Raw genomic sequence first — 144179 nt, forward strand, 5'->3', positions numbered from 1 at the left:
TCACAGGTAAGTAGGTGACATGTCCAGCATGCTGCTGCTGCTGCTGCTGCACACCTGGCACCAGAGAGATGTGCAGCACAGCTACCTAACATCGAATTATGCGGAAAAGCAAGTTTGAACAACCTCTGCATGTCACTTCCTAGTCAGTGTGTAGCCTACTGTAGTGGTTTCACTCCACCCACACACACACACACACACACACACACACACACACACACACACACACACACACACACACAGCCTCCTCCTCTGCTTGTTGCAGTGATTTGGCTCCAGACTTTGTGCAGCAGGACTCAGCCTCTCCAGCCTCCTACCACCTACCTGAAGGCTGTCAGCTCTGTAAACTCTTAAAGGACCGCAGTGAAGGAGAGAAGAGAGATCGGATGGTTATCTGAAAAACTTTGTGAAGAGGCCTTGATTTGATTCTCCTTCTTCAAGCGGAGGCACACCTCACCTGGTCTCACCTGGCTGCGCGGAGGGATCATACCTGTGCGGACTTGCCCCCCAGATTAGGACTCTAGTGGGGGAGTCGAGGCCGAGGAGACAGACACACCTTTACCTGCCTCCCTCTTTCTCTGTGTGAAAGCGGAGGAATCTGAAATCTTGACATGACGGTAAATGAGAGAGCAACTCGAGCTCTGCAGAAGATCCTGCAGAACCCTGGAAATGAGGCTTGCGCAGACTGCGGCGCACCTGGTAAGAAGAGTCTTTAATTAGCTGTTAAATTATGTTCTGAACGAGGAAGTGAAACTAATGTTGCAGAGATGTGACGTGCAGTGCAGGAGGGTGCAGAGTTACCTGAGCCAACAGGTAAAGGTAGACTATAATCATTAAAACACATCATGTTCATCCAACCATTCCAGGACAAAGTACTTGATATTTAACATTAACACTAAATGTGCAACTTTTTTGTGCATATTTTTGCTATTCTGTGTGGCGAAGTGAGAGAGGAACTGAGAGGAATAGAGTTTTCCTGCAGCACGTGAAGGTAACATTCAGCAGGTGAAGCAGAGAAGAAGCTTCCAGAGTCCAACAAGTCTCCACATGCAGAGTGAAGGGCTCCTACTGTACAGTACACACCCCACCACAGCTATGGAGGTCCCCTAGGAGGTCCTTTATATGCTCACATAGAACATGTAGGTAGGCTACAAACATTATAGGAACTATAGAAAGGCAAAGCAGTCAGCTGAAGAAGTGGATTAGAGTTTAAAGGGTTTAAAGATTTCAGGCTCGCTGACAAACTAAAAGATATTGTAGGCCAAATGATTTGATGCCCTTTTATGCTGATTGTTTTACCCAAATAAGTCACTGCAATAACCTCTGACATACTAAATAAATATAGATATTGCATGGTTAATCTTTAAGGAATGTGAGAGGAAAAGACTTCCAACTAAATCATTTTTTTTTCTCAAGTAAATGGAAATTTAGGAATTAATTATGTCTCATATTAAATTCAATATAGGACATTATTCTACACATCTTAAGGCCCAGATACACAAATCCGTCATCAAAGACCTAGCGGCGATGAAGGCCGACTGTTGCGTTGCCTTTGTCTTGGCCGACAAGTTGCATTTGAACACACCGCAAAGACGACAGCCGACGGCCAGTTAGCCCGTACGTTCTGCGCCTGCGTGAGATGAAATAACTCTCCACACCAGCAGGTGGCAGTGGTCTGTAGTCGTCATTCAAAAAGGGAAACAGGAAGACCGAGGACGGAGGATATACAAGCCGCTGTTATGATACGTACATGAAACAAAGCGGCGTCTGTCGATCATTTTCACACCGCTCTCACTCACCACTTAGCTTCATTCCAGATGTTGTTGTGAAAATATCCGTGTGTTGGAATGATCAGATGAGATGAAGATGAAAAATGAGAAGAACCTTCTGTGTGTGTCCTCTTGACTTTACTTGTTGGCTTGCTTGCCTCACGTCCGTTTCTCTTCTCATGCACTGATTCGTTTAAGCCGAACAGCCAATCAGAGTGATTTCTCTCACCGACGAGCTCCGCCGCCGATTCAACATGCCGAATCGTCCGAAAAAACGGGCAGACTAGAGCCGACGGTGCGGGACACACCGCAAAAACTAGACTGACAGACGCTCACCGACCGTCTGCTTGGTGTGTCAGGACCTTAAAGCTACTACGAAGAACTTTCATTTCATGTAGATTTTGGTAAAGACAGGACAGTTGTGGTCGAAGCGAGGAGGATATTAGTTATCAAGGAGGATTTATTTCTGTAGTAGTGATCTGACTACAGTCTAAATACACATCTCTGCATTTAGGCACTTTAAAATGTAGTAGGGTGTAAGTAACTGTGCTGTGATGGACAGCTGTCTCACCATCGGTTGTTAATGGTCTCAAGGTTTTATCTTTTGTTTGTCTCTTTGTCGTATTTGATTGGCTCTTTGTTCAGTATGCGTTTTGCTCTCATAAGACTCCTCTTATGTATCATTGTTTTAAATTAGGTTTGTGTATTCACAGAGAAATTGTTCCTATTCCTTTGATTGATCAGTCTATTGCCATAAAATTTATCAACAACAATTCTGATTATCAAATAATCAGTAATCATGTTTTAAGATGTCTCGTTAATGTACGACTATATAATTTCACAAATTTGTGAGTTTTTTCTCGTTAATTTGCTACTTTAATCTCAGAGAATATCAAAAAAAAATTTCTCCTAAAATTCCGACTTTATAATCTTGCAAATTTGTGATTTTTTTCTTGTAAATTTGCCACTTTATTCTCAGAGAATATCCAAGTTTTTTTTCTATTAAATATACAACTTTATGATCTCCCAAATTTGTTTTTTCTCATATATTTGCCACTTTAATCTCAGAGAATATCCAAGTTTTTTTCTCATAAATTTCTGACTGTATAATCTTGCAAATTTGTGAGTTTTGTCTCGTAAATTTCTGACTTTATAAATTTTTTTCATTCATTTATGACTTTTGTTTTTTCTCTAAATATTATATATAATATATAAGTCTGATATTATATTTAATAAAGATGTCATATTTATTTTCGGACCGTTCCTTGGTGTCTGAGAACTTATGATGTTTTCACTATTTTTGGGGCATTTATTAGGCTAAAAGATTAATTAATTAATTAATTAATTAATTAATCAAAAAATGACTGATCGATTCATTGATAGAATCAGTAAAGATAAATAAAATAAACAATCATTAGTTGCAGCGTTAATTCTTAGCCTTACAAAACATCCAGGTAGGTATGTATTTTTGACTCTCTGGATTTATAGCTTGTTCTATTAACAAGATAAATATAACCACCCATCGCTCTTCATCCATTTTTCTCTCCATCCCCACCACACTCTTCTCGTATCCATCCCCATACACTAATACTATATGTGTTCCTCTGTGCAGACCCCGGGTGGGGCTCCTGCTCCCTGGGGGTGTTCATCTGCCTGGACTGCTCCGGGATCCACCGCAACTTCCCCGACATCAGCAAGGTCAAGTCCCTGAGCCTCTCCCACTGGGAGGATCACGAGGTCGAGGTGAGACAGCTGCTCAATGTTTTGGGATCTGTACTTGCTTGTTTTTGTGTTGATTTGTTATTTATTAACAAAATCTGATCCATCTGTAATTCAGTCAAAGGATAAACAGGAGTTTCAATGACTAAGACCTTTCTTTTCTGTTCTTTTTAAGTAACATTTCTCTGGGTTGGAAGGTTGAGCTCACGGTATGAAACTGAGGTGATAATTTGAAAAAGCTGGTTGACGAACAATTTGCTTCCACAACAACCACCTGCCACTCTCAGCTCAGTTTATGTATTTGTGTACATAGTTAGTAACATACTTATTGTAACCCAAACCACTATTTTTTTTCCTAAACCTAAAGTTGTTTTGTTCCAGTTCACAACGTTAAGTTTCACTTTCACAACGTGGTAGGTGCAGTTTTGGCCGTCTGAAGCGTTGTAACGGTGGTGATAACCGCTGATAACGTCCATTCAGTCGGGTGATAACGTTTGAAATGGGTGCTGAGAGAGAGAAAAATGAAAAAGCTAAAATGTTTTCCAAATTTTTTAGATACCGTATCAAATGTCCTCCCTCATAAAAGTCACATATTTGCTACGCTACGTGATATTACCGATTAATGATGGATGACTGATCTTACTACAGATGTGATTATGGAAAAGTAAACTACGGACTATAAAAGGTACCACTTAAAATTAAGAAGCATCACAAGAGGAAAAAAGTTTCCACTTTTCATTTTGAAGCCTTTATTGGGAAATAAATCAAGTACCCATCAATCATATTTTAATGTTACAACAACACATTCGTGCCCAGAGTTCCTTGAAACCGTGCCGGGGCTTCACAGAAACCAGATAATAAATGATGTCGGTGCTCTGCACATCTTCATCTAAACAGAATGTGTTGCATTTATCATCTCAGCTCTCTGATTTATTAGTTATTATTGTAACATCGCTAAAGATTGTATTCCTGTTGGGTTTGTTCTCCTGTTGAGCAGATAAAGGTTTGCCAAGGTGTCGTTCACCCTTCAACAGTCTCAGTTCATGTGTGTGTTTTGTTAGTTCATGGCTGAGAATGGTAATGACCTGATGAAGAGTAAATACGAGGCTGCTGTTCCCGTCTACTACTACAAACCAACCTACAGAGACGGCCAGTGAGTAACCATAGCAACACACACACACACACACACACATATAAAAAAAAAAATATGCTATCAGAGGTACAATTCATACATTTTCTTTTTTAAACATTGTGTTTTCACCAGTGTGTGATCATGTGTAACCATTCCTGTTTTTGTTAGTACATGTGTGTGTTTGTTTGAAGAACGGAGCTATTTTTGAACATATGTACACACATACAGTATGAACGTAAAGCCTTAAATCCATTACTTTATCTTTAAGAGTTATTCCAGTCACTTTATCACCTGCTTGTATTTAAAAACCCTTCCCATCTTTTGAATGCTTTACCATATTAGACATCTCATTATACCAGAAATCTAGTAGTCGATACCAATACCAGTGATTTCCACGATTCTCGATACAAAATACTACGGTAAAAAAAAAAAAAAAAAAAAAAAATACCATGTGAGGTGTCTATATATATATCCTCGGATTGCAAGCAGTAGTTTAAATTCACCGACATGGTAACATTTCACTGGGTAAAGGCTACCAGAGGTGGGACCAAGTCATTGTTTTGCATGTCACAAGTAAGTCTCAAGTCTGTGCACTCAAGTCCCAACTCAGATCTCTAGTCCTAAAAAAGCCATATGCACTCTGCATCAACTGTATCGTCATTTTAACAGCAGAGTAACTGGATCCAACTGGTGCTCAGTAACGTAACGTTAGTTCTTCATGGTTTTCTCCTGGAACTTGACTGGATGCTGTTAGATTGGTTCAAACTAAGTGGATCTGGGGAGTTAAGTGTAAGATAATAAAATGCAAGTCCAATTAACATTCACCGGAAATAAAGAGTCCAGAGTTCAATAAATAAAACAAAAAACACCACTTTTCAGAGATTTAGCAATAAGAGATACGAAAAGATAGAAATTCAGTTCAGTTCAGCATTTTTCCCCCACGAGTGAATCCTCTTCTCGATCATAAAGGATCTCTGCATCTCTGCATCTCTGCATCTTGCTGCTGCATGGCACTGTTGTGTGTGTGTGTGTGTGTGTGTGTGTGTGTGTGTGTGTGTGTGTGTGTGTGTGTGTGTGTGTCAAACTCCGACACAGAGAGCAGAGGACAGAAGCGGCCGCATTTGGCACTTGGCGGGTGTTAATTTCGGACCCTGATCACAGGCATCGTACGGTAGCCCCCCTTTGGGGTGAGAAAACATTCACTTTGTGGCGAAGCAATTTCGCATATTCACGTTTGCGTAGAGTTCAACTTTGGTGAATTCTTCACTGTAGGCTCAGCGTCCCTGGTGATCTATGTGTTATGTAACAGTTAAAGTAAGAGCAACTTCAACATTTGAAAATAAAATTGTATGCATAAACACCAAGTTTGTATAAATCAATATGACTCTTGAGTCAAGGTCGCCCCCAAGCGCATCTTCCCCGGGTCATATACAAGATTTTATTTTAATTCAGTTTTATAATATCAAAGTTATTCTTGTGTACATAATATATTGATATTCAATTTATTTAAATTTTTTTTTGTAGTTTTTCAGTTCGAGTGGAACTTGATTATTATAAGATTTTAAAAGTTTCCTCCATAAATTGATAGTTTCACAGAGAAGCTGACTTTCTAACATGTTCTCATTTACATCTGAAGGTGTTTTCTGCTTTTTAAGATGTTGTTTGAAATCATACTTGCAAGGTTGCAGGGTTTAAAGCTCTGTCCTCCTCACACTGAGCAGTAGTAGTTGGAGATAAAGTATGTTTGGAAACCATTCAGCTGTTTCAGTGTGAAATATTCAGCCCCTGTGACGGCGCTCTACAGCTCTCTATTTCCTGCTTCCCTACCAGGCAGATTTGCTCAAGCTTGGTCAGGTTGTCTGTGGAAAGATGATTAATGGGATTCAAGTCTGGGCTTTGAGTCTGCCATTCAAGGCATTTTTAACATTCTGGCTGTGAAGCGAAGTCCAGTAGAACGGCACCACGACTCATAACTCATAATAATTAGGATTATATCGCTGAATGTTGTTAGTATATCGTGTTGATCACGCTGTTGAAGTCTCATTGTTTACAATACAAGCCCAACATTGGACTGAATGCTCAGTATTTTCCTTTTCCTTTGTTGTGATTAATATTATAATCATTAAATGTCATGAGAGCGCAGACGCAAGACCTTTAAATGTTTTGAAGGATTGCAGAGAACGTTAAAGTGTACAGAAATATGATTAAAGAGGAGAACAATAAGTTCTTTCTGTGTGTTGTCTCCCGATCTTTAAGAGGATGTTAAACGCTTTAGACTCGTCTCCGCTGTGAAATAAGTGTTCTTGACTAAGAACATTGCCTCGTTCTCGCCCTGAACACAAACGCTAACCGTTCCTCATTAACAGTCAGTTTCTCCACCTTTGTACTTTTTCCTCTGGTCTCTAACAGCTTGTGTCCATCCTCCTCCTCTTCTATGTTTTAAATGTCTTCTGTTTCATGCTTCCTGCTATGATGCCTCCCTGCAGATCTGCAGTTTCACTAAGTGATTATGACATTATATGATTTTGTAATATTACTTCTTAATGACTCAGTCGTGACTGAGTGTCAGCCTTTTGGCACTGGATGTATGAACCAGTGTCAGTGTGTGTAACCTGTGAGGACATGACTCTTGGCTAATAGCTGCTATTAGAGCAGCTGTCAATTCACCCACAAACAATAGACTATATAATAACTCTATAATTGTTATAACTCGGTTGTTGGCAGGTCCAGAGCTAAAGTCCTAATTTATAATCCTTCTTAGGGTGCTTTTGAATCAGGGATCCGGGCCCGGATCTGAGTACACTTGTCCCCAAAGTCCAGTTAGATTGATTAGTGTGAACCCCCGTACTGTACCCGGGCACGGTTCGTCGATCCGTACTCCAGTCCACTTGAAAAGGTGGTCTGGAGTACGGATCATGTGTAATCGGGTACGGTTCGCATCAGGTGTGAAAGCCAACCGTATCAAAACACGGAAGTGGGCCGCTATTTAACGAGAGTAACGTTAGCAGTTAGCGAGTAGTTTAGAAAGGGCAGGCTCTTTCCAACGCCGCCGGTCTCCTCCGAAATCTGTATACATAAAACTGTTTCATATCTACAGTATGTCTGTATCTGTGCGCAGCGGCCATAGCCCAGGTGATAAAGCAGGAAGGCAGGCGAGAGGTTCCTTAAAATATGGACAATAGTAGACGATGGGGTCGGGCGATGTTTGTTATTTTATTTAGCGAGTTTAATGTTCTGCCTCCGAAGAACGAGAGCCGCTCAGCTGCTCAGCGGACAGAGAGAGAGAGAGACAGCGAGGGGAAACAGCGTATAGAGTCGGCATATTTTCACATCAAACTCTGTGAAATAAGAGTTTATTTCAACCAGACCAGAGTTGGTGTTGTTATAAAGACTAACGACGACAGTATTGGTGAGTTTTATGTACAACTTTTCTAATGTGAAAGCTGAACGAAGAGGGGGGGCAATCGTACTCGGTCACGGCACGGATCAATCGTACCTAATGTGAAAGCGCCCCGAGTGTTTCCTCTAGGTTGACTGCTGCCGCCGTAGTTCTCCAACACGTTTGGCACACGGGAGACGTTTCAGTCGGTCTGCAGTCTGCAATCTCACCGCTAGATTTTGCCAGATTCTACACATTCAAATCCACATGACCACTCTTTATATCGGCATAAATTAGATCCGCCGCCCGTCACTTATTTAAAAAGAAAATACTCACATTTTATAGCTGGTTTGCCTGTTTACACCTGGCCTGTTTACACCTGGCCTGTTTACACCTGGCCTGTTTACACCTGGCCTGTTTGCCTCCTGTTATTTCCCTTTTCCAAAAGAACACCAGGAAGCAAATGCCAGGAGTTGAGTTCTCATTAAAACTAAATGATGACTGGTGTGTTATCTGCATGCTTAACTAAGCAGAGAATGTAGCGTTTAAAAGGCTGTTTTATAAAAGGAGTCCGGCACAGTGCTCACTCCACATCAAACACACCGGGGCTACATTACAGCACTTACTAGCAGTTTACATAGCAGACACTCGACTGTCCTGCTGTTATTACAGACGTGAACTGACCACAAACACCTCGTTTATGGACTCGTGGCGTTGCTCCGCTGCAGAATGAATACAGGGGAAACACAGGAGTGGATATTTGGTGTTATTTTTGTCAGGCCTTTACAATTAGAGCGGAAACACTGCTTCTAAATGTGCAACTTTATTTGATCTTATAAAGCAGTTTGCTGCTGATGAGAGAGAAGACCACTGACCGTCCGGGAAGTCCTTAATGACGGTTATTGTCTGCCATATTGTGAGAATTAAGTCAAAGCCAACCAACACCGTTTTTGAAACCATTTCTGAAGTGTTTTTTGTCGGCTGTCTCTGATGCACTCTCCTGTAGACTCACTCCGGCTGTCTGGTATCATGTGTGTTGTGTTGCTGTGTTACTGCAGCGGGCAGCTCCCAGACAGGAATGTTTGGAATTGTATTAATGTGAAGCGGGGAGTTTTTAGAGAAGAACAAACCTCTTCATGTGGCATAAACTGATGCACAAGCTGCCGAGTGTCTTTGTTTCACTGAGTAATGTAGTGTGCGTGTGTTGAATGGAAGGAGTAGCTCACCGCTGTATCTGTAAACATGAGCCTGAGGCCAGATCAGATCTCCACACCTTCCTCCAGCACACATTTATACACACATGCATGAAGCACCTCCTGCGATCGTTAGTAATACAGACTGCTGCAGAGGAATGTGGGTGTGTGTTCCCTCTCGGTTCAATGTACAAAAAGAGCTGACTCAACTTGACCCATTAGGTTTTTTATTGGCATCTGTTTTTAAAGTCAGAGGAAGTCAACCTGCTATCAGAGTCGAGGATCAAACGCACACACAAAGATAAACAAGTGAATTGTTGACAAAGAATAGGATTTGTTCTTCTGTCATTTAAGTGTAGCGTTTCAATTCAACTATTTATTTTTCTTTAAATAGATTAAAAGAGGAGAGAGAATATCTGGAGGGAGATCAGTCCACTGTTTAGTTGCTGTAACTGAAAAATCTGTTTGATTAAATGTTGTGGAGCAATGTTTTATATTTCCCGTCTCCCCTCGTTGATGATCCTGGTTCTCTGACTTCATTATGATCTGTTAGAATAAATAGTTTAAACCTGCAGTATCTTATAAAGTAAACAAACACAACAGAAACAACACAATCAAAGTTGTATTTTTCGATAATATTGTAATAGTGGTATGAGTTTTTTTTTTTTTTTATCCAGTGCTTTAAGAGCTGGTTTAAAGGCTAAAGCCTGGTCTGACATACTGCTAAATACATCACTTTAATCGTTTCATACTACTGAGGAACGCAGTATGCAGTGTGTACTGCGTTTGTCAGTAGTATGTAGTTGGCGGTTTGGAATACAGCCTTAGTCATAAAGATAACAACGTTACTCTCAACCAGAGGAGTCGCCCCCTGCAGGCTGTTAGAAAGAATGCAGGTTTAATGCACCTCAGTGTTGGCTTCACTTTTCAGAACCAGAACATTTATAAAATAAAAAAATCTTTATACTTTTACTGAAATAGGCAGTAAATGATGAACTGATCTACTTGAGCAGAACAGTTGGTGCTCTTTCTAGTCTTCTGTCAGCCTTCACTATGCTTTAAGCCCAGCCTCTTTCTCATCTACCACAAAGTACACGAGACGTCTTTGAGTCGTCTGCTTTCAGCTGCTACTTTTTACAAGCGAGCTCTGTTGACACTTCATCTGTTTGTGTGTTCAGGACGTTGAGGGAGCAGTGGATTAGAGCAAAGTACGAGAGGAAGGAGTTCTCTGAGCCTGGCAAGAACTTTATATATGAGGAAGGTGAGTGTGTCCACACACACACACACACACACACACACACACACACACACACGCTCACATGCATTAAAACAAGAACACTTTCATGCTAATAACAAATGACCTTTTTGCTGGTTTCCTGCAGGAACTAGAGACGGCCTGTTGATGAAGAGAGGGCGGGACAACGGGCAGTTCCTCAGCAGGCGATTCGTCCTCTCGGAGAGGGAGGGGACTCTGAAGTATTTCACCAAATATGACGTAAGCAGCCACTTTTAATTAACACTTTACTGTGGCCACATCGCATGCAGCTAAACACACACACACTTCTTCACCTGCACAAAACTGTGCCTGCAAGACACCAGCAACCTCTCCTGTAATTAGACAGAGCCCTTTAGTTAGTGTTGTACGTCTTCCAGCACATGTGCGACACCCACCTACACACACATGCAACCACAACACAAATACCTTAATTAAGGAGTTTTTTCATGCAGTATAATTGTGTTATTTTCTCCTATTCTAAAATGGTGTATATGAATATTTCTGCAGACTAAAACGGGTCTATTGTAGGTCTCAGAGGGTTACGGACATCAAATGTTCTGTAAACAAAACCCCCGCATCATGTGCTGCAGTATTTTTTACACACTCTTTATAACCATACCGAGTGTGTACCCGCTCCCTCGGCTGCGTCTCTGTGAGCGTGCTCAGACAAGCTTAACCAGCAGACTGTCCTCTCTGTCAGTGAAGCTGATTCACTAAGCTGTACGCCACCCAAACCAATTAGGGCTGGAAGCACTGGGAGCGCTTTGTTTGTCACAGTGAACCAGCTCAAGGGAAGTGGGAATAATATATTTAAAATATACCAGAAAAAGAGACTGTCCCTTTCATTTTTTGTATATATGGGGTTTCCAGGGAGTTTTAACATAAGCGTTGTGGCATACAAATCTTTTCCTCCCTGTTCTCCAGGACTTCTTTTCCCCGCTCTGTATTTCACTGTGTATTCTCCTGGTGGCTCTGCTGTAGCAAACAACAAAACAAAAACCCTCCTCATACAGTCACAGCAGCGATAAAAGAGAAAGTGTCGCTCAGGTGCTTCAGGTTGTTAAAGCCTTGAGGTGTGTAAAATATTCAGACACGAGTAACAGTCTGCTGGTTGCTTAGCACATTCGTCTCACTTTCTCTTGTTGTTGTTTTTTCTCAAGCTGGGAGACTCACAGTGACAGAAAAGTGTAAAATCTAATCATCTGTAAAGTGAAAAAAAGCATGGCTGTGTGTGTTTTCTGTTAAGGTCAAGGGCAGAAGGTGCACACACACACACACACAGATTCTGTTCCCATTTAAATTCAAGTCAGGACAGGTTAAAGCACAGCTTCCACAAACAGGCGTGCTGGGATTAGTGTCGGTCTCAGGCGGGATGGTTATTAGCGATGCTGACTGATGTGTAGATATTATAGCTCTAGATTTGGTTTTCATGGTTAGAAAGGGCACAAAATGTGGCCCCCAAGCCGTGACTCCCTGCACACGCCTTCACTACATAACTACACTTCTGGTGAAGCAGTGGCAGAAAAAAGTTTTTTATCATGACAACTTTTATTAATTGGTCCCAGTCCATTTCATTCATGATGTATGTGTTTATTATTTAAATGAACTTTAAACAATTAATCACATAATTATATCTAAAATGGAAAAACCAAAAAATTAAAAACACATGAAAAAATTTGCATTAAATAGAATAATAACAAAACAGCTGTCATTTCATTCTAATAGTGGAAACAATGTGTAGATATACACTATTTATTTATTTATTTATTTTATTTATTTTATTTATTTTATTTATTTTATTTATTTTTTATTTTTTTTATTTTTGTATTTTAACATTTTTTTTATTTATCTTTTTATTTATTTATTTATTCAATGCCTATCTCCACCTCTCCTCTTCTCCTCCCTCTTCTCCCTCTCCTCCCTCTTATTGTGTCCACCTCTCCTCCTCTCCTCTCTCCTGCAGGCTAAGGAGCCCAAAGCAATGATCAAGGTGGATACCATCAACGCGACCTTCCAGCCTGAGAAGATAGGAAACCCCAACGGCCTGCAGATCACCTACCTCAAAGACTACAGCACCCGCAACATCTTCGTCTACCATGACAACGGCAAGGTCTGTATCTCTGTACTGTGTGTGGTGATCTGTGCATTTAACAGAGCCTAAACAGAACAGTGATGGTGCAGGGCTGTAAATATATCATAGACTTTCCTTCTAACTGTTTTCTTAACTGTTTAACTAACTTTAATTACAGCATAAGTTGCCATTGACATCGAATATTTGTCATCCATCTCATTAAGTGTTGAAACTACCTGGTAGGTGTGGTTGTTGTTGTTGTGGGCGAGTCTTCAAACCTTTTCAGACCATCTGTAACAATTTCTGCCTGCTGATGAAATCCATTAGCTGATGACATTCAAGCTCCACATCCATCATTCATGATTGAAATATACGGAAGAGTTCAGTGTTGACGTCTGGTCGAGAAGTTATTTGTGGTCTAACATTTCAGAGTCCGCTGCATCGAACGCAGCATCAAAAACATGAACTGATTTAGAAAATACAATCCGAATTACATTCTGACCAACTATTCACAAGATGCACATGTCTCATGTTTCAATGCAGACAAAACCAAAGAAAAGAAGCACATGCACTCCAAACACAAAGTACATATATTGTGTGTGTTGTGGGCACGGATCGACGAGCCGTGCCCGAGTACGGTTCGGAGTGTTCACACTAATCAAACAAGCTGGACTTCAGGGACAAGTGGACTCGGATCCGGGCCCGGGTCCCTGATGTGAAAGCACCCTCAGATGTAGGGCTGTCGTGGTGAAGGAATTTCCCCGGTGGTGATGATAATTGGCTTTTTAACAGCGCGATATGCGGTATTATTGCAACTTTTTTTTCTTTATGGGATGACTTTATTTATTCAGATTTTAGTGCTTTATTGTTCGTCTATTATTAGGTATATTGTTGCTTTTTAAATGACAAAGATGACGAATTAAATACTTGTTTATTGTTAAATGCAGAACAAAGAAGGGGATTGGTTGCGTCTGGTTGCTATGAGTACATGCTCTCGATGAAGGGAATTTGATGAACCACGTAGGGAGACAGGACGGTCCCGTCAGTCTATGTGTATTCATTTCTCCTCCATTGTTGTTGTCCAGCACTTGTAGGATGTGACGGTTGGTCTTTGTGGAGTTTTACCCCAAAGTTAATTTTTCAACTCTCAACAACCAGAAAAAAAACCCGTATGTGCAGCGCTCAGCACAGAATAGACGCTCAGCGCCTCGTCACGCTGCTGTCGTTTGTAGCGGAGTGTAAAAAATGCGTCGCTTTTATTGCAAAGAATTCAAAAAAGAAAAAAACGTGAACATAGCGGTTGTGGCGGTTGCGTGCCATCCCATGCAATATTACAGTTATTGTGACAGACTTATTTAGTTCAGACAGATTTGCTTTGCACTTTTTTTTACAATACAAGATAGTCATGATAGTAGTATATGTGATGATTGTGATTATCAATCATGTGATAATATTTTGTGGCTGCGTCTGAGCTGTGTTATCCTCAGAGACTTCACACAAACCTCCGGTATTATCTTTCTAAGTGATAAAGGGGAATAAAAATAATGACAGGAATAACTCACAGACTGTCTCTCCTCTCTGTCTTCATCAGGAGATCGTAGACTGGTTCAATACGATCCGTGCAGTTCAGCTTCACTATTTATTGGTGGCCTTTCCTGGAGCTACAGATGCTGAGGTGATTACACACACACGCACACAAACACACACACAGTGGGACACAGAGGACGCAAGGAAGCATAAGTTAGCGTAATGAAAAGCATCTCCAGTCTGTATTGTTTTGATTTCTGGCGGTGGAGACTTTTACTGGGAACGTGGCTGCATGTCGGCGACACTACACGCAACATCCAAGTTATCTATCTGCTAAGTTAACCTCCCGTACGGTGAACTGGAGACTCAGTTGTCTGTTGTGCTCATACACTGCAGCTGGCGCATCGTTGCATGCGAGGCATAAATCTTGTCGGTTAATAATCAGTAAACGAGGGTCGGTTATCGTTTAAGAACATTTTTCATAATTAGCATCCCTATTTGCATACAGAGCGTAGAAGTGAGATCCAATCACAAGTGGTCACTGTAGACGCAGGTGTGAACTGACGTACTTAGAGCTGTCCACTTGTGATCGGATCACCCAAGACGCATGTTAATGCCAGGTGTGAACGGGGCCTTTGTATCTTCGTGGTGTTGTTCTTCATCCGTTCGCTTTGCTTGTTGTTTTCAGCTGGTACCCAAACTTACCCGGAACTTTCTGAAGGAAGGATACATGGAAAAGACAGGGCCCAGGGTAAGTAATGCACACTGTAAACCTTTATTTAAAACACACTTTTCTTTTCCTTCTTTGCTATATTTCCTTGTGTGTGTCTCTCTGTGCAGCCGTCAGCTTTTACAATTTTCAGCATCAAGTACACAAATTGATTATTTTCATAAATCGCTAAATGTAGATCTTGGTATATTAGATTTATTATTTATTTTTTTCATATTCAGGATTAAAAACACACCGAGTCTTTGAAGCTGATATACATAAATACCTGAGGTATCTCTCAACAGGGCAGCCGGCGATAATAACGGTTATATTCACTCCAAATGGAATTTAATTCCAGGGGTCCGGAGGTATTAATTAGCAATAACCAGACCTTATTGCGGCACATTCGTCAATTAAATCAATATAAAACGCTGTTCACGGGGACAGAAAGCTGATGGTGTTCTATGATTTGTAGTAATTATAGAGATCAGCAGTAATTATATGGAAATGTCCACGTGTTCCAGTTTTTTCCAGCTCAAATTGCCAGCTGTGTTTTGCTAAAGATATGATTGCACTGAATCACATTAGCTTTACAATGTGACATATACACAAGTGTGTGTGTGTGTGTGTGTGTGTGTGTATGTATGTGTGGCAGCAGTGATTTAATTCTCCTGGTCAAAATGTGTTTCACAAAGCAGAGATGGGGGTCACCTCAAGAATTACACGAGGTCCCTGGAGAATACTGATTTGTGAACGGGGCAGAATTGACTTTTCTATGATGGACTGCTCTCCAGTTGCTATTATACTGTAGATATGATATGCAGATTACCTGTTAAAATGTGGTAAATCCCATCCGTCATAAAGACGAGTGAGGCTGTGTCCCAAATCATTCACTCATTCACTCATTCACTGCTCCCTACTCACTATCTAGACCAGGGGTCAGCAACCTGCGGCTCCGGAGCCACATGGTGCTCTTTAGCTCCTCTACAGTGGCTCCCTGTGGATTTATAAAAATGGAAATGTATAACTGTTTTTTGTTTACATTTTCATTTTTATTTATCATTGTTGTAGGTCTATGGCACGACTGTACGACAGAGTATTAGGGCCACATTGAGGGAAAAAATGAATATGAGATTTCGAGAATAAAGTCGTAATATTATTAAAATAAAGTCAGAGGTTTACGAAAAAAGTCGTAGTATAATGAGAATAAAGTCCTAATATTATAAAGTAGTCATTTTACGTGGTATTTTCTTTTTTTCTCATAAAGTTATGACTTTATTCTTGTAATATTACGCCTTTTTTCTCGTAATATTCTGACTTTATTCTTGAAATCTCAGATTTTTTTCCATCAATGTGGCTCTAATACTCCGTAGTACATTTGCACTTTGGCCCTCACTGCATTAGACTTATATACTATATACTGAGACTATAAACTGTGTTACCTTCATCACAATGCTCAAATGTTTTCCGGCTCCAGACCGTTTTTTTTGTAGGTTTTGTTTTTGCCTGAAATGTCTCTTTTGATAGTAAAGGTTTCTGACCCCTGATCTAGGGAGTTCTATGTAGACGACTATATACTGAGCTCATCAGCCAAATGAAACAACACTTTAGGAAACGACTCGGGTCAATCCGCTCTACTAATTGCGTTTTTGCTGGCATGCAATTAAAACGCTCCAGATCAACGTCGACTGGTGGACCATCCATAATAAATACCAACATGTATTTTTGTGATAAATACCTATTGTCAGCTATTTTGTTGAGTTTCCACTTAGCAAAATGCTCTGAGTGAATTTAAGTTCCCCTGGTAAGCAGCAGGATATATCAAGGGCTTTTATTGTGAAAGTTAAGAACAGAAGGAGTAAAGCTGCCGTTAATGTGGGGGCAATAAGCGTGTTTTCCCCAAATCAATGAGTACTTTGTGGCCGTTTCTGCTGTGATGCGGTTCTGTTCACATTAAATTTAATATTTTCACACCTCAACTCATAGATTTGTCTGAGTTGTGCTGCTCTATCTCCAGTCCATCCGTCTGCTATTTTTTCTTCAGCACAATAGAGTGCACCAGGGATGATGCATTTTTGTAGGCCAAGCAGGAAGTTAGCATCGCCCTGGTTTCATCGCCAAAACGCCGATAGGATTGTTCCATTAGGTTTTAAGTTATTGCAGAAAATAGGCTCACGTTTATGATACTTTTTGTTCAGCAAGATAATCTCCACAAATGAACACCACTTTTATGATTTCTGAAGCGTGAATGCAATCGCCAGAAGTAAAAAGCTAAGGTTAGGCTATAAACAAACTACACCTCAGTTGCATGAGTATAAACACAACGAGGCTGTAAAGGAGGACGAGTCGGCGTGATGACGTTTAGTAGTCTCATTTTGCCACTTGTTATCAACCGACTTTTGTAAGACACATAAAGGCTTCAAAATGTATGAGTGGGGGGATTTATTATTATTAACAAAACATTCAAATCTCTTCAGCTTATTTCAGGCATCTAACTAAAAACCCATTGACTTCCAAACGAGGGAACAGGAAGTGCAAATCTATGCAGGATGGTGCTCGGTTAGTGACCATCGTTGTCTACTGAATTGAGTTTCAGACTAAATTTCTATTTATCTAGTTGGACACAGTTCCCTCCTGTGATTCCAGCTCCCACTATTCCTGCTTTAATTGAATAGGAGCTGAGCTAAGAGGTTAACTCACCCAGCTGTCAGTGTGGCTGCTTTCCACTGCTGACTGACAGCTGAGAGGACCTACCTGCCTGCCTGCCTCACCGTCCGTCCATCTGTCTGTCTGAGAGGGAATAAAAGGCTTCCGGCTGAGGATCAACTAAATCCTGAAGTGTCAAACCCTCCAACACAATCACAGACACATGTTGGAATTAAGCAAACGCACAAAGAGGCGTTTGAACATATGCATGCAGTCATGCACCAACACTTTTATATTAGCATACGTGCAGGTGCTTTCTTTCACACAGAGGATGTCGGCCTACACGGTGAAGCAACCTGATATCCTCTGCAGCGACACAACCGGTTCTGTATTCAGACACACAGACTCTCAGTTTAATCTCCGTCTGTCAGGCTGAGAGATGAAAGGACTCACTAACTTGCTGCTTTGGGCTGATTCGCTAAATGGACGTCATAGATTCATTTCCCCTCACGCACGTGTGAGACATATTTGTGGAAGGGAGTCACTGGCGAATCGAGAAGGGAACAGTCGGTCGTTCGGGTTTACGCCACAACGAGAAAATCAAACACTTTTATGAGGATGATTTGGCAGCGGTCGGGGGACATGAGCGTCCTCATTATTTGAAGCTCGGCTCTCTGAGAGGAGCTTAAGCTGCTTCAGTGAACTCTCAGAAGGTGCTGCATATTCTTCGATAGATCATCGCTCTCAGCGCGGATTTGGATCTGATGTAAACTTTCAACCGTGACAACAAGTTTGACTTTTCAAATTTAATATCCGAGTGTTATGAAAGCGATGCTATAAACATTCTCCTGGGGGGCTGCCGAGGGGAAAACCAGTTTTAGTATTAAGCACAAACAAGAAAAAATGCAAATCTAACACTTTTTTAAAGCCTGAGATCAGGTTTCATGGTCAAAGGACAGATCCAAGAGAACGGTACGCTACTGATTAATATAGAGGAAAGTGTTCATGACAAAGTGGTTGAATTAGGCTGCGAAGAGATTCAATATCAGTCAAGAAATACATGAATAAAAAACACCAGCAGCACACACTCATCCCCTGTTCTCAAAGTATCTATTCATTTTCAATATTTTAGTATTATTGGTGATAAAAAAATTCCCTTTTTGACTTTGACTTTTAGCTCAGAAACAAGTAAATCATTTTACATGATTTGTATCGCTTCTTTGAGGTGTTATAGGCTAAATGATTAATTCAAAAACAATTAGGGCTGTCAATTGATTCAAATATTTCATCGCAAGTAATTTCATGAATGTCCATATTCAATCACGATTAATCGCAAACGAATCACACATTTTTTATCTGTTCAAAATGTACCTTAAAGGGAGATTTGTCAAGTATTTAATACTCTTATCAACATGAGAGTGAACAAATATGCTGCTTTATGCAAATGTATGTATATATTTATTACTGGAAATCAATGAACAACACAAAACAATGACAGATATTGTCCAGAAACCCTCACAGGTACTGCATTTAGCATAAAACAATATGCTCAAATCATAACATGGCAAACTGCAGCCCAACAGGCAACAACAGCTGTCAGTGTGTCAGTGTGTCTTGACTTGCCCCAAAACTGCATGTGATTATCATAAAGTGGGCATGTCTGTAAAAAGGAAACTTGTAGGTACCCATAGAACCCCTTTACATTCACATATCTTGAGGTCAGAGGTCAAAGGACCCCTTTGAAAATGGCCATGCCAGATTTTTTTCACCAAAATTTAGCGTAAGTTTGGAGCGTTATTTAGCCTCATCACTACGAGCTAGTATGACATGGTTGGTACCAATGGATTCAATATGTTTTTTAGTTTCATATGATACCAGTATCTTCACTCTAGCTATAACATTAATTTAATAGCTATGAGTCACTTTTGATTTAAAACCAGACAGACACCACCTTCGGTACAACGAGAATGCCTCTTTTGTGTCTCACTCAACCTCATGTCTGACTGTCTCTGTTTGTCCTCACAGCACACGGAAGGCTTCAAGAAACGCTGGTTCACTCTCGACCAGAGGCGACTCATGTACTTCAAAGATCCGCTGGTATGACATCTCTACGCACGCCTACACACATCACAAAGACTACAGGCATCTTTAGTTGAGTGACTCTAGTTCATTTTCTTGATCACAACCCACCAACAGCAGTGAGCTCTGAAAAGATATAAATGAACATCATGGAGAGTCCATAAAGCAAATGAGATAAAGTAGACGATGTCGGGGATATGAGGCCATGGCTCGGTGGGGAGAGGGTGATATAAGGTACTTTTATTCGTACGTAATGTGGAATTCACTGCCCTGACCTCACAGTAAGAATTGCCTCAAAGTGAGATGAAACGCTACCATGCAGCTTTATCCTGTAAGCTACACTGGACACAATCAACTCTGTGTGGAAATTCCTACTTAATGTATCTGCTTGAAAAGGTAGAGACGTTGTGAAAGTGAGATTGTGAGTCACTGAATGATTCAGAGTGGAGGTTTTTATCTCAGAGACTTGCCTTGAGAAGGGGGGCGGCTCAGATTGCCCAAGACTTTGGTTAAATACACATCAGATAGCTAAACCACATTAGCTCAGCAGCATTGTTGCTGATGTAAGAGTTCAATGGAGAGGTGCAATGATTATAGGTGACCGAAATGTCCAAACGTACCCCGAGAGAGCGTTGGGCAAGAAAAGCTGGTAGATGAAAGGAGGAGGAAGTCTAGTGAAGTCGAGGGTGGACTGGGAATATGTGGAGGAAGCTCAAAGCAAGGGTAATTCGATCACTTGCGTAATGAGTAAATTATGCATGTTAGATGTTGTGTACACAATGGTGCACTTTGTATAGAAGTGCACTTTGTTCACACTTTGCTAAGAACAAAGACGATTAAGTAGTGTCACCTTTCAGTTAAAGCTGAACTCTAATCTGTCTTTATAAAATGTTGAATTAAAGGTTATCATTCAACAGTGCTGAAGCGTCTTTGAGCTCTTGACATCTTCTCTGCAGAAAAAAATAATATACACAAGGAACTACCCAAGTAAAAATGGATTCTAGATTCTTTTTTTGTGTTTGTAAATCCATACGATTATGATTAACCTCTGCAGATATGGAAGAGAAGTCGCTATATACGTATAAAACAGTGTTTTTATATCTATGAGTTACTGACTGTTTTTTGTCGTCCAGTCTAGAGGAGTCACATTCATAGCGTTATATTTTTTCTAAATGAAAAGTTCAACGGCACACTTAGTTAACATTGGTAGCATGCTATCTGTGTAACATAGAGTGCATATAGTCGTTCATACGTCTTTTAACAAAACAGTTCACAAAACTGCTAAATCTGCCGTCGATGGTGAGTTTACTGCGTCCCAAACACATTTTCTATCGTCCCCGGGACGCTCTTAGTCTCGAGCCCTGACGGTCCCTACGCCACTGTAGAAAAATGAGACACGTTTTGAGAATTTTCGCAACGACTCTGTGCCGAAGTGTCAGTTCTCAAGACATAATCGCTTAATCGATCAAAAGAACATTGATCAGTGGTTAGTTTGATAATCGATTGATTTGTTTCAGTCCATTTTAAAAAAAAATTCTAAACATTTGCTGGTTTCACCTTGTGAGGAGTTGCTGCTCTTATTTTTCATACAGTATGTGATGGTCAATAAAATATTGGTGGGATTTGGACTGCTGGTCAGACAAACATGCAATTTGAAGACTTAACTTTAGGCTCATGGCAATTATGATGGTCATCTTTCACTATTGTGTAGACTAAATGATTAATCAAGGAAATAATCGGCAGATTAATCTATAATGAAAATAGTTTAGATCGTTAGTTGCAGCCCTTAAATGTCTGTAATAAATTGCATGGCAATCCATCCAGTAGTTAATGAAACATATCACTAAAAAACAATAATGTCACCACCATGGGGCTAGAGCAAAAGTCAGGATCACCACAGTCGATGGGATTCATCCTATTTTTACCATCAATGTGTGTTCAACATTGGCTATCCATCCAGTGGTTGTTGTGGACCAACTGGCCAACAGACCGACATTGCCATCCCAAGAGCCACGCAGCGAGCATGGCTAAAAACAGCTGTTTGGAAGCAGAAAGCAGTACTAAACTGAAGAAAAACAACACTAGTACTTTTGTCAAATATTCAGCTGACCTATGTCTCTGTCATCTCCCTCTGTTTGAAGGACGCCTTTGCCAAAGGCGAAGTGTTCTTGGGGAACAAGGACCACGGTTACAGCGCCTTCCCCGGGTTGCCCGCTGGCACCCACTGCAACGGCGCCTGGCAATACGGCATCACCATAGAAACGCCTGAACGCGGCTTCCTGTTTACCTGCGAGTCAGAGAGCGACCAGCAGGATTGGCTGAAACACTTCAATGATGTCATGAGTGCTGTGATGTCCCCTCAGGACTACACAAGTAAGAACGCACAACTTTTTTAATAGTCGTATTTATTAGCTATTAGCTTTTATAATGAGCTGCTGCGGAGGGTGAATATAGTGCACTATACTAAGATGGTGGCTCTGTGAGGCTGTAATGCTCTGTGTAAAGAAATCCATATCGTGAGATGGATGGTTTTTAGTGGTTGTGGTGAAATAAATGCACACTAACACTTGGGCCAGACTGCCTGTGTGAGCAGCACGTGGCGGCTGCCTCGGTGAACTGCTGCGTGTCCCACACGTGGGTTGTCCACACCGGCAGCGTTTCTGCTGCTGCTGCGAGCTCTTTCTTTCATAATGGCCATTTCACTTCATTATATATGTAATTGATATTTATTTTAGACAAAAAAAGGTTAAGCATGTGCTCATTTGTAAATAATAGTAATAATCCACAATTAAAACCCCGTACTTTATTCATTAATGGAGCCCTGCAAGTCACTGCATCTTCTACAACACTGTCCTGCAAATATTGCAGAATAAAAGCCTCATGTTTACAAATGAAGGAATTCTGTCGACAGAAAAAAATGCTTGAGGGCTTTTATATTTAAATTAAATAGAACGGTCATATATGTAGTTTTTTGGGTCACTGACAAACGACCTATTCTGACGTTTAGTTATGAGGACGTGTTGAAATACCCAATTTTTTTTGCTGTAGAATTAATCCAATGATGGATAATTTTAGTTTTGCATCCTGCATTAGAGAGAAGTGCGCTCCAATACATTTCTAAACAATTCATTCCTGACCGGCCAGATGGTTTGTTACACAGAAGCATCTGAGAAGCCGTCATTGGAAACTGATTGTGATTGGATGAATCATCCGTCAATCAAACTCTTGTAGAAACCAGTCGTGAGAAGAGCGAATACATGTTTTCTATGGAGAAAAGCCTTCAGTGCCGTTCTTTGCTCTTCTTTCAATGAAGACAATACTCTCCAGTTCTGATAGAGTTGATGCTATTGCAGCTACGCTAACCTCTTTAGGAGCCGCCATTGTTGTTTAGAACGAACAGTCGCCTCTACGTGTCGTCTCACACACCTAAGCCACGCCAGTAGCTGCCAGTAGCTCCTCACAGGACGCTGATTGGTCCGTGATCTGGCTTGCCGGACACAAACACATTACTTGGAAGTCTGACAAGATGGATTTTGAGATGTGTGAGATGTGAACCTCCGATTCTCGCGTGATCTTGTGACATCACGAGAATCCAGCTGCCATGCAAGGTTAATAAAAGACTACACTTGTGTCATTATAATAATCACAATTTGAAAATGTATGAAACACCAGGTCTCTATTGCTATCAGTCATACAAAATGCTTTGTCTGTTTGGGTAAAAGACACTTTTATCTAATTTTGGACTTTGATTTGTATTCAAGTGGAAGCCTTGTTCAAGCACAGGCATTGATGGACCAGAGGCCTGTGGGACCGTCTCCTCTCCTCTCAGCCCATCACCAGTCTGACACAGGACCCGCATCAGGTCTGATGCCACTGCACCAAAATTTGACATTCATCACTAACATGCTCCGACTGGAGCTTGTTCCAAGTCCCAATGGTGCTCTTTAACAATGGGGTTAGAAATGCAAACAAGAGGACCAGGGCAGTATTCATCGGTAGATTAAAAACATCTGGCCAAAAGAAATAGTCATACTTAAAGGGAAAATTTGCCACCTTTTTATGTGGATGTCCAATCAGTGTTGATGGTAAATGCAGTTGATTAAAAAAATTAATTATCCAGTGCGTGCTATATTGACCGAGAAAGCTGATTTCTCCTGCCGGCTGTGCAAACACATCTGATAAATAAAGAAAATAAACTCACAAAATGTCAATGAAGGAAATATTCTTACACCTAAACAGAAAAATACAACCATACACCTCCTGAAAGTAAAATAAAACTCACCAAAACCTTTAGTCCATTAGTCTTCCCACAGTTCCAACAATCAGCAACTGTGGTTTGGTCAAAATAAATCCTTAATTCTCTGAGTAAGATGTGAAAATATGCCGGCTCTACACGCTGCTCCCCCCAGCTATATCTCCCTGCCGTGCAGCGGCCCGCTGAGCAGCGGCTCGTTGGCGGATCTCCTTGTTAGGAGGCTGACCATTAAATTATCAAAATCCAAAGACAAAAATCAGCCACTGGTATACGGAAGAACAACAGATTTTGTAGCTGGAGAACACCACTCTTGGTTTTCCTCAGTCAATACGGCACGTTTTTGCAGTCTGGACAGTACTATATATTTACATACATACATACTAGGGATGGGACGAATCACCTATCTCCCCATTTGATATGTATTGCAATTTTTAAGTATCGCGATGCGATATTGCAATGTTTTTAACACTAGACCATGGGGAAAAAGTTGAATCATCGATTCTAAAGACTTTTACTTTGGATAATATCTAAATGAATACAGTAAGAATATTTGATTTACAACATGTATGTAGTTAGAGATGTCCTGAAGTCAAATATATCAGTTCATTGTCAGGAATTATTTACTAATTTTTTTATCCAACAACCCAAAAATCAAAGAATAAAGACATTTCCTTCACAAGTTAGTGGTATTTCTTTTAAATTTATAAGGGACATGTAATGTTTTATACTTCTGGTGAATATAATCCAATCAATCTTATTTCCATATATGTATTTTGTATCTACAGTTCCCTTTGTTAACACCTTATTTTGAAAACCGGACGTATTCCCTCGTGTCTACTTCCTCTAACTTCTCCAAGGTGGTCTCTAGCTCTCCCGTCAGCTCAGTTCTCTTTATACATCCATGGTCAGCTCCATCGGGGCCGTCTGAACGCATTTAACATAAATGTCAGTATATGGGTGCTCTACAGTTGTAGCGTCGGCCCATTTGACCACAGAGATGAGAGCGACGGCCGGCTCGACCACCACGTTACAACGATGCGTTAACGTTTCCTGTCCGTGACAGAGTTAGCATGTAGCTTTAGCCGTGATGTCTAGCTCTGCTTTTCCTGTTATAAGTGTGAAACCCAAAGTGTTTCCATCCTTTACTGGATGTGTAGTGTTTACTACGCCCACCATGTGAGGGTGCAGGTCGTATCCATGACGACCCTCCGACGTTTTATACTTTCTCGTTTCGGCTCACTGCGGTTTGTTTTGGTTGACGGAAACGGAACGGATATGACGTCACTTTACTCAGACTAACTTCCTTCTACCTCCGCATAGACTCAAATGAAGCAAATATATCGATTCTGGCATTGAAAAATAGATTTTTTTTCCCCACCCCTAATACATACATAAATATACATATATATTTTTTTAGATTTTATGTAGCACATGTTTGAAATTCTAGCTGGCGCTCGTTTCTTAGCCTGTTACTAACGCCAATGACCTGTGAGAATAGTAAAATCTTTGTGTGTGCCAGTGGTTCGACTCTTTATCATGGTAAAATATTGTGGCTGGAATTTCTAGGTTTATTAGATATTCAATGTGAGATTTAAGAAAGGGGAATTGAAGGTGAGAAGTGCCTTGGTCCTCTTGTGTTAAGTGTTTTATATGTGATGTGATGATTGGCTAACACTAATAAAGGTACAGGGAGGCAAATGAGTCAGACAGGTTCAGACCATCAACAGGACAGAAAACAGTCTGCGGGAGATTCAGAATTCCTTTTGATTTTTCTCTCTCTTTTAATAAAAGTTATTCATTGGTTGTTTTATGTAAACTTCTCTCATGACTTTATATCCAGCAAAAGTGCTGCTTTATTGTGCGAAAGGTCAGACAGCGAAAGCTAAAGCATTATATTCAGACACACTACCTGCACAGTTTGCATCAAGAATTAAACGTGACTTTTTTCATATTTTCTTTTAAGACAAATGTTGATTTTGTAAGTAGTTTTTGAGACGTGTGTCTGTCAAAGACGTACATGAAAGACAATAGAGGAGGTTTGCTAATGCGTTGGGGTAGAAAAGCTGGAAACCATAACATGGTCTAACAGCTCCTCCATGTGGCATACACTACATATACTAAGTCTTTGTTAAAACAAACTATATATCCAGTAAAACGTTTTTTCCTCCTATTTTTTAAGATACAAAAAAAACAATTGATATATTTTAGTATTTTTCTTTTTCTGTTTTTTGGTTAAAGAGGTACTCGCATAACGTGTTGATTTTTGTTGTCTTTTTTTTAAGGCATTTCTATGCTTGAGCAAGGCTGACTGACATACCACATGCAAATATTGATGATCACTAATAAACATATTTCCTCTGGAAGTTGTCAAAGAATCTCTGTAAAGATTTGTGCACAAATTCAGAAGTATATTTAATACCATTTAAAAATGGACACTGTATATTATATTATCACTTCCTGGTGATGATTCTGCAGGATATACGTTAGAGTTTGACGCGCCCAAACATCCAAAGAGTACTTATTTCCATCTGTTCATTTTCCAAGATTTTCCACACACTAAAAACGGATGACGTGATCAGACACGTTTCACCTCATATTTGGCGCTTAGCAGTGATCTAAAACTGTACGGCTGCAAATACCTGAGAACCCCTCGCCCCTCCTGTGTCCTGATGAACTGATGAAACAGAGGCGCTGCAGTCACCTGTCTATCAAGGGGATGGAGGTGTTAACACGCAACGTCCTCTCGCTCCAACCAGACGGCATTAATAAGCTAATAATCTCTCAAATAACAACTGAAAAACTCACTTTCCGTAGCCACAATTCATATATTAACGTTAACAAAAAATTATATATATATTAATATTATTAAAAAATTACGGTAAAGCAAGCGTTTGGCTCCGACACTAAAGTTAGTTTTAGCAGAAACTAAATTAATCGTTTAATTCTCTTTAAAGCAAGCGTAGAGGTTATACCTCTAAGACGAGTTGAAATGTATAAATAAATACACTCCTTTCTTATGTATGCATATGGGTATGTTTGGCTGTTGTACGGGTGTGTGCCAGTGATTTCTGGGTGAAACTACTGAGACCGCAGACCTGAGAGGCCCGAGAGGAATACCTCATAAATCTATACACCCGTGCTAGTTTTTCACCCTGGTGAGAAAGAGGGAGGACAGAGGAGATGAGAGGAGAGGAGAGGAGAGAAGGGAAGAGAAGAGAAGAGAAGAGAAGAGAAGAGGAGGGAGAGGACTGTGACCAGGAAAATCCAGAAGAACACCAACAGTCTTATGGATCCGAGCTTCATCAGCCATGCATCAGATCGTTAATGGAGGTGCAGAGGAGCGCCAGTGAGGCATCATTAACATGGACTATATGGATAAAGCAAAGGATCTCTACAACTTCATGCAGGTAGAAATCTGGGAAAGTGAAGACGAGACCGATTTTGACTGGATATAGTGCAGCGGATGATTCAATCCTACTTGGTCCAATCAAGAAAAAAAATAACAACCAAAACTGGACTGTACTGTGGAAGTGTATGCATGTATTGAAAGTCACTAATCCCAAAAAGAATATTCACTCTGGAAATGTCAACAACTGATCAGGCACACCTCGGCACGGCAGGAGTTTGCCGTCAGAGATTTTGAACGTAGTTCGTCAAGTTGAAAGGTCCTGACTCGCGCTGTGCCACCTTGGTTTTGGAGAAAGATGGGATCATGGCTGTGTGGAGGACCTTATTTTTGGGGATAGCAAGCTCTGAGTCACTGAAGCTGCTGGCCATGTCAGTGATGTCATCTCTGTGGATTTAGCTGCAACAATTTACAGGTTTTAACAACATTTCATTACATGACAAGCAATATTTTCTTTTCACCTGGATTGTGTGGGACATATTTTCAAAAATGAGCTGCCATCTTCAATCTGTGAATGAAATGTTTGTACAGACTTTTCCAGTTTAATGCAGGAGCTAACCGTCATATAGCTCTGTGTGAATTGGCTCTTAAACGTTAGGGCCTGACCTCTGACCTTTTGATCTGTGAACCTGCAATGAACTGCACTCCTAATGCCACCATCACTCCACAGCTGGGACTTGTCCTGAGCCCAGGGGCTGCTGGAGATGGAGGCTCCCAGGAGAGCGGTGGAGGCAGTGGGGGCTTTTGGGTGACATCCCTGCTCGGTGCCACACTGATGATCATGTGCGCCATGGGTGTGGTGGGCAACACGTACACGCTCATCATCACCCGTTCGGCCGCTTTGCGTCGGACAGGTTCCATGTACGTTTACATCGTCAACCTGGCCCTGGCAGACCTGCTCTACCTCTCCACCATCCCCTTCGTGGTCTGCACCTACTTCGCCCACGACTGGCTGTTTGGCGAGGCCGGCTGTCGCATCCTGCTGAGTCTCGACCTCCTCACCATGCACGCCAGCGTCTTCATATTGGTTGCCATGAGCCTGGAGCGCTACCGTGCCGTGGCGAGGCCCTTCAGCGCGCACAGGTCCTCGTCCCGTAAACGGAGGCTCGCGGCGGGGATTATCTGGGGGTTGTCTTTCGTGCTGACGCTGCCCATGATGGTGATGATCCGACTCAGGGAGGGCAAACCGACTGCGGCTGGTTTGGTTAAGAGGATCTGCTTCCCTACCTGGACCCACGAGGCCTTCAAGGCTTACCTCACCGTCCTGTTTCTCACAAGTGTTTTAGTTCCTGGATTGATAATCGTCGGGCTGTATGTGGGGCTAGCCGGCCGCTACTGGGCAGTGCAGACTAGTTTAGGAGGTAGCAGCCGGTCTGCCCGGAGGAGAGGACTCAAACAAAAAGTCGTGACAATGATCTTCAGCATCGTAGTGGCCTACTGGGCTTGTTTCTTGCCTTTCTGGGGGTGGCAGCTAGCCAAACTGTTCTCTCCAGAGTCCCTCAAAGCTTTGTCTCCGGCCGCTCATAATTACGTGAATTTCTTTGTCACGTGTCTGACCTACGGGAACAGCTGCATCAATCCATTTCTTTACACTCTTCTGACCCGCAACTACAAAGATTACTTGGCCCAGAAAGGTCAGTCTGTGAGTTCAAGCCGGGTTGACCCCGTGTCGGCTGTGACGACGCCACTGCAGGACCTTTAGTGGATGAATAAATGATCACTGACTGAGCATAGACACTAGAGCTACAGACGAGAGAGAGGACATATTTGTTCTTGTGATTTTGTACAAAACTGGAAAATATCATATTTGCGAGACACTTGTAATCTGATGTAGTATTTTCTACAAACTTTGTAAATGCGGTGTGATGCTACATCTCCAGCTCTGTTTAATCAGAGCTGTTAAGGATTCAGAGAAACTCAGCGCAGCAGGTGGATGTTTGCTAACATGAAAGTCTGACTGCAAGTCTTCTGTGAGTTGGAGGGCAACCAGCACAAGTTGCAGTATTTGATTTGTTCTTTTTTATATAATCTAACACCACATGTACAGTACAAATGCCTGTCTAACAATCTCCAGTTCTTGACATTGATGATATCATTCTGACAAATAGACATTCGATAGGATCTTTAAAGGGCGGGTCCATCTACGTTCTTTTTCTGGGATTTTCAAAAACTCAAAAGGTTTAGTTTGGAGTTTTTGAAGTGGGGTTGTATGTATACTTGCGTGTTCTGCAAGGTAAAATTACTGTTTTTACCAATGGAGTCTGGTGGCTTTGAAGAGAGCGATATAACAGCTTCAGTTCCCTGTTGGAAAGGGCGCTTTACCTCGCCGTCAGACAGCCCTTTCCGACGGGGAACTGAAGCCGTTATATCGCTGTCTTCAAAGCCACCAGACTCCTTTCACAAAAACAGTAATTTTACCTCTCGGAACACGGGAGTTGCTGGACTACCGCTGCATCGATCGGTTAGTTTGTTTTCTATATTGTGTGACTTTCGGAGCTGAACTAACGTGGCGTCCACAGCAGTACGTTGCTTAGCTTCCTGTCTGCTTCTCCCAACTTGGAACACGCCGACTGCCATCTAAGTTACTGTATTTAACGTTAATACACTGACTATAAGGATGTATATATACTGTACATGTAGCAGCGTCATCATGCAGAAACCAACGTCAGGTCAGGTGGGAAAAAAAGTTTTAAAACATGCTTCGTCCAAAATATGAATGTTTGGATTTGAATACATAAAGAACACCACTGGGAAGCTACAGAATGATATAAAAACCTGATATTTGGGTACCAATGTGAGTTGTTTTCCAAATGAAAAAAATATTTATATTAGCATTGAAAAGGTTACATAATGGGAAACTTCAATAGTTCTGAAAATATTTTACTGGTGACAAGAATTCATCACAGCTCTTAGTTCCTTTGCTCTAAAAGGTCTGATGTGTAATCATATGCAAAGAACTGCTTAAATGGTTCTTTTACTCTCCTATTTGCCATCCACCTTACACACACACACACACCCATAAACACATACATGTAAAGGATATTTCATCTCCTCACAGGGAATGTGGTTGCATCGTGCGACATTCCTCAGCCTCGAGCCACTTTGAGTCCTCCTGCAAATTGTCCCTGACTTCATCTCACCTCTCTCATATATACGGTATCCCTCCTTTTGCATTATCCTGTTTAATTATCCTCCATTATCTGCTCTATCCTTACAGTTCAGTCGCTATAGTGGCCACATTCAGGATCAATTCTTATTAACAGCTCAGTTCCAATTTTTTCCGTCTTCTTTTTTTGTTCACATTTGCAGCGTGGCCGATGTCTAACACCAGTTTTAACATGTCACCCTGTTGTACAAACTGTCCAGATTCATGCAGAATAATACAATAATAAAATGGAGTTTTATTAAAAACGTACACATACAAATTGATTTTGTGCTGACCATCAAGAAAAAAATGTTGTGTCTATGTAAACAAATCAACACATTAAACTTTGTGACTATTTAACGAACGTCTGTACGACTGGGCTGAAAGGCCTTAAGTCATCACCTGTGATCATCATGCAGCTTCAGTGGCTCTTATCTGGTTTGAATCATTTTAATTCCATTAAATATATGTTAACAATATGTCTTTAGTTGCAATGTGATCTAAAACTTCACTCTCCTCTCTGAACACCTCCACTAAAGGTATCACATAAATCGGCACAAAAATCTGACTGAAAGCCTGCATGAATTTTGATATTACTGCTCAGATTGAGGCCAAATAGTCAAAAATGTGGCCATATGTGAAAGTGACCGAAATCAGAAACAAATCACGATAACACTTAATTTTACAGGTCCTCAAATTTCATGGTAATTAGGTGATAATTATCAAGTAAACCTATTTGAAATTTCTTTGGAATTACTGCCAAATTATTCCAATATTTACCTCAAAATGTATTACAAATTATAAATATTATTGAATAATTATATGCTGAAATAGCATTTAATGGTTACAATAGGGCCCTGAGGCTTGAGGTGGAAAACCAAAACTAATAGAAGACACTTCTGATCAGGCACAAATCTCACCATTGTGTGACTTAAAGTCTACACAAATGTAACCTGATTCAGGGAGTTTTTTTTAAGAAATTTCAAATAAGTTATTTGCTCATTATTATCTATTTATCAGCAGACATGGAAATAAAATCTATCAATTAACTTTGTATTCTTTTCCTGGAAATGTATTGAATAAATTACCAGCTATTGGGAAATAGCGCAATGTAATTATTAAATAATGTTTATAATAAAGTAATTTTTGATAATTTGTGAGGTAAATATTGGGGTAATTTGTCAGTAATTCCAAAGAAATTTCAAATAGGTTACTTGCTAATTATCACCTATAATTACCATGATATTTGCGGACCTGTAAAATGAAATGTTACTAACAAATCTTCAATTGAAATACTTTAAATAATGATTCAGATACAAGTGTAAATATTAACTTTGTTTTAGATTTCTAATATATATATAATGTGTGTTTCATGAATGTTGCATATAGAGTTAAAAGAACATATCGATTAAGACTCATCATTGGAGAAGGTGTTCTTGTGTGTTAGAGAGTGAGAGACAGAGACATGCTTCTTTTTTTCACAGCATTTATTAACAAACCCAGTGACTGATGAGATGTCAAGCAGACACCGTGAGGTAAGATGTGCTGTGGCTCCCTCTTTAGGCCATTCCATCTCATTACAACATCAGCACTCCCTGTTGGTATAAACCTCTAGTGTTATTTTCAGCCTCAGCAGGAGAAAAGATGAATTAACCAGGCTGCTTGGGCTCAGTAGTATAAAACAGCAACACACAAAAAAAGCTGGACAGGTCAAGAGTCAAGAACTTCTACTTGATCTTGATGCCGACGATCCTGGCACTGCCGCTGACGTCGAAGTACTTGTACTTGACATCTCCCAGTCGGTTGGGGAAGTTCAGCATGGAGCCATCAGGAAGCTTGATGTAAAACTGCTCGCTGTTGAAGTTGATGTGAAACTGAGAGGACAAAGAGAGGACACATGATTGATCTTTCAGTTTCAGGACATGTATGTGAAATGAATGGCTGAGATAGATAAGCTGGACTATCTCTCTCAGCGGCTGTTAAGTTTTATAAGGCTGTAAACTCCGTCAAGATTGGACAGCTCAGCGTCTTTTGACTTAACTGTGTTACCAAGCCCACTAATAATAACTTCCTTATGGCAAAAGACATCATGAGATCTGAGCTTGAGCCAAATGACTACAATAGGTACCGCAAAAGTACTTAGCCAGTGGTCTGTACAAAAAACTAATCTTCCAAATACAGCAGCAGGTCTGCGTGTGAACTATACTCACACCCCAAAAGCAGCGTTGAGCCTTTGTTGTCTAAACAATGATAAAAACCACAATAACTTAATTCTTTTACAGCTCTGCAGACGTTGCCTCTGGTATTAGATATTTGCCATTTTAGTTGCTGCAGAAATGTGATGTAAAATAATGAAAGTTAAAACACTTTTTGGATACCGAGACATGATGATTGTGTGTACTTTCTTGTACTCTTGAATTAAACAGAACTGGCTTAAAGGGAGACTGTATAACTTCTGAGAGAAGAAATACAATTTTAAATTCAGAGCCTCTAATCTATGATTGAGGGATTGCCTCCACGTGGCTCTCAACATGGCGACGGCTGAGCAGGTAAAGGTGTTAACAACACTAAAGGCCCAGACACACCAACCCGACATCAAAGAACTAGCGGCGACAAAGGCCACCAGTTGCGTCCCCTCACGGCCCCAAACTGTTCGACGGCCGACCGTCGGCTTGGTGTGCCAGGACCTTTACAGTGTAAACAACAACAACAGTGCTGACAGAGCTAACAGTGTTAACCTGCGGGGGATCCGGAGGGTTGGTGCTACACTTTGGCGACAATGCTGTGGGTCGGGACGACGTTATCTACGGTAACCTCCATATGAGAGCAGTGCAGAGTTACAAATTTCAAATTTAGCACCTTTAATGTTATTGAATACAACGATGCTTTACCTATGACATGTCAAAATGTCTATGTAGCTAATATTACCAAAAGAATGTGTAGATATTGCTGTGTAACTGGCTCGGGGATTATTGTATTCTTGTGCTCATGCTACTGTACTATGTTTGAGCATTTACTATTATTACCTTATGGTTATGTTTTCGGTTCATGAAACTTGGTGGAAGGGTGTAGCACGGGCCAAAGAAGAACCCGTTTCATTTTTGGATACACACATTATTTTTTCACTTGTGGAAGTGGCCTTGGTGGAGGTCTGTGCTCTCTGAGCCCACTCATGATCCGCGGTGAAATCCCTCTGCGCTGGCTGTGCCAATGTTTTCCTATGGGGCGAGTGATGCCGCCCAGACTAGGTGGAAGCGTTACCCTCGGCATGAAGCATCGCTTGGAAATTGTCACCGAGCGCTGCGCTCAAAGTTCAAATTATTTCAACTCTGACCTCGGTTGCCGTTGACCTTTCAAAGCGCAACCAATGAGATAGAAGCTGCAACTGTTGTTCCTTGCGCACTTTTTGATAACATACCTGCACTGCGCTCTACTAAGGACAGCTAATTGTCACTTGCAGCAAAGGTTATGTAGCCTCACTTTAAAGTTAAGGCTAACTGTATGTACGTACATCCTTCAGACTAAACCGTCTATCTACAGACTAAACATTTCTGCTGTTTGGTATCAGACTGAACAGACTGACACCCTCCTACTCTCCCAACACACCTTGCATTCCTCCCCACGCGTGAAGGGGAAGTTCCCCTCACGGTGCTCGTCACCCCAGTCTCCCCCGGACAAGTGATTGAAGACGATGGTGTTGGTATCGCCGCAGTAGTCGAAACGGGGGTTGAAGTGCATCGCGATGTTTTCAGAATCGTGACCGATGTTGATGGCAAAGCTGCAATGGCAGGGCAGGAACACAGAGGTCAAAAAAGGGTGCAATGAAAATGGGAAGAAATGAATGAAACATTAACCCACAGTATGTCAACTTCCTCTTGATTAAACGTAACTGATTCCACATCGACGATAACTTAATCTCTCATGAGGGGAACTTACGATTCGCAGTCGTCCTTGGGCTTGATGCGGATCTTGAACTCTTGCCCCTCCTTGAATGTCATGTCCTTGACTTTCTGAAAAGGGAAATGACAAAGAGGAATATGGGAACTGGTTTGGATGGATGAGTTTTAACTACAATTACCTTTTCATAGATTTAGATTTAACTTCACTTTAATACAACTTAAGTTTGGATCAGACCACCAATCGGAGGAGAGAGGAGAACATTTACAAGAAGCGTGGGTCTGGTCTGTCTTTTGCATATGATTTAGATATTTTTGTTCAGTGTACTCTGGTGGGAGAACTGATGATGTTCTTGTTTTAGCTGTTGATGATCAACCAGGGTGGACAGTGCCCTCGGCTGTAAAAGCGCTGAAACAGGAAGGTGCCGTATTTGTTCTTTGTGATATGTGGTCGTCATATAAAGCCAATAAAAACATAAAAAAGACGCCCACACGCAGACCTTCTGCCACAGTAGATAGGTACTACTACCACACCTCTGTAAAAGGTGTGTGTGTGCCTTGTAATAATTAAGGAAAAAAAATAGCAAACCTGATAAAACACCTAATGTTGATTTTAAAAGTTTTTATCATGACACACCAGGAATATAACTCCAAAGTCACCTAATCAATAAAAAACATTCACTACTGTCCTTCCTATCTATGTGCTGCATCACCTGATTTGAGCTGCACATGAACTTCAACATCCTGGCCCCTATATACCTGCACCACACCCATAGATACCTCAGTCTGTACAATATATTCAGTCATGTCTTACCCCTTATCTCGGATCAATACTGGTTTATCATTGACTGCACAGGCAGCGTGTTGGAGAATTATTAAGTTGAGTTACACTTTATTAATCCCTGTGAGTCAACCTAACTATTTAGGAAGCAGTGTGCAACATCCCAGCACATTTATACCTTACAATACATGCATGTCTCACAGGGAACAGAAAGGTTCAGACATTTTAGATTTGTTGCTCAGCTTTGGTTTTGATCTTTATCACACTGTAGAAGTGAGAAATATCTCTGTGTCCCTGGAATGGATGTTAACGATTGACAAGATACTCAGTAAAACTGTGTAGAAAAAACTATACCTGGAAAAATTAGACAAGTGCTAATGCTACCAAACCTTTTCTGTCGTTACCTGAATCAGTGTTAACCACGTCTACCTTTCCTAATATTCTACCGGCAAATTTGAAATGTGTAAAGAAAACAGCAAGATCTACAATATCTCTCCTGTGTGTATCTAATGTAATGTGGCACATTAAACAGTAAAGTTACATCATAGAGTGTGGCTATAAAAGCTGGAGGAAATGTAGGAGAAACATTCTTGCTCTGAGCTTTTAGTATAATGACATAAGATAATGAATGAAGAAATGAAGCCTTTCACCACTTACCATCTTGGCTGTCTTCGGTGGGCTGTGGCTCCAGTGACGAAGCTCTGCAGGCAGGTGAGTGGTTTATATAACACTGGTGACGCTGTGGGACAGGAAGCAGCCAACAGGGGAAAGGGTTGTTTAAGAAAAAAAAGACCAATCACACATGGCCATACTTCAATGGAACCTCTAACTGTTCTGGTTCATATTACAGGATGTTGGTAGGCAGGCATTAGAATAAACAAGTATCCATTTACAATTAAATAATATTATAACAACACATATCTGGATGTTTGCTTGGCAGACTTTGACTTCTTTTTTAATGGTCCACCTTCAAAAGGAAAGTCAAACTGTCCTCAGAATGAACCACAATAACTGGCTACTTATTTACTTATGACGAGTATGTCAGTGTTCTGCATTTGTAGGTTACTGAGATGTTTTGCATAAAGCAGTACATGTGTACTGATTTCTATAAATGCATATCTGAGATGTATTTTTCTTCTTCAAAATGACTCTTCACAGCTACTTTTTGATAGTGTTGCTGTGAAATATATTATAAGTAGGGCTGTCAATTGATTAAAATAGTTAATTGCAAATTAATCATACATTTTTTAACTGTTCAAAATGTACCTTAAAGGGAGATTTGTCAAGTATTTAATACTCTTATCAACATGGTAATGGACAAATATGCTGCTTTATGCAAATGTGTGTATACATTTATTATTGGAAATCAATTAACAACACAAAACAATGACAGATATTGTCCAGAAACCCTCACAGGTACTGCATTTAGCATAAAAATACAAATGCATAGTAAAACTATATAAAATACATTGTATGAGAATGTGTCAGAACCGTTGAAAAAAAAAAATCATACTACTATCTTGATATTTAGATAGTAGATACCTGAATTTGAGGACATACTTGGACACATGTGCATAATAATTATTATACAGAAAATTAATTTAAATTTAAAAAAACTTTGAATATCTTTATTGTCATAATTCCAAAGCATGGTAATATGAGGCATGTATGTTGATATGCACATACATAATTATTATAATGTGCTTCACAACAAATTATATACAAACAAACTGAAACAGGAAAGAGAAAGAATAAAGTTTTTTTTTGTAAAATGACTGTATGTATGTATTCACATTTTTTCCCACTTGCTGTATATACATTTAAACGACTACTATTAAGGAATATAAACGCATGGCTATTCTATTATGCATACCTGGAATTTCCAGCTGTAATGGGAAAAAAAAGGTTTTGTATCATCAAATGAAGTATTTTTGTAAATAAAATTTAAATTAATCTTACATTTTCTAAGTCTCTTCTTTTCCATAGAATGTTTTATTAATGCATTTTAGTTAACTAAATCATTATGTTGTATAGAATATCACGTTAAAATTGCTAATCAAGGTTACAGTAAAGGCAGTGCTTAATTTGTAGTAATTGGCTGTCAGTAATATACTCTATTTACAAAAATGACTACATGGTAATGTATTTGGGATTATGGCGAAATTCCATTGTAAAAAAAACAAAAACAATATTGTACCGCCACTAAATTCAGTAAAATACAGCACTATACGTGTACATTGTATTATAACAGTAAACAAACTGTAGAAAAAATGGTAATGTACTGGCAACCCTGCTGCCAGTAGTCTACTGTAAAATCTAGAAAATACAGCAATGTACTGTAATTCTAATTCTGATAACCAAAATAAATGTTATCAAGAGCTTGTTATCCTTAGAACATTTTAAAAGGAAATTATCATCATATTTAATTAATGATGTCTAATTATCTTTTGATATGTTTAGATATATTTTCTTTTCATCTGTTGTGTTTTTTGTATGTATTTCATTGTTTTTATTGGATTGTTTTCCACCGTTTGGTTAGGTTTTTCTGCACATTTTGTGTACTTCTTGTTGTTGTTTAACTTTTGTTGTATTTTAAAAATTATGTTAGTTTAGATCTTTCTTCCTTTTTTGTTATTTTTTTTTTCTCCTGGGGTTGGTGGGGAGGGGGGCTTCTTCACCTCTCCTCACACATTTCTTGTTTTTTTTCATTGACTGGATTTTGTGCAGTTTTATAAATGTGCAAATAAATAAATAAAAAAAATACAGTAACATACTGCAAAATTTATTACAATAAATTGTTTATTTTCATTTATTGGCAACACCTACATTTATTCAGGAAAACCCTCATTTTAAGGTAATTTATTATTATTATGTCATAATAAGTGCGTGTGTGTTTATGTGTGTGTGTGTGCTCGCGTCTGAAAGTAGGTCAGGGTTTCGTTTCATCCACGCTGATGTATAATATACGTCACTAAAGTGGGCGTGACTTTGAGTACTGTAAGCCAATCCGCTGCGTCCATTCTGTGAAGGGGCGTGTATTCCACTCAGTGTCAAGAGAAACCGAAGCTAACCCGAATAAACAACTCAGTTAGCCTCTGAGCTAGTTAGCATCTCCTGGTACGTCTTCCTTTCTTATTTCATTTAATGATCTAACTCAACATTCATATTCAGGATGTGGAACAGTGTGTAAATGTAGCGGACATTTACGACTATGTTTATTCATTATTATCATTTGTTCCCCGTTTTAAGAGAATTCAATATTACAAGAGCAAGTGTGATGTTTGGTTAGCATCAAGCTAAAGCTAGGTGGCTGTGCTAATGGCTAACAGTTAGCTAGCTAGTGGCTAACAGTTAGCATGCTAATGGCTAACAGTTAGCATGCTAATGGCTAACAGTTAGCATGCTAATGGCTAACAGTAAGCATGCTAATGGCTAACAGTAAGCATGCTAATGGCTAACAGTAAGCTAGCTAATGGCTAACAGTAAGCTAGCTAATGGCTAACAGTTAGCATGCTAATGGCTAACAGTAAGCATGCTAATGGCTAACAGTTAGCATGCTAATGGCTAACAGTTAGCTAGCTAATGGCTACCTGTTAGCTAGCTAATGGCTAACAGTGGAGTAGTAGTAGTAGTAGTAGCAGCTAGTGGAGCAGTAGTAGCAGTAGCTAGTGGAGCTAGTGGAGCTAGCAGTAGCAGTAGCTAGTGGAGCTAGTGGAGCTAGCAGTAGCAGTAGCTAGTGGAGCTAGTGGAGTAGTAGCAGTAGCTAGTGGAGCTAGTGGAGCTAGCAGTAGCAGTAGCAGTAGCTAGTGGAGCTAGTGGAGCAGTAGCAGTAGCTAGTGGAGCTAGTAGTAGCAGTAGCAGTAGTAGTAGCAGCTAGTGGAGCTAGTGGAGTAGCAGTAGTAGCTAGTGGAGCTAGCAGTAGCAGTAGCTAGTAGCTAGTAGCTAGTGGAGCTCAGCGAAGGAGAGTTTGTTTGTTTCTATCTGCAGTGTTTTGCATTATCTCCTCTCTCTCTCTCTCTAGACATGGCGTCGTTAGCGGCGACAGAAGCAGCGACCTGTCCGGGTTCAATACCCGCAACAGAGTCCATAGTGCCGGCTTGTATGTTCGCACCGGACCGGGGGGGGTGTGCGGATGATCCATCCGGATCAGAGGGCTTCGAGGACGGCGACGGGACCAACGGAGAGTCCGCGGATCATCTAGATTTAAGCAGCAAGGTGAGGCCTCACTGTACAGTAAACTGTAAACTGCACCTGGTAACGTTTTGTTTTAAAAGTGTTTAAAGGTGTGTAAAGGTGTTTAAAGGTGTTTGTTTTGATTCGGTAAAGGAATGCTGTGCAGTAACATGACGTCATCTATGTTTGCATGTGAAAGCTGCACATTATGTGCTGGCTGCTGCAAAAACACCAGAAAAGTGACACGTATGATAAGATTAAGATATACTTTTATTGTCCCCGTGGGGACATTTTTCCAACTGCAGTTTCAAACACTAATAGAAAACAGCATCAACAACAATAATAAACGATTCTACACAAGACAGGGAAACGGTTTGACAGAAACAGATGTTTCAACACATACACAGTCCACGTACATAATGAATGGCACATACTATCACACACACACCATGGCAGGTTATGCACCCAGGTAGTGCACTGTACCTTCTACTGTCTTGACCATATTGCACAGACAATAGTCCAATATTACACAGATGCAACATATTGCACTGTCCCTATTTAACATATTGCACTGTCCCAATTTAACATATTGCACTGTCCCTATTTAACATATTGCACTGTCCCAATTTAACATATTACACTGTCCCTATTTAACATATTGCACTGTCCCAATTTAACATATTACACATATTGTTTTTATAATTTGTGTATACCTTTACCTCTCCTGTGTTTCACTCTGTTCGCTGATGTTGCTGCTTTGACACCTGCATTTCCTACAGGGATTAATAAAGGTTCATCTTATCTTATCTTATCTTAACTGCATCCAGCTGGCAAATTACCCAGCCATGGGGTATATCTACTGTATGTGCAAACTTTGCAGTCATTTGTATATTGGTTTAAAAGAAGCAGCATACTTTAGTGAGTGATTTGCAGAGCACATAGTCTTTAAACAAAAGCTAGCTTTGTGATTACTTGTTGAAGTTGTGACTTCAAGACACCCACAAAAGACTTGTTTGACTCTTTGTTTGCTCATGTTTGACCTGTCTCTTTCCCTGCTGTCCCTCACTTTTCAGCTGGTCCTAGTGAGTCCAACAGCTCAACAGTACGATTCGTTACTACGGCATCTGAGGGAGCAGATAGATGAGGGCTGCGGAGAGACAATCTATGTGGTTGGGATGGGCTCAGGTAAGGCTAACTGACTTTGTGAGCATATTTAAGGATGAACTCTACAATTGAGCAAACACTTGAGTCCACCGAACAGTACATAATTCTAATAGAATGGCATCTAAAGGTGCCTTCAAATTAAACTCGTGAGCTTGTGTTTACAACAACATGGGAAGTCGTGTACACCATGTGCTTGGCGTTCAAGTGGTTAAGTCGTGAGAACACCGCTGCTAAGTGACGGGAATATTAACGTTACTGTCAGTGTCTAGAAGCCCCAGAGGCTAACATTTAGCAAGCTACCAAGTTGGTAACATAATGCAGGAAATACAAAGGAATAATGAAAGAGGAGAAAGATGAGGCTGTTGGGAATATCAACATTTTCCTCAGACATATTATACAATTACGAAGAAAAACAATATACAACTAAAATTACAATATATTCACTTATTATGCGCCAAAAACTTCCATGGCCTCTGCCATTTCTGACAACGTCAACAAACACGTCACAAGTCGTGAACTCGCCAGTGTTTGGTTTGTCCGTTCTGGGCTACTGTAGAAACATGGCAGAGCAACAAGAATCCATGAAGAGGACCTGTTCCCTGTGTAGATACGAAGGACTCCTTCTAAGCTAACGAAAACACAACGATTCATAGTTTCCGGTGATTATACACTAATGAAAACATAGTTATCAATATTATATTACATTTCTGCTAATAGATCCCCCCAAAATGTTGCACACTGTTCCTTAAAATGAGCGTGTTATATTACAAGTTTGGTTTAAAGTGATTCTTGATGGATCTTTTGTTTGCTCACTTGAAGAGTGTGGAGATTCATAAAGTTATGTTCTGTAAGGTATGTGCTGTATGTCTTGACCGGAGCAATGAGCTGACACATTTCTGCATGTAGTTATGTTGTCTTCCATACAGTACGATGGAGGGAAATGCATGGGTTACGTAGGTCAAAGATAAACGCTTTTGGTGGTAGATTCAGAAGATAAAGTAAAGTGTGTTATCCTTGAACAACCCGCGGCATGTGTACGGTCATTTAGGGAAAAAAGCCAGGCCACCAGTGTGTAGTAGCAGAGCCATCACTTCTGTCAGCTGTGTGTCCTCGCAGGCAGCTAACCCCATTTGTTTTCCATTTAGTTTTCATTCTGAACCCCTCTGCCTATCACACCCACCAGGGCTTTTGTTGGAGCTATTTTCTGCCTGTTACAGCAACAAGTGTGACCCATGTGGCCATGTTGGTGGGTCAAAGTGCATGTGTGAAAGGGTGTCATTTTCCCCCTAGTCAGCACAGGGACAGTCACTAGTTCACCAGTTCATGTCTGTCTGACTGCTGGAGGAGCAGATAGCTGTCTGGCCTGCTGACCTAACTGGTTCTTTATCTCAGTCTGGTACAACCAGGTTTTGTGTCCAGTTAGTGGGAGGAGGGTGTTTATATTGAGAGTTGCAGCAGTGAGCTACTTTAGCCATAAAGTAACTGGTAGTGATTGTAGGCCTAACATAACTTTCTTTCACTGAAAAAGACACCTATTGTAGTGTACTTGTGGGTTTTCTTTGGAAATTTACATTTAAATAAATATATATGTCTCTATGTAGTAACCTATGACAATCTTGGTTATGATCCAGTCAATTTGGCCACAGTTAAATGTTTTCTTATCTCCACGCTACACCCACTCCTACCTCACCCTTAAACCACCTATTTATTACCTCCGCCAAGGCTGAAGGCCTAGTTTACTCTTTCTTCTACAAAAGTCAGCCTCCAGCGTGGTATTTGTCCTCCTTGTCACCATCCTGTCATAACGCAAGTTACAAACATCCCCATGGTGCAGCTTTACAAAGCCCTGACATTTGCCAGACATGCTTGGAAAGTACATGCTCATTGTTGTTGTTTTTTAAAACCCTTATTTCAGGAGAGACTTCATTTAGAGTGAACAATAATTTATTACATAGTGCACAATAATATGAATAGTGAAGAGTCCTTTATCCTGTTTTTAATATATTGCATGCCTATAAAATAATCTTATAGCTCACACCAAGATGAAGGTGCAAAAACTTTAAAAGCACTTCCACCAAAAACGTTGCAGGTTCTGTAAGGCACTCTTGATACAAGCATACAATAAATAGCAGATCATTTTCTCCTCTGCATCAGAGTAACTCTCTTTTCCCTCTTTCTCCTCTCTCCTCTCTGTTCAGACGGGGGTGACTACGGTCTGGATGAGAAGGACATGGAGGCGTCAGTCGCCACGGTGCGGTCGCTATGTGAACAGATCGAGGCTGACCTGATCTTGCTCAGAGACAGGACAGACGCTGGCGGAAAGATTCGGGACTACCTCATGCGCCGGCGTGTGGGCGAGGAGGATTTCCTGGAAGTCAGGTAAAATTAAGAGAAATGGTTCTGGCAAAGGAAAATAAACAAGTCATATTTAAGTTTATAATTCAGCAACCCATTAGCCCTAAGTGACTGTCTTTGCTGCATTATATATTATATTCTATATTTTTGTTTTAAGACTAAGACTAAATCTAAAATAACTGCCAAAATTTACACTGCTATCGACTAAGAGGGGGCAGCCCTACTGTATTTATATTGAGTCATGTGTTGAGGATACATGTTCATTTACAGCACAGCCTCATGAAATAAAATAACAAAAATACAAGAACAGACAGATTCATTAGATAGAAAATAAACACGGTACATGCTTAATTAAAGTATTTACAGAGAGAGACGATGTGTACAGACTTCACTATACCACTAACAGAACAAGTATATTTCTCTGTACTGTTCTCTCTCCTCATATTCTCCTTCCTCTTGTCTCCAGAGTGGCGGTGGTAGGGAATGTGGACGCAGGGAAGAGCACTCTGCTGGGGGTTTTGACCCATGGTGAGCTGGACAACGGCAGAGGCTTTGCTCGCCAGAAGCTCTTTAGACACAAACATGAAATGGAGAGCGGCAGGACGAGCAGCGTCGGCAATGATATCCTGGGTTTTGACCAGGAGGGACAGGTGAGCGTCTGCCGGTGCTCTATTTAATGTCATTTCTACTTAATAAGCTAGCTTTGTTGATTCCTCAAAGTGTGATAGTAACTGTGAGATGTGATATGATAGCAACGAAAGAGGCATCATCAGACTGTGCACAGTTGCCTGGTTGCATGAGACCAAAACATAGATGTAAGTAGAGCCTCTCACAGTATAGACATGTTTATGGTGTGAAATGGAAAGAGGGTCTTTCTTTATTCTGACAAATCCAGGTTCACGACCAAATTGACGGGAAGCATTTTTCTTGCTGAAATATCCTGTCAATATCAATATGAGCAGCAAATACATGTTCCATTCAGATCATATACTAGTACAATGTAAAGAAATGTAACTTTTTAAAATGTTATTTTCCTCTGGTTTTCATTTCTTTCACTTACTGTGTAAGACATCTTCTATTGTCTGTGTCTGCTTCCGCTCTGTTAGGTGGTGAACAAACCAGACAGCCACGGTGGCGGCCTCGACTGGACCAAGATCTGTGAGAAATCCTCCAAGGTCATCACCTTTATTGACCTGGCTGGCCACGAGAAATACCTCAAGACTACCGTCTTCGGCATGACGGGACACCTGCCTGATTTCTGCATGCTCATGGTGAGAGAGGGTTGGGAAAATGTGTGTGTGATGCTTGCCTTGGTTGTTAAATCCTTGGTCGTTTGCAGGAGTGGGTAGTAAAGATTTACTCTGTTACATGTACTCAAGTAAATTGTACTTGTCAGAGTAGTTTTAATGCAGCATACTTTTTACTCTTAAGTAGATTTTTCGAAAAATCATTACTATTTTTTTTTAACATTTGGATGCATTCATCGCGCTTCTTTTATTTATTAATTTATGCTAGGGCTGTCAAAGTTAACGTGATAACGCGTTAACGCAAATTTGTTTTAACGCCACTAATTTCGTTACTGCATTAATGCACCTTGTGATTGTGAGGGTTTCTGGACAATATTTGTCATTGTTTTGTGTTGTTAATTGATATCCAATAATAAATATATACATACATTTGCATGAAGCAGTATATTTGCCCACTCCCATGTTGAGAAGAGTAATGGACCGGTGTTTATTTTTTATTTATTTTGTTTAAGTTACTCGCTACTCAAGTAATTTTTTTAGCGAATACTTTTGCATTCTTACACAAGTAGTTGTGACTATTTTTACTACTACTTTAGTAATTGCTTTTGCAAAGTAACAGTACTTTTTTACTCACCTCCGATTGTTTGTTAATTTTCAATTCCTGTTCAGATGTCCTAGGCAACCTACAATAGATTATTAAAGACAGCCCTCTTCTGTTTCCTTGTTCCTCCTCTCTCTTGTCTCAGGTTGGCAGTAACGCCGGCATCGTTGGCATGACCAAAGAGCATCTGGGTCTGGCTCTGGCCCTGAATGTGCCGGTGTTTGTAGTGGTTACCAAGATAGACATGTGTCCAGCCAACATCCTGCAAGGTAAAGAGACATACCACTGTAATGCTTATTTAACTTGTAGACCTATTAGTGTTAGATCACAAAAGAAGCTGTATATCTTTAATAACTAGCATTGAATCTCTTCACAACTTCTGACAAAGTAAGATAAGTTATTGTTGAAGTCCCCATGTGTTCAGACTGGTGGACAGAATGGTACATTATCCCTTACTTATTAGTACCAGTACGTTAAGGATGACAGTGTTTTCATATTGGTGCCTTCAAATGAAACTCGTGAGCTCTTGTTTACAACATGGGAAGTCGTGCACACAACAAGCTCGGCGTTCAAGTGGTTAAGTCGTGAGAACACTGCTGCTAAGCAACGGTAATATTAACGTTACTGTCGGCGTCTAGAAGCCACAGAGGCTAACAATTTAGCAAGTTAGCAAGCGGGTAACATAATGCAGGAAATGCAAAGGCATAATGACAGAGGAGAAAGATGAGGCCGTTGGGAATATCAACATTTTCCTCAGACATATTGTAAAATTACGAAGAAAAACAATATACGACTAAAATTACAATATATTCACTTATTATGCACCGAAAAATTTAAGTCAACAAACACGTCACAACTGGAAGCTTTCAGAAACTTTCCATTTACGAGGTCGTGAATATGACAAGAGGTGGCCGTTCATATGGACTCTCCTCGTGAACATGGTAAACACGACCACATTTGAAGGCACCACAAGAGCCGTAGGCTATTTCCTATGAGTTGCTTCGATGTCATGACAACACTAGCTATAATGATGTTAAGGTAGTGTGTAGGAAACTCAACATTAACTCACAATAAAAGCCTCTCCAGGAAGGTTAAACCGCTGGAAAGGTTTTAATGTGAAACAAACGGAGGAAGAGTTGAGTTTACATAAAGAGCAAATTAACGAAGCAAATGGGAGCAGTTTAAAAACGGGGGAGTCTTCTTATTAAAATATGATTAAATATTCTTTATAATTGGGAAGTTAGTTCTTCTATCTCTAATAAAGACCTACCCCTTTCTCCAGTTTGCACTCGTGAAATCCATCTCCTTGTGAAGCATTTTACTATTCAATATTTTTGCCGTCTGTTCAGTTGTGTTCCCAGACGCTGTGACAGCCGTTGTTTTTGTTCTGAGATTTACTCATGTGATGTATTTTGTGGGGATTTGTCTTTGTGCAGAGACGCTAAAATTATTGCAGAGGTTATTAAAGTCACCAGGCTGCAGGAAAATCCCCGTGCTGGTCCAGAACACGGATGATGTCATCGTCACAGCCTCCAACTTCAGCTCTGAGAGGTAAGAGCAAAGACATTGACGGCAGAGAGATGCCAAGACAGAAATAAATTGTCCAAAGATGGAGAGGAATGAAAATCAGACTGCAGGAAGATGACGTGACAGAAAGCAACAAAGAAAGTGCTTTATTTAATCCTTTATTTAAACAGGTAGTTCAAGTACGGACAGACACGGGAAATTCAAATACACAACTGACATTAGTATCATATTACTGTAATAGAAGAATAGATCTTTATTGTCATTGTGCTTAGAACAATGAAATACTGTTTAGCAGTGTGTAACATAAAGGTACGAGTAAATAAAGTAGGAAAATTGATTTTATGTTTCCATTTTAGTGTAGTTTTTTGCAGCTCATTCCATTTGTGAAGTCCGTAGTAGTTGAAACCAGTTCTTCCAAGCTCAGTTCAAATATGTGATACAGTTATTATACACAATTTTAAAATAAATTAGCTTTCTCGGTCAATATAACACACTGAGCAATTTATTGCTTCAACTGACAACCATCAACACTGATTGGACTTCCACATTAAAAGTGCTGAACTTCCCCTTTAAGTCTAAAATTTGTTCAAATATTCATGTGCTAGTATTTGTCTTGTAATTACTGTGTTAGAGGGTCATTTTTAACTTCTCCCCTGACTCCTCCCCCTCCTCTCTCTGCAGGATGTGTCCAATTTTTCAAATCTCAAATGTGACGGGGGAGAACATGGAACTGCTGAAGATGTTCCTCAACCTCCTCTCTTCCAGAACGAACTTCAACAACGATGAGCCTGCTGAGTTCCAAATAGACGACACATACTCAGTACCGGTAAGAAATAAAACACGCAGCTTTTAGTCCGGATCATGACTTCTTCGTCTTTGTGTAATAATATTTTACGATCTGCGCAACGATCTTTGATTGGTCAGCAGGCCAAGCTTTTACACGAGTTGATCTGTTATTTTGAACATAACCTGCTCCAGAGAAGGTTAGATGTTGAGCATACAGTAAGTTAACATGGAGATCTACCCCGATTGGAAGTGAACCACCGTCGTAAGACTGAAAACCCTGAAGGTTTTCAAGTTACCTCGCTTACCCCAAATCCTGCTTTGGTAGTACAGGCCACTGCAGAGCAGGATATAAACACAAGCATATAGTGGTGAAAACAGGAGACTACTTTATGAGTATGAATTGTGGTTATTGTGGGAAAATTCATGATGAGGCGTGAAGTTTCACAGCTTGTTTACATTTACACCCTTAAGTAGAAAATCCTCAATGTACAGAAAGAATCGGTAGAGAACTCTGCACTCAAGGCTTCACACTAATGGAGACTGATAAAGACTGTCTTTATACATGTATGTCATTGTTGATTTTTATTTTTTTTTTTTCTTGGCAGGGAGTGGGCACAGTAGTTTCAGGGACTACGTTACGTGGAATGATACGACTCAACGACACGCTGCTCTTAGGCCCAGACCCGCTGGGCACCTTCATCCCCATCGCAGTCAAATCCATCCACCGAAAGAGGATGCCTGTCAAAGAGGTCCGCGGTGGACAGACGGCATCCTTTGCCCTCAAAAAGGTTTGAATTACTGCTATCATAGAACATTTGAATGCTTTTTATTACCTATTGCAAAATCAGCAAATAGACATCCTGACACATAACTTTTAAATTCTCGTGGAAAGGATATTTATTCTGAAACTTTTGGATGTAATATGCATATGAATTAGTTTCCTAGTTTTATAATCAGTTTTATAACACATGCAAATCCCACCGTGTGGGTTTAGGAAGTGTTCTCTCGCTAATTCTGGTTTGGCTGCATCACTTCTCCACTTTCATTTTTCACTTTTGTTCCTGCTGGGTTCTCTTCACGTCTCAGATCAAACGTTCATCGATAAGGAAAGGCATGGTGATGGTTTCCCCGAAGTTGATGCCACAGGCCACCTGGGAGTTTGAGGCTGAGATTCTGGTGCTACACCACCCCACCACGATATCACCGAGATACCAGGCCATGGGTTAGTTTCAGTCAAATGCCTGTAACACTAATATGCACTAGTTTATGGAGCTTCTATATGTCTTTGGTTTGATCTTTAGTACATTTTGGGTGCATGAGGTCTGGCTTTATCCAAAAACTACATGGTCACCCTGAAACATTGCTACCAAGACTAACTGGGTCACGCTCTGTCTCTCTCCATCCAATTAGTCCACTGTGGCAGCATCAGGCAGACAGCCACCATCCTGACCATGAACAAAGACTGTCTGCGGACAGGGGACAAGGCAGCAGTCCACTTCCGCTTCATTAAGACCCCCGAGTACCTACACTGTGACCACAAACTGGTGTTCAGGGAAGGACGCACTAAAGCTGTGGGCACCATCACCAAGGTACTGACGCTTTTGGTAACTTCTGTATTTCAGTGTGGATGTCATTTGAGTGTTCAAAGTTCCCATGAAACGGAAGTTAAAGCATCCCAAACTGCTGTACTGTAATGTATCTCACAGTGAAACAGAATATTTGAGCGGTGTACAGTTACAAGAGCAATACATATCGAATCGGCACCCAAGTATCATGATAGTATCGAATCGTCCCAGCCCTACTAGTCACCCAAAGTCTCATTTCATTGGATGAATTTGAAAGAGGTAAATCAACAATTAACAAACGATTAAAGCTGGGATGTATTTTTCATTTCATGGGGACTGTAATATCAAAACCACTGGTTAATGCAGCTCAACTGATATTGGCTGTGCTTGTGATTTCAGCTTCTCCAAGCAGTGAACACCCAGGCAGCGAAGGCCCAGCAGGCCAAGATGCTTTCCAGTAAGAAGACTTTTAAAGACGGCACAGCAGCCAATGAGGAGGCTGGATCGACAGGACGACCGCTTAGTCCGAACTCAGCACAGCTAGCAGTGAGTAAACCCGTACTCTGTGTGAACCTTTACAATGTGCTTTTAAGGAAAACAACTGAGACATTTCCTGGTTTGAACACGTTTTATTTATCCAGTATAGTGATTAAAAGTATTTGATGTTAAATCCATGGGCAGTTTGAATGTTGCCATTTCAAATGCTACTCGTTTCCTTTTCTTCCTGCTCTTGACTTTAAATATGCCAGTTCATTTCCCCTTCACTGTCTCCTCTCTTACCGGTCTTACCTTTCATTCGCCTTCTTACCCTGTCCGTCATATCCTGCTTTCGTCTCCTCTTACGGTCACACCTGTCCTCCTCGTTCATTTACTCTCCTCCTCTCTGCCCTTTGTGCTCTTTCCTTCAACTTTAACACTTTTCTTTTCTGCTACCATCTCTCTCCTGCTCTCCCTCTCTCCCTGTCTTGGCATGCTGCGTCAGACAGTGGCAGAGGAGGAGGCTCTATGTAAAGATGGCAACAAAGAGAACAAGGTAAAGGAGTTTTCTGCAGACCGTGGGACTCATGATGAGGTCTTCTTGTCTTCTTAAGCTTGGATGTTGTTTTGATGTCGGTTTCTTCCCTTTCTAAACCAATGTCTTCTGAGCATGCATACTTCAGTGCCTTTAAAAAGAGAAAAAATCATTAGCTTGTGCTGTGTTGTTTTATTTTCATACCTTTTTCCGAGTTGCCAAATGAAAACGTGTGTAATTGCAGGGTTTTCTGCAGCATTGTAGTGGAGGTGGGCCCCCTTAACTGAAATTAAGACCACACCTGCTAATGTCAGATGAAATGATTACACTTCTATTGAATGTAACAATAAGCAGTGGTGCTACATCACAAAGAAGAAAAGCTGTATATTTAATGAATGAGGAAATTATTGAGGGCTTACCACCTCCACTAAAAATTCCTTGGAGTAAACACTGAACTGTTGTGACTTCCCTTTTTCATTTTATTCTTCCCTCCTAGGACAAACTTTAACCAAGTCTTTACCCTCTTAACTTTTTTTTAAAGTTCAAAGCACGAGTGAGAAATGCATCTTAAAAGGATAGTTTGGGTGTTTTTAGGTGGGGTTGTCCTTCATCAGTGTATTACCTACAGTAGATGGCCCCAGCTTGGAGAAACAGACAGGAGTACCAGCACAGGAGCAAAATGTATTTTAGACACCTAAAAAAAAGGTGTTCTACCTTGCAACTATACTATACCAGACAACTATGTTTCTGATGGGGAACTGACGGCGTTATCTATGCTCTCGTCAAAGCCACCAGACTCATTTGAAAAAACAGAACAATTTTACCTCGCAGAAAGCGGGGGTTGCCGGTCTCCCGCTGCCTCGGTGAGTTGGTTTGTGATATTGTGTGACTTTTGTTAGTTCAGATTCACGAAAGTCCTACAATAGCAAAAACAAACTAACCGATAAAAGCAGCGGTAGACTTGCAACCCCGTGTTCTGCGAGGTAATATTGCTGTTTTTTTCAATGGAGTCCTGTGGCTGTGGCGAGAGCATAAATGGATACAACGGCTGCAGTTCCCCATGAGAAAGGGCCGTCTGACGGCAAGTTAAACTGGCAAAAATATCTTAAATATAGCGTACACTTAAACTGAAATAGATTTTTGTTTTTTTGGGTGTCTAACATACGTTTTGCTGCAGCAGTACATTGCTTTGGTTTTGTGCGGTACCTCATAGAACCCCACTTCAAAACAGCCCAAACTATCCCTTTATCATTTGAACTGTTGTGGACCAACCGTTCTCACCTGACGTCTTCAGTTCATTCAGCTGGCTCACTGTGGTGTTCCCGTGTGTCTGCAGCTCAAGTCGGGAGGTGGAGGACGCCGAAGAGGGGGTCAAAGACATCGAGGGAAAGCGCTGAACACTCCAACAATCTCTACAGCAGTTCCTGCAGGAGCAGCAGGCACGGCTTAAAAACACATCATCTCATCTCTTTCACAAGGAGGTAAAGTGACTGCATGGCTCTCCGCTGGCTGCGTACAAAAAATAAAAATGATAATTCAGCAATTTTCATCACGAGAGTGAATTATTTCCCATATTAAGTATATTATTTAGTAATTATTTGTGGGCTGCTGAAGGTGATATTGAGTTTTTATTTAGTTTTATTTCAGTTATCTGCAATTTGTAGATTACATTACATAACCTTTTCTATTTTATATATAAACGTTTTGGGGGTGTTCATCTTGATTGTAGTTTTTCAGAACTTTCTATAGCATTAACTGCCCAGCCAGCAGAGGCATCAGTCACTTTCCCTGCCTAAACTTTCTCCATCCTCTACAATCTACTTTTTTTTTTCTGTTGCACATCTTCTTTTCCTCATTCTTCACCTCCACCTGACTTTCATTAATGCACCTTTTTCAGACAGCACCAGGGTAGTAGTCCACGTACTGCCACGTCAGTCACATGGAGAAGAAGACTGTGGTCAGTAGTTGGATAAACATTATTTATATAGCTCCTGAGACTGACAGTTTGAATTTACGTTGTGAATTGACTGAACTGAAAGAGAATCAATGCTAACCGTAGGTGTATTCATGTCCGTGACATGAAGCAAAAATTGAAATAAATCGCACCTGCTAGATGCTCGTTGAATTTTGTCGTTCTAATGCCGGTTTACCCTCGTTAAATGATCCTCTGGAAATCACAGTCTAAAGATTTGCTTTCCTGGTGTAACAGGGTTTAATGAATATTGTTGCCAGGCTACAGAAAAGTCATTGCCCGTCATGAAACATTTATAACTCATAGATAAAGAGCAAAAGCGGTCTCTTATTCATTTGATCTTACATGGCCTATGTTTAATCATCCTGCCATAGAAAGGTCATCTTTTATCATAGTTAGCCCTTACTTTTGGAGCCAAGAGAAAAGCGCGACATGCTCTTGCTTTTTTTTTTCTTCCCCAAAGTAATGTCAAGTGTCAAAGTGTGTTAAGATGGCACAAGTCCTTGTGAAGTGGCCTACTTAGTTTGACGGAAAAAATATCGTAAAGGGGTAGTTCAGGTGTTTCTCAGTGGGGTTGTATGAGATACGTGTATATAGTCAGTGTATTACCTACAGTAGATGACGGTCGGCACGCCCCCAGCTTGGAGAAACAGACAGGAGTACCAGCACGGGAGCAAAGTAATGTACTGCTGTGAAAAATCAATAACATTTTAAGTGTATGCTATACTTACACACATTTACACTGCTTTTCCTTGTTGTCAAACAGCTGTTTCGAACGGTGAACTGAAGCCGTTATCTATGCTCTTGCCAAAGTCACCAGACTCCATTGAAATCAATCTTTTACTTTGTTTGTGTGACTTTGGTTAGTTTGCATTCATCAAAGTCACACAATAATACAAACAAACTAACCGATCGAGGCGGCAGTAGACGAGCAACTCCTGTATTCTGCAAGGTAAAATGTACTGTTTATTTCAATGGAGTCTGGATGCTTTGGCTAGAGCATAGATAACGGCTTCAGTTCCCTGTTGGAAACATGGACTGTATAGCAGTCTCTCATGGCAAGGTAAACCGGCGAAAATATTCTGAATATAGCACACTTAAACTGATATTGACAGGCCCCGTCCTGTAACTCCTGTCTGCTTCTCCAAGCTGGGGACGTGCCGACCATCATCTACTGTAGTTGATACACTGACTATGGATAAGTACCTCATACAACCCCACTGAGAAACATCCAAACTATCCCTTTAACCCAGGCGGCACAACTTTCTTCCATTTTGATGCAGTCTGACCACCAAAAAATCCAGACGCTGATACTCTCATGCACAACAATTATTCATTCAGCAGTGGTGACGCACACCTTAAATGTAAAAAAAGCCGAGTAAGAACATGATGAAATGATGCTACTGTGACTTTGAGTGTATTATCTCTTTGTGCTCCATATGAATGGTCTAATCCAAATCAGACAGGAAGCCGATGTTTTTCATGTGACAAGAGATTAATCTTTTTTTGGTACACACTGCAACAGCTCCAGTAGTCAATCAGCCAGATAAACTGTGTGACGTTTTTGTTAAGGGTCTAAACACAGCAGCCGATAATGCACAAGTTAATAATGCAAGTCATCTCAGATCGTCTCTAATAAGCTAACAGAAACCAGTGATCACATCAAACTAAACTAAAAACTAAATCGAGTTGCCACGTTTTATTGCAACAGACAGCTACAATCTTATGTTTGCATTTTTCAACTGGTTTAATCAAGTTATTGATCGTCCTCTTCCCAGTTTTGAGGTTATATTGGGAAACTAGTTTTATCGGGTGTAACAATTTCAAGTTTTTTTTTGCTTCTTCAAAAGCCCCAATGTCCCCTTCATATACATACTATGATTTCATGCCGGTCAGTCTGCTCTTACGAGTCTTTTGGGCCACTGAATTACCCATTTTATGAAGATCACAAACCTACTGAACTGCCAGAATATTAGCAATTACCAATTGTTTTTTTTTTCTTTTTTGAAGGGACACATTTTGTGTATATGTATGAACAACGTTGTGCAGAAGAACTAAGGATACAGTTTGTGTTGTAAATCCTTTTAAAATAAAGATGTTACAGAAAATTGACATGTGGATGATACTTTTTACATTTAAGGTCTTTCAGTTGATGCCGTGTGAAAGATAATTACAAATCGAGCCCAACGGGATTGAAGGAAGCCGTGAGTGAAAATTAGTTTTGAATGTTTATATGCCATCATTACCCGACTTACATTCTAATTTATCTTGTACGACAGCGCATTAGGGCCATTGTAGGTAAAAAAGATAATTACGGAGCCGGGGGAGGGGGTGATATTCAGAGATTGAAGTGTCAAATTTGCGAGATTGTACAGTCATAAATTTACAAATATAGTAAAGTAGTATAGAAATAAAACTCAGAAAAATAGTGGAGTGCAAAACCGTGGTAACGCCAGCCACCGTCTGAATTTTGTTGCACCTAAAGTAGTGTTCTTATGGTAAGGATGGCTTTTTCATTATTATGCAAATATTAAAACTACTCCGATACGTTTATATTATTCTCTCTTTTTTGGCATACACCAACAGTATATGGAATAGCAGCCAGTATAGAGACAAACAGACGGAATCAAACAGGAAACGTATTCATGAAATTACAAAGTAACGTAAAAATTATTTTCTATAATCATAATAATAATCACCAACAGGAAGTTGAGGAGTGAGATTTCAAATAGCTTTTACAGCAACAGTCACACAAACAACTTGTGTTATGGCTTTGGGACACGCTGCATGGCAGCTCCACTATTGATGCAAAGGGCTTTCAATCAAATTTGTTCAATAGTTCAGAAAGAGTCACCCCTCTAGTCATAATTGTTTTCAAACACCCTATGGCCTTAATATGGTAGTCGGTAACAACTGATTGCTTTGGTAGCATTTAATCAAAGTCTCCCTCTGTGAACCTCGGTGTCAACTCATTTTCAAAATGGAAATAGGAATGGTCTGTGATGCAGAGCCGGGGATCAATGAATGACTTGATGAATGGAGGCGGGGGCATTTCCAGGTTGCACTCTTTTGACAGTTTATAAAAGTATTAAAAAAAACAAACCCATTGCACCAACATCTCTCTGATTCTGTTGAGGAAGACGACTTTCAAAAAGCAGCCAAGGTGAATACACAAATAGGAGACAGGAACTAAACACTAACAACAGCTGGCTTACACACCATGCAGTGTGTGAGGGCCTCATCACTCTGAGTCAGCAGGACCGAATGGGCCGAGTCGCTGTCAAAATATGCAAAGTCATTGTTTCATCTCATGCATGATATGAAGGGACTTAATTATTGCTTTACTGGAGATTCTGAAAGGGCAAAGATGTATTAAGGGTGATGCAACCCAACCTAACACACACGCTCAGACTGAGCAGTCAGCATCTCTGGTGTCCAGACTTAAAGCTGCAGTCGGTGATATTGAACGTATCATATTAAACGGTCATATATATATATATATGACCATATATATAGTCATATATATGACCGTTTAATATTAAACGGTCATATATATATATATATATATATATATATAGTCATATATATATAGTCATATATATATATATATATATAAGACCATATATATATATATAGTCATAGTCATATATATATATATATATATATATATATATATGACCGTTTAATATTAAACGGTCATATATATATATATATATATGGTCATATATATATATATATATATATATATATATATAAGGCCATATATATATATATTACTATATATATATGACCATATATATATATATATATATATATATATATGACCGTTTAATAAAAGAAACGTTATCATATTTGTATATATATATATATATGTATATATATATATATATATACACATATATATATATGTATATATATATATATCGTGGTAGTAGTGCATGAGACGGACAATCTGTAAAAACAAACCATGTTCCTCTGTGTCCTCCTGTACTCCGAATGGGAACATTTCGACGTGGCCTTAAGTAGCACAACCAATCAGAGCCGAGGAGCCTCTAACGAAGCTGCCAATCACTGCTCGCGAAACTCGAGATCTCCGATCAAACTGTCAAACTAGGCAGCGCTGATCAAATATGAACCAAGCATAGGACACAGAGGAACAAGCTTATCTGTCTCATGCACGACTGTCACAATATAGTGACTGCAGCTTTAAGTCTGGACACCAAAGATGCTGACTGCTCAGTCTGATCTCAGCAAGATGTGTGTGTGTTAGGTTGTGTTGCATCACCCTAAATACATCTTTGCCCTTTCAGAATCTCCAGTAAAGCAATAATTAAGTCCCCTCATATCATGCTTGAAATGAAACAATGACTTTGCATATTTTGACAGCGACTCAGCCCATTCGGTCCTGCTGACTCAGTGATGAGACCCTCACAGTGCATGGTGTGTAAGCCAGTTTTATAAAAAATAACGTGTCTCCATATTTGCTCAAAGTTATCGACTGCAGCGTTAATCTATAGTTCTCTATTTTACATTGTATTTTATACATTTGATGCTCTTATTTAGAGATGAAACACATGTGCACTTTGCTGTCTTTTTTATGACTTTTTTCGACATACTATACAATGACTTTTTATAACTTTTTTGAAACTTTTCAATAATTTTCTTCCATATAGTATACTATGACTTTTTTCGACATACTATAGTATGACTTTTTTTCATAAATTGTTTCGACATACTATACTATAACTTTTTCCGACATAATATACTGACTTTTTTCGACAAACTATTTTTTCCAACATACTATTCTGTCTTTTTTTTCCTTTTTTCGACATACTGTACTATGACTTTTTCCGACAAACTATAGTATGACTTTTTCCAACATATTGTACTATGATTTTTTACAACGTTTTTCGACATACTATACTACGACTTTTTTGAAACACAATACCATGACTTTTTAATAATTTTTTCCACATAGTATACTACAACCTTTTCGACATCCTATACTTTGATTTTTTTCGACATATTATAGTATGACTTTTTTTGACATACTATACTGACTTTTTTCATGAATTGTTTCGACATACTATAACTTTTTGCGACATACTGTACTGTGACTTTTTTCGACAAACTATACTATGATTTTTTTGAACATACTAAAATAGGACTTTTTTCGACACACTATATCAACCTTTTTCGAGTTTCTTCGACTTGCTATACAATGTTTTTTTCACATACTATACTATGACTTTTGATTTTTTTTCGACATACTGTACTGTGACTTTTTGAGTCATACTCTATGAGTTTTTTCTTCGTTCTAGAATACAAGTTTTTTTAAGACGTTTTTGACACTTTTTTGACACACTATACTACGTCACAGTATATTATGTCGTAAATAAGCCATATAAAATTCATAGTATGGTTGGGCAATATTGAGGTATACACTGTGCAAGTAGCAATTCTCACATCTTGCGAATCCTGCTGCATGGCAAGGTAACATAATTTAAACAGACATGGAATAGAATTAAGTCATAAATAAATAGCAGGAGGAGACATCCCAACCAACCCAAGATGAGGAAGAACCCTGGTTAGATGATTACCAAATATTTGCAGACTGTAGTTTATTTTGAAAGTGTTTTGTCCGGTTTTTGAAATGAATGATGAATGATGAGCTGCAGGAAAAGTCAAAGACCTTTTTATTTGTGTGATTTTTATATTGCACTTAATTTGTACCTGTTAACCTTAAAAGCCATAACACTTGACATTTTTGTTCTCAGGAAGCTTAACAAAATATTCACATCAGAGCAGCAGCGGAATGCTGCCATGCAATGTCTATGAAAAACTGCGGCCGTTCGATTCTGCGGCTGAGTGAGGCCAAACTGAAAGTTGTGAAAAAGTAAACTTTTAGCAGCCAAGTGTGGCCAAAGAATACCAGCAGCAAATCAGTAAATACATCCTGTGACTCCTGTGACATGTTGACCTATGTTAATATGAATATCTTCCTGCCTGAAATACAAAAACAGGCCGCAGAAAAGTGTACTTTTTGTGAAAAGCCGCATTTCGCCGCTGCCTGGTGTGAATTTGGTGTAAAGCTTCCTTTTTTGAATCTTTTGTTTTTAACTCAAGTGTTGTCTCATGTGAGGCAGTTGTTTTTGTTTGTATGAAAGTTGAAAATAAAAGAAGAAAATATTGAAATGTTATGAAGTATTGTATGGTTATTTTATGCATTTCTTAATTGAATTCATGAAAGTCATAGTATAGTATGTTGAAAAAAGAAATAGTATATCATAAAGTATGTCAAACAAATTCATGAAAAAAGTCATAGTATAGTATGTTGAAAAAGGTCATAAAAAAGTCATAATATAGTATGTTGAAAAAAGTCATAATATAGTATGTTGAAAAAAGTCATAGTATAGTATGTTGAAAAAGGTCATAAAAAAGTCATAATATAGTATGTTGAAAAAAGTCATAATATAGTATGTTGAAAAAAGTCATAATATAGTATGTCGAAAAAAGTCATAAAATAGTCATAGTATAGTATGTCGTGAGAAAAGATTTACTGTTGATGAAGTTAACCAAGCTTCAAGATATTTAGCAATACAAATATTTTCACAAACATTTAATTAAGCGTTAAATCGCCTCACCTCTACTGGTTGAGCTCGGTGCCGTTGGGCTCCTGCAGCCCCGGTGGTGTAGCCGGGTGGTGTAGCCAGGTGGTGCGGGAAGTAGGGGTTGTCTGTGCCGGTACAAAGGAGGTAAAGGACAATGATGAAGGACCGCTGTAAAAAAAGCAAATGGAAATGGGGACGGGGGTGAGAGAGTGGAGGTGCTGATCAGTTTTCATGAAATGGACATCATTTACATGCTTTTTGCAGACACATGGTGTTAACACCTTAATGCGGAGCCCTCCCAAAATGGCTTCACTGTGGCATCCATTTCTCACATACTTGTTGTGAGTGAAGTGGAGACACGCCTGATATATAACCTTCCTTTTGATGTTTTGGTGAGGACGGCCATTTCAGTCTGAAAGTGTGTAAATATGTCTTAATATTTGCAGGTTGATTGACATCAGCAAAAGAGTATTTTGGTTCCCATGGAGACGGGAGTAATTTCTACTTTGACTCACAACTGCTGTGGCAGAAAAATCAGCAAAACCCGCAAAAAATAAGATTAATTATATGATAAAATATGATTAATTAATTTAAATAAAAATAGGGCTACCGCTAATGATTATTTATAGTCTGTCGATTAGTTTCTCGATTCATTGTTGTTCCAATAAAGTGTCAAAAATAATGAAAATATTCATTATATTTTGCAAAACATGACATATGGAAATCACTTTTTTTTATTGGACGAACATTTCAACACCCTAAAATATTTAGCTCACTGTCATTTGTGAAAGAGAAGAATATCAAATCCTGCCATAAAGTAAAGTCATTTGAGCTGAAACATTTTCTCCTCAAAATTAGAAGTCTTTTAAATTTGAATTAATTAGTCACTAGATCGGATAAACAGATAAACCAGTAAACAAAGCTTTTAAAGAGGACCTATTGTGCTTATTTTCAGGTGGATACTTGTATGTGGGGTTTCTACTAGAACATGTTTGCATGCTTTAATGTTCATAAAACACTTTACTTTTCTCATACCAGCTGTGCTGCAGCACCTCTGCAGCATGGTGTAAGAAGTTTTCATGGACATACAGGAGGATGTAGAGAAAAGTCAAAGGTCACATTTTGCCTCCAGGGCTTTCTGCGAGAAAACACAATCTTATCCTAAACCTAACCGCGTAGGTTTGCTTCCTAAACCTAAGGAGATTTCTGTCAGAAAGGGCTGTCAGGCAGAAAGCTTGTTACAAACTTAATTTCCCATTACTAATACTCATTATACTACTACTAATAATAATAATAATCTCATTGATGGGCTGTACAATCCTTGAGGCCTCATGCTGTGGTCAACACTAGTTTTGCAAAAACTGAGTTGAATAAAGTTTAGTGTTTTAGCTGCAGGAGCTGCAGTAGATAAAGATGTTGTGGCAACTTTCTGAAAATGGCCAGACAGTGTTTTATTGATTTTCTGATTTTTGTATATCATGCCAGAGAGCAATATTATCACATATGTGTGAAAAGTTTAAAGCACTCCCAACAACCACTGGAGCAAATAAGGCGATCAAATTCATACAACCAGATAGATAGACGGACGGACAGACAGACAGACGGATAGATATTAGTCCTTTTGGAAATTCCCCATAGGTCATACAGCAAATGTCAAATAAATAAACAACTATAAATATAGCCTAAAGCAACAACAGCTATATTATTACTTTGCTGAAGAGCTCTGGTGATCTATGACTTTCTGACTACAGGATGTATAGTCATCACCAAACCATCAAACATTTACATAGATTTACTAGCTTTAAATAAACAGAGCTGTTTTCACCTCCATGTTGAGCTACATTTCAACCGTCAGAAACTCTAAATGTTATCCTCTTACTTTAGTTATTTTCATCTATAGTCGTTATTTGCATTAAAAACACACAACTCAAATGATTAGGAAATAAATGATTGTACTTTTATTTAAATATTTGCTTTGAAAAATCTTGGCATTAGTAAGTTCTAATTATATATTACAAGCTGCTTAGAACTAGTGTTAGGAAGTTAAACAGCTCATAATTCCCTCTCTATTATCTATTTTATATTGCTGTGAAAACATCTCCTTCAAACAACTGAATTTATTCAAGTTTCTCATAAAAAAAAAAAAACATTTTACAAGATTACATTTGAAGGCATCACAATAGCATTATAATTATTTGGTTTTGTTTTTTAATATCTGTTAGTGAAAGGGAAATATGAATGACCAAAAGATACACTGACCATATATCCTCCAAACACACAGTGTAGACCCTACTGTCTGCTTCTCTCTGAAATCCCTTTGTCTAAATATTAGATCATATGTATGCACAGTAGTGGGTTAGTAACCACGTGGCTCTGACGGCTTGACAGAGTAGCAGCTGGGGGGCGGGGCTTAGCAAAGCCTCAATTAACGTCACTACAAGAGGGAGAAACAACACTAGCGGTGTTTACCATAGATATAGTGTTTACTACTCAAATACCACTCAGGTTCATCCTTCATAGCGCAGCAGACAAATAAAACAACCTTAATGTAGTGGTCTAAAAATACAACACAACATTGTAGTTTACACCTGGCTACCTGCTGGCTCACCTGCTGTTCTAACTAGTTTAGTAAATCAACTCACCTGAGATTCACCAAGTAATCCAAAAACAGGCCCCCTTTGATGTCAAACTAATCCTCCTGTCTCACAACTAATAAAACAGTAAAAAAGGAAATTAGCTAACTCAAAATATCTTAAGAAAGAAACTGATGGACTACTGCCATGTCTTCTTCTGTGATTGTTCCACTTCTCTTCTCTACTCTACAGTCTGGATCACTCAGCACTACACTACGTCACAGCGCCCTCTAGGGGCCAGCTGTGGGATCACCAGAATGAACTCTACAGGTCAATTTAGGTTAGGTTACATTCACAACAGGACATTTTTTATTTACCAGTTGTTTAACCTGAATAATGCATATAAACTGGGAAAAAAAAGTTCAGAAACTCGTGTTTGGTGGATTATTTCTCTGTTGTTTCAATGCTAATTGGCATTGTTTTTTACATCGTTGGAAAGCCTGTTTATTTACCTTCACAATGATGTCCAACTTGTAAGGATCATGCATTTGTGGGATGAGCAGCACAGCTGATTATGTGGGTAACACCCAAGAAAAATTTGCCAAAATGCTCTGCCAATGGTAAACAGTGAAATCATTGTGAAGGTAAATAAACGATGTAAAATACAATGCCAATTAGCATTGTAACAACAGAGAAAAAAGTGACCAAACACAAGTTTCCGAACTTTTTTTTCCCAGTTTATATATATATATTTTTTTTTTTAAGCATTAGCAGTTCCTGAGTCTACCTCTATGTTGATACTAGGAGATGTTGATCTGTATATTTCAAATCAATCAATACTATGTTTTTAAAAAAAAAAAAAAAAAGTAAAATCTTTATGTGAAAAGTAACTGTAGCAATAATAAATGTATTTGAAGTAAAAAAAAAAGTAGAGTAAAATAGAGTAGGCTACAAGTATAAACTAGCTTAAAGTAATCATTTACTTTAGGCTACTTCAGACTTGTAGCCTACTCTATAGTATACCTACTCGATACTCAAGTAAAGTACAAATAACTCAAAATTGTAGTTAAAGGCAGGATTTGAAAAGATTTTATACACATGTTTTGTTATATTAGCTGAAATTCTCATTACATATCGACAGCAATCAATAAATCTAATGCTCTGACAAAAAAGAGAGAAAGCAATCTGAGATCTGTGGCCTTCACAGGACTGTAATAAACCCGTCCAATCATTTCATTCGGCCCAAATGTAATGATTAAGTACAGTATTTAGTAAATGTACTTAGTTACTTTCCACATCAGTCTGTACCTAATGCGGTTTTAGGAGGCGAGTTGACAAAGTGAACAAATCATTGCTACACTTATTCTACATTCACATAATAATCCAATGATGTTAATAATATAAAGAATTTTTTTTTCTTGAATCCAATCAAATAAGGGTGGGACTCTTATTCCACTCTTATTTGATTCTCAACAGTGATATTTAACGAATTGGTAATATGCCAGAAAACAAGACATACAGTATCATAACTCAGCTTTGTTAGTGCTACTTTATAACAACACAAATCCATTGTCATTATGTAGAAAGAAGTGGTTATTATTGGCCTAAGAACAGAAAACAAAGTGGAATCCTACAATCTAGAAATCATGCATGTACATTTGTTAACACCTTTACATTTTTAAACAATGCCGTCCCATACACAGACATTCATATCCTATAAAGACATTGAAATAATGAATTGTATATAATAAAGACACTGAAGAATGGCAGATGGAGATCTTACAGCTAATAACTACATCACTGAGTAAGGACAGAAAGCAGAAGTGACACTTTGTGTCTAATTTACTCAGCGTTAAATGTCAGTAATTGTGGCAAGTTAATGGGAAAATAAAGTCCATTAAATTGCTCTCAGCGCATGACCAAAAGAGCTCATCGTTTTTATTTTGACGTGAGCATGTTCTGGAAAAGAGAAGCCAACTCTTTTAATTAGTTCTAGGCAGAGTGTGATTGTGCTCAACTGGTGGCTGTTTTGTACAAGAATGAATCCAATCAGTTATAAACCAACTGGCAGCGCTCGGCGCCAGCCCGAACACTCATCCTTCTGAATGAGGCTTTTGAGTACCAAAAGTATAAGCTTCCACATTCCATATGACAAAACTACTCATTGTGTTTGTATTTTTTTACAAAATATGTTTCTGTAAATTGAGGTTCTGCCAGTAGAATTACATTGTATACAGATATTTACTAATGGAAAATTACCAATGGAAGCTTATGTTCCAGTATTGCAAATATACCGTATGGACTATTTGAAACAAGCCTCACAATGGAAGGTTGTTTTTTGTGCTTTTTCTTTTTTCATGCTGAATGACTTATTTCCAAGAAACTTATCAGCACATCTCTGTTAAACACCAGAGAGATTTAAAGTGGTGATTCACAACTCGGTTTCACAGATCTGTCGATTAAATCAACTAATCGATTAGTCGATAAAAACGTATGAGTGTTAGTCGACTAAGAGTTTCTTTTGTCGAGGACAGCCCTAGTGTATAGGTTGTTTCCATGTGCAGCTTGTTTCTTGAACTTTTCCCCCCTATTAGGTTTTCAAAACATAATGTATTCACCCACATTTGCCCAAAGAGGCATCCACTTCAGCTTCAGGTTGAAGCCAGTTTGGGATCCTGCATCTGATGACCATTAAAGGAGCTGCGATGAGTCATGACTGTGGAAAAAAAAACTCAATTCTCCGTAAAGTAAATGATTTTGTGATAGTGTCTCATTTGCTCCTTATCCCTCAATACAGTAGTATGTCTCAATAGCAATTTTCTTCTATTAGGTGAATATAAAGCCTTAAATAGAGTTTATATCATCATAAAGTGGTTGTTGCAGTGGTTGTTTTTGCTGCTTGTAGCACCTCAAAGCTCCATCCTATAGCCCAAATTTGCATCCTTCCATTACATCATAACTAGGGCTGTCAAAGGTAACGTGATAATAACGCGTTAACGCAAATGTGTTTTAACGCCACTAATTTCTTTAACGCACGAACGCAACCTGCAATTTTTAGGGTCTGTCTGTTGTTGTAGTGGGCTCAATTTTAAAGAGCTGGCATCTTATGAAACTATAAAACCAAAAGGAATCCATCGGTACCAACGATGTCATACTAGCTTGTCGTGAAGGAGGTTGAATAACGCTCCAGAGTTACACTAAATTTAAGGAAAAACAAGCATGGCCATTTTCAAAGGGGTCCCTTGACCTCTGACCTCCAGATATGTGACTGTAAATGGGTTCTATGGGTACCCACGAGTCTCCCCTTTACAGACATGCCCACCTTATGATAATCACATGCAGTTTGGGGCAAGTCATAGTCAGATTTGAGCATATTTTGTTTATGCTAAATGCAGTACCCGTGGCGGTTTCTGGACAATATCTGTCATTGTTTTGTGTTGTTAATTGATTTCCAATAATAGATATATACAGACATTTGCATAAAGCAGCATATTTGTCCACTCCCACGTTGATAAGTTCATTGAATACTCGACAAATCCCCCTTTAAGGTACATTTTGAACACATACATTTTTTTTAATATGCGATTAAATATTTGAATCGACTGACAGATCAGTATCAAACCCATAATGGGAACACATATGCTACTTTTTGTGCAAGTTACTAGATTATAGCATACTAATTTGATTACCTAAATATTGTAAAAACTGTCTGCAGAAGGCAGGAAGAAGACGATTTGGAATTGGACCCTTAGTCTTGAGGCAGGTATAGGTACCTGCTCATTATTTCCTCTCAATCAAAGAGTTAAAATTCAGAAGGAAGTCTCATTCCAAAGCTCATTTGTTCATCCAGTATTCATTTTCAGTCGTGCTCCTCCGGTCATTCCCAATACACTTTTTCTCCGCCTCCTCTTGAATTTTTCGTAACGTATTGCCTGTTTTCATGCTTCCTGCTTTTCATTATTCATTATTGTATAAGTCTCATTCTCCTTGTTCCAACCTAAAAAGAACTTCTCTATAGAGAAGCGTGTGCTATGTCTGGTCTTCAAATCCAGTCTTAAGTGTTCACATTATTTTGTCTATATAACCATATTATGCATTCATATACCCAAACAGGGTATATTAGAGAAGCTTTTGTTTTCTGTCCCCAGTGGCAGTGCAGGAGTACAAACAATCACTCACACAGACTGAGTCACTCAGCTTGGCATTGATCGGCAGTGTGTGCTCGGAGCCATCATCGTCATGTACGATGATGATGATGATGATGATGATGATGATGATGATGGCTCCAGGGACCTCACACTTACGCTGTTGTCGTGTCCACTGAGCTTTATTTTGATGATGTTCACTTCTCTGTTACACATGAATCATAAGTCTTTTGTCTTGATGATAAAGGATTACAGTAAATGTACTTAAGTTTGCAGGAACAAAAATATGAATTTTATGTCAACACTAATATATGCTACAGCCTACACTAAATGTAAATCACTTATTAGGTGGACAAGTAGATGAACATTCTCTTACATGAGGGGAACAACGGATTGATATTATTCAAGGCTATAGTAAAGAAAAAGTTAAAGAGTAGTAGAATACTGCAACCTGCCAACACGTTCTCACTCCCAACTCGTCAAATACCGCAGTTTGGTCAGCGCTCCTCGGCATCAGAAACTGACGCACGGAGGCACCCTTTTGTATGTGACGAACCGGGCTTTCAACTACATCCAATGTAAACTCACCCCGGCATTATTCAACGGTCGGAGTGATGTAGTATTAATAGCGTGAGAGTCCGTTCAGGGAGGGCGGTAGGGATGGTAGATGGGTCAAACAAACAACAAGACTTTCAACCGTTAGTCAGGTGACTCATCGGTATCGTCAGTCACGTGAGTTGTTAGTCAGTGAAGTAAACCACAACTGTTTCCTAACCCTACCTAAGTGGTTGTGTTGCTTAAACTTAACTTCCTCTGAAAACAGAACTTTATTTTGAAAGGACACTATGCATGTAACGAGCATATCTTGGCACGCCATCCCTGTTCCGTCCAAAAGTAACGCAAGAGGGGTACCCCGTGCGTCGGTCTCCGATGCCGAGAGGCACTGACCAAGCGGCGGTATTTGACAAGGAAACCACGACGTAGCAGTGTCATCCCAGTAAACAGTAACTTCCTGCCATGGCGGTATGAATGAAGTATAGAATTTCAACATTTGCAATAAGAATAAACACGCTGTCACTTTCTGAATCTATTTTATGTTAACAATAAACACCCATAAGACAGGGAAACTGTGTCATACTTTTCTGACTTCTTTCGTCTTCCAGTAGTAGTTATGGTTAGTTTATAGTGCAGTGCCTGTTTGGGGCGTGGTCGTTCGTTTGCTTTGCTCCTCGCTCGTTGACTCCACAGAAGTGAAGATGAGTTTGGTTGTAACGTTAGAACAGTAGGCCTATATCCCGCTGCGGACGACATGCTGGACTCGGTCCGCTGAGCCCTGAAGCCCCGCCCCCGCTGCTGCACAGAGCGCTGTCGCTTGTATATTGAAAGTTTATTAATATGCATTACTGGTGTTCGGTCCCTCACTGTGGAAACTACTACAGGCGTTTTACTACGCCTAAATCCTGCCATGGATTTCTCCATCCCGTGTTACTCATTGTTTTCTTCTTCAATGGGCTTCAGTCCATCGATATTTACAGCCACTTGACTCCATCTATCGAGGTTTAATTCAGCCAATGCAACGATTTCTGGCTCCTAAGAAAGTGCGTGCAATAAGTGTTTGTATGACAAACACGGCAATCTGCCGGAGAAGAGCAACAGGAAAGGAAGCGGTGCGAGCCAACTGTGATATACTGTACAGAGTGGGAGAACAAACAGACTGATAGACAGATGGAGAGAAATAGGCTGGCAGAAAAACAGGCAGAGGGAATGGTGTATTGATTCAAAACATGGGTGGGTGGAGAGAGAGAGAGAGAGAGAGAGAGACAATGAGATGGAGAATGAGTTAGAAAACAGAGAACACTGGAGAACACTATATTATAAAGTATGTTTGTAGATATGAGGTCAGATTATAAATCCTTTGGTTTAAAGTATACGATGAGAAGAAACAAACTTTAAAAGAAGACGAGATATTTTGGTACAACATGCTAAACTACTGCTACTACTACTACTACTACTACTACTACTACTACTACTACAACTACTACTACTACTACTATTACTACTACTACTACTACTACTATTACTACTACTACTACTACTACTACTACTACTACTACTACTACTACTACTACAACTACTACTACTACTACTACTACTACTACTACTACTATTACTACTACTACTACTCAAATATCAAATTAATAAGTAAGTACATTAACTCAAGTACTGTATAGGTACAGTTTTGCGATACTTGTATTTTACTTGAGTATTTCCATTTTCTGTTACTTTATACTTGTACTCCACTACATTTCAGAGGCAAATATTGTATTTTTTACTCAACTACATTTCGTTTTGTTATTACCTATTAGATAATTAAAAATGAAATCCACAAGCCTACTTCAGCTTTAATCGTTAAAGGCCTACTATGTAGGACTGTCCCAAAAAACATGCATGTATAGACTCATACAAAAATGATCTCTCTCAATCATCACTTTGACCGACTAGAAGTGTGTGGTGGTGTCTTTATCTGCAGAGACCCTGCAGCCCTCTGCCTGGATTTTCTAAATTTGCTGTGTTCGGTACATTTCTGGGCATCAACTTCTATAAAAACGTAGCGACCAGGTGCCAGATCGTAAGCACGCATCCAAGAGGAAGCTACGAAAATGGCAGACGCAGAAAGAAACCTGCAAATATAGCGACGTGAAACGCCACACGGACAAAGCTTGTCTTAAAACAAGAATGAATCTGAGGTTGGCTTTCACTTTCACTGCGATATGTGATTTGCACTGACTGGGCTGTGTTCTGGCAACCGCGGTCAGGGGGTAGTATGCCTTTTGTATGTTGAGAAAGTTTCTCATTTTACCCTTGAAATCATGTGAAAAAAAAAGGTTTTACAAATACAACGTTTCATGGACCTTTGGTTTCATGACCTCCCTTTACAAATCAGTGAAATCCTGAGGAAATCATGAAGATATGGGCATCGGTGACAAGCCAAACTCTCTCCTTCATTCTTGAAAAACAAAGAAGAAAATGTCTTTTAAATGCGTTTCATGTCAGATAATAGTGATAAGATGTCGGGGATTATGGCTTTCAATCTGTGAGAAATATATCCTTTAATGTTAAAACGATGCGTCGCATCAGTCGATAAAGAGAAATTTTGCTGATTTGGGAGGAATGGCCAATGAAAGGGATAAAGGCTGGTGAAATGAGCCGCTCAGCACAAAAGTCGTCTGAAAAGAGTCACATTCACACAGTCAAGGACAGGAACTAACAGAGAAGGATTTCACAAGCATTTATTCTCTTAAACTCTCTACACTTGAAGCCCATTTATTGTGAAATTGAGTCACCCAGACTTAGAAAGCTGGTAACCTGAGATGAATTTCTTTAGTTTGGATTTTACTTAGTGGCTCATTATAGTTGTAATCCTGAGACAAATTCAAGTTTGAGGGGAAAATTGAAATGAAATAAACTCTCTGCAGATGTACGCAGCTTAAATCAGGACGACTAAATGACAGATCAGATCATATCCTCATTATTTTTTTCTGTCAATCAATTGGTGATGCTTGTATTATTTAATATATTCACAAATACAGTACATGTGATGATTTTGTCTTTCATTTCTATACCTTCCCTTCTCTATAAGACAACAGCCTTGTTTTATACTAAATAAGCCTAAAAGACATGGCTTGTCGGACTTTAAAGGGACTATTTGTAACTTTCAGAAATGCTTGTTAACAGCGACACCTGTGGCCGTGAAATCAACGAAAGTCAGCGTCGGGCTCGCGCTTGCTCGCTCTAAATATACCTGAACGAGCAACGCTCAACACAGTGAGGCGACACACGTCAGCTAAAACTACAATATCACTCTATATTTCAGCTGCTTGGCAGTAATGTTAGCAGACCAGACGAAGGTCTCTCCATGAACATGATTTAGATCTGATCCTAGTGTTGGCTTTTCCTGCCTCAGCGCAGACTGATGTAGTGGGGCTCTGCAGCGTGTCTTCCTGCTCTCTCCGCCCGCAGCCGGAGAGAGCAGGAAGACACCGGCACCCGGTCGGTAACGAGACAACAACGTGTCTCTCTGCAGAGCCCCGTCACTTCACAAGACACGGGAAACCTCTGTTGGTCTGGAGGAGCTGCTGCAGTTATTTCTGCCCAAACGTCACTAGATATTCTCAGAGCTAAACTAACCTTCTTGCAGTGTGGAGTGAGCGCGCCTTCACGTCTAGAGGTGGAGCGAGCTGAGCGAGAACGCGCGCGCTGTCTGAGTGAAGGAGAGCAGGCAGAGGAGCAGAGGCAGCGGCCACACGCGAACGTGCATATGCGAGCGCGCATGTGTCCCGACCCGCTACATTTATACGCTTAAAAAGTTACAAACAGTCCCTTTAATAAGCCTACAAGACATGGCTTGTCGGACTTTAAATAATTCATGCTGCTCAGAGCTCGTGGCTTGACAGCTAATACAGACATCTGTGTCATTGTCCTTATGAAGACTCCTGGGCCCGGGTTCATGTCTGCTGTGTATAAAGGTTCAGATGTAGTCCTCTATTTGTGCTCCAGCTTCCCAAAATGCCAGTCTTGATATTGAAGGGTTAACTGACTCTTGAAAGAGTAAAAAAAAAAAAAATCTGGAGCTACACGGTTTCTTCATTTGCATCCATTTAAAGCTCCTGCATTCTAAACGAGGTTCAGACATTTTGAATTACGCAAACAGATTCGGGATTAATTAGTCAGGAGCTGCTGTAGTAAACACGATGAGATAAAGCCAAGGGATGATTCAGCGTTGGTAGAGAACAAAATAACCCTGTTAATAAATAAAGATTCATATATTTGTTTTTTTCCCTGCATTTTTGGCTGCCATACAAAACAGTGTAACTGGAGTATACCCTTCTGCTATAACACTTGATAAAGACTCAAACTGTCTGCTACTGAAAGTGTGTTCCTGTCATGCCAATCAGGTCTCGGTTGGCCAGCAGGTGTCATTGTTGTGTAAGGATTTATTGAAATGCAGCTGCATGAGAACGCAGCCAGTCACAAGTCATTAGTATTTGCCAGTGTGCTTGAGGGTGAAGCACTAGGCACCAGTCTGGCATGTTGCCACTGAATAGTATTATCTCCAGTAAAGCTGATACTGTAAAGGCAGCTACTGAATATAGAATTTTGCATATGTGTGTGTGTGTGCTGTTTCCACAGACGCTGGCAGAGAAAGCGAGAGTCGCAGATAAAGGAGAACGAAAGAGAGAGAAAGAAAGGGTTGTCTTGTTGTATTTATGGTGCTTCATTAGGTGAGGGCGGCTCCCACTTTTGGCCCCATTTCTCCCTGATTCAGCTGTTATCGTCCCTGCCGGCTGCTCACCAGCCTGCTGTCTGTCTCCGTCTCGTCCAGCTCTACTGTGGGAGCATCCAGAGACAGGAGAGGGCCAAGAGGAGCTAAACGCACCAGCCAAGATGTGACTCTGCATCCGGCTCTCGGTATGTGTCCGATGCCAAAGTCTGAATCTTTTACTTTCTTCTGTTGCTGCATCTGTCAACTTGTTTGATTCTTCTTTTTTCAAGATGTCAAGTGCTCTGTGCTTGTTTTCTTCTTCAGCTCTCTTCCAGGGCCACTGCACTGTTTCCCTTAACGTCTGCTGAATCAACTGACTTTTGAAATCTTATATAAAAACAGATCAACAATAGTCCAGACTGAAATATGTATTTGATGGATGACCATGAAATAGTTGTTGTGATATTTCACCAGCCGATTAGACTATTGTCAGGCTGTTAAATAGCCGTTATCAGACGATAAGCCCCATAGATATGGGTCAATAGGGGCCTACTACACCCACTAGTAGGTTTTATAATTTATTCACATGGTAGATCACCTAAAGAAGGTATAAAAGAACACAACAGTGACTTCTAGTGACCGTAGTAATTATGACAGGGACAGAAGTAGAAGTCAGACGCTGTATAGACAGTGTGAAACTCCATAAGGTGTGGAGGTCGGGGACGATATAATGGACACAAAACACAGGACTTTCACCCAGGAAACCGGAGTTTGCATCCCGAATGTGTAGTTGTCTTTGTGTTCATAGTTATTCTAAGCCAAAACACAATGTTTTCCCCTAAACTTAACCAAGTGTTGTTGCCTAAACCTAAAGAAGTTGTAGTTTTATTGCCTAAACCTAAAGAAGTTGTAGTTTTGTTGCCTAAACCTAAAGAAGTTGTAGTTTTACTGTCTAAACCTAAAGAAGTTATAGTTTTGTTGCCTAAAGCTAAAGAAGTTGTAGTTTTGTTGCCTAAACCTAAAGAAGTTGTAGTTTTACTGTCTAAACCTAAATAAGTTGTAGTTTTTTTGCCTAACCTAAAGAAGTTGTAGTTTTACTGCCTAAACCTAAAGAAGCCTTTTTGTTTTTGTTCAAAATGTGACGTTTCATTCAGTTTTACATGTTAGAACGTGTTGCTTTTAAGTTTCACTTTCACTTTTACAACGTAGTAGGCGTAGTAGGCCCCTACTGACCCACATCTATGGTGCTTATAGCGACTGATAACGCCTATTTAATGAACTGATAACAGTCGAATCGGGTGATTTCACACACATTCATGGTTCCAAAGGAAGAATCGTGCTCACCTTTCCTCTAGCTCCAACATTTTTTTTTTTTTAATGAAATGTCACGAAACTGTTGAATGGATTTCTATAAAGTTTGGTACTGATGGTGCCAAGAGGATGAACCTTGATGACTTTAGTGATACCTGGACGTTTTCAGCAAGCAGGTCAAATTTAAACAAGGAACCAATAGTACGAGTTTATGTCTTCTTTTTTTCTCCTGCAAACCACCATCATAATTATATCATCATAGTCACCTCCTCTTTGTCTTCATCCTTAACCATCTCCACCTATTTTCTCCCTTTTCACCTCTATCCACCAGCCCACCCAACAGCCTCCACACACCTTGTCAATGTTTTCCACCTTTCTTTCTGTCTCTCCATTCTTGCACTCAAAACTACAACTGAAAACTTGTTCAAAGTTTCTAAAATATAAATTATAAATACTCCCAACTTCTACTACTTATTTCTACATCCTCTATTTCATTCTTGTTTCACAGAGATAGTGCACAAAAATCTGCATCGCTGCAAATTTAAATCAGCCAATGCAAATATGTTAAAGTAATCTACAGTAGCACGACACAGTTAATAATTCAGTTGCTGTCTCTTGGATGGAAATGTGGGTGGAGAAGCAGCGGGTTGACATACGGAGCTCCTGCTGTGTGTCCCCAGCAGAACAGAGCTCAATTACATCAGCGCCAACGTCCCAGTGAGTGTGCCTTTGTCCAAGAGTTTCTGGACAAAAACTGTTGAGTTACAGCAAATGCTGAGGGCAAAGATATGGCTTCTCCAGGCCAGCTTCTAGATCCATAGGCAACCGGCAAGTTCAGCATCAGCTACTAAGGTAAAGCACTTTGCTTGTGATCTCTGTGATGTATTTGTTCATGTGGAAACATCACGTCAAAGACTTGTGATCTATAACCCGGAGGAGTAACTCTGACATCCCCCCGGTGTGCAATGGATGTAGCTTGAAGGAAATGTGTCCCGTGGATGTTGTTTGATCCTGGTAGCTCGCAGGTGACAACGTGTTGCTCAGAGGAGGATATACGCTTGACATGCGGAAAGCTTTTGATGATCTATTTAAAGCTTCAGGAGGCAACAAGTTTTTGGCATCATTGGGCAAAAATTCCATAATAACCTTTCAGCATATTGTAATTCAAGTGTTCTGAGAGATAACTAGACTTCTGCACCTCCTCATGGCTCTGTTTTCAGGCTTTCAAAAACATCTATTGACCGCGACGGGAGACTTTGGCCAATCACAGGTCATTTCAGAGAGAGAGAGAGCGTTCCTGTTGGCTGTGCTCCGGCTGGTGGGCGGTGCTTGGTATTTCCTCAAGAGATCTGAACTGCCGGGTCACAAACTTTCTCATATTACAGCTAAACAATACACTACACTACGGTGTCCTTGATATTGCTTTAAGTGATATATAAATCCCAGTTAAACCTGTAAATCACAGCTCTGTTAGGTTCAAATGTACAAAACATGACCGAGCTGAGGGATTTAGCACAGGCTTTGTGAGCAAGATTGGTCTGATGTTTTGGGTAGCAATGATGTTGATAAGGCTTGGACTCGTTTTAAAGAGCAATTTATAGCTGCACTTGATGCTGTTTCTCCAATGAAGGAAACTATAATTAGACGGAGAAGTGCAAATTGGATGCCTTCTGAGATTTTAGAGCTTATGAGATTTAAATTTTTGAAAATTTACAAAGTCACATTTCCCAATTGATTACGATATAAAAAAGAGAGGAAGGAGAAGGAGAAGGAGAGAGGGAACAAGCACACAGAGGGAGAGAGAGAGAGAGAGAGAGACGAGGAGAGGCTGAAGAGAGAGGGTCCAAGGACGACCGATGTGGTCCAGCACAGAGAAGCCCTCGTGAAAATAGAGAGCGAGAGGAATAGAAGCACAGCTTGGACGCTCAAGTGCTTGTGGGACAGAAACAAACAGAGGGTTAGAGAGAAGCAGTGGTTTCCAGACAGCTTTCAGTATTCTTGTCTGCAGGACAAACATGGACTATAGTGCTAGGCTTAATGATTCATTGAGCCTGAGACCAACCCGTTGGAAGGATAATGGTAACAGCTACACGACTTGAAGTAGCCAAAGAATAAGCAACTAACTCAAGAGTCAAGGTGAAAAGTTCTGATTCTTATAGACCTCAACAGAGTCAGACTCTCCGATGTCAGCGTGGAGTTTTATTCCAGAGGAAGAGGGCATGATGGGAAAAGGCTGACGTCTTTTTATCTATGGGGACAGACAGGAGCCCTGCAGTCTGAGAACAGAGAGCGCCGGGTGGAATACAAGGTTTAAGGAGATCAGACAGGTATGATGGGGCGGGTCCGTTTAGGATTTTGTAAGTCTGATCTGATATGGATAGGGAGCCAATGTAAAGCCTTGGTTATACTCCCAAGCAGACGCACTTTTTGGAATCAGCTTTCCACATGTTCAGTAACGTAGCGGTCGCACGGACTTGTCACAACACATTAGAGTTACGCAGATGTCCGCACAGAGCCTTAACTGTGAAATCCGGAGGACACAGAGGCACATGACTTTTTTCAGATTACCTGTCTCATGTACTACTGTCAGGATATAGTGACCGTTTTATAAAAATAACTTTTTATTCATTCAATCATATTTGCTCCATTTCTACCCACTGCTGCTTTGAGGTGTCACTGTCCATCCAATTAATGTATATCAATAAGGGTAGGGATGCACCGATACCACTCGCCGATACCGAGTACCAATACGAGTACCGATACGAGTACTTCTCTGTGCCAAAAGACCCTCGTTAACAGCCAGCTGGAGGGTGTGAGAGACACACGGCAGGCTGGGGAGTCCTGCATACCAGGCGGCGCACTGCGACCGGCTCTAGGTCGGCTTGGAAAGGCTCGGGGTGAAGGTGCTTCCCGGGGCCGTGGACAAAATGCTCGCTTCGCCCTCTTTCCCTGCCGGGGAGGGACTGTCCTCAGTGCGCCCCAACCGCGTCGTGCCCCCGGGGCGGGGTGAAGGTGCTTCCCGGGGCTGTGGACAAAGTGCTCGCTGCGCCCTCTCTCCCTACTGGGGAGGGACTGTCCTCAGTGTGCCCCAACCGCGTTGTGTCCCCGGGGCGGGGCTCGGCCCACGTAAAAGGCGCCAGGGAGTCTGCGGCGATGTCGGCAACCCAACCGACCCGTCTTGAAACATGGACCAAGGAGTCTAACGCACGCACGAGTCAGAGGGTGCAAGCAAAACCCTGTGGCACAATGAAAGTGAGGGCGGGCGTGCGCCGCCTGAGGTGGGATCTCGGCCCTGCGGGGTCGGGCGCACCACCGGCCCGTCTCGCCCGCACCGCCGGGGAGGTGGAGCGCATGCGATAGGACCCAAAAGACGGTGACGGGAGGTTAACGTCACGCTGCCGTAAAATGGTATCGGTGCCATTGTATCGGAGCCGTTTTGTGAGTACGAGTACATGAGCACAGGAAGTATCGGGTATCAGTGCATCCCTAAATAAGGGTATCCTATATATCAGAAACACAGCCCCCAAATGACCATGAAGTTTAATTAACATCATTTTCTTAAACAGTTTAAACAAAAGCTGAACGTTATAACCTTCATGAAGGTTGGATGTATGCAGGCCTGGTTTATTAAAGCGCACTAGTTTTATCAGCTCTCAAATTCCTGAATTCATTATTATAATGTTAAAAGATAGTTCACTCTCACTCCTTTCATTGGTCACAGCTATTGATCTGTTTTGATCTCTGCCTTATAGAGTAAATGTCATTCCAGTGCCGTTCAGGGCAGAAGGCCAGACCGCTGCACTGTCAGAAGAGACCTCATTACAGGTGTGTGTGTTTGGGTGTGTGTGTGGGTGGATAGCTTGTAGATATATTCAGTGCCATCCAAAGGACAACTGTTACTTAGAATCAACAGATTACAGACGTGCAGGTCACAACAAGCCCTGCAAAAAAGATCTGAGTATTGAAATAACATCTGGCCTTTCTGAAGGTCACCATTAAAGAAATCATTGAGAACAAACTCAGAAAGCGGTCAATAGCTCAGTAGTAGTGATTCGTTTGAATTAAATTAGATATTAGTTGCATTTAATGAAGAGTTTTAAGTCTATTTCAATCACAATTAATTCCTGTTATTTGAAGCGATTTGATTTAACCCTTAGAGACCCTTAAAATGGTCTCACTACAATGAAATGGCCACTATGGGGTCTAACATCATCACACATGAATACAGTTGGGCTCATTGAATCCACAACAGTATCAGCTTTCAAGTCATGCACAATTTATGTAATTCAAATTAGTTTAGAAATATTAAAATACACCATTTTTAGAATAGACAACAATAACAAATTTTTTTTGCATGCAAAAAAACTGCATGTTTTTTTTTGCAGCATGTCTGTAAAGGGGAGACTCGTGTGTACCCATAGGACCTATTTTCATTCAGATATCTAGAGGTCAGAGGTCAAGGGCCATTTCAATTTTAACCTTGCCAAAATTTGTAGTGTTTTTTAGCCTCCCTCTCGAGAAGCTAGCATGACATGGTTGGCACCAATGGATGCATTAAGCCGTCTAGTTTCATTTGATACCGATATCTTCACCCTAGCTTTAAAACCTCACAGGCCTCCGTTAATCCATCAACCAACTAACTGCTTTATCAATCACCAGCGACCCACCAAACCGCTGTGTATGATCAGCACAAGAGTTATTATGTAGGTACTGTATCAGTGTAAATATGAATAAGTGGTTAAAAGCTCTGAGTAAATTGCACACACTCTTTTTCTGTGATGTGTAGAAACTGCTGAGTGTGAAAAGCTCTTCAGGAGTCATTAATAATCACACTAATACGTGCGGTCGACTCTGCTGACAGCAGTCGAACGCTCGCTGCAGTTTGTCTCCGGTTGATTCGAGATTAAACTCATTCTGGAGGCGAGATCTCATCCTCTAAGACTCTTTCGCTTCGTAAACTACGAGATGAATAAGACATGAGCCGATTGTAAACCAAAAGTACCGTGTTAGTGGCTGTTGGACAGAGTTTCATAACCTCCAACACCCCCGCCACGATGAGTCAGGTTTGTTTATATGACTAGATGGGAGGGACGGTAATCTAGAGGTTAAAGAAGGCACTAGTTTCCATCCTTGATCACACGGATGGATTATGAGACATTGGCCCTCTCCCCAGACTCTTAGGCTGCTTTCACACCAAATCAGGCGTTGCGTTGATTAGTGAAAGGTTGTGCGGCGATGTGGGAGCGTCACTTAAATGGCCCATTTGTGTGACGCAGTGCTGCTAGTATGCCGGGTCTGAAAACAAAACACATTTACTTTCAATAATTAACCAGGATGCGAGGCCTATCAAAACAGGGGGTTTTAAACTGGTGCACAAGGACAAACTGAGTGAAACATAAAGTTTTGTTTTTCAGTCATTCATGCTGCTCTTCTTCCCGTGGGTGTCTTCCGGTCTGATCTGATGAGTTTCGTAATTGGCCACCGCAGCGTGACGTCGAGTTGTGCTTCTCCAAAAGATGATTCTGCTTCAAATTTATCGCTGCAGCCTAAACACACTACCCACATGCAAATGAATGGGAGGACTGGCGTTTTCGCGGCATTCGGTGTGAATGCAGCCATATTGCATGGTGTAAGGCCTGAACATCCTACTGAGGGGACCAACACTCACAAGATGTGATGGTAGCATCTTTGCTGTGTCGTGTAAATGCAGCCCTGTGTCCTAAAAATTACGTTCATACAACAAAACTGCTTTGTGAATTACGTTTCGAATGAAATGTATTTGATATGTCAAAATTTGATACATCATATGTATATAAAAATTCCTTCGGTAGCTTAAATAACATAAACATTGGGATTTTTACTTAACTTAACTAAGTAGTTTTGTTGCGTTTTTGTTTTGCTTTCACTTCACAACGTTAATGTTTTAAACTGCGACCGTAATCCGGGAGAAAATACGCTTCCCTCGAAACGTAATTGAGAATGCAGTTCAGTTGTATGGGAACAAAATATTGTAGGAGACAGGGTTGAACTGCACATGGCTTTGCGTAACTGCAACCCAAATCATATCATATCACACTTAAAGTCTATAATTTCTTTAAAGGGTGCTAGACGGCCCGGCAGGCCCAATAAGGGTTATCCATTCATACCTGATTGTGTTGAGAAATGCTCTCCGTTCTGTCAACTTTCGTCAAGTGACAAAACAATCTCAAGTTTTAAGCCTGCTAATATATATATATTTATATGTATCGTCATATTTTATATCAGTCAAGCTGCATATTTTAGGCTGACATGATCTGTATTTGGGTTAACTGTTTTAAATATTTTACTTATTTATTTATTTTAATGTCCTGAAAGAATATCTGAAAGAAAACATTTTCTTCAGGCATCACCATTGTCCAGATTATTCCCAAAAGAAATCATCTTGTGACACGTTTGAGTGTGTGTAGAGGGGATGTGTGGTGCGAAATGATTTGGATTCAAGTGATTCAAGTGACTCTGTCCCCGCTGACCTTGAAGCAAAGAACCAAACCTCCATCAACTCCAGTGAAGTTGCCCACTGGCCAAAAACTGCATGAATGGAAAACAGTGTTAAAGTAAGTAAAACCATGCACATTTTCTGTTGGCAGTTTATTTTATTTCATACTGTTTTCTCATCATGCTTCTGTGTGGCTCTGTGTTTACCAGCCAGGAGCGAGTGTCTGCTGGTGGAGAGGAAGCCGTGGGATACTGCCTCCTGTCTGGACTACAAGCGCCGCCCGGGGGCCCGGTGAACCTCCTAAACCCTGTGGGCACTGAGGAGATGTGAGAGACAAGTGGTAGCCTGCCAGCTACAGGAGACCTGCCTTGGCAAAGCATATCGCCAGGTGTGCTTCACTAATGCCTCGGGAGATCGGGGGGGCCTGATGGCATAATGCAGCGGAGGCATCTGCATCTCCTCCAGCCTTCACATTTTATCAGTCAGGAAGAGGATTTTTATGTTTTTACATTCTACATGAGGGCTGGTTTGGTTGCCTTAAGTTAGCACTACAGAGGAGGAGTGTGTTTGGACTTGTTCCTCAAATTTTACTCTGGGTTCAATGAAATATATATCATCTTGTTCTTTTTCTTCTTTTCCTTTTTTATCTCATACTTCCTCCTCTTGAAGTCGTGTTGCCAACTCCCCTGGTGGATTGTGACACGTTTCTTTCATGTTAAACGAACATTGATTCCATTCATTGTTATTGTCAGCCAATCAGAGATTATGTTTCATAAATGGTAGTTATTATAAGACAGCAGGTTGATTCCAGTCATTCAGAGCTTCTCAGATCTTTACATATCGTGTAGCAAGAATAAATGTCTCAAAAACCAACCCGGTCTCACGGGAAGGCGTATAAATACCACGAGTTTACACGGACATTCCGCGTGTTTTACAAAACTTCTCTCTGTTGCTAACCTCAGTAGATATTGTTATACACTTCCAATTGATCTCTCCTTATTGAACTACAAAGCTTGCCAGGAGTCGTGGTCCTAAAAAAGTTAATAAACTGACCATTTTAATTTATTTTACTGCATTTAAACACTCAGAAAGGATAATAAAGTTTCAACAAATTATAAATAGATAGCTCAATATATCACATACTGAAAGTGGAAAGATTTTTACTCATCACTCACTCAGGCCATCAGCGTTGTTCAATCTGGTGCCCTTATCATCAGGACAGCATTGTCACGTTGGCATGAGATATGAAAGATACGAGCATTTACCAAATGGAGGGGTGTAATGAAAAAGAGCTATTGAGTTGTGGAAAGAGTAGCCAATTCATATTTTTTTGGAGCTTGACCCGTGGACTAAAAGATAGCATTGCTGCAATGCTCACTCTTTTTTTAGTGTGATGGCTCCAGGGAAATGTCAGTCAGTCCACCACTTTGGTCCAGACTGAAATATCTCAACAACTATCTGATAGATTAAAATGGATTTTGGTAGATATTCATGGTCCCCAGGGGATGAACCTTAATGTCTTTGGTGACCTCTCCTCTAGCGCCACCATCAGGGTGGCATTTGTTGTTTTGAGTGAAATATCTCCCAAAATATGACATTTGGTAAAGGTCATTGTTTTGCAAGTCACAAGTAAGTCTCAAGTCTTTGAGTTTCGAGTCCTAAACAAGTCATAATGCACTCTTCACAATTCCATTAGCGTGTCTGTCTAATTCTCTAATTTACATTTTGCACACTGCAATTCGTTCTTTGTTGACCACTGCGTAGTTTGTACGAGAATGAAATTATCTTTGGTATCGTTTTTTCCAACTGGCGTTCATTAACGTAACGTTAGTTCTTCATGGTTTCCTCCTGCGACTTGATCGGATGCTGTTGGATTGGTTGAAACAAAGTGGATCAGGGGAATTAAGTATCGACCTGCTGGAAATGGATAGAGTTAGCTAATGCGTAACATACATATAAATAACATACTTTGGCCTTTGGGCATGGGGGGAAGGTATCAACTATTTTCAAGTCAAAAGGCTCAAGTCCAAGTGAAGGCACGAGTCATTGGTGTTAAAGTCCAAGTCGAGTTGCAAGTCATTTTTTGATTTTGTCAAGTCAAGTTTAAAGTCATCAGATTTGTCATGTGACTTGGTTCCACACTTCTGGAACACACATTCATGTCTCTCTCAGGATGAATAACTTTACAGATCACTCTGCTTTTAACTAGTTTTTAACTATCTCAACTAAACTATTCCAATCAATCTCAGCTGTAATTTCTGTTCAGTGCTAATTAGCAAATGTAAGCATGCTAACAGGCTAAACTAAGATGTGCCTGAGCTGCCGGCATGACTGTATAGACTCATAGTCTTGTAACAGAAAGCCTGTATTACAAACAAGGGTACTTTGATAGACGTGGGTGTTTCCGAGGCAGTGAGAGTATTACGAAAGACGTTATCAAGTTGCCTTATCGGAAATTCCTTCTTTTATCTGTCTTTTGCTAATTCCCAAACTTTATGGAAGTAATAAATTGTTACTGTTTGGTCCTCTTTGAAAGGATTTATCCTAATTAAATGTTGAATTTAAACTACAGTGGACACTCCTCTAATCATCCGCAGTCATGGAGAACAGCTCGTTTTTCAAAATGAGACAAACGTTGGTTTCAGGATCCCACCGAGGGGGGCTAAGATTAGGACCGGTAGCACATTTCACTGCCTTACAGCGTGTCTGGTTCTTAATCCTTCTCCAAAAGCCGTCTCTAATTTGGCAGTCTTATTCAGTGAGTGAGCATCGCAAGGGTTCAATGTCTTTCTAAAGGACACTCTAACGAGAGATCTCGTAGCAGTTTTGTACTCATTAGTTCCTTTAGGGGATCAAAACTGTGACCTGATCATTAAAGTATTGTCTCTCTGCCCTGATCCGCCCTTCTTCCCTGGGTTAAAAAGTATGCCTCAATATTGTTTGAAAATAAATTAAACCTTTTTCCCTGCATTTAGAGGACACCACTCTTCTCTGGTATTAACAAAAAGCCTAAAAAAAAAGCTACACAGAACAGCAGGATTCAAAAGCAGCCTTTTTATTCCCAGCGCTCTAACAATCTCTATTGATTTTCTTCCGTCTGTGTTTAATTAAAAGAAGGAAAAACTCAACAATTAAACTTTTCTATAAATCTTTTTTTTTTTTCTTTCAATTGTGCAGATTGTAAGTGGAGGAAAATTGGTGCAAGTTTTCTAAAAGCTCATTGTTGCTAAGATAACGTAAGACAAGAAACAGAGGGGCCGCTGTGTGCAATTTTAAGAATTCATGTTATCGAGATGTAAACATCGTCTTTTAAACTCTGCCATGTTTTGATATTCGTTGGGTTTGCTTGATCTTCCAACACTTTTACCAAACATTTTAACATTTACATTCATCAGTTTGACCTTTTTTAATATTACACTCATTCATATTTCCAAATATGTGTAACTCTAATTTTGCTTCCACAAATATTAAACATAAAACATTGCTAAGATCAAATAATTGAAATATGAAATTCAACTACAAGCTGAACTATTGATAGTATACGGTATATTTTCTTTCAGTTATAAGTCTTTTAAGAATTTTCATGTATAAAAGTTCCTATTTGTCTTCTTCATGTAACACAGAGACCATTTTCAGTCTGTGTAGGCCTACATTATTCAGGTATTCATGTCTGAAATATGAATGGATTTCATACACTTTACCTGTGGTGTAAAAAATGGATTCTTTGATGAGATGGAAAGATAGTCAGAGGAAACAATGCGTTGGCAGACACATGTTGTTCTATCCTCTTTTAGATTCCTTTCCTGCAGGGGGAAGTTAAAATCTTTATAAATTCGACTTTGGTGATATTCATGTTTTTACAAGCGAGAAATCCCGACTCTCTGTGGGTTGAGGAATTCTTACTCTGGACAGTAAGAACATACAGTCACTTGCTAGCTAGTGGAAACAGACAACTTTTAGCGTTTCCAAGTGGTAATATTATTGGCACCGCTGCCGCAAAGTTAACCGGATCGCTTTTGTCGACTCACTATTCGCTCCTCTTGGCAGTCTCCCTCGCTGCAACCGACACAACCACTAAGTTTTATGCAAATAAATGCACAATGATGTCGCCGATATGCAAATGAGCGTATGACATCATCTGATGACTTTTAGCCGACTTTTGGAGCAAATGCTAGCTACTGTCATTGGAAAAGAGATGTCAACACTGCACAGGACACACTGCATTTTGTTTTCCACAGTTGCTGTGGTTGTTCCACCCTCCGCCATTTCCTCTACACAAAAAATCCGTAGAAAAACAGATAATGTCCTGGCAGAAAATAACCAGGACATTCTCCGTTAAGTTTTACGGACATTTTCTTCAATCCTAAAATGGAAGTTTGTGTTGATTTACAGGATGTCCTCCGTACCGAGCCAAATAGCTGGTCTAACCTTTACATTCTGGAGGGAGAACAGACGCTAACGCTAGCATTTATACGTTACCTATCAGTCTTTGTGGACCACCTGAGGCTAAAACTGGGGCTAACTCTTCCTGACGTCCACTGAAGTCTAAAATATGAGCTTTGGTAAAACGTAAATTACAATACTAAACTTGCATTATTCTCAAAATGAGTCAGCGAAATACTCCTGTGTATCTGGTAACGTTAACGGTCGACAACAGCTGAACTAAACAACAAAACAGCTTTCCAACTAAAACGATACCGAGCTAACGTTAGGTCCTAACATAAATCATTTTCACATCAGAAGTGTGAGAAAGGTTCTCCACATCTGAAATTTGAAGTAAACTTTGCCGTATGCGATGGTTTCTGCCTTTTCCAACTTTTGCACTAGCGGAGGTTCGTGTTCCCACAATGCAATGCATATTTTAAAAATACGGCTAAAACTCCTGTGAAAAATTGATACAGAAAATTCCTTCATATTAACACGGTATATTGGCCCGTAATTTAGAGTTTACTGGGGATAGTAACTGCAAAGAACTTACATTGATACTCTGTGGTATCTGGGGATAGCTACCGATAGCTACCGGGAAAAATAAAAGTGCTATCCTCTTCCTGTTTTGGTTGCGCAATGGTTGACGCACTTCCTTTCATTTCGCTGCAAGGTCGTACCCGGTGGCAGACAGAATTGCGAAATAGTGAAAGCTTATAGGCTTATAGGGAACCAATCTAAACGCAGATGGTGTCATTATTCTAAAGAGATTTGTCTTGAGACTCGTCTATTGCCACTTTAAATCAAGACTTGTCTCGTGGAAATCAGCTCTGGCTTGCAGAAAATTCTAGAAAAGACCAAGACCGTTCCTGCTGCAATATACAAACTGAACCTAAAAACTGATAACGAGGTGAAGAACCTTGAAGCTGGGAGGTGAGGTGATCATTTTGGAACCAGAAGCCCGTCATCAACACATCATGTTGTGACTACTTGTGTCAAATTTTATAACAACAGAAACCAAAGAGAGACAAACAATCTTGAGTTTGCAGTCTGCTTTTAAGTTTTAATATGTCACTGTCTCTGTGCAGAGAAGAATTACTGGCAATGACAACATCAGAATGAAATAATGTCAAATGGAATAAATCTGCTATATTACATCTCATTAGGGAAGATTGGAGACTTGTTGCTGCTGCCTGCAGGCATACAGATTAGCCTGATAAAAGTAGTCTATTTTTATTTGCTCAAAGTCTCCCAGGGACCAGTGGATTTATGTCAATTTGAAGATAGATGTGGTATAAACTTGTATGCTCGGTCAAGTTTCCCGGATAAAGACAGATCGCCAGTGAAACAGGCACTCCTGATAATTGAGGGCCTATTCCTGTTCCATGAATTCAAAGTTAAAGGGACTGTTTGTAACTTTTTAAGCGTATAAATGTAGCGGGTCGGGACACATGCGCGCTCGCATATGCGCATTCGCGTGTGGCCGCTGCCTCTCCTCCTCTGCCTGCCTGCCTTCACTCAGACAGCGTGCGCGTTCTCGCTCAGCTCGCTTCACCTCTAGACGTGAACGCGCGCTCACTCCACACTGCAGAAGAGTTAGTTTAGCTCTGAGAATATCTAGTGAATGTACAGTGGACGTTTGTGCAGAAATAAATGCTGCAGCTCCTCCAGACCAACAGAGGTTTCCCGTGTCTTGTGAAGTGACGGGGCTCCGCAGCGAGTTACGTTGTTGTCTCATTACCGACCGGGTGCCGGTGTCTCCATGCTCTCTCCGGCTGAGGGCGGAGAGAGCATGGAGACACGCTGCGGAGCCCCGCTGCTGAAGCCTGCGCTGAGGCAGGAAAAGACAACACTAGGATCCGATCTAAATCATGTTCGTGGAGAGACCTTGGTCTGGTCAGCTAACATTACTGCCAAGCAGCTGAAATATAGAGTGATATTGTGGTTTTAGCTGACGTGTGTCGCCTCACTGTTTTGAGTGATGCTCGTTCAGGTATATTTAGAGCGAGCAAGCGCGATCCCAACGCTGACTTCACGGCCACAGGTGTCGCTGTTAACAAGCATTTCTGAAAGTTACAAATAGTCCCCTTAAGTGTAACTTTCACTGGTGCCATCTAACCCACTAATAGAGTCTGGGCAACCAACTACGAGCCAGAAGATGATGGAGAAGGTTAAGATGGACATCATGGAGTTAACAGCAGTGACAATGGAGCGGGAGGAAGCACAAAAGAGTGAGTTGTTGACACTGTGTACCTTTCAGTAAAGCAGGAGTGCTGCCATTACAAAGCACAATATGGAGTTAGGTACTTTTGAACATTTTAGATCGGTGTTGGATCACTTTGAAAGAGCATTCATTATTCAGGTTGAGGCATGAAAGCACTGACAAATGTGTTATTGTGAGCCAGAGTTCTGTCTTATCAGTCAGCATCCAGCAGGACGTCAGCGTGTCTCTGCTCGACAATGAATTCTGTTTTTTTGTTTGTTAAATGTGTCCAGAAGCTGTAATTCCACTTATTTGACACAACTTTCAAAACCTCAGAGATAAAAAAAAAAAATGTTTTGCCATTGCATCAGAAAGTTTTGACTCATCTGTCAGCTTCATGCAGCATGAAATCAAAATTAAATTATATATTCTTTCTTCATAATGTAAATGATGCGATAATGAAACACTTTATTTATCTGCCTCTGAGGAAACTGGTGATCAGAGGTGTTCAAGCGACTTTTTTTTTATGAAACCGTGTCCTATTTGAGGAACATAATTGATGTTGGGGGCATGCACTGTTTAAAGTTTATTTAGTCAGAGTGACATCGTCTGCAAAGTGACTTGAAAATACCAAGCGTGTTTGGTATGGACAGGACGGGCTGAAGTCTAAAGAGGTGAAAGCATTCAGAAATGTTGTCATTCAACATAATCTGGGGTTTTAGAGATGTTACGATCGAGCTCGCTACGGTAAAGAGGAAGCAACATAAAACCACATTCTCTTGGTAAAGTAAAGTCATTATATTCACAAGGAGTTGGATTTTTTACTTCAGCACCACGGACAGCGCCAAGGATTTATCAATACACAGCACAGTTAAGCTGCTGATATTTCAGAGCCGTGGTCGGGGCCATATATTCTAAATTACTGATATTTTGAGAGCCATGGTCGGGGCCATATATTCTAACTTACTGATATTTCAGAGCCATGGTCGGGGCCATAGATTCTAACTTTCTGATATTTCAGAGTCGTGGTCGGGGCCGTAGATTCTAATATACTGATATTTGAGAGCCGTGGTCGGGGCCATAGATTCTAACTTACTGATATTTCAGAGCCGTGCTCGGGGCCATAGATTGTAACTTATTGATGTTTCAGAGCCGTGGTCGGGACCATAGATTATAATATACTGATATTTCAGAGCCGTGGTCGGGGCCATAGATTCTAACTTACTGATATTTCAGAGCCATGGTCGGGGCCATAGATTCTAACTTTCTAATATTTCAGGGCCGTGGTCGGGGCCATAGATTGTAACTTACTGATATTTCAGAGCCACGGTCGGGGCCATAGATTCTAACTTACTGATATTTCAGGGCCGTGGTCGGGGCCATTTCAGAGCCAAATTAAATCATACTTTAAAAAGATGCACGTAGTGGCACCTTCCCACTTCTATGTTTCAAACAGGTTGTAGCAGCTTGTACACGTCCTAACCGTCCTATATGTTCAAACATTTATAAACACAACTGATTTAACCGTACCTCACCTGATGACATTTCTAAATGTTTTAAAACTTTCAGAACTCCAAGCCAAACGTGTTTTACAACAGATGTAAAACTTTATTTTATTCTCTCTCTCTCTTTTACCCATCTCTCCCCATCTAATGATTCTGTGATGTTTTATGTCCATTTCATTTTTTTCCCCCTTTGGCTACAAAGAGGTAAAATATCAGATTTTATTTCTCTCTATCCTTCCACCTTCATTTTAAACATCTTTTTTCTTTCATCAACCCGGAGTCCTGCAGCATCAGACACAGTGATGACTTCACAAGCTCATTATTGACGAGGGTATGATTCATAGCGATGCTCTACTGTCTGCAGGAGTTACTCTATAATGAATCTGAGCAACATACAAACATAACAGATACGGCCCAATGTACGTTCAAACAGAGATAGTCCTACATAAACACATGCAAGTACATTTACAGACATATTGCTCTAAGGTTGGCTTATCTTGTAGGTGAGTTGTGCAAATGAGATGGAAAAACTTCCTCTTAGTGTACTCCAGAAACCCTCATTTAACCGTCATCTACATCAGTGGTTTCCAACCCAGACCTTACAAAGGGGCTGCAAGGGGCTGCATGTTCTACGACACAAAATTATATTCAATTTATTATATTTCTTCTTGTGAAATACTGGATACTATTGCTCACAAAAACACAACAAGGTGCACATAGGCAAGTTTTGACAATGGCTCACAAGAAAACATTGCTTCATTGTGGGTCTCAAGCCAAAAAGGTTGGGAACGTGTGATCTTAAAAACTGTGCACATTCCTCTTTGTGACTGTCCATCAAATTCAATTATGGTTTCCCCTCCGAATACACTCGCACACATCAAAATGGAGATGAGCAGAGTCTTGCAGGGAAACACACATTACACCTGTCTCTAGCATTGGCTTATAATGTTTCTATGTCAGATCCAGTATATTACCATTCTCACAAGCCCATAAATAAATGGAAATATTCAGCCCCCTTGGGTGGATTCTTTCCATTTCCTCCTAATATGACATTAATATATCTGCAGCCTGAGGCATTGGCAGGAATCATTAAGGGCCAATGACTTCTCACAGCCTTGTAAAATTGGGCTCAACAGTATATAAACTAGTGTGTGTGTGTGTGTGACAATATCTTTGTGTTAATTGCTTATAGTGTGTGTGAGAGGGAGTGAGTGATCCTGAATGTTTTATCACATTATTGTGTTTCAATACAGACGGATGCATTGCAAGTCATTTAAGAAAGGTGTGTGGTACCGCTGAATTATTAACAGTCACGGTAACAAATTTGCAACGCAGAGGGGGAAAGACTTGATGAAAACATAACCTTCTATCATCCGCCACAGATTTCAATGCACCACAGATAAATATTAATCCCTCTGCTTCACCTCCGAGCCTCCCAAGCAGGTGGTAGGTTTTAAAACCCTCATTAAATGGTGCAGTCTTCTATCGCCCCGAATCAGAAACGCGTTTAATGTGCTGCTGCCAGGCTGCAAGATACAATGTTCTTCTTCCATTAAGATCAATATGGAATTTACCAATGTGCATATTTGCTTATTACAGTATTGCTGTGTTATTATGGCACTTTGCAACTAGTGGTTTAGATGTGCTAGCAGTGTGGGTACAACATGGTGCCGGGACTGTAGCAGGTCGAGTACAAAAGAACAGTTCACTGATTCTGTGGGGCTGCAAGGGATTTAGGGCACCAACTCATTCAAATCCCACTGTACAGAATAAGCATTAAAATATTACAGTATTAAAATATATAAAACCTTTTATTTAACTTTAGAGTACTACACAAACCCATCATTAACTGCCAAAGTAAGAAATTCAGTTATGTGTATTACTCACCGATTAATTGGGTGCGACTGTATCAGACATATTTCCATGCATTATTCATAATTCAGGACAAAATCATACCTGTCAACAAACCTATACATTTGTAGTTATCTTGTCACTTCATTTCGCATGCTGGTCTCATACACTGTTCATAGCTAGACTTGTCAAAAGTAATGCACTGTAATTCGTGTATATCCCATGAAATCAATTTGTGTGTAATTCACATAATCGTGAAGACAGGAAATAAATAAATAAATAAATAGCAGCGAGCGTTGCGTAGGGAGCTGGTCAGGGTTGATGGGTGGGTCTAATATGGATTTTCCCCCAGGAGACCGGCGTTCGTGTCCCGTGTGAAACCAGAAGTCAACGTTGGTTTGTTTATCACGTAACTTATGTATTTAAGTAACGCTACTTACGGAGTTATTTTAAGCCAAACCGCAATCTTTTCCTAAACCTAACTAAGTAGATTTATTTCCTAAACCTAAGGAAGTTGTTTTCTGTAAAGAAGGAAGTTTATTTTGAAAAGACTGTATGCATGTAATAAGCGGAAATTGACACGTGTTGCTGGACATTTGTAGGGAAATTAACCACAAAAGGAGGAAAAACTGTCAAAAACTGTCAAAAACTTTCATCATAACATATGAACAGATGTATGAGAATACGTTGCATTTAATCACTCTCTTATTCATCATCTATCTTACGTTAAGTAATTTTTGCTAATTTACTTATCCATGTTTTTTATCTGGCTTCTTTTCCTTGAAACAAAAAAGCAAATCAGTTTCCTTTACTTTGGTGAGTCATGGAGTCAGGAAGCCATGTCTGCAGCGCAGTTTGGACATGACCAACATTGTCATTCAGGGAACTCTGGGTTTTACGTGCCAGTAATTAAGTTAAAATAGTTAAAACAGTTCCCTTCCTGTTCTGACTTCATGGCCTGCGATCTAACGCTGCTGACAGACAAAATGTGGTGCAAGAAAGTTATCTATGTAAAAAGTATTAGTCAACAATTGCTAACTAAGATTAGCCAACAATATTCAATGCACCAGACAACTTTTTTTTTGTCGCTGTAAGTGATGTCAAGAATTGGAGGTTAATTGTAGTCAAACATGACACAATAACCAGCTGATGAGTCAACCTTGTCTCCTAAAAATAAGTTTTTGAGGGAAACGTATTTTCTCCCGGATCACGGTCACAGTTTTAAACGCGTAGTTAACGTTATAAATTGAAACAAAACGAAAACAAAAAAAATACTTGGTTAGGTTTAGTAAAAAACGCACCATAGTTTGACTTAGAATTACTGTGTTTGTTACATTATTTAAGCTACGGACGTAAATTAAAATAAGTGAATGTTGACTTTTCACAGCGGTCTCCAGGGTGAAAGTCCTGTGTTTGTTTGACCGATCCATCCACCCGACTTCCTCCCTATGTGGACTTTGCGACTACCGTCAGAAACATATTTGTAATACGTCAAAAACAAAGGTAATCCACAACAGTATATGTTTCCTTTGAAACATAATAAATGTTTCATACCATTGAAAGGGCCCTTCACACATGGAAAAACATGACACCCAATGATAGTAAATAAGAGAAAGTCCTTCATCAGTTCACATCTAAAAGACAGACGAATCTTTGCTGCGTGATGTTGTTAAAATAATAAAAAATTGTCTGTCTGACAGACACTTCTCCAACAAAAAGTTATGACAATCGTAGCAGGTAGAGGACAGAACTACCACCCTGCAAGATTCCAGATAGAAGCTCCTTCATGGGTGGCTGCTTGGCAAATGGGAAGCAGAGGATGTGGCAGATTTAAAGAGAGGAGACAATATTAATGCGATGCTTCCTTCACCTAACGATGGTACATTAGCCAGGCTGTGTAAATCAGAGACGGCTGAGTTATGCTGCCCACGCCCACTTGGTGACGGGGATAATATTGGGCTTTCTGGATGGTTGAGCACAGATTGAGGCACACACACACACACACACACACACGCAAAGTTCCTTTACCTCTGATCCATTAGCCTCACCTATAACGTTATTCCTAAACCCATCCACACCCTGAAATAACCCTTTAAAATGTGACGACCGGCCAGAATGAATTCATAAAAATCTCCTCACAAAGATAGTTTGGATGTCCTGTGACATCAACCATATACTCATTTCTACTCACTGGCATATCTCCAGTCTGTATTTAGTGCAAAGTTTCAAACATTGATTCATCTTCCTTGTCATTATTCCTGCTCCCCTGCATCTCCCTCGTACCTCTGCAATCTCTCTCTCTCTCTCTCTCTCTCTCTCTCATGTTTAATCAGTCCACCAGGCGGTTGTCTCTACAGGGGACTGTGAATTATTGATGCAAGGGGCCACAAGCAAAAGGAGGGGAAACAGCAGGAAGAAGGATGGAGGGGGAAAATGAGTGAAGGAAGAAACAGAACATTTCCCTCAGTCGGCCTGTGCTGATGCAGATGGACGGATAAAGAGATAAGAAGAGAGAAAGGCAAGAGAATGGGAAGAGACAAAGAACGAGAGAGACACGTCGGAAGTGAGGCTAACAGGAGATTTCAGGTATAATGAGCTTGACAGGGGATCTCAGCTCTTTTTTTTAGACATTAAGAGTCATGCTGTGAGGCTCGCAACAGAGCTGGAACTTCAGCAATAACGCCTGAACTTCCAAAATTACCCTGGAGAAAACAACAGCTGCTTTATTTATCTGTTACATATTAATATTTAGCTATAGCAACATTTCAAAAGAGAATAGGATATGGAGTAGTTTGCCCATAGACCAAATATCTAAGTGACAGATTGCTACTGAATGTACAGCAGTTGTGTCTAAGTAGGAATTCATTTGATTTGTGGACGTAGACACAAATTTATCTTTTTTTTCATGACACTCGACTTTCAACAACACGTGACGCACGTGTCAATTTCCGCTCCGGTCTTTTCAAAATAAAAACTACTTACTTGGGTTTAGGAAAAGAACGACTTGGTTAGGCTTAGGCAACAAAACTACTTAGTTAGGTTTAGGAAAAGATTGAAGTTTGGGGTAAAATAACTTTGGAAGTGCCGCAACTTAAAGATCGGGTCGACGATGTAGGAAAGCTAGCATGACCTCATGACAAGTAACTGCGGCAGTGCTACTGCAGGGCTGAGTTTTCTGTTCCATTCTCCAGGAAACGTGCGGCGGCGACACGCTTTGAGTTCAGGCTGGTGCACGCCAAGGGTAGAGTACGAGCAGGGAGGCATCTGATTGGTTCTTTCCAAGCGGACCACGAGGCAGTGATTGGTAGACGTTTTTACAGGATTACAGCAGCTACAGATGACGGCTCTTTTCCGGTCCTTTTTCAGAGCTCATCAGTAATGGATCGCTGTCGGGGTGTAAAGACCATTTCAACCAATAGAACAAATAGTGTCTACTGGAGAACATCGTCAACCCTGACTTTAAGTACGGAAGTTATGTGCCAACTAAATTAACTTTGACTTGTTGTTTAACATGAGACACGAACACCGGTCTCCTGGGTGAAAGTCCAGTGTTTTTGGTGTTCGCAACTCTTTTGGATACAAATTAATTTCGTGCTGACCATCAAGAAAAAATGTGAAATTTGTGTCCATGTACACGGATCAATAAATTACAATTTTGTGACTATTTCACGAACTGCTGTGCGACTGGGCTGCACCATGATATTTTTCAGAAACATCTTGTCTCACATTTACACAGATTCACGCCTGGAAGCTTGTGCTAGTACAACGCATCACGTCTGACAGAAGGGTAAACATTTCTTATATACTTTCCCCATCATCATGTGCCAGCCTGCGCGTCCAAATACCAACCTTTCTGGTTGGAAGTCGCTTCAGCAGAGCAGCATTTGTGCATGTGTCATATTCACGTGACGTGTTTGTGCAGTAAATATAAACTATGTATGTAGACCTTAATGGGAAAATTAGCACCGCACACAATATAAATTAATTCCATTCTCACACACACTAAACATACATTAACTGTATACAATTACTGTTTGGTTAAAAGCTTCCATTTATCCATATAATCAGAGAAAAATCATTTTTAACGATCTCCCCTCCAAGCTGGAAGTCGGAGACTCTCCGCGAGACTCTTGATAATTGAAGAAATTTAACCTGGAGCTTCTCTGCTTAGAATAAATGTAGATATTGAGGCCACGTAATGAGACCTGGGGCGGTTTTAATGCGGGAACAACCACATTATTTGACTCAGAACTCTGAGAATCACACCATTAAATTGCTCATTTTGAAAAGAACAGAAAGCACAGAGGGGACATGGCTATTGGAAAGATGGGATTACACAGCGTAGAATCAGCAGGAAATATACGGAAACTGAGGACAATTAACGGCCAAAACAAAAAATACATTATGGTCCTTTATTAGAATCCTATCCAAACTGACTCAATTGAGAGCAACATAAGACCACCCTTAATTTAGTTTTTGTTTCGTTTCTTTTAGAGAAGAAAATACTAATTAAAATAAAAATAATACGAGCAGCCGATAACAGCTTGGGACAAACAGACGTCATATCTGTCATCCCCCAGACGATAGCAGGAGCAAAACACAATCAATAGCTAAAAGGCAAATAAAACAAACCGAGGCCCAGAGCAGGGACGGAGAGAGTTGTTAGTGTAGTTATTGAGCTGGAAACTAACCGTGTGTGTTGGAGGCAATGTCTGGGATCAAGCCCTCGAGGGTAGACAGAGAGATACAAGTTGGACGGTATCAGCGAGGGCTGCCGCACAGCCTAATCTGGTGACAAATGCAATATGGGGCCATCAACAATAACTGTCATGTGTAAGAGAGTAATGGAGGTAATTCCTTTCATTTTGAGGTTGTTTTTGTCCCAGACGGAGCAATCGATCACTATCCAAGAGCATTTGATAATAACAGAAATAAGATTAACCCCTAAACTCTTATTTGAGCCTTTGTGGTTTTCAGTCAGAGGAGCACATAGTATATAGTCGATGTTAGAGGGATACTCAGTGGTGTCTATAATGGGATTTCCTGGATATTAAATGCTAATCTGCAATTTTCATTAGTGGTCCCAGTAAGATCTGTTCTTAAAGTGTACAGATCACATGACCTGGCTAAGCTACGTTGGAGTTAAATAATTGAGGACTGCTTCATCAATAGAATCATGCTTTTTTTCAATTACATCCTTGTTAGAAAAAATCTTTTTTTTCATACTTTTTTGTCCGACATTTTTCAGATCTTTTTTTCAGACTTTTTTTGTCCGACATTTTTTCAGATCTTTTTTTTCAGACTTTTTTTGTCCGACATTTTTTTCAGACTTTTTTTGTCCGACATTTTTTTGATCTTTTTTTTCAGACTTTTTTTGTCTGACATTTTTCAGATCTTTTGTTTCGGACATTTTTCAGACTTTATTTTCAGACTTTTTTTCAGATCTTTTTTTTTCAGACTTTTTTGTCCGACATTTTTCAGATCTTTTTTTCAGACTTTTTTTGTCCGACATTTTTTCAGATCTTTTTTTTTCAGACTTTTTTGTCCGACATTTTTCAGATCTTTTTTTACAGACTTTTTTTGTCCTACAATTTTTCAGATCTTTTTTTCAGACTTTTTTTGTCCGACATTTTTTTGATTTTTTTTTGTCTGACATTTTTCAGATCTTTTTTTTTCAGACTTTTTTGTCCAACATTTTTTTGATCTTTTTTTTCTGACTTTCTTTGTCCGACATTTTTTTGATTTTTTTTTCAGATCTTTTTTTTTTAGACTTTTTTTGTCCGACATTTTTTGATCTTTTTTTTGTCCGACATTTTTCAGATCTTTTGTTTCGGACATTTTTCAGATCTTTTGTTTCGGACATTTTTTCAGATCTTTTTTTTTCTAACTTTTTTGTCTGACATTTTTCAGACCTTTTTTTTCCCCCACTATTGCCCCAGTTTATGAGGCCATACGGAGATAATGGCCATTTAACTGCTCTGAAGCGCCATTTCACAGATTAAATGTTGCACAACGTGGTCATTGAGCAACCCTTTGGCATACTGAAAATAAAGTTCAGGAGGCTCAGATGTATGCAGATGAAAAACTTTCACGAAAGTTTGTACAGCAGTGGTGACAGCCTGGTGCATCATTCATAACGTGCTTGGAGGAAGGTGACCCGGTAGACATGGATGAACAGGTTGAAACAGCAGATAATGGGCCACTGCACTCCCCCAGAACTGAGATGCAGTTTGTTACAGAAATGTAATTTGTGACCTTTTGAAAAGAGCTGTGTTCTGGCTCATCTCAAACAAGCTGTCACGCCTATTCATTTTGAAAGACCTTGTATAAACATTACATATGTTAAACCCTGCACTGTTTACATCTTTATTTGCTGACAACCAATTTTTCTTCCTCACTACATGTCCTGTCACGTTGCTGTGCTTCTTTGCCACCAACTCTCGATCAGTGGAAACCAAACAGCATGATGTAAATCACGCCGCTCACGTGTATGATGCTAACAAAACATCGCTCTATAGTGGCAGAAGTGGTCAACAACTCTACAGGGTACCTTTAAATCCACTGAGTGGACGATTTGTTAACATCACATACATTCGTATACTGTCAACATCCAAAATTGCCTGGACAGGATTAACTTTCTTCAGTTCAGGATGTTTCCCAGACAAGGATTAAACCCAATCTCACTTCGAGGATTTTTTAAATGGATTTCTGTGTATGACTTTTTCTTAAGTCTAGTAGTGGAGACAGGACCTTTAGACTTAATGTCTTTGCCCAGTGTAATGATAATGGAAGGATTAGATAGTACCGTTTCTGCTGTTCTTACAATCCTCTACCCTCAAAATGTGACACAGGTATTGTGCAAATGTATGTGAAATACAGGATTTAGATTAGATGTCCCGACAGCCCGTTATCCTGAACAGAAGCACATGGCTAATTATAGTATACAAAATGACGTCATTGTACCTTCCTGGTTGCAATCTTTTTTTTTTCCTTACCATTTCAAAAGGCATGACCTGCTACACTCTGCCTCTGGTTGGCTAACCCTGATATTCTTACTCTAAACCTAACTTACTCCTCATGCCTAAACCTAACCAACCAATCCTACCAACCATTCAAGGCAACGTCTTGTGTCTTTTATATCTCTATTCTTTATATCTTTTGTAGTCCGTGCATAGAAGGTTCTATACAAATAACATCCATTTTCTTCCGCTTATCCAGGGCCGGGTAGCTGGGGCAGCAGGCTTAGCAGGGAATTCCAGACGTTCCTCTCCTCAGCAACATTTTCCAGCTCTTCCTGGAGGACCCCGATGCGTTCCAAGGCCAGATGAAATATATAATCTCTCCAGCGTGTTCTGGGTATACCCCGGGGCTACCACCAGTTGGCCGTGCCCAAAAAAACTCCAAAGGGAGGCGTCCAGGAGGCATCCTGATCAGATGTTGAACCACCTCAGCTGGCCCCTGTCGACGTGAAGGAGCAGCGGCTCTACTCCGAGCTCCCTTCGGATGTCTGAGCTCCTCACCCTATCTCTAAGACTGAGCCCAGACACCCTACAGAGGAAACTCATTTCGGCCGCTTGTATACGCAATCTCATTCTTTCAGTCACTACCCAAAGCTCATGACGATAGGTGAGGATCGGAACGTAGATGGACCGGTAAATGGAGAGCCTTGCCTTCCGGCTCAGCTCCCTTTTCACCACAATAGTCCGGTACAGCGCCCTCATCACTGCTGACGCCGCACCGAACCGCCTGTCCATCTCCCGCTCCATTTTACCCTCACTCATCAACAAGACCGCGAGATATTTTAACTTCTTCGCTTGGGGCAGTGACTCACGCCGAACCTCGAGAGCGCAATCCACCATTTTCTCATATAGAACCATCATGGCCTCAGACTTGGAGGTACTGACTCTCCTCCCGACCGCTTCACAGTCGGCTGCAAACCGTCCCAGTGCGTACTGAAGGTCGTGGTCTGATGAAGCCAACAGAACTACATCATCTGCAAAACACCTGATTTATTGATTGATGTGTAACTGTGTTTCCATGTTTCGTCTGTAATTGGTGTATTCTCCTTATAGCCTGCACATCCAACATAGAGGATTAGATGGTTTGTTGGTTTTTGCATGACCCTTTCCTGCTGCTTCTCTCTTAACGACACTCTTGACAGTGAACAGGAAAGGGCCACTGATGGAAACTTTGCAGTCAGGTGACATAGTCACATCGCCTCTTATAATCAATAGCTGTGTTATACAACGAAGTGTGTGTCTGTGTGCACACATGTAACTGTGAGTGCATATTGCGTCCGTGTGTGTACATGTTTTACTTCTCAGTTCCCCCGTGGTGTGGTCATTGGACCAGACCGGTGTGTGTAGACTGGGATCGATGGGGGTTCTAATGAGTGAATGGGGGGAGGAGCACAGAACTCCTCAACAGGCACCAACTGGAGAACTGTTGCAGTGGTGATAATTCACTCCTGCCGGTTAAAGCGGTGTCGCCTGAGTGGAAATGAGCTGAGGCCGTGATAAAGGAGGGGGCGACGGAGGTGAAGAAGAAAGAGGGGATTAAAAGTAAGATGGATGGACAATCAGGTGATCAAAACGTGTTATTGAACATTTCTGCATCGATCTGCTTGTTAGCTTCCTCTCAAGCGTAACACATGCTGAGCGCAGTGTTTTATACTGCACAGTTATCAGCTCCATGTGTATTTATGTGTGCATTTGTTGCTGCAACACATTTGGTTAAACAGAAGACAGTACATAATTAATATATAGTTTTTATCTCGGAAGATATTTTACAATACTACAATCATGTATCAATGTTTTCACACTTCACGTTTATGATATTGGTTAAGTTTACCTGCTCTTACACTCAATATTCCCCGATGTAATATCATCAGCTAAATGCCTAACGTATATATATATATATATATATATATATATATATACACACACATACATACATACATATATATATATATATTTAAACATATGGTAAACTGTTGATGATCTTTGTGGGACTCTGTGACTCCGTGGACCTCGTTGAAGTGTGTCCTCCAGATGAAGGATGTGTCTGGCTGCTCCCCAGGATTTCCCCGGCTTGTTACTTTGATTAATTCTCTGCAGCTAATCAGTCAAGTGAATTCCCACGGGTGTGAAATGAAACCAGTCACCTGGAGAAGAACAGGCACATACTGCACATAAACATTATGCATGGCTCCATGTGCACGCATGCCTCTATATTCACACACCAACACTAATTAACCTAGTGGTAGATTAACTCACTGACTTTCTCATTTACATATTGTTTTTGTTCATTTTTTGTAGAGTCGGCGTCTGCAATTTCCAACTGTTTTTTAGAGAGAATAAAAGTTTGAATTGTTAATTTACATTTTACAAGTTGTTGGATAATTACCATTTTATCAACCCAGTCATTCAAAAATATATTGGCATTGTATGTTTCTACAAACCACGGATTCGTTGAAATTTTCTGAACCAAAATCATGAATACGTTTCATATCAGCCTCGTATCACGCTTGCAGAAATGCACAATGCCACGTGGTTAACGTTGTGAAATGATGTGATTGATGTGGTTAGGTTTAGGCAACAACACTACTTGTTTAAGGTTAAAAAACGTCATGGTTTGCTTTCAAATAATAATGTAACAACGTAACAAGTGTAAATAATTAACAACTGCCCTCAGCGGATTGTCTTACGTAATGTTACGTAACAACCGTGACAACGATATGTAACAAGAGTAAAGTCAACATTTACTGTGGTTTAACAAGGGACATGATTGAGACTGCCCTTTGTATTGTATTGTATTGTATTGTATTAGCTAATTATTATGCAGAATGACTACATTGAACTGTCCCATCTCTTTGCCTTGAATGCCTTCATTGGTTGGGTCGGTTGGTTAGGTTTAGGCATGAGGAGTGTTAGGTTAGTTTTAGGGTAAGAATATCAGGGAAGGCCAACCAGAGGCAGAGTGTAGCGGGTCATGCCTTCGCCATGTAGGAAAAAAAAATATTGCAAGGTCTGATGACATCATTTTGCATATATCTGCTTCTGTTTGGAGAAATTTTTCAGACTATTTGGGTTGCGGAATAATGGCATAACACCTCACAAACAGCAGTCTGCTGGGTGAAAGCCCTGTGTTTGTTTGACCCATCCACCACCACCACCCCTCCCAACCAACCTTGGAGGACTATCTTGCTCGTTATACTCGTTATTATACCACGCAACCTTCAGTAACGGTCGCTCGATGTTACTACATCACTTCCTGAATGCAAAAACATCTACATTCAACGTGGTTTGCAGAAACATACAATGGCGAACATTTTTTTTCCTGGTGACTGCTGCTATAAAACGTGAATACATCTCATTCATACAGTGAATAAAACTTCTTAGGTCATGACATAGCTGAAAATAATTATGCATACGTTTCTCGAAAAAATATAGGTGCTGGCATTGTGGCAATGATTATCAACGTTTCTTAATTGTGACGCCTTAATACAAATGTCTACTTGAGGCCTGAACAGACAACTCTATGAAGTACTCACAAAAACCCCCCCAAAAAAACATAATTTTACGTAGCAGAATTTTCTTCTTTCCCATCCCAGTAACATCTCCCGACCCCTTGGATTCATCACACATGTTTTAGAGAGTTTTTTATGTGGAGACTGGATAATACAGTATATAGGCTACTTTTTGTGCCTATACATATTTCATATTTCACAAATTTGGCCCCCCAGGTCTCGGATAAAACCTTTGATTGTGATGAGAAGCCTCCACGGTGCTAATTAAATAGACCCATGCATGATGAGTAAAGTAGCTCCTCTGAGAAAACGTCCACATGTGAAGTTCGAGCGTGTCAGTTTTGATCATAGTGAATATTCTCTGCACTTTTCAAATTACGTTGATGTCTTAATGAGTGGCTATTTTTACAGTCGTGATGCATTCACTTACATTGACCTTTTGAATTTAATGAGTAAAGCTGCTCCAGTGTATCTAAACCTATATACTTTTGAAATAAACTTCACCGATATGAACACTGGGCTGTAATAATCCTTCATTAGCCACACTGCTTTGCTCTAATCATCCAAATTTATAAACAGCGAGACTAAGCAGTGCTTTGTTACATTTTTTTTAATAAGCGTGCTGTTTAATTAAAGCTATGGATGGGTGTCCATATGTGAATCAGAACCCACCTTAGAGGACAAATTTACAGCTGAGAAAACCCATTTAAATGTACGCTTAATATGGTATTATAGATTGAACCTATGGCTGAGGGGTTTGCAATGCAATTCTGCATATGGGTTTATATTTAATATCCTTATTCCATTATTGTATGTGAGCTGTAATTTGGTGTAATGACTCCTGGATATATGCTCACCTTCAGGAGTTTCCTTTTCTCATGATATGGACTGTAATTACTGTGAATCATTTCCACCTCATGTGAAAGAGATTAGAGAGATTTGTGCTTTTTCTGTGTGTCCTTTTCTTCTTTATCGGCTTAAAACTGTAATTATAAATCACGTTTTGCTAATTGTGTTTTGTATATTAGCTTCTGCACGATGGTGTTCTAGTTCCAGAGCAGAATTAGCCTTTTGATAATGTCAGTATAGATGACCCCAGTGTCTGACTCTATCTGCGCTCATTTTGGATACTGAGCAAAATAGCATCTTATTACATTACCCATGCAAGACTCCATCGCTCTCATCCTCTGCTTTTGTGTTTTATCTCCAAAATTAGCGCGGGGCGTCGCACTCGTTCTGAGGTTGAGAAGATTTTACTTCATCGCAGATTAAACAGTTCCTGCTTTGCATCGAACACGGGTGGAGGAAGGCGAGGGAGCGTATATGTCAGAGATGCAAACCCATGAAAACGTCATAAGCATTGCAGTGCAGCGTGCAACCCTGGTCTGTTGATCCACCGGGCGCTCCAGTGAGCCGGAGGATTAAATGTGCCGCCGTTGTTGGAGAATCAGTTTCATCGCCAAGCACATGAAATGTAAAGGAATTTGTCATCATCTGCGTAGAAACTTTATCTTCAACTGTGATCGTAACGCAGAACATGCCGACACACATAGTGGAGGGAGCATATAATGAAGTCTGTGTTACACATGACGCTCATATTATATACAGTACAGTTCAATAATAAGATGTGGTCCCCTGAGAAATCCACGGCAGGGATGATGGATGGCTTACAGCTAGTAACTGCATACTTTCTCTCGCATACGTCCACCTCTCCCTTTCTTTGACCTGCTTCCTTTTCTTTCCTCCTTTTCCTATCAAATGTCCTTTATTGGACTCTCGCTTTTTCCTGCCCTTTTCTCTCTACCTGTCATTTCCGCTTTTCCTTTAACTGAAATGTATTTTTCTTCCTCTCCCTCGCTATATCACCCCTTTACCTTTCCCTCCTCATCTATATGCACTACCATCCTCCTTTTCCTCCGATTGTCCTCTACTCTCTCTTTCTTTTCTTTCTCATATCTCTCCGGTGAATACTGCATATTGTACTGTACCAAAGCTTCTACCATCACTCTCTCTATCTCATTATCTCTCCCACACTGGGCTCTATTTTACTAATTACAACCAAAGATGAGGCTAGGATTACTGTATCTGCACCCTATTGGACTGTTATCAGGCTATTAAATAGGCGTTATCAGTCACTATAAGCCCCATATATGTGGGTCTGTAGGGGCCTACTACACCGACTACGTTGTAAAAGTGAAAGTGAAACTTCAAAGCAACACGTTCTAACATGTAAAACTGAATGAAATGTCACATTTTGAACACAAACAAAAAGGCTTCTTTAGGTTTATGCAACAAAACTACAACTTCTTCAGGTTTAAGCAACAAAAGTACAACTTCTTTAGGTTTAGGCAACAAAACTACAGCTTCTTTAGATTTAAGCAACAAAAGTACAAGTTCTTTAGGTTTATGCAATAATACAACTTCTTTAGGTTTAGGCAACAAAGCTACAATTTCTTTAGGTTTAGGCAACACGAGTACAACTTCTTTAGGTTTATGCAATAAAACTACAACTTCTTTAGGTTTAAGCAACAAAAGTACAAGTTCTTTAGGTTTATGCAATACAACTACAACTTCTTTAGGTTTAAGCAACAAAAGTACAAGTTCTTTAGGTTTATGCAATAAAACTACAACTTCTTTAAGTTTAGGCAATAAAACTACAACTTCTTTAGGTTTAGAAGTTTAGGCTGGAAGGGTAGAACCCAGTCTAAGTCTGATGATATTTAGTATTTTTTATGGCTCTTTCATCTCCATTATTCTAGGTTTGTCAGCATGGTGAACGGTCAAGAGCTTGTATTTCTTTAATGATGTTCAATCCGAACATAAAGTGGACTTTAGCGGTGGTGCAACAAAAGTCAATGGAAAGATACAGGTGGACACCCGGATGCAGATTTGCTCTACGTGGCATAAAATTAAGATTAATGCATCTAGGGGAGTAAAAAAAAAATGTTCATCTTGACTGAAACATCCATGCTTATTCAGAGGCTTTATCACTATTTGACACGAAGAAGAGAAAAAAACAAATAAATCAAGCTCAGCTGCCACACAAACACATAAAACCTGCATCTCAGTCGCTACAGTTACTGTCTGCTCAGTCTGGTGTTTGTGTGAAATAAACACAGACTGCGCAAACAGTTCAGTGGTCAAATTTACCCACAATTCACTCAAATAAAACAAGTCACAACTCACACAAAGTGGGAAAGTCAATCACATTGTAGATGACACTACACAGTGAAACCACCAAACCTTAAAGATGCACTAAAACAAGTGCCTGAAGGTTCTTCCCTGTGCTAAAAAAACAACAACAGCTCATGACACATGTTTTTGGATTTAACATCTGCCTGCATTATGATGAATGAAATGATCACTTGTGGTTAGTTAGAAATAATAATTTGAGCCGTAAAATCAGATGAGGTCAAGCGTCACTTCAGAAACAGTCTTCAAAGAACTAAATCACCTTCCAGCAGTGTTCACCTTTGTTTTCTACAGCTGCTCCTCCCCAAATATTCTCCTTCATCTCTCTCTTTTAGGCCCAACTGTTCTCCAGTGTGTCTACCAATAAGATCCAACAATGAGCAACAACAATTGACTCACCAGCCAGCTAACAGAGTGCACACAAGCAACCCGTCCTCACTCCCAACTCGTCAAATACCACGGGTTCGCTGCTCCTCAGCGTTGACGCACCGAGGCATCCTTTAGCGTCTGTATGGGACGCACCGGGCCCAACGTAAACCCATCCACGCCATTATTAAACGCTCAGAGCAACGGACGTAGTATAAAGAGCGAGGAAGTCTGCGTAGGGCGAGGGGGAAGGGAGGTTGGATGGGTCAAACAAACACAGGATTTTCACCCACGAGACCACTGTTCATGTCCCGTGTGAAACCAAGTCAGCGTTGATTTATTTTACTGTAGTTTTGTTATGTAACTTATGTACTTAGCCCCTAACCAAGTACTCTAGTTCCGTAAGTAAACCTAAAAACTAAGTAAGTCTACGTTTGAAGTTTATTTTGTAAAGATACTATGCATGTAACGAGAGAAAACTGACACGCCGTCCCTGACTTGTCCAAAACTGATGCTAGAGGGAACCCAGAGCATTATAGTTTGAAATGTAGGGCCACTGAGCAAGCGTCGGTATTTGGCGAGTTGGGAATGAGAACGTGTTGACACTATAGACTGTATATAAGATGTGGACATAGTCACCATGACATCACCCCTTGATTTGTGGACTACCGTTTTGAAGCCTCATGTTAGACATTTTGTCCATCACCATCTTGGTTATTTGCAACTGGAAGTGACACGAGAAAAGTTAAGTTTATCTCTGATAAGTACATACAAAGTAATCCTACTCTCTTACTTTAAGTTTAAAAGAAGTATACTAATAGCATACTTGAATAACTTATTTTTTGAAAGGGCCTACATACAGCGTGTGATGCACATCAAGTACGTAGCGGCGGCGCTGTCATTGCTGCTCACCGCTGTGTGTGTCCTCCAGGTTAAACAAATGTGTTGAATGCATCTTCCTCCACATAAAACAACAGCTTTACACTCATAGAAGTGAAATCTTGGGCGATATATCTTAATATAAAATCATTCAGTCACCAGGCTCTTAACTAAGGCTTCCCAGCGATGTCTGTGGTTAATCCTGATTTTATGCAACACCACACAAACACTGTTTAAAATTCACTCTCAGAGAGAGGCACATTATCATCCATCACTACGAATAGAACATAAGACTGCTGAATGTGTTGCCTTTGCAGTTTATTGATGGCTGATTTTTTTTTTTCATCTCTTGCCTGCCTGAACAAGAGCTGTTAGAGGCTCGACTTTTCATTTGTGTGTTAGCCTTGATACCGTTAAAGAGAGGTTTGATGAGCCTGCGTGTGCTTTTTCAGCATCACTGTTATTCACAGCGATGCACTTACAGTCACTTAGATCAGGGAACTGCCACCAGGAAGTGCTGCTCTTGGTTCTCTGCTGTCAGACCGAGCTGTCCCATCTAACAACCTTGTTTTAATATAAAAATATGAATGTGACAATAAAGTTTTGTTTGTGGGGATGATATCTTCACAAAAACTTGTATTTCATCCTGCGGGGTGTCAGGTGATTGACAAAATGTGCACAGTGATATGAACGCCAAAATTATTTAAAAAAGACTGTGATGAACTCTCCAGCTGTGGAAGTTGTTTTCCTGCTTTCAAAGAATGATCAGTGGCAAATGGCTTTTCTTTTCTGAAGGGAGGAAAAGAGAACCCTGAACCTGAGAAAAGACAGGTATTATCCTTAAGTGCTTTGCTCAAAGGCAGCTTGTTGTGACAAATGGAGGAGTGCATGCATTATTCAGATAGTCCGCCCCCAAATGTTCTCAGCATGTATTGCTACCATGGCTCAGGTACAGCCGGGTTTATCCTCCAGTTGTGTTGAGAAAGCAACAAGTCAAGTTTAAGTTTCAGCTTTATTGGACATGTTAATGTGCAGCGTCAAGTATTAAAAGGAGACATGAAAAACAAACATTTGGTATATAAATGATCCATCAAGTCACCACCTGGAAAGACATTCAGCAAACCATTAAAGGGGCTCTATGTAAGAATCAGATATTGCTTGTTAACAGTGAAGGTAGGTGTCCACAGGCTCCGTCCTTTCCATGCTTCCCATTCTGGTAGCGTGGCGGCGCCAATCGAGACACGGAACGCCACTACGCCCACTCCTCATTTGCATAAAGTTGAAGTCTAGGCTACTTTATGCTAATCACGGGCGTCCGACGCGACTCGCCGCCTCTGGAAACTCCCAAAAAACTTTGTAAACTAAGCGTTGTCGATCCAAAATAAGGACAGATTGAGCAGCTGCATAGCTGATTTCTCGCATAAAATGTTTTCAGAAACACATTTCGGTGAACTATCTTCGTGAAATAAGAGAAGAAAGTACCAAAACGAGCCGCCATGTTGGTTCCAGTTTGAACAGCTGGGAGCAGCAGCCCACGGAGGGAAAGCGTTCATCCAATCAGGTGCCTTGTGCCTAGTGGCAGCCCATCAAGCGTCCAGTGCTGGGAAGCGAGGCGATCCCTCGCGATGAAAAACGCCCCTGTAGACACGTACCGTGTGTTATTTCCAGAACCAACACAGCGTACTGTACTACTGTGGAAAAGAGCGAATAACAATACAATATATGGCTGTGTGTGTCCACAGAGGGAGAGAGAGGAAAATAAGGAAAAAACAAACAGTAAATATATAAAGATTTCTATTCCACAGTATTGATTATCATTTTTGTTTTGAAAATAAAACAGTATTGACTTTTCATCATTCAGTATTTATTTATTTATGTAAAAGCGCTCTTACTTTATCCACCAAGGACTTTAACCGTGTGCTCTCTATGACAAAGTATTCATTTGTTTTAAAATGTGTTATTTCTATAATTTATTCCTGCTAAATAAAACAAACTTTCCTTCCTACACCACCTTTGAGCCTTGTGTGCAGCAATATTGTGTTTTGTGCAATAACAATGTGCTCATTTCTGTTTTCCTCCTCTTCTTTATTGTGTCTATTTCTGTATTACACACAATACGTCAATGAGGATGTTTCATGCAAACAGATGAAGAGGAGGAAGAGGAGTAAAAACAACAGGTATTCATTACAGGAGCTGGCGTTATTTCTGCTCTTTGGCTCAGGAACAAATGTTCTCTGTGTCTTCATCACGCGCTGAAATCAGCCTCACGAGTAGCAGCAGTGAATCTCTCTGAGAAATGCAAGCTAGACGGGACTGTGTGCACAGAGCAGAACCATATTAATTAACAACTGGAGCGATTACAGATGGCGGCGCCTACTGCCACCTACGTGTCTGAACCGGTGCATATGGCTCGTATAGGCTCGTTCAAGATGAACTGCGTCTCGCCTGGAAAGTAGACGAGATCAGGCGGCAGCAGCAGCAGGAGGGGGTGGAGACTAAAAGTTGCGGTCAAGTCGGACAGTTTCCAGCAGACTTCATGACATCCTGTTAGATCTGATCTGTAGGCTACTTGTAGTTTTCAGACCACGCTGGGATTTATTTATATTTGTTTGTAAATATATGTGGAAATACGCGCGTATCTGACATTGGATTCTATCCTTTATTATTGTTATGTCCGCCTTGTAAAGCACTATGTAATGAGCACTCGTTTTGATACATGCTATATAAATAACCTTCATTATTGTAATTATTATTATTATCAACCACACCAGATGTGTTCGTTAACAGATGAAACCTTCATTGCACAACATGAGACTAATATCCTACAATCTAGCATTAAATATCACAATTACACAGAAAGTTGTGACTTTCTACAACACGTGGTGTTTGCTGTCAAAACTAAGAGCCAATCAGCTCTTTGATCGGGCGACAGCCAGGCGTTTCCCATCATGCCCTGGGTCTTGCAGTCGGTGGAGAGCAACTGCGGCGCCTGGCTCTAAAAACTGCGGCCGCCTCGATCTCATGAGGTTATCGTTGCCCACGTGTGCGTGACGTCAGAGCGAGTCGGGATCAAGTCGGACACAAATCTAACCGACATGCACTGCGTGGCGATCGCTGGTGATCGATTGTTGGCACATCTGGAATGAGCCTAATGACTCACCACGCATATGGACACACATGCTCTGGCACAAATTACATTCGTCATAACAACCATTTCTTTCTTCATTGTTGTAGATCTATGGTACGACGGAGTATTAGGGCCAGATTGAGGAAAAAAAAAATCTGAGATTTCGAGAATAAAGTCATAGGTTTATGAAAAAAAAGTCGTAGTATTATGAGAATAAAGTCATAATATTATAAAGTATTAATTTTACGTGTTATTTTCTTTTTTTCTCGTAAAGTTGTGACTTTTTTCTCGTAATATGACTTTATTCTGGAAATCTCAGATTTTTTCCCCTCAATGTGGCCCTGATACTCCGTAGTACATTTGCACTTGAGCCCTCACTGCATTAGACTTATATACTAAATACTATAGCCTAAAGCTTTCATCACAATGCTCAAATGTTTTACGGCTCCAGACAGATTTTTTTTTTTTTGCCTAAAATGTCACTTTTGATAGTAAAGGTTGCTGACCCCTGCCTTAAACTAACTAAGTGGTTTTCTTGTCTGAACCTAAGTCCATGGCTTTGTCGCCCACTGCTGGTACTGCATGTTAATACAGGCACGTAATATTCACGCCTCTGCGAGGTAAAACGTGACACTGACTCGCTGTCCTCTGGTGGACAGGCGGGTCCATTACACGCGTTGGCCTCGTGATAAGAACACGGCACTGAGAGAATACGAGTCTACAGGTGGAGAGAAATGTTGGGCAGCAGCAGCAGCGGAGGAGGAGTTGCATCCAGAATCTGCCTTTGCTTCATTAAATATGAAAATTCTGCGTACCTAAGGCAAATCTCCTTCTGTCTGCACACAGTTCACCATCAGATCTCAAAACAGGAACTCAAATGAAAATGATGAATGAGACGGAATAAGAGATGCCTGCTGTTATCAGAGAGAAGCACTTTCAATTATAATAACGTCGTCTGAAATTAACAAGAAAAAAAACTCTGCAGACATCATCAGCAATAAACACAAACATTAAAAAAATAAATAATTTGAGGACATTCTGTGACAGGAGGGAGAGGCTTGCATTTCAAAGCACTTCCTCGTCACACACACCCTCACTAAAGTTAAATGGTCTTCTGGCACAGATTTCAAAGAGCTAACGAGCCTGAAAACACCACACTTTACCGTTAATGAGAAAAGCTACACGCCAAATTAAAAATAGCCTCAAAAGATTAAAGATCGTCAGATGTCTGCGTTTTAGCAGGAAGCCAATCGAGTCTAATGATTAGAACTGAACAGTTTGAATTCACTTAGCGTGAGTCTGCTCTGGACTCAAAACTCTACTGTATCCTCCGCACAATGCTCTCTGTGTCTTTAATGGACTTTCTATTGGTGTGATACAGTATCAGTAACATGATGTTGCTCTTCTATATGCAACAATATCCTACAATGAAGTATTATCACCACTGATCCTTGCAGTAAAGGTAAAAACATACCTGTACTGGTCTTGTGGCATTTATGAGAATATTACTATGATAACAGAGTAATACAAACAAACACTATGCCAGAGGCAAGGCGCACTTTAGCGCCGATATGAGATGCACCAGGCGTTCTATTAACTACAATGTAAACCCATCCGCAGCAACAGTAAACGGTGTAAACACCACCAGTGTGGCGACGTGGTTTAAAGAGTGAAACCAGTAGGGTGGGATTTGAGGTGGATGGGTCAAACAAACACAAGGCTTTCATCCAGAAGACCACTATCGTGTCCCGTGTTCAGTGTCATTTTCACTGTACAAACCCAACCATGTAGTTCTTTCTTAAATCTAACTATAGTGGTTTTGTTGCCTCGGCCGAAAGTGACGCCAAGGGCCGTGACAAAGCGGTGGTATGTGACGAGTTGGGATGAGAACGTGTTACAAAAACATGATCTCTTCAAATAAAAAAATATATATATTTTTCCTCCTGACGAAGTGTCACTATGGGACGAGTTAGGATGAGAATGTGTTGGCACAAAGGAACAGCTGAGTGTTTCATACAGGTGTTAAAGGGTTCCTTGTGTGTTGGTATCATGCGCCAAGGGGCGTAACAAAGCCTCGGTATCTGGCAGTTTCAAAATCTGGTTATATATTTAGTGACTTCAAATTAATTAAACATGCAGACTAAGTTTGCTTGATATTTTTTATATTTGTTTGTAGTGCGTGGGTTTACAGTGTTGTTCCTTTGCAATGTGAACATCATAGACAGTATTGAGAAAGCTGCAGTAACATCCTGAAGAGAAAACTAAAACATTTTTGGACAAACATTTTTACTTTCTTGAGCCTAATTAGGTAGTTTTCAAAAGACTGCAGTTTGTTGTTTTGTGTAATTTTCTGTTATTGTAACATTCATTCATATATTGCCTGCCAGCTGCAAAAACTCTATATAATATGACCCATCACCCTCTTGCCTTTGTCTCCATTTGAGTCCAATCACAGGTGAGCAGCTGGTGTAATTATAGCTGCTACCAACCAACCAATCACAGCTGGGCAGGGCGGGGCTCTCCGAGTCACCCAGGTGTCCTCACTCTGGTCCATGATTGTTGATTAGAGAAGAAATGAACATGCAAAACATGCAGGGAAAACCCATAAAGAGCCTGGGTTCTTTCATTCATCAGAAAGTTATTATACAGAAATAATAACGTGGATGCAATTTATTGAAGGATAAAACTATAAAGTCACATAATTCAGATGATTATCTGTAGTAATGCACTTTTTTTGAAGGTACAAATGTTGCCGTAGGTATTTTAGAGTGTGCGATATGAAAATAAAGAGGATCACAAATGTTCCAAAAATTGAAATGTCATGTTGAATCTCTCGTGCATGCACACACTCACGAAACTCTAATCCATACGGATCATTATAGTTTGCTATTTAACTATTTAAAAATCAACAAAACTCAAATCAAACTGATTTCTGACAGCATAAAAGATACCTGCTGTTGTGACAGACAAGTGCTTTCAATTATAACCCCGAAAATACTGCACACATCATCATCATCATCCCGGTGGGAAACAAAAATAGTTTAGAGATGGGACAGAAAACGTTGTGACAGAGGAGGGGGAGAAGATTTGCTATTTCAAAGGGATTCCTCTCTCTTCCTCTCTGCTCCTTCTCTCTCTTGTGACACGATCTTTCCAGGACTAATGAGCCTGAAAACACCGAGCTTTACCTTTAATTGGAAAGCTGTAGCTTCTTTAGACCGTCTCAGAGAGAAAAGAGTGCTTCTAATCATTACCCATCAAGTCAGCGTTTGCCGCAGATGAAGAAGAACGTAAACATTTCATTTGAAAATCCACAACAAAACTAAACTGGTAAACAAATGCCATCTTCTCAATGCAAAGTGATGCGCCGGCATGAGGCTTGTTATCAGTTTAAAAATAGCAGCCATCTCCCAACAAAATAATTGGATAAGATCAAGCCCTCTTTGTTTTTTGAATATGCAGCATTTTATATGTTTTATGGCAACAGAAGTTTTTCTATATTGATACATCAAGTTTTATTTTTATTTTCACTTCAGATTTCTCCACCTTATGAATCCAGGGAGGCAGATTGTTAGCTCTTAGCTGATAACAGCTGCTTTGAACTTTAGTGCACATCAGCAGATAAGAACGTAGAGCTTGTGCATTAAATGAAAACTGTGCATCTATAAAAGGTTTATTTCCCTCCATTGGAGACAATTCTCTTTGTGTCACATATTTGAAATTGAATCTGATTTATGAAGATTTCAAGTTTTCAAACTATTTCGGAAAAGGAGGCAAAGAAAAGCGTGGCGATGATCGCATTGATAGAGTTAACGTGCTGATGTTTAGTGTGTTAGCATTTGCTCTTCAGCACAAAACACAAGGTGAAGCTGAGGGATGATGGCAATGTCATTACTTTTGCGTACATTTACTCAAATTTATATTATACTCAAAAAATGTCCCAGAGTTATTCTGCTCCAAAATAGACACATACCGGCATTTGGGGGCGGCGCCATTTCTGTTGAAGATGCAAACACTAGAGAGGTGGAGGTGCATGATATGCATTATAGCAGTGGTTTAGGTAGAGTGTGACGACACTGTGTGCAAAAGAATATGGAAACTTAAATGGATCCAGAAATGTATTCATGAGCAACATGATTGCATTCAGTTTTGATCGTGTCTGTGTCTTTTCCTAGCTTGCTCTAAGGTTACTGTACGTTATCTTAAATGAGCGTGTTGGTGTACTTCACTAGCATAGAGTTAGCTATCTACATCGGTAAACAATTAAAAGATGACTCAGTTCAAATTCAAAGTTTTTGTTTGCTTTCAGCAAATGTGCTATAATGCAACCCGCTCTCAGTCCCCTCTCAGTGCCCCTCGGCGTCTGATAATGACGCACCAAGGAACTCTTTAGCCTTTATATGAGACGCACCGGGCTTTCAGCTAACTCCATCAGCGTCATTATTAGACGCTCACAGCAACTGACAGAGTATATGCGCTATAGCCCACTCAGGTCAGATGTGGTGGGAGGGGTTGTGTAAATGGGTCAAACACAGTTCTTTCACCCAGGAGACCGCTGTTTCTGTCCCGTAACTAAAAGTCAATGTTGACTTTTTTTTTGGGCCTTCAAATAAATCTAATGAGCTCGTGTTTACAACGTGGGAAGTCGTGTAAACGGTATGCTTGGCGTTCAAGTGGTTAAGTCGTGAAGAACAACGCTGCTAAGCAACGGCGACGTTAACGTTACTGTCGGCGTCTAGAAGCCACAGAGGCTAACGATTTAGCAAGCTAGCAAGTATGTAGGTATGCACCGAAAAATGACCTTCCATGGCCTCCGCCATTTCTGACAACGTCAACAAACACTTCACAACTGGTAAACTCTGAGCTTTCAGAAACTTTCCACTTGCGAGGTCGTGAATACCACAAGAGGGGGGGCGTTCATATGGACTCTTCTCGTGAACACGGTAAACACCGCCCCCCATTTGAAGGCTCCATGTCACCTGAGTCGTTGGTATGGTTAGTCCTGTGAGTCATCAAGTTTAACGTCAACCACAATCTTTTCCTCACCCAAAGTAGTTTTGTTGCCTACACCTAACTTCCTGTGAAGACGGAAGTTTATTTTGAAAAGACACTATGCATGCAACGAGCATATATTGACACGCCGTCTCTGAGTCCAAAAGTGACATCATAAAGAGTACCTGGAGTGTCATAGTTCAGTGGAGAAGACCTGCTGGTGTATCTAGATGAAAAGCCAGGGGATCAACTCCTTAAGATTCAACCTCTGGGGAACATGAATGTCTGTGCAAAATATCACTGCAATCCATCCCGTAGTGGATGATATATTTCAGTTTGGTCGAAAAAAAGTGGACTGACCGACCGACTGGCCGACATTGAGCCACTCCTCGTGGCACCCTGAGCACGAATCCAGGCCTGTTGTGGGTTTACTGAGAGGACAGTCACAATTACCTGCCAATACGTCCCCCCGGCTGCACGCCAGGATGCTTTGCTCTACCAATCGCTGTCACTTTACTCGCTGGCTAACCTAATTTGAGCTGAGAGCCTATAGTGCAAGACAGGAGTTTTAGTGCATGGCCCTGTGCGTTTTCTCCATGATTGAAGCTGTTCTTATAGGGCCAGGTCCTCTCGGTGCCTTGTCATCGTTCATAATGGGACCATTGAATGTAATTTGGGAGAGTGATTGGTTAGCGAAGCGAGAGAGAGAGAGAGAGAGAGAAAGAAGAAAGGGAGGAAGAACAAGTGAGAAAGAAAGAGCAGGGGAGAGAGCTTAATGTAATGTCATGTTGAAGAGATGGCCTCTGTGCTCATGCTGGTCCATAATTTGATATAAAGATGGAATATCATCCACCCTGTTGGTGGGAGACACAGAAGACTGATGATGCTGTCTGTATACTGAACACAAGGGCTGGTGTGGAGTTCAGATAACGCCTGAGGAAAGGTCATTCATGTGCATCGTCAACACGACGGCAAGATAGAGAGGAACGTCATTAGCACGCAGCTGCAAGTCAGGAAAACTTGAATATATGTCATTATAGATATTTGAACAGACAATTAATGTTGTAATTTAGTTTCAGTGAGGGCAGGGCATTCTTCACAGATCTCTCCCTGAAAGGTTCAAACAACATTGATCCACACATTTCTACTGCATGACTCCGCTCACTTCAGCCTGAGCAGAGGTCTAATCAGCTGAAACAACTGAAAACACCTGTGTAGGTGTGCAGAGCCTTCTTTAATAGTTATGATAAAGATGCAAATATAAAGAGGTGGTGGGTCATTGTAGTAACAAGAATTGCACAATTAATTCCTCATGATGCTGGGCCCCAGGACAAAAGAGCTCGTTGCTCTGGGTCAAAGACTGAACATTTTAAAGAGCAACTTCTCTGGCATTAATATAGGATTAGTATTCTAGCTCAATGTTTTCATCACCTTTTAATTTGTAGTTTTAGCACGGGAAAAAGAACCCCTGACTTAACCTCTAGTAGTCATACTCGACAACGTTGAGACCTCAGAAAAAATAGAGTTTGAGAGACTTTGTTTAATGCATTCTGGTGACTTTTAAAGAATGAAAATAACAAAATATTAAGTAGACTGCAACAGCGTTTCTTGTGAAATAGGCCTTCTTCTAATTCTCAGGGGAAAAAAAAGAATAATTCGCCCCTCTGGCGTGAATCTCTGGTATAAACTATAGGCTAATATTCATCACTTTTTATTCATTCATTCAGTATTTCTTTCTCTTAGTTCTCTCCATTTCTCTCTCCGTCTCTCACTCACTGAAGGTCCTTTCAGACACAACGCGATAACGTCACCACTGCGCTTTGAAACACGTTATTGAATACTTGATTCTGATTCGTCAATCACGGCGTTCTGCGGTCTGTAATTTCTCTATAAGAGACCCTTTGCTATGTATAACAGACCGTTGCTATGTATAATAGACCGTTGCTATGGGCGCAGCTCTGATGTTGGACTCTGGAGGACCGTTTTTGTGTCAAAATATTGATTTCTTCAGTAAGTAGCCGTGTAATAAGCGGGATAATGTACAGCTAGCGGGTCATTGTTGTGAAAGAATCCCCTTCAGGGCGATGAGAGACCCTGTCGGGGATTCTTCCATATGCCATTTGGTCGAAAGCAGGCCTTGGTGGAGCTGAGCAAGACACCTTTAAGAATAACCAACATGCTCCAGTCTGTACTTCACCTCAAGCCTTAATGATGCATCTCCTTGAAAAAATTAGTCAGATATTGCCACCGAGCAACAATAACAGTAAGTCCCTCTCCTGAGAAATCCACTGAGTGCACTTAACCCATACTTAATGCACACTTGCTTTAATATTTCAGATTGGTATTCAGAGCAAAGTGTATCCAGAAATTCATCACGTCTGGTCTACAGGCCCACACCAGTCTGGTTTTACGAGGGGGGGTAATGCACCTCAGAGATGGGCACTCAAGTTGACGTATACATTAACTTCACACTTGACTAGCAACTGGTCTTTTGACACTAATAATGCTCACTTATGAACTATTGTACAGCCATGTAGACAACATATTAAAAAAACCTCAGTATAAGGAAATGCAGTCTGATAGCACCACAAACTACAGGCTGAAGGCTGCAGTGTGAGGCTGAACATGAAGTTCATGAGGATAGAATTTCTTGCATGTAGTATTATAATGCATTAGCTTTAGCTCCGTCATACACAAATGAGCTTATGAGTACTGAGGAACGCAGTATGCAGTATAAGCTACATACTGCGTTCCTCAGTAGCATGCAGTCTGAAACGGTTAAAGCGATGTATTTAGCAGAATGCTAGACCAGGCTTTAGCCTTTGATATCCCTCCAGATATTAGAGAAATGTTAAAAAGGGTCATGTTGTCTCAGCAGGTTTCTCTCTGCCCCGTCAGAGGAGGCTCTTACCCTCTCCTCTTCCCTCGCCACTCTGCTGCTCTGTAACCGGTCTGTGAGCGCCAACGGCCGGCTGGCGAGCGAGCTACGCCTGCAGGCGATGTGGAGCTTTTCAACTCCGAAAAAGCCAGATAAACACAGGTTCCTGTTAATTTATAATGGACATTTGTGCTGTGATATTTAAACAAACTATCGGTCAACAAGGAAATAAAAGCCTCTCGGTCTACAGACCGGTCTCCAGAGAGCTCCAGCCAGCTCATAGCGGTCTGTGAGCGACCCAGGCAGGCGCTACCTAGCTGACACGGCAGTTGGTGGAGCTTCTAAACTCTGAAAACGTCGGAGCAAATGTTCGATTTGCCATCTAATATCGTAAAACTGTCAATATTCAAAATCTATACGGTTGATTTCTCACCTCAAATATTCTCAGAAGTGAATTTAGTGATAAAATATATACGGAAAATGGCTGCTGTTGTTGAATCCGTAGAGTACAGTAGGCGAGGTAGACTGGTCCGATGCATACCGGAGATTTTGCTTTTGTTTGCATACTGCATGCTACATTTTGGCCAAATCAGTACGTACGACTAGTATAGTATGAGGTTTAGAATACAGCCACTGTCTAGCACTACATATTTTGCAGAGACCTGCAGATAAACTTTCCCTTTGACACTGGTGTGACTGACAGAGCATGAAGAAAAGCTATATTGAAGCCCTAGCGGCTGCTAGTAATTATCATACAAACTAAATGTATTCAGTTACAGCATCCTTTCAATTAAGTATTAATATTAATATCGCAACATTTTGTTTTACTTTGAACCCAAGTTTGGAAGAATAACATACACAGTATGTATTGTATTTTAGGTTGGAAAGAGATTTACCAGATTTCTTGTTGGATTCAATTTGTGTGGATCCATCTTCCCTTTTGTTGTTGTTCTCCTCTCTCCTTCCTTATCTGTCGCCTGGAGCTCCGGCTGAGTGATACTGCTGTTGCAACAGTATGAATACTGGAGGAGTTGTCCTCACTGCTTACATTTTCATTTCAAGCAGGTAAGCTGTTAGACACACGCACACTTGTGTGTGCACCCTAATCTGACATAATGCCTCTAAAATCCAATCCCAAATTGATTTTAGTCATGTTGCCTGGTGTTTAAAAGTGATGCTGTGTCAACTTGATTTAAGACACCCAGTCAGTGGCTGGCAGGGATTACGACACACACGGGCAAAATCCTTAATTAAAAAACGTTTTGCTGATTTTAGGGAAAGTTCTTGACACGTGTGAAGTGATTTGCTGCTGGTGATTTTAATCTTCAAAGCTGTGGTAGCTTTGGATCACAGTGGAGATGCTTAGACTATGTTGAAATGGGGGACGTGTCGCCGTGATTACACCCATGAAGGAACATGTAAAAATACTTGCATGACTTCTTTGTGACTTCATCGATTCAGATTTACAGATGTATTTTGTTGAAATCCAGACTTATGCTTCACCTGCGCAGTATCTCGTGGATAACATTGGAAAAAGTGACTGAAGACAAGGGATTGGGGAATGAAAGCCTCATCATCACATCATTCAGCATGCAGTAGCAGTCAGAAGTGTTTTCAACATGCAATGGGATTTGCCACGTGGTTGGTTAACGTTGTGAAACGATTGGTTAGGTTTAGGCAACAAAACTACTTGGTTAAGGTTAGAAAAAAGATCATGGTTTGTGTTCAAATAATAACGTAACAACGCAATAAAACCACTATAGTTAGGTTTAGGAAAGAACTACATGGTTGGGCTTCAAACTGCTACGTTTCTACAGTGAAAATGACGCTGAACGTTGTCAACACGGGACACAAACTCTAGCCTGGATGAAAGCCTTGTGTTTGTTGGACCTACCCACCCCTCCAGTGTGTCTCTCTTTTTTTCTCTTTAAACTATCGTCACTTGCTCTGACTGAATGCAAAAACATCGAAATTGAACGTATCCCCGGTTTGCAGAAATGTCCAATGCCATTTTTCCCTGCTGACTGGGCTGCACCTGGGCATACCAGAAGGGATTAACATTACATCACATAGAGTATTGCAGTAAAAATTGGCATTGCCTGACCTCCCCTAAGGAACTAATAGTGGCCAAATAAAGCTTTAAGACTCAATACTTTATTGCCATTTCAACATAGTCAGTAGAAATTAGGTTTGGTGAGCTCATATAAAACAGAAACTCCACCTCTGCCTGCTGCTAAACTACGAGAGCAGTTTGGCTCCTTTTACAATTTAGTTTAACTGTCAGGACTACTGATGCAACATTGATAGAAGTTCAATGTAAGAAGATAACTTTTTTTATATGATGTCAAATGACATTCATTCAGCTGACGCTTTTATCTAAAGTGACTTACAATAACTGCATTCCCAAATATTGCAAGAATCATGGAAGTACATGAACTCCATCAAAGATGCTGAACTGCTTCGAGTGTTCAGGCTGGTCTCATACACTGTTCGTAGCTTTACCTACGCAAATTAATGCACTGTAATTTGTGTCTATCCCACAAAATCAATATTGTGTAAAATACACATAATCCTGAACCAGGAAATATGAATAACGGGGAATGCCGCGAAGGTCGGAGTGGATGGTTGGGTCTAAAAATACTGGACTTTCGCCCAGAAGACCGGCGTGAAACCAGAAGTCAATGTTGATTTATTTGTAAAATAACTTACATACTTAAAGGCCGGGTTGACGATGTTCTCCAGTAGACACTATTTGTTATATCGGTTACACCCTGACAGTGATCCATTACTGATGAACTCTGAAAAAGGACCGGAAAAGAGCCGTCACCTATAGCTGCTGTAATCCTGTAAAAACGTCTACCAATCACTGCCTCGCGGTCCGCTTGGAAAGAACCAATCAGATGCCTCCCTGCTCGTACTCTACCCTTGGCGTGTACCAGCCTGAACTCAAAGCGCGTCGCCGCCGCAAGTTTACTGGAGAACGGAAGAGAAAAACTCAGCCCTGCAGTAGCACTGTAGTAGTATGGTTACTTGTCATGAGGTAGCGTTGTTGAGTTGAAGTCCTCTCTCCGCGATGCTACTTTCAAATTATGCTAGCTTTCCAACATCGTCGACCCTATCTTAACACCACTACCAGTTATTTTAAGCCAAACCACATCTTTTCCTAAACCTATTTAAATAGTTTTGTTGCCTTAACCTAACAAAATAGTTTCCTGTGAAGACAGAAGTCTATTTTGAGAGACTGTATATATGTAATGAGCAGAAACTGACTCGTGTTGCTGGACATTCGTAGGAAAACAAATGAAAAAGAAGGAATAACTTTTTCGGAAGATATCATACGAATCGTTGCATAAGAATATGTTGAAGTGCTAATAACAGAGAGAGGCTTTTACATATATATATATATATATATATTTATATATATATATATATTATATTATGGGCCAAGTTTTAGTGTTAAGTAAAATATAACACAGCGAGTAGTTTTGTTTGAAAATATACGTTTCGGGCACTATAACAGAGAGGAAGAGTTTTTTTTTTTGCTGCAGACAAAAGTAGAGCAAACAGGTCCATCACTCAGACTGAAAAGTAAAGAGTAATTACACAGATCAGAAAAAAGGATGACAGTCCTGAGTGCTTCTGCCTCTGACCTTTTTATTCAGCTGGATATGAAAATTCCTTTTATGCAATCATTGTCACCTTGAGTGCTTCTGATTCTTTTTCTTTTTCTTTTTTTTAAACCTGACTCAGTGTTCTTTTTGGCTTCATCTGCACCAATGAAAAAAGCAACTAAAAGCATATTGTTGCAGTCACAAAATCATCCAGTTTGTTGTGCTTCTTCATCTTCCTTAAAAAATGAAGTTGTGCGTGTTCATTTATGTTGAATATTAGGCTCATAAAGCCTGTTAACAGCTACAACGCCACTAATGGGAATGAGTCTTTCTTGATGTCTTTCTGCATTTTACAGTATAATGTTGCTACCTGAATTTAAAAAAGGACTAATGAGGTAATGATGAAGTGATCTTTTAAAAAAGTTTTTACAAATTTGTTCAAGATTTGTCATTTTTCAGGCTTTCTTAAAGGAACAGTGTGAAGCATTAGGGGGTGCTATTGGCATAAATTGAATATAATATCAATAAGTATGTTTTCTTTTGTGTATAATCCCATCCATCCATCTGCAACCGCTTATCCCGTTAGGGGTCGCGGGGGGGCTGGAGCCGATCCCAGCCGACATTGGGCGAAGGCAGGGTACACCCTGGACAGGTCGCCAGTCCATCGCAGGGCTGACACATAGAGACAGACAACCATTCACGCTCACATTCACACCTACGGGCAATTTTTTTAGAGTCCACAATTAACCTAACCTGCATGTCTTTGGACTGTGGGAGGAAACCGGAGTACCCGGAGAAAACCCACGCTAACACGGGGAGAACATGCAAACTCCACACAGAAGGGTCCCAAGCCGGATTCGAACCTGCAACCCTCTAGCTGTGAGGCGCCAGTGCTAACCACTGCACCACCGTGCAGCCTTGTGTATAAACCCATGAAACCAATAATCGTTGTGTTTTTCGTTACTTTAGAATGAGTCGTTTATATCTACATATTGCTCAGGTCTTCTTCACGTAGCCGGCCCCCATGTTTCTACAGTAGCGGACAAACCAAACGCTGGCTCTAGAGAGGGCCATTCCCGTTCTTGCGTCGGCCACCGTGGTTAAAGAGTAGAGAAGCAAAGAGGTGAAACTCTGGTGCTTTTTTTGACAATGGCTGCCAAATGGTGCTGCGGTAGCGCTTTCGCCATTTTGGACTGAAAACACCAATGAGTCCTTGGCCATGGATGTATAAAGAGTAATCCGTAAGTCAGAGGATATGTTTGTTTTAGGTGAATAAACTTCCCAGTACGAACACTTAAATAGCCCTCATTTAAATCATTATGTCCTAGAAGTTGTAAAATGAACTAACAGCTGAATCCAGAGTTATTTTCCTCGCCATAATGAACGTGCATCAAATCCACAGGACTGCACAATCCTGCATGCTCATATGACATATCCGGTTCTGCCAGCTTCCTGCTAGCTGTATGCAGCTGTAATAATGGATATATTGGCTGTAATTCATCACTTGTATTATCTTATAATACACCCATGGGCTGTATGCTGTAAACCTGTACCGTGGTGGATGTACTGTATTAACGTCTCTGTTCCCAAACAACCTGCTATCGGCCAGTAGCTAGTAGCACTAGTAGCACAACATAAACAGAATTTAATGTAGTTGTAGTTGTAGTACTTCAACTCCAACATCAAACCAATACTCCTCTATGGTTCAGAGACGTGGAGGACAACAAAGACCACAATAACAAAAGTACAAACATTCATAAACAACTGCCAGATGTGGATCTTAAACATCCACTGGCCAGATACCATCAGCAACAATAATCTTTGGCAGAGAACAGGTCAAACACCTGTTGAAGAAGAGATCAGGAGAAGGAGATGGGGATGGATTTGCTACACACTCCGGAAACCCGGTACCAGCATCACCAGGCATGCCCTTAGATGGAACCCACAAGGCAAAAGAAGGAGAGGCTGGCCCAAGAAAACCTGGCGCAGGGACCTTGACACGGACCTCAAACAGAGCGGGCTGACATGGAAACAACTTGAGAGGAAAGCCCAGGACAAAAGAGGCTGGTGGACTGTGGTCAACGGCCTATGCTCCAAAAAGGAGCGATAGGCTTTGAATGAATGTAGTTGTAGGTTAATTATTAACACGCAGGGCAAAAGCACAGGACACAACCTCTTATACATTCATGGTCTGTAGTCTATTGGACTCCATTTTGGATCCTCGACATGAAAAAGTTTGAGATTGATCTCAAAATCTGTGTGCTGGATTTTTCTATCTTCCATTTATGGCCATCGCTCACTTTATGCTCCTCTGGGAAGCAGCCAGGCAAAACGTTTGATAAATAAATAAGTAAATAGTTATAATAGTATGCGTATTTGTAATTTTTATTAGGCCATTTCGGTAGAGACGAAATCATTTTGTTTAATTTTGTACAGCACTTTGTAGGCGGACGTTTTACTGGTAGTCACTTTCAGTCCAAAATGTTGGAAGCGTAGCTTTGCTGCTGGGCGCTTCTCTTCAATCAATACACGTTCTTTGCTGTAGTTCTCTTACACGCTTGGCACATGGGAGAAGTTTCAGTTGGTTGCAATCTGCAACCTCACCACTAGATGCCGCCAGATCCAACACACTGCACCTTTAAGGCGGTTCAAGAAGAAGATTGTATGGAACGGTGCCATGAGAATCCAAATCACTGTAAAGAGAAGTGGTGGTTTACAACGTTTTGGAACCACTTGTCTACAGTGATGCAGTTAACAGGAGTGTGACCCTCCATTGAAACATATTTTCATCATGTAATAATTACTTGAGCATCAACTTTTGACTCTCCAAACAAAATGTTGTTATGATTTATTATGCATTCCAAAAGAGAGAGCATTTTAAATGAACGCCTTGAGGTGTAAAATCTCCCAGGCTAGCAGTCTGTGTCAGTAAAAAAGACAACAAAACACAAACGAAATGCTGTAACTTTCAGAATAATGTCATACTAAAAAACTTTAAATTCACTAATGAAGGCAGATCCAGAAAAAGGTTGCCCTTGTTATAATAAACAAGCTGTCCCTGCCAAAAGCACGTCAGTAATGCTCCCGCCAGGGTTTTATTCCAAATATCATCAGACACCTGCTCTTAAAATGAAGCTTGTGTGAAAGTAAATCTCAGTTTAGTTATTAGAGGTTGTCAATCACGGATTATTCTAAAAGTGTAACTTAACACGTTAAATAACACTGAAACACAACTCCAGACATTTTGACCTGGACTCTATTTCCTCATTTCCCTGGTTACAACAGACTGATTCCCATCGAAATGTGTTTGCTACATTTTAGGGTTACTTACATTTAGTTTGGCTCGGTGCTTCTCAAGTACTTTACTTTTCTCAGAGAGTTTGACATCAGCCGGTTTGCAGAATCACTGTGGCTCATTAGTACCGCCACGCTCTGGGGCGGCCACTTATACATACAGCTATACTACACTGGGTACACACGGGCTAAAGCTTCGTGCTAACAGGCTGCAGCGCAAGACATGATAGATTCCACCAGATACTGTATGTGGTTAGTAATTTGCAGACTGACAGCTTTATTAGCTACACCAGGTCACAGTCAACAAGCTTTTAATGACGTCAGTGGCCGTGCCCCTCGTGCATTCTGAGATGGGCTTGGAGGACAGGATTTAAACGATGTAATGTCAAATAGTCTCAATCAACTTTTTTTGACACTGGACAAAGTGTACTCTTTGCATTCTCGGTTGGACCTCCATGTGCTGCTGTATAAATAGTACAGACCAGTCATTCCTGAAGACTGGAGAGTTTGTTAGGGTCGCTGAATACATGTGCAGAATTTCTTCCATAGTCTTTTATTTAGTATCTCACGATTTATAGATAAGGCCTATTTGTGAATTGGGTCACAATGGTTTGTCATTTTTTAAAAAGTGTGTTCCCATAAAAAAAGTTTGGGAAACACTGGTATAGATAGACAAAATAACATCCCTCTTGGTTATTGAATGCTGGGAAAAAAGGATAAAATATTCAATTTGGAAACCCTAAAGTAACACTAGCTTCCTAGTCTGTACTCAGAACAGGAAGCTGCCACAGTGATACACACAGTAAAAGGTTTGCAAGCACATAAACACACTGAGTTCTGTTTCTCTCTGAGCAGAGCAGACAGGAGCTTTACATCAGAGAAAATGTGAATTTAGTCAGAGATTAAAGGAGTGAGTCAGATCTATAATACTCACATCACAGAGGACGAGAGACGGAGCAAAAGGGGGGACTCTAATCAATTATAGCTGCTGCGCGGTGGTGTGAGTGTAGACGTGTGAGTTTAATGCCGGCACACAAAGTGAAAGTGTGTCTCCGCTCTGAAATACAGCTCAGGTCCTCAGTGACAGGAAACAGTGTGTCTGCAGGGAAGGGTGTGTGTGTCTGTAAAAACGTCTCGCCACTTTGATGTATTACCAGGTCCTCAGTGACAAGATACACTCTGTACTGAATAAGTTTACTGTTTGTGAGTGTGTGAGTGTGTGTGTGTGTGTGTGTGTGTGTGTGTGTTGTCTTGCACTTCCCACCATGTACCGATGGCAGTCTACCAGCGCGGACTTGGAAAATTAAGCAGAAAATCTGTCTTTGTGTCTCTACACTTTCAGCAACTCTCACTTTTTAATCATGTGATCACAGAAACAAATTATCACTAATTAGAACACAATTATGATTATTTGATGCCGGCATGCAGAGAGGTCCATTTTTAGTGTTTTGTGCATAGCAGCAAATTCTCCGCTATTTATAGAAGAGTTGAGCTATTTATAATCAGAGTTAGTTGAAGCTGGATCTGCAAATGAAGCCCTGGTACTTGTGTGATCAAACACAGATAAATATGCCTTTTAAATAGACGGTAGCTGGCTTTCTGTTCTTTTCAGAACATAACGAAAGAGTTAATATGGGATACCATATTTGACTTTTGTAGCTTTCAATGCAACAAACGAGTTAAAAAGGTTTTTCACCCATCCAGAGGCCTGTACTACGAAGCATGATTTGTGGTTAGCGAGGTAACTTCAGGGTTAACCCCTTCAGGGTTTTCAGTCCTACTACGGTGGTTCACTTCCTACCGGGGTGAATCGCCATGGTAACTGATGCAGAACAGCTAACCTTCTCTGCAGCAGGTTATCTTCCAGATAAGAGATCAACTCGTATAGAAGCACCGCCTACTGACCAATCAGAGCTCAGTGCGGTGATCATATGATAATATTATACACATATGAAGAAGTCATAATTCAGGCAGAAATCTACACAGTTTAAACTGGCAAATGCAGAAAGGACAGCTGACTTTATGCTGTGGGTGTTTACCGCTTTGAATTATGCTTTTATATTTATTTTTTACTTGCTCTTGAATCTGTTTCACGCCGCTGGAGACAGGGACGCAGCTGAAACAAAGGCGTCAGGATGAGCATGGCCCAAAACAATAAACAAAACAATCTTCAGGAATACAGCTGATTTAACACAATAAAACCAAAGGAAAGGCAGCTTACCTACCTCCCTAACAACGAAAACAGGAAAAAGGGTCGACAGAAAGGGCTTCCCACCGCCACAACAGGGACTGCTCATTGTTCCAAAAGCCCATTGCTCCAAAAATATACAGCACACAGCTAATTGTTATGCATAATTACATCATCGGACAAGCCTTCTTGTTGCCTTGAATGCATTCTTTGGTTGGATTGGTTGCTTAGGTTTAGGCATGAGGAGTGAGATAGTTAGGTGGGTAAGAATAACAGGGTAAGCCAACCAGAGGCAGGTCATGCCTTCGTCATGGTTAAAAATACTATGACCGGTAAAGTCTAATGACGTCATTTTGCAAAATAATTAGCCATGTGCTTCTTTTTGGGATAACGGGCTGTCGGGACATTTGACCTATTGGGGTTTTGGAATAATGGGCCGTCGGGACAATGGCATGGCATCCCTACCAGGCCTGCTTTTTGGACTACTTTTTAGACTACTACATTCCCTACTACAAATCAGTACCCACTAGAAGCGACGACCGAGTCGGCAGTACAGCGCGGTCTGGTTGGGCGCCAGGGAGAAGGAGTGAAGCCAGCCTCGGTCGGTGCCATTTTTTTTGTCGCTGGTCCAATTGCCAAATGCTTGTGTGTTATGCTGTCATGTGCAGATGTTACATAGGCTTGTGTACTCATTATTATCTCCGCCAGGCGTAAGCCTGTGGTGGGATCATGCATTCGGTTGTATGTGTCTTTCTGTTTGTAATACCACATACTACTGGACCCATCATTTATGACTGTAGGCTCAAGGACCTCTCGAGGTTGTGGTGATTCACAACTTTTGAAAACCTATTTCTGTTTTGTACGGTCGTTGACTCCTCACTCCTCGTAACTGGCCAGAAGGGACTCAAGTGATCAACAACTGCTTCACTAGCAACTCTTTTGGCCGTCGTCATCATGGCTCAAAAACTGACATCCATAGAAAAGTTTGGTTTCATTTTGAACCGGAGCATCTGCAGATTCATTTCATACCCGATATGTTATGAACCACTAAAGTTAAGCACGATACGAGATGATATCTTCGCCGCCGTCTTGAATGTAAGGGAGCTGGAAGGGACAATTGAGTGAGATTCAACCCTTCTTTGTTTGGGAGGAGAGAGGGAGACACACCTGGAGGAGATCTGCACTCTACTGACTTCACTTTTCAAATTACCTTTTGTACTTGTGCTTTTTATATAGTTAGAGTTTATGTGCAGCTCAGTTTCACCACAGGGGACAATATCACAATCAGAAAATGCAAGATGTCGGGAGTAAAAGTACATGTTTGTTCGGTTCTTTCATAAAATATATGGCATGTATTGGACTGAGTTATGGATTCTCAAAAAAAAAGATTCCATTTATAAAAGATTAAAAAAATGCACCATGCAAGGTGCGACTTTAAATGTCCCACTTATACATTCTGTTCATATCGTCCAATTAAAAACACAATTTAAGTTTGGAAGCAGCAGAATCCAGATTTCTTTCTTCAGTGTTTTACTTCCACTAATCCAGGATGGTTTAAAGTATTAATAGGACTTCCATAAACACTGGCACAGTATAGATTTTCACCCTCCAAGTTAAATTAATATGTGAATGTGTGTTTCTTTTTACAGTGTGTGTGTGCATGTGTATTGTCTTTAAAAATGTGTGTGCTGTATGGATGACTTCCACTATGTGTGTCTGTGCCAGCAAATTAAATCGCTTGTGTGCTTTGAAGAGGTCCTTAGTGAGAAAATGTACTGTATTCAGAGAAGAGCTTTCCCCAGAGAGAGAGAGAGAGAGAGAGAGAGAGAGAGAGAGAGAGAGAGAGAGAGAGAGAGAGAGAGAGAGAGAGAGAGAGAGAGAGAGAGAGAGAGAGAGAGAGAGAGAGAGAGAGAGAGAGAGAGAGAGAGAGAGAGGTGTGCATGCATTGTATATGTCAGTTTCTCATTTATGGCAATCAACCAGCATGGATTTGGAGAGGTAAAAGTACAAACTGTGCTCTCTTGTCTCTGCACTATTTCAGCAACTCTCACTTCCTCATGCAATCACAGAAACACAGTGCACCTCTCTCTCTCTCTCTCTCTCGCCCTGCGTCTCTCTCTGTTTTTCTAATTGGTGTGCAGCATCCACCCACCAGCTGTCAGGAGAGGGCCCCATCGCGGAGCTCCGAGCCAGCCAATTACTGTCTAGGCAGGCTTTACACCACTAGGACCCAGTCAGACATCCAGAACCTCCCGAAGGGCTCTGCAGAGGCCGCCCAGTGACAGGGAGGGCAAAGCGGGTCAAACGCCGCTGCAGCGCCTCCCCAAACCCCCCGTCCTCCGCCGCGCCTTCATCTTAATGGATCTGACAAACACGAACAGCTCAGAGCCAAGGGGTCTTGAGAGGGAGGGGAGGGGTGGGGATGGGATGGGAGAGGAAATGTGAGGTGAGGAGGACAAGAGAAGAGATGCGGTGAGGGAGAGAGAGAGAGAGAGAGAGAGAGAGAGAGAGAGAGAGAGAGAGAGAGAGAGAGGGACAAACAAGCCAGAACAAAGAGAGTGCAGAGTGTGAGCGGAGAGTAATGTAGCTGATTAAACATCAAGCATGTCCCTGTCTGCTGAATCTGAGGAATGCAGCAGTTTGGAGGGAAGAGATCAGAGGGCGCTCGATTAGAGAAGATAGTGAAATGAGAGACTGTTCACAGGTGGGAAGCTGGAACAGGAGAGGGGCTGAAGAAGAGGACTGTTTTTCTGACAAGGCCACCAGTTGGGTTTTACTGAGGTTTTTATTTGTGCAAATTAAACAAACACAGTTCCATTTAAGCTGATGTAAATGAGTAGACTGGCCACTGTTTTTCCAGTTTCAGGTTATGCAAGTCAAAGTGGCAAGGCTTTTTTTATTTTATGTGGGAGTCAATTACACATAGTGTACTGACTTATAGTCAGCAAAGCATTTCAGCAGCAGATGTCTCCACATTTTGTAACCCAAAGTGCCTTATTACCTCCACCAAGGTCAAAGGCCTTGGGCCAAGGAGGTTATGTTTTCACCGCTGTTGGTTTGTCTGTCTGTCTGTCTGTTAGCAGGATTACTCCAAAAGTTTGCAATGATATTTTAATGACATTTTTTGGAGGGGTGGGGTGTAGCACAATGAACAATCATCACAAATCAAACATTAGATTTTGGTGGCGATTTGGATCATGATCCGAATTCAGGATTTTTTTTAAGGATTCTGATCAGCCTGAGCATTAAGACCACAGGGTATAACACATGTGCAGTGTGACTGATGATGCATTGATGACGCGTGACCCCGCCTCCTTCTGAGAGCAGAGATATACGTTTGTGCGGCAGCTGCTGGCCGTCCGTGATGAGAATGAAAAAAGCGGTAGATGACCGGCTGACAGACAACGTAGTGTAACGTTATACAGACATAACAAGGCTGCTGAATGAGAGGCATCCACTGATACGTTACACAGAAACACACCGTGTTAATAAAAAGCCACCTCACGTAACTGCCAGCTGTGAGCTGTCATCTGTTTTTAAAGTCATGCGTTGGCGCAGGTCTGCGCTCGCCGAGTGCCATTCTAGTTTAAAATGTTGTCTTACACGATTAAAACATGTCTGTAGATTACAGGACTTTTATAATCACGACCGATGTGGAAATCTAGTTGTTTTACATGCAAGGAAGACGTTAGAGACTTTAGCAAACATGATCACGCTATAACGTCAGAAAAATAAGTGCTTAGCATACATGACACTATAAACATGCCCGAGCAGTAAATCTGTTTTTTTTGTGTCTTCAGTCGCCACTCTCTTCCACTCTTCCAACGGTTGTGCCACTAAAAAGTTTTTGAAGGACTTAATAAATCTGTTTTGAAACCCTTACATCTAATATAAATTAGAAGCATAGCATTGGTACTTTCACGAAGCAGAGGAAAGACGAGAGGAAATGACTGTGGCACTTCCGTACCACAAGGAAATCAGCGTCACACAGCAGAGTCGGGGGGAAGTAGCTCCGAATTGATTTAATGGGACATAATAATTGTACAATCATAAAAATGTTTGTTTTCACACACTTCCAATTTGCTTCTCAGTCAGGGAAATGAAAGGATGCATTGATAGGAGAAAGAAGTGCAAGCTCACAGATACAAAATGACGAACAGATATAGGAGACATGCTAGGTATTTAAACTTTAATACCGTCTGAAACAGCATCGCCGCCAGAGCTTAATAAACTTAAAGATACGTGACCAACGCTATCACAGAACCAGCTTTCAGAATTTAAACAAAAGATGTGTTGTTTGGAGTTGTAACAATTCCTGCAAATATGCTGACTTTGTCAAGTTTCTCTTAGGATTTTAAAACGAAAGTAGCAGCACAAAGCACTTCTTCATATTATGTATATTTGAATGTATAAATGTGATGACTGTTTTATTTACGTGGGTGTGTGTTTTGTCTGTTTTTAAAAGCTGCACTGACGCAAATTCAATTGTGTTCTCATAGCAATAAGCACCCTATTTGAGGCCATTAAATAGAACGTTATCAGTCGCTATAAGAACCATAGATGTGGGTCATTAGGGGCTTATTACGCCTACTATGTTGTAAAAGTGAAAGTGAGACTTAAAAACAACACGTTCTAACATGTAAAACTGAATGAAACGTCACGTTTTGAACACAAACAAAAAGGCTTCTTCAGGTTTAGGCAACAAAACTACAACTTATTTAGGTTTAGGCAAAAAAAACCTCCACAGTCCACAGGGCACCTTTAAACTGTTGATGTTTTAAAATCAGACGAAATTTACATTCGTTCATGCGGCCTCTTTTCACATAGACCTGTGTGGTTGTTCACAGCAACCTGCGACCCTGCAGTTCATAGAAATGTTACACAAAAAGATCATAAATTTATTGCTGGCTCTTTCTTTTGGATAATTGCCTGATTATAAATGCTGGCATTTATTCAGCTCAACACAAAGAGAGAGCGAGAGAGAGCGAGAGAGAGCGAGAGCGAGAGCGAGAGAGAGAGAGAGAGAGAGAGAGAGCGAGAGAGAGCGAGAGCGAGAGCGAGAGCGAGAGAGAGAGAGAGAGAGAGAGAGAGAGAGAGAGAGAGAGAGAGAGAGAGAGAGAGACCATTCTGGGGGATATTATGGGTAATTTCTGTCGATATGAAATCTAAAGGTAAGTAAGAATCGAGAGAAGCGAGATTCTGCTGTTTGACTTTTAAGGAAGTGCAGTTGTGATTGGAGGACGATCTGCCTTCCCGCCACCAGCACCCACCTGCCTAATGTGGTTAACACTCCACCTGCACCTAGCCCTTGAGCTGACTCTGTGAGGCTATTAAAACAGCACTGACCTCCCAAATGCACTAAGTGTTGCAGCGGGGAGCCACCGGGGACGGCCGCAGTCAGAGGAGACGTGGTGAGAGGACCAAAGGGAAATTTAAATGGAAATCACTGGGCTGCGTAATGTCTCGGCACTAACAGACACACACACACACACCGCACACCGCACACTGCCGCACTCTGGCTTCACCAAATCTGGCATTTCATCCCATTTGTGTTATTGTTCAACAAAGTGCCTGCTGTGTCACTGAGACCGAGACTACAGATGTGAACTGAAAATGTCACTCACTGTGTAATGGATTTATTTCTGTTTTCCACATAATGAGTGATAAAACACATTTTTCAAAGTAACTGACTGAAGTAAAAGCTCAAAAAGGGAAAACAGCTACAATTGTAAACAACTTACAATTATGTAGGGAAGGATTCTCTGTTTGGACCAAATTGAACTGAGTAAAAAACACTTATTTTTTAACACATTAAAGCCACCGCAAGCATCTAATTCCATCCTTTTCTCCTAGACATTATGTTTATATAGTCCTAATTTGCATTTTCGCTCACTGACAACATGTTTCATGTATTTTCCCTACACAATCTGCTTCTAGCAACTAAAGCATGATCTACTTTGTTATGTTTTAGCACCAAAATATATTGAATATTGAAAAAGGTACATTTTGAACAGAAAGAAAATCGTGATTAACTATTTGAAATCGATTGACAATCATAGTTTTAAAGTTTAGGCCACCTTTCAGCAGCCATTCACAAACAACTGTTGCAGTAGTCTCTCTCTCTTTCTCTGCACCATCATTGGCACTACACTACCAACAATCAGTGGGCTCAAGTTGGCCATCAGACAGCAGCAAAGAGGCGGCTGGTGCTGGTGCGAGTTTCCAACTGAGAGCTGACAGTTTAGCACAGTATTTATTTCTGAGTCTTCGACTTACAGCTCCAGGGATGTGAAGAACATCAAAAGTCTTTTTTTGGCACACAGTCCTCTTTACAAGTTCTCGACATGCTTTGTCAAGGATTGTTTGGCTTTGGTGAAATATATTTTTTCTAAAAAGGCTTTGGGATTGAAAGACCTTAGAAGTTGTCGAAAGAAAGGACTGTAGTATATGTAAAGAAACATATTGTTCAATGTTGTGTTTTGCCTGGTAAAAAATGTGTTGTGCATCAGGAAATGAAATATAAAATGTCTGTGTGTATGTGCTCTTCTATCTTTGTGAGGACCAATTTGAGGCTTTTAGACTGATGATTTATGAAAAGTTCCTCTAAAGGGCCTTTTGAGTTTGCATTTGTTTTAGGAAATGTTTACCATCACAGGCAAAAACTTAACACACATATCACATTAGACTTTAATGTTTTTCTGTGATTTTAATGTTATTTATGACAATGTATTTCCTTTTTCTTGGGCATAATTGTTGCTATAAATGGAGAAAACAACAATACTGTGGAAAACTCCTCATTATGTATTTATTCTCTGATGATCTTAATCCAGATTATGTGGTAATATCTTTTAATAGAACAGCAACTCCTCTTTAAAAACACAATGACAGCTATGCACTATCATCTGATCCTCTGTTTGTTTTGGCTTATCTTCTGGCAGGAGAGGAAAATCTGCCCCAGGTGGCCACTTTGGTGTTGTTGAGGTGACGTGAGGTATCTGAGAAATTCCACTGTTGAGGTAATCTTCTCCACTTGATGCTCCACCTGTTGAATTCTGCTCTGCAGCATGGATTGGAGATGGAGGCTGCATGTCTGATTAAGCTACTTGTAAACCACCTGCATAGTTTACATTTACAGATTTTGCAGCCTGCCTTGTTCACCATTATTGTTTTTGTGCAGGAGAAATATGTTTACTCTGCTTTCCTAATCTGTTAATTGCCTTGTGATCCCTCAGATTTATCCTGTGTGATTACAGCATTTCAACTTCAAGTTTTGTTTTTTGGGCACAACAACAGAAGAACTTTTGCCGGTAGAACCCTCATGTTGCTCGACCAAAATAAGTTGTCCCTGGATTCATTGTCGGACTCGTCATCATCAGCCAACCCATTCTCATTCATAACTCGTCGTATACGGACGTTTGGTCAGGACCACTTGGTGTCACTTGGTACCCCCCTAGTCGCAAATATACATAACCACCAACAATGGTAATGGTAAATGGACTTGCATTTATATAGCGTTTTTCTAGTCTTACGACCACTCAAAGCGCTTTACACTACATGTCAGCATTCACCTATTCACACACACTGATGGCAGAGGCTGCTAAGATGCCAACTTTGCCCATCAGGATCTAATCTAAATACTCATTCACACACCGATGGGAAGCAATTTGGGGTTAAATGTCTTGCTCAAGGACACATTGACATGTAAGCCGGGGATCGAACCACCGACCTTCCGATTGGTGGACAACCTGCTCTACCCTTTGAGCCACAGCCGCCCCAATGGGGCACATGTTGTCAAAGCTGTGGCACTGAACGACTGGACAAGACTGCAGTGCTTCGGCCACAGGCTTCACCTCGCCATCGGTAGGTGATGTGCCTACACCACCAGTTTGGGTTTCCAATAAAATAGTAGGCCTGTAATTCAGGCTATTTTTCTTGAATTTAGGCTTCATACACATATATAGAATAATGAATTATTTTATTTGTATGTCATTCACACAAGTGAATTAGTTATTTAGTTAGTAGCTGAACTTATTCAAATTGAATGTTTATCATAAAGGCCCACTGTAAGAATTTATGATTCAACCAACACAACATTTCATAGACGTACATGTTTTTGTCAACAGAGAGAATTGTCAAAGAGCCCCATGTTGAATGTGCAAATATGAGAAAACTGTGAGTGATTTCTCCTAAACGTGGAAAAGAAAAAAAGAAATGGCCTCTGTCCAGGCTGACCTCATGACCGCCTCATCACTGACACACCAACCAGATGGGGGTCTGGACAGAAAATGATCCAGAGGGTGAGTGGACAGGAGAGTGGCCATATCTCAGGTCCTCATAGCTTACAAGAAAACCCCGGCACCTGACACCAACATGGCAAGAGATGGATGTTGTGGAATCAGTGAGCAAGACCTTCAGTCCCTTGACTGAGTTCACAGATGCACTGGCAGTGTGTCATACAACCTGAAACCTGTGCTCCATCTTCTCAATAACACTGTTATTAGACCTGACAAAGGACATAAAGAGGGCCAACCTACATACTCTGACCCGGCAACAGATGACCTGCTAGACATGGCCTCCCTCCTAGGTCCACGTTTCAAAGCAACATTCATAGAAAGAGCACATCAAAACCAAAGCTGCAGCGGAGATTCAGTCGCTGCTAAGGCAGGCAACACAAAGCAAAAGCAAAGCGAAATCTGGGTAGCTTTTTCAAAAGGACAAATGTTCAACATCCTGGCCCAGCTGGCCTCTCCAATAGAGATGCAATTGAAGTTGCGTTCAAGAGCTACCTGCAGGCACTGGAGGTTGATGGTGGGGCAGTTCAACTGGAGTGGCGGAGAGTGCACCGAGCCAATTTCTCAAGCACGGCAAGGAAGTACCTTTGTAATCCTTCCACTAGTGCCCCTTCAGAGAGGGCATTCAGCACTGGTGGCAACATTGTGACCTGACACACATCTGCTCTGAAGACAGTTGACACACTTGTTTTCCTGGCTAGTAGCTGCTATAATGAGGCTGGCTAAGTAAACCAGAACAAACAGGAATGTTGACAGTATTTGTTTGTGCACTAAGAGAGTTATCACACTGGCACTGTTGCACTTTGAGTATACTTTTGAGTGTACTTTTTTTGCATTATGCAGGCCTATTCCTGCAATACTGTAACTGGCAGCCCGGTTGCACAGCAGTTCCTGAAATAGTCACAAAATTTTATGTATTGATTTGTGTACACAGACACGGAATTCCCATTTTTTTCGTGATGGTCAGCACAAAATCAATTCTGAGAGCTGCAAACGCCGCGTAGGGAGGAGGTCGGGGTGGATGCGGGGATCAAAAAACAGCGGCCTTTTTCCCAGGACACCCATTGATTTTTTTGTTAAGACACTTCCGGAGTTATTTTAACCCAAACCGCGATCTTTTCCTAAACCTAACTAAGTAGATTGTTGTCTACGCCTAACCAAGTCGATCTATTCATAAACTTAACTAAGTAGTTTTATTTTGTTGCTGGACATTCGTAGGAAAACTCATGAATACGTTGTTGAAAGTCGTGCTTTGATGAAAAAAAGGGGAAATTCATGTTTATGTACACAAATCAAATAGATTTAATTGCGTGACAATTTCACAAACTGCTGTGAGACTCTGTTGCAACTGGAGAGCAGCTATTTATTTTGCAGTTTTGTATTATGAGTGTTTCATTGTGTATGTTGGTTGGGCAGAAAACGTCATGTCCTGCTGTACTTTGAATTTACTTTTCAATTTGATTATCTGCTGTAAGATTTGTTTGCATTTAAAGGGACAAGCAATGAGGCCAAGTAAACATGCACACTGAGATGCAGCAAAGATTAAGTTATTTTGGACTATTCCGAAGCATTCATGCCAATTCCTGCGATACTGTGACTGAAGACGAGTTACTGACTTTGAACAGATTTTGCATTTTGATAGATTCATTGTGTTTGAGTTGGTCAGGGGAAAGAAACCTCCTGTCCTGCTGTACTTGAAATCAGTATTTATTTTATTATTATTATTATTAGATTAGATAGATATTGTATATCGTGAAAAAGTGTTTTTCAGAGATGGAAGTTACTTGAGAAAGGCTTTGGTTTTTTTTATGCCTCTGCAGCCGGAGACATAATGTTTTCAGGTTGTTCGTACAGACAAATGTGCAGTACATATTTCCCATTCTTATTAATGTAATAACTCAGGAAAATCTTGAGGGAATTTCTTCAAATTTGGCACAAAATATTGGACTTAAGGATGAACTAATAAGATGTTGGTGGTCAAAGGTCCCTGTGACCTCATGTCCATCCCATTCTCATGAACATGATATCTCAGGAACGCCTGGAGGGAATTTCTTTGAATTTGGCACAAACGTCCACTTCGACTCAAAAATGAACTGAATAGAATTTGCTGGTCAAAGGTCACTGTGACCTAATAAACCAAAACTCAATAATTTATATGCTGATCATGACAATTTCCCACAAATGTCTAATAGAATAAAGTGATGAAGGGATGTAAACTGTAACTTGACTGGTTGACGGAGGCATACAACCGCAAGGCGGTGATTCTAGAGTACGGTCTCAGTAATACAGTTAAGAGTACAGTAATAGCTGCCACCAGTACTTTACCCCTTCAGAAGCATTTATATTGAATTTATTTAGAAAAACTAATATACCGTTACTGTCCGTGCTTCAAATTATACCGTGATATACATTTTAGTCAATACCGTCCACCGGTATTTATTCTGGGAAAAGGGAGTAGATCGTTGTGAGAATCTCTGGTAAATACCAGTAGCTATATATGCTTAGCATATTTGCATGCATGTGAGCATGTGCACACAGTAGAACACAGGCACAGCACACAAACACCATGCAGATCATTTTGCAATGTTTGCAAAGTTTGTGAGAAGTGGCAGCTTCAGTTTCCTCCATGAATCACACCTGCTGTCCTCCTCCCACAGCCTCGCATTCATTCATCAGGAAGCGTTCCACACGCGGCTCAGCAACAAACCGCTGCCATGTTGGCCTGCACGGCTCTCTGGAATCACTTATCAGTGCATTTAGCCACACACACATTAGCATAACACAACGAGGGCCGTGATTAGCGCTATTGTAAATTGATTACCCCGACGACTATCTGGCGGTGTTGCCCGCCGAGGCTGGCGGAGTAACCGAAATAAACGTCAGAATGAATGAATGCCTGTTAAGTCGCTCGTTCTTTTGCTGTTTTTTTTTTGTCTCTCAAATGCGTACACAAAAGCATGGCCATGAAAAACATGGCAGAGGACGCCCTGCACCTGGCTGCTCACTTCCTGGGCTGTGATGAGGGGGAGCTGAGCCTTTTTGTCTGCTTAAATAATAAACCACCTGTTATTCAGAGAACTTGTTCATTGTTGGATACTAATACTACCCAACATGCCATATGTTGTTCTTTTTTTTAGCACGACTGTTGATAAGTGGTAGGCAGTATCGCTCGCAATCAAGGCCTGATTATCTACGTGGTGTGAGAACATTTCAGGGAAATTGCTCTTGGATTGTGATTTGTACAGTAACACCGAGGTCCCTGTCAGAGTAAATGTTTGGCTGTTGGTGATAATCTGACATTCAGCTGCTGCTGATTTCAGCAACGACTCGGGGAGAGAAGCAGGCAAACTGGTTTCACCCAAGGAAAGAAAATTACACGGAGTGCGCTGTAGGAAAAACAAAAGTAATATTATTGAAAAACATATTTGGCAAATTTTTAAACAACAATTTGAACTATAGTGAACAACGACATAGTGGTGACTAATGTGAAGACAGAATTAATTGTTCAATAAGAAGTTTAGTAAGCTATAGGAGATAAATATTACCCCATAGATGGATTGTGGAACAACACAACCTTCAATTACAGCAGAGTGCAGACTACATGTGGTAACTTTAATGCCATTTTCTCTCTCTTTGTGGTAAATTGTATTATGAGTTTCCGAGGGTGCCGACATACGGAGAAGCATCTCCTGAATACTTAGTTTGTCTCTGAGTTTTTGTACACTTTGATCGTGTTCAAAATCCATTCACACGGACATCTTTTCATCTTCCCACCTTCTGTCTTCCCGACCTGATCTCATGGGAAGGTGTATAAATAGCACGCCATTTTTACGCCATCTTTACTCTCTTCATCTCCGCTTACGGGGCTAACAGTGTGCAACTAGCTGCTAACGCCAACAAACGTCCCCCCAACGCAACTCAGATTCCAACACTTTAACTCCACGGTAGCACAAAAAAAGCCAAAGTTATATCTGGTAATGCCCGTCTTCTAAAACAGGAACGTGACCGACGTCGAGGGAAAAACTAGAATCAACATCGGCCGGGCCTTCGATTCATGGAGAAACCTTCGTTTGGTTTTGGGTATGAAAACGGACATCGAGCTGGCAAAATTCCTAATGGACAGGTAAGCTAACATTACTGCCGAGCATGTGATATATATTAGTGATATTGTGGTTTTAGCTGTCAATCACGTTCAGTCTTGTGCGCGTCGCCTCACGTTGTTTTCGTGAAACGGTCATGGTTATGTTTAGGCAACAAAACCACTTAGTTAGGTTTAGGAAAACATTGTGAAGCATAAGTACGTAAACTAAGTGAAATACCTACGTAAACAACGTAATATAAATACAGACAACAGGTCACAGACGTTACTAACGTAATGTTCAAAATAACTCTCTTTTTATACTACATCACTTGCTCTCCTTCATTTGCTCTGAGCGTAGCATATTCACACGGATGGTTTTACATTGCAGTCAGTAGAGATTACATGGCTTGAAATGGCATGACAAAAGCAAGAACGGCATTGCGATTGCACGCAAAATGACTTACAAATTGTTGTGTCATTCATACGCCGTTTGGTGAGACCGGGCTGGTCCTTCATCGTCTCTCACTAAGACTGATGTGTGCGTATTTCCTGGCCAGTTTGTTTCTTGGCATTCTTCAGTTCCCCACTCTCCAGTGTCCATCACTCACCTGCTACTACCTGGATTGAGACATATATTGAATATATGGTAGTTTTTTTATTGACAAATAGACAACATATTGTCTACAAAACACTGTTCTTTGCACTTTTTGGTCTGTTATTTGTTCCCTCATTCCTTGCTCCACATTGGATACTACTTTTTGGATATTTATTTTGCAATATGTTATTATTATTTTAACAACATGTAGGCTACGACTTAGACATCACATCAAAAGACACTGTACAAATGCTTTGAGTAGGAGGGTTCAGCTGCATGGGATTAATATCAGAACCATGGATTTTGTGTGTATGAAGTCCATCTCTAGTTGTTTTTTAAAATAAATTAACTGCTCTTTTCTGGCAAACTGTTGGATTTAGATGATGTTGGCATTCTGCTATGTATGTTTAAATGACATGGACGCCTGTTTGTACTGCAACTGAAAGCAGCAGTCAGTGTAATTTCTTCCTGTATATGTCTGTTTGCTTGTTGATTAGGCTTATGAAGCGTGTGCTAAGTAACCAGATCATTGGAAATAAATTCATATTGCTAATAATAAGCCATTTAAGTTAAATATAACTGGTTAATTGAATGCTCACTATTTTGTGACACTTGTATGTTCTGGAAACCTTTTAGCCTGTGGTTGCAATACTGTGCTGTTGTGTTAAGATCATTTAGTGAAGAGGAATGAAGCGTATCAGAGTGTCCTGTGTGTTCTTACCGACACACCCGAGGCTACATCGCTACCCTTCAGCCAACACCTATACAGTCCTAAGTGAATACCTATTCAATAAGCACCGTTGGCTGCTAGCCGCTGTTTCTGTCGTCTCCATGTTGAGAGCCGTGTGGAGGCAATAGTTAGACATAATGGTGCTCTATACGGAATTCAGAGCATAAGAATGCTCTTAAATTTTCAAAAAAAAAAAACACACAAAGAAATGGAGAAGGACTTTAAATACATCCAGGATTGTCATAGACCTTTTTGGAAACCTTGCGTTCATAAGATGGATTTGATGCTTTGGGAAATGGGATCCAGGCCTTAACTGGGACTTGAAATGTGACTTGAATTCGGACATGACTGGGAATTCAAAGTAAAAATGTTGTCTCTGGTAAAAGTTCGTAAGTGACCTTGATTAAGATTACTTTTAGATCTGCCAAGACTTTTTTCCCTTCAAGTCATGCGACCGCGGACTCACTTGTGACATGTTTCTAGTCCCCAGTTGGCAGCAACGTCCTCGTCTCCTGGACCTGGCAAACAAGATAATATACAGCCTTTGTCCTCCTGACCATCACTCACCCTCCTCTCCCCCCTTCATCTCGTTCTGTTTGTGTTTTTTCCCTTGTTCTCTGTTTTAATGAGTCCCTCCAGCCACTCTCCTTTGAAGCCTTAAGCCAAGCAATTAACATACAGCACAAGCTGTATGCGGAAATTCCTGTAAAGAAATTGCCATGTGCGTGTCAAAGTTGCCTTCAAAGCAATCCACAAAAACACAGAGAGAGTGCACTTTTCTTTTGAACAATTTTTAGTTAAGTGACATTTTCTCTTTCTATTCGCAGACTTCCCGAGACGTAGCCGCTGTGCTCTGAGTGCTCCGGCCTTTGTCGTGGAAAGGTTTGCACTCATTTCATGAACTCTGAGAATGGAAATAACTAGAGTTCCCAGAGTTCTCATCGAGGTGCACAAAGAAACAAGTGCTGCTCTCAAGTGGATGATAATGGCGATCTCTCATGCTGACAGTCTTCAGTCTTCATGCATGTGTCTTCACGCAGATGAGATGACCTTTTATTCAGAAAAGCTTCTTTGAGCACCACCGTGCGTCACGCTGGGATACTTCATTCATAATCATAGACTTAGACGTATAGGCACTTTGCTATCCATGCTGCACTGAGCGGTAGTCAGTCATGTCCCCTCGCCCATCCGTTGTCACATACTACATAGCCACGAGGACGATACATTTCGCTGAAAGTAGGTTAATCAAGAAGACAATAAGATATTCGATGATGATCACTGGTCCAGCAGCTCATTCTGCCATTGACCCTCTTACTTTCTAGAGATCACCTCAGGTGTCAAAAGCTTGCACGGGTCACATCTCGTTTGGATTTCTGTCACACTTGACACACTGTCCTGTGACACTGACTGCTTCGACGTTTTCACACGACAACACGAGAAGGAAGTGAGTGGGAAGTGATTAACTGAGATGGGAAAAAAAGGAGGAGAGGTCGAAAGAGAGACAGATTATGTTTGATTACGTGTGTCAGATCCAATCACATTCATATCACGGAGCTGATGAACTCATACAGATATTGACGGCAGTGAAATTCCAATTTGAATATATTATAACTTAGATCTGAGGGTTAAAAGTGTGTGTGTGTCTGAACCATGACGTGTGTGTGCCTGGGGCGTAATCAAAGCCACTATAGTTAGGTTTAGGAAAAAAACAACTTGGTCGGGGCTTAAAACTACTACATTTGTGCAGTGAAAATGAAGCTGAACATTGTGAACACTTTACATGAACAAACAGCCGACTGAAAGCTGAAAGTGAAACTTAACGCACGGGACACGAACAGCGGCCTCCTGGATTAAAGCCCTGTGTTTGTTGGACCCATCCACCTCACCTTCCGCCCGCCCGGTGTGTCTCTTTGAGTTATGTCATCACAGCACCTTCCCTGTGGGTTTACTATTGACGTGGATGGGTTTACATTGTAGTTAATGGAAAGCCCGGTGCATCTCATACCAACGCTTCAGGGTGCCTTGTGTGTCGGTATGACGAAGGGGTCGCCTGTAACTGTGTCTGCTATGTGTTGCGTTTGCAACACAGACCAAAGTTGTTGTTGCACCTAGAGCATTTTGGATGTTTTCATGAATAAACATCACACATAATACAGTGACTGATCTACATCGAGGAAATAGACATGTGGAAACAGGCTATTATGTCAATGACAACATCAACAAGCATGACTACGCTTGCATGTTTTCGTGACAAAACGGAGTCAAGATAGGAAGTTGTGTAGTATGAACAGCAATCTGATGAAGTTGTTGTCTGGAGGTATTTTTTCATCAATAGAATTTAAAAAAATAAATATTAAAACATATTATTTTAAAGGGATTATTTGTAACTTTCAGAAATGCTTGTTAACAGCGACACCTGTGGCCGTGAAATCAACGAAAGTCAGCGTCGGGCTCGCGCTTGCTCGCTCTAAATATACATGAACGAGCATAGCTCAACACAGTGAGGCGACACACGTCAGCTAAAAGCAAATATCACTCTATATTTCAGCTGCTTGGCAGTAATGTTAGCTGATCAGACCAAGGTCTCTCCATGAAGGAGATACTAGTGTTGGCTTTTCCTGTCTCAGCGCAGGCTGAGACAGCGGAGCTCAGCAGCGAGTATCGTCTCGTCTCCGCCCGCAGCCGGGGAGAGCAGGAAGACACCGGCACCCGGTCGGTAACGAGATGATAACGTTACTCGTTGAAGAGCCCCATCACTTCACAAGACACGGGAAACCTCTGTTGGTCTGGAGGAGCTGCAGCAGTTAATTCTGCACAAACGTCCACTGTACATTCACTAGATATTCTCAGAGCTAAACTAACTCTTCTGCAGTGTGGAGTGAGCGCGCGTTCACGTCTAGAGGTGGAGCGAGCTGAGCGAGAACACGCGCTGTCTGAGTGAAGGCAAGCAGGCAGAGGAGGAGAGACAGCGGCTACACGCAAACGCGCATATGCGAGCGCGCATGTGTCCCGAAACGGTACATTTATACGCTTAAAAAGTTACAAACAGTCCCTTTAAGTCTATGATCACAACAGCTCAACCCTTCTTGTAACAATACTTAAATCTTCTAGGATTTTTGTTTCAAAATGCTTTAATATGGTCGGTGTGGCTGACCATTTCCTGTGAATCACTTCTTGGTGACTAATATGTGTGACTACTTTGTCTTTGCTGGAATGCTTTAATTTGTTCTCAGGTACACACAAACACACAAATAAACACAAACACCCTTCCAGCAACTAATTGAAAAAAAACAACCCCTGCACATCTAATTAAAATGTGAAAAGAGTCTTTAGGTGTTGTGTTGAGAACAAAAAGCCCCCACTGACCCACTTCAGTATGCAGGTAGGGCACAGTGGCTTCCAATGCCGCTTTAATTAGAGCGCTCCTCCTAATTGTGTTTCAACCACCAAAGAGTGCAGTCTCCAGAGACGCTCGGCTCTTTTTATAGGTGCGGGTGAGAGATCAGCTACTTTTACAGTATGCACGTGTGTTTTTACAGTTTATCAGACGGCGCTTCTAAATGTGCATGACGGTTTGTCAGCAACCATTTGGCCTCTGCATCAGCTCTGTGACTCATAAAAGCTCACAAGGTTAACCTGACATTTCCATGTTCTTTTCCCCCAGTTTTTTTTATCTCCCTCCCTCGCAATTCTGCTTCCCTCTTTCTGTTCATCTCTCCATATACTCATCCTATTCATCATCTTTTCCTTCATGTCGTGCACTCTTTCCCCTCAATCTCTCCCCCGCCTCCTTGATTCCTTGGCCTCTCTGCTAATTAGCTCCTTTGCCTTCTACCATCGCGGGCGATTGTGAAGCTTTTCAACTCCAAAAAAGGCAGATAAACACAGGTTACTGTTAATTTATGATGGATAATTGTGTTGTGATATTCAAACAAACTACCCATCAACAAGGAAACAAAAGCCTCTCGTCTACAGACCGGTCTCTAGAGAGCTCCAGCCAGCTCATAGCGGTCTGTGAGCGTGACCGCCCGGCTGGCGAGGTAGCGACCGCGATAGTCGCGGCAGTTTGTGGAGCTTTTAAACTCCGAAAACGGTGTAGCAAATGTTCGATTCGCCATCTAATATCGTAAAACTGTCAATATTCGCCTCGAAAAATTTTCAGAAGTGAATTTAGTGATGAAATAGCAACGAAAAATGTAAAAAACAAGCCGTTTTTGGCTGCATTGTGGGATACAGTAGGCGATGTAGACTGCTTCGATGCATACTGGAGATTTTCTCCAAATCAGTATGACGTCTGGGTATTTTTGGCATACTGTAGATCTGTAGACTTTTCCTTCATGTCATGTGCTCTTTCCTCTCAACCTCCTCCCGCCTCCTTGATTCTTTGGCCTGTCTGCTAATCAGCTCCTTTGCCATCCACCATTTAGAGGTGAGAGAACCCGCATTTAGCCGTTGACAGTCACAATCATCATCATCTCCTGCTGGCTTTCCGATAGTTGTATTATCACTCTTTCCATCCACCACTATTGGTTTTGTGTTATCAGCCCTACTTGTATTAGTTATTACAGCTGCTAGACTGCTATTGTGGCTGCTTCTCTATCTCTCTCTCTCTATCTATCTCTCTCTCTCTCTCTATCTCTCTCTCTCTCTCTCACTCTCTCACTCTATCTATCTATCCCCCCAGCCGGTCTCGGCAGATGGCCGCCCGCCCTGCGCCCGGTTCTGCTCCAGGTTTCTTCCCAGTAATCGGGGAGTTTTTCCTGGCCACAGTGCGCTTGGTGGATCCTGTTGGGTCTCTAAACTATGGTGTACGGTCATAGACCTGCTCTACATATAAAGCGTCTTGAGATAACTTCTGTTGTGATTTGACGCTATACAAAAATAAATTGATTTGATTTGATTTGACTGTGCCCCGACTCTGCTTTACAGTGAATTGAAGTGTTCTTCCACACAGATCGAAGGAGTAACCAAAAGGCTAGCATGGATGCACAGGGATGTAAACACAGCACATAAACATTCACATACAGAAATGTGAATGCAAGGATGGTGTGTAAATACACACACACACACACACACACACACTGCTCTTGGCATGCGCTCACCACTTCACCATAATGCGGACAGACCTTCGGCCCTGAGGGCGGATGATTGTGTTAAATAGCATCACTGTCAGAGTGCAGTCTGCGCTCCACATTCACTGCTCCAGCACCGTCACACAGCGCTGGTGCAGCCGTGAAATAAATGCCCCCCCACACTCCCACCACCCTCACCACCCGAGGCTATGTTACCCTTGATACGACCTCCTGTTATTCTGATTATGTCATCGTACGAATGGCTAAAGAAGAACGGCTGACGGTGGTATATGGGTTGAAAAGTACAAGCTTGACACAGAGAAGGCAGAAAACAGGCAGATTGTGAGAATATGAAAATAAAAATAAAAAAATGTATGACTTTATTACGCAGCAGCAACAAATGTCGACGTTTTTGCAAGCTACCCAGTAAGATGAGCACGATGCTGCAGGGCACACATTACTGGGAATGTGTGATGTTGGACCGCAATGAGGCAAAACTTGTGACACGATCAGCGTTTGTGCTGTTTTGTTTTTGTGCCATAGCTCTGTGCAGTGGCAGTAGCTGCTGTAATCCTGTAAAAACGTCTACCAATCACTTCCTCGCGGTCCGCTTGGAAAGAACCAATCAGATGCCTCCCTGCTCGTACTCTACCCTTGGCGTGCACCAGCCTGAACTCAAAGCACGTCGCCGCCGCACGTTTCCTGGAGAATGGAAGAGAAAACTCAGCCCTGCAGTAGCACTGCTGTGGTTACTTGTCATGAGGTAGCGTTGTTGAGTTGAGGTCCTCTCTCCGCTCTGTGTCTGTGAAGTAGTTACGATGCGGCGGTGCTCGTGCATGTGTGTGTGTGTGTGTGGGGGGGGGGGGCGTTGCCTTGGAAGGAGCCCCGAGAGGAGTGGGGGGGTTTAGACGGAGCTCCTGAGGCGATGCTACTTTCAAATTATGCTATCTTTCCGACATCGTCGACCCTATCTTTAAATAACGTCACAAACGATCAAATCATGATGTTTTGCTAAATCTAATCAAGTAGTTTTGTTGCTTTTTTATTCTTTTCAACGTTAACCACGTGTTTAAAACTGTGAACGCAATCCAAATGCAATTGAGAATGCAGTGTAGTTGTATGGGAACGTAATTTTGTAAGAGACAGGGTTGGTAATTACAATTTGTGTCTATTTTTATGTTTCAGCACTCTTCTTCTTCTGACTTCTGACTTTGTTACCTCACTGCTTGTGTCAATGCTCTGTTGTGCTGCAGACATCCTTACTTTCATTACACATCTCATGTAGAAGAGGTACAAGTAAAACAACTTTTAGTTAAGTGTGAGGCCGAGGCAAATAACTTCAGGGTGAGAGATCGACTCTCTTAATGGATGTGCAGAAAAATAAAACCAAAAGATGTTTTTTTACGACACCCCAAGAGACCAGATTAACTCAGACGGGGTGCAAAGATCAGCAATTATTTCTTTCACTTAGTGCTTCTTTCGAGAAAAGTGCCGTTAGCTCCAGAACTGACATTTTATAACATGAAAATAATGAATCTGAATTGAGACTTTACATTGAACAGCCTGCAAAAAAACAACTAATTAGATTTAGCTAATGAGAATAAAGTTATAACAGAGGGAGACTGTTCCATATGCGACTGAGTCGGTGTCACGATCCAGTCGCTTGTAATTATTTTCCCAGACTTCTTGCAGATAAGAACATGTTTATGGTCAAAGTGTATGTTTAAATTGGTGTAAAAAAATAAGAAAGAAAGATAGAATGAGGTTGTCTCAGAGTGAAAACAACAAAATGGAGATTAGAAGAGAGGGACAGAGAGGGCCTGGAGCGGTACGACGGAGCTGACAGGAAGAGAGAGAAAGATGGATTGTAACAACAACAGAAAGAGAGATTGTTTCACCTGTGTGGAGCGGGGAGAGAGAGAAACAGAGTGTCGCTGTGTTTACCTGATATTCACAGTTCTGTTCATAACTGGATTGCTGAAGTAACCCAGATTCAGGTTACTACGCATCATCTGGAGCAACCCAGTTTAATACTGTTGGCTGCTACTTATCCCCCCTGTAACAACAACTAGTTATTCATTTCTGACATCAGTACTGATACCACAGCGTTCAGCAAACCAACCTAGTACTTATTCTGCCTCCTGTAACATGGTATACAAAGCTGCTAATAGTCCATTCACGTTGCTTGAGACATATTCTAAAATCCTAATTTGCCAAATACTCAAGGAAATAAATATATCGTTCACAACATGGTTCAGCTTTGCAAAAATGCTGTTTAAGGGTGGAACGGTTCACAAAATTTGACAGTTCGGTTCATATCACGGTTTTGGGCTCGGTTCGGTTTCGTGTACATTTATGTTCCAGCGAGGAGGTCATGTTCTGATTTCAACATGCTTTTCATTTATTTGGCAAAAATAAGTCAACAATTGTTTGCCTGATCAAAAGTATGGCTTACATAAAGAACAAAGCTGCACCCAGCTTGCACAAACCTCAGTCAGATAAAAGATCAACATATTCAACTAAACAACCACTCTGCCCTGCACTCTCTCTGCTACTAGAGGATGGAGAGGAGGGGTGGCAGGTTAACAAGGGGGATGGCATCCCCCCCTAT

General features: G+C 40.7%; 5 protein-coding genes and 1 long non-coding RNA gene across 8 annotated transcripts in view; 3 read left to right on the plus strand and 3 right to left on the minus strand.

The window, feature by feature from the left end:
* The first annotated feature begins 258 nt into the window (after window positions 1-258).
* On the plus strand, window positions 259-26112 carry LOC141765066 (arf-GAP with dual PH domain-containing protein 1). Its single transcript, XM_074630915.1, has 11 exons — window positions 259-696; window positions 3379-3509; window positions 4547-4638; window positions 10368-10450; window positions 10572-10684; window positions 12429-12575; window positions 14128-14211; window positions 14752-14814; window positions 19444-19515; window positions 21639-21870; window positions 23259-26112. The coding sequence occupies exons 1-11, from the start codon at window positions 609-611 to the stop codon at window positions 23285-23287; spliced, it is 1134 nt and encodes a 377-aa protein (XP_074487016.1). The 5' UTR covers window positions 259-608; the 3' UTR covers window positions 23288-26112.
* Window positions 26113-27577: 1465 nt separating this feature from the next.
* On the plus strand, window positions 27578-29056 carry uts2r4 (urotensin-2 receptor 4). The gene has a single exon (XM_074631433.1). The coding sequence runs from the start codon at window positions 27793-27795 to the stop codon at window positions 28858-28860; it is 1068 nt and encodes a 355-aa protein (XP_074487534.1). The 5' UTR covers window positions 27578-27792; the 3' UTR covers window positions 28861-29056.
* Window positions 29057-31765: 2709 nt separating this feature from the next.
* lgals2b (lectin, galactoside-binding, soluble, 2b) lies at window positions 31766-35762 on the minus strand. The gene is made up of 4 exons (XM_074630916.1): window positions 35638-35762; window positions 34240-34313; window positions 33910-34081; window positions 31766-32177 (listed from the first exon to the last, which is right to left on the minus strand). The coding sequence occupies exons 1-4, from the start codon at window positions 35638-35640 to the stop codon at window positions 32031-32033; spliced, it is 396 nt and encodes a 131-aa protein (XP_074487017.1). The 5' UTR covers window positions 35641-35762; the 3' UTR covers window positions 31766-32030.
* Window positions 35763-37939: 2177 nt separating this feature from the next.
* On the plus strand, window positions 37940-53494 carry gtpbp1l (GTP binding protein 1, like). Of its 3 annotated transcripts, XM_074630918.1 has the most exons (15): window positions 37940-38097; window positions 39002-39195; window positions 40227-40338; window positions 42516-42696; window positions 43139-43322; window positions 43779-43943; window positions 44666-44789; window positions 45957-46071; window positions 46729-46873; window positions 47439-47621; window positions 47920-48055; window positions 48244-48422; window positions 48798-48944; window positions 49381-49431; window positions 50747-53494. In XM_074630918.1, exons 2-15 carry the CDS (start codon window positions 39004-39006, stop codon window positions 50858-50860), a joined length of 2028 nt encoding a protein of 675 aa, XP_074487019.1. In that variant the 5' UTR covers window positions 37940-38097; window positions 39002-39003; the 3' UTR covers window positions 50861-53494. The 3 variants fall into 3 exon arrangements, with proteins under 3 accessions (XP_074487019.1, XP_074487021.1, XP_074487020.1); XM_074630920.1 differs by lacking the exon at window positions 49381-49431; XM_074630919.1 differs by lacking the exon at window positions 37940-38097 and having other exon boundaries at window positions 38911-39195.
* On the minus strand, window positions 49017-60765 carry LOC141765069 (uncharacterized). The gene is made up of 4 exons (XR_012593371.1): window positions 60636-60765; window positions 58027-58161; window positions 50692-50834; window positions 49017-49561 (listed from the first exon to the last, which is right to left on the minus strand). It is a non-coding gene; the product is annotated as an uncharacterized LOC141765069 (long non-coding RNA).
* Window positions 60766-70843: 10078 nt separating this feature from the next.
* mfng (MFNG O-fucosylpeptide 3-beta-N-acetylglucosaminyltransferase) overlaps window positions 70844-144179 on the minus strand; it is a 513815-nt gene continuing 440479 nt past the window's right edge. Inside the window, exon 9 of the transcript XR_012593375.1 lies at window positions 70844-70872. The gene's annotated coding sequence lies outside the window, so the exon portion shown is untranslated. The remainder of the gene's footprint in view (window positions 70873-144179) is intronic.

Source organism: Sebastes fasciatus, chromosome 3, assembly GCF_043250625.1.
Source record: "Sebastes fasciatus isolate fSebFas1 chromosome 3, fSebFas1.pri, whole genome shotgun sequence".
NCBI lineage: Eukaryota > Metazoa > Chordata > Actinopteri > Perciformes > Sebastidae > Sebastes > Sebastes fasciatus.

Bases quoted from the DNA above. Each gene is read 5' to 3' on its own strand.
- LOC141765066 (XM_074630915.1), top strand. From the start codon at position 609: ATGACGGTAAATGAGAGAGCAACTCGAGCTCTGCAGAAGATCCTGCAG. The intron at 4,639-10,367 runs GTGAGTAACCAT...TTGTGTGTTCAG, and splicing joins CCAACCTACAGAGACGGCCA to GACGTTGAGGGAGCAGTGGA. The intron at 19,516-21,638 runs GTATGACATCTC...CTCTGTTTGAAG, and splicing joins TGTACTTCAAAGATCCGCTG to GACGCCTTTGCCAAAGGCGA.
- uts2r4 (XM_074631433.1), top strand. From the start codon at position 27,793: ATGAACTGCACTCCTAATGCCACCATCACTCCACAGCTGGGACTTGTC.
- lgals2b (XM_074630916.1), bottom strand. The intron at 34,082-34,239 runs GTAAGTTCCCCT...CTGCCATTGCAG, and splicing joins CCCAAGGACGACTGCGAATC to CTTTGCCATCAACATCGGTC. The intron at 32,178-33,909 runs GTGTGTTGGGAG...TTGTCCTCTCAG, and splicing joins CGCGTGGGGAGGAATGCAAG to TTTCACATCAACTTCAACAG.
- gtpbp1l (XM_074630918.1), top strand. From the start codon at position 39,004: ATGGCGTCGTTAGCGGCGACAGAAGCAGCGACCTGTCCGGGTTCAATA. The intron at 44,790-45,956 runs GTAAAGAGACAT...GTCTTTGTGCAG, and splicing joins TCCAGCCAACATCCTGCAAG to AGACGCTAAAATTATTGCAG. The intron at 49,432-50,746 runs GTAAAGGAGTTT...GTGTGTCTGCAG, and splicing joins ATGGCAACAAAGAGAACAAG to CTCAAGTCGGGAGGTGGAGG.